The sequence below is a fragment of the Armigeres subalbatus genome, chromosome 3 (genome assembly GCF_024139115.2).
Source record: "Armigeres subalbatus isolate Guangzhou_Male chromosome 3, GZ_Asu_2, whole genome shotgun sequence".
Taxonomy (NCBI): Eukaryota; Metazoa; Arthropoda; class Insecta; order Diptera; family Culicidae; genus Armigeres; species Armigeres subalbatus.
In genome coordinates, this window is record NC_085141.1 from 362,636,301 (window position 1) to 362,780,479 (window position 144,179).

Below are 144,179 nucleotides of genomic sequence, written 5' to 3' on the forward strand. Positions count from 1 at the left end.
TTATATTAAAATGAAGTTTCAAAATTGTCAAACCAAACTTAAAGAAAGAGGTGATGTCAACAATTCAATAACGCGTTTGAGTTAGCCAAATAAACGGTTGAATAAAAAAAATCGTTTACCATTATACGAGTTTTACTTAAGAAATTTTAAGCACTTTTAGTGGAATGTCTTCAACTATCTTAAGACGAGTTTAGTACTATTATATTTAATACCACCACATTGTAATCTTTACAGATACGTATATCGACTTCAACTATGAAGCCTTCTTTAATGTCTCGTACTTGACTTATACTCGTTTTATACGAACTAGATCCATTTTGACTCTTTTCTTTCCTATAGAGATACGGAGGCCATTGTCAATACGAACCATATTTAATTTCAGTTCAACATTTGACTTTAATTTTCGAGTTCTGCTGATTTGGTCACACAATTTCAATGTTTCATCAACCTTCATCAGAAACGAGAATAGAATTTTAGTTCCTCACTATAAATGTTATTAGAAATTAATCGTAAAGCCTTTGAAAGTACTTATTTTCAATGTAATCATATGCAATAATTTAGAAGTTTGCTTAATGGGAGCATATGGGCCTGCTTCCTGATAGCCTGAACAGGGCCAGCTTTATTCAGATTGTGCTCAATCGTGCACAGTGGAAGTGAAACCAATCCACATCTTACGATTTTGATAACAGCTCGGAAGACAATTTTTATTACGGTAAGACAATTTTGATTATGGCACGCGATCCAATGTGTCACGCTTTATTATTACCTTTCCAGAAAATCTCTATCCACTGCCTGCATCTTGGCAATAACAAACCTTGCGCGGTTATCAGATGTTACCGTAATCAGCTACTTGCACTGCTGCCCTCGTCACTTATATCGGTAAGGATATGCGATAGCACCCTTAGTCGCGGCGAAATGAAATAAAATTTGAAATGTCCATGTTGGTTCGAAACAAAATGAAACGAAATATAAATTATTTACGAAACGATACGAAATCAAAGTCCCATTTGATTCGAAATTTGACGAAACGAAATTTATATTTTTCCCGCGGGATTTTTATTGAACGCTTTTGCATCACGTATACAGTTTTAATTTCATATTTTTAAAGTCTAATTACTGTTTTGCGACCATCCATACACGCTGCGTTTTTGTTTATATACCATTGGGGATAAGACAATAAAAATATATATCGATACCACCGGTCCCCCCGCATCAAGAACACTTTCAAAGGACGAATTTGTACTATTCCATTTAATTCCACTACTTTATTGCACCTTTGACAGATACGTATTTCGAACTCAACAGTAAGGCCGTCTTCAGTGTCTCGTTCTTGACTCGACTCGACGATTTTGTTGCAGCAACTTATATATGACTGGTATTGACACTTCCAACGGAAGAGCAGCTAGGCGCAGTGACTCTTGAAGATGGCTGGAGAGATATTCGATCCGCCATTGGAAGCACCGCAACCGCTGCATTAGGCACGGTGCCCCCGGATCAGAGAAACGACTGGTATGACGGTGAATGTGAGCAGTTAGTTGAGGAGAAGAATGCAGCATTGGCGAGATTGCTGCAACACCGCACGAGGGCGAACGAGGCACGATATAAACGGGCACGGAAAAGACAAAACTCAATTTCCCGGAGTAAAGAGCGCCAGCATGAAGATTGAGACCGTGAAGAGACGGAGCAACTGTACCGCGCTAATAACACACGAAAGTTCTATGAGAAGTTAAACCGTTCACGTAAGGGCCACGTCCCACAGCCCGATATGTGTAAGGGAACCTTCTGACAAACGAGCGAGGTGATCCAATGATGAACACAGCACAACGAAGATCACCTGAATGGCGATGTGGCAGACAACGGTGGCGATATGGTAATGAGCCTGGGAGCACGCGCGCAGGACATACGAATCCCGGCTCCGATTTTCCAGGAAATCCAGGAGGAGATCAGTCGGCTGAAAAACAACAAAGCCCCTGGAGTTGACCAACTACCAGGAGAGCTGTTTAAACACGGTGTTGAGGCACTGGCTAGAGCGCTGCACTGGGTAATTACCAAGGTTTGGGAGGATGAGGTTCTGCCGCAGGAGTGGATGGAAGGTGTCGTGTGTCCCATCTACAAAAAGGGCGATAAGCTGGATTGTAGTAACTACAGCGCAATCACTTGCTGAACGCCGCTTACAAGGCACTCTCCCAAATTTTATGCCGCCGACTATCACCAATTGTAGGAGAGTTCGTGATAAACTGATTTCCGGATAAACTGATACGGTTGATTAAGGCGACGATGGATCGGATGATGTGCGTAGTTCGAGTTCCAGGGGCATTCTCGAGTCCGCGAAACGCGTAGAGGGTTACGGCAAGGTGATGGTCTTTCGTGTCTGCTATTCAACATCGCTTTGGAAGGGGTAATACGAAGAGCACCCAGCCAACACAAGATCGTATATGATGTCACATAAGATGCTAAAGTGGAGGCCATATAGGTACTTCTCCATACAATATGTACGTATATCGCCTCCACTTTAGCATCTTATGTTGCATCATATACGATTTTGTGTTGACTGGGCAGGGATTAACACGAGTGGTACAATTTTCAATAAGTCCGTCCAGCTATTTGGCTTCGCCGACGAAGAATAGATAGTCATACAAAACGCTTATTAGACCGGTAGTTCTCTACGAATACAAGACCTGGACGAAGACCAACGCGCACTGGGAGTTTTCAAAAGGAAAATGCTGCGTACCATCTATGGTGGAGTGCAGATGGTGGACAGTACGTGGAGGAGGCGAATGAACCACGAGTTGCATCAGCTGTTGGAAGAATAATGTGAGAAAATGTCGTTTTCGTGAATGCTGGGAGCATTTCGAGCCAAACATTCTTGGAAAAATGATTCTGTTAATAAAACAACGAATTTTTGAAGTAATTCCAGAGAATGACTCGTACTGTCATCACAAAGTACTTTATTATGTATTTTCGGATGGTTTTTGCTCAAATATTACCAAACATAGATGAAAAACTGAAGTGGTTTTTTTTTATTTCGCACCTTTTTTGTGAATTTTTCAGCTTAATAACAATGTTATGCACCGAAAAGTTGCGAACAGAATGTGCTTGCACTCTGAACTGAAATTACCGTCATCTGTTAATAATTTCCGAAAATACTAGCAAAAACACATGGTGGTGCTATTTTTATTTCGCTCAGTGTAGTCAAGATGGTTAGTGCAACAGTTGAGAACAGTGGAGGGTCCTGGTTCAAAACTATCTTCGGTCCATTTGTTTTGTGAGATAGGTAAGGTTGTCGAGGTGTACAGCATTTCATTCCTCGATGAGAATGTAAAAATAGATACAATAATGACACAAACTTGTAAATAGTTCTTCTTTTTTCGTGACTGGGGACCTAAGGCAAGGGCCTGTCTTTGTCCCGGCCCACCGCAGTCTTTGTCGCAATGTTATCTATGCATTTATAGTAGCTCGTAGTACAGGTTGAAAGAAAAATTTGATTATCTTATATTCTTAAATACAATTTTCATGGTTTTATTTAGCAGCGCATCCGATTTTTTTTTGGTCAGAATTTGTTTCGAAATTTCGCGGATTTCCGTTTAGTTTTGTTGGAACTTTGTTTTTGCTAGTGATTTTTTTTTGGAATTTGACAAAACGTAAAAAAATACTATTTCGCCATGCTTGCATTACGCGAAATTCCGCGGAATTTCGATTCGAATCACCTGAAACGAAATTTTCCAATATACCGCATATCCTCATGGATCGGTGCAATTATTCATGTTGGATTTTACTTTGGTCTGGGTACCATGTGCCTGGTTGAGCTCCCCAAATTGTTTGAAAAATATTTTTCTACATTTGTTTGAATCTAGGTAATTGAATGATTATGACAGATTACAGATACTGATTGCACTGCATAAAGAACCATATATTTTACCAAAATGCCAATTCTATTGAATTGATTGGGAAGGAAATACCCGCCAGCGCCCAGCACTGATAACTTTCACAGGAATTGGATCGCTATATTAAGAATTATCTTCAACGTCATTTTACATTAGCTTCCAGGGGTTGTGCCCTGAGACACGATGATAAGGTATCTTTTTCAAAAATAAAGTTCTTTATCAAGTGAAAAGGTTAGTCATTTTTCATTCATGAAATATCATCATCACAAAGATAGCTACCGCGATTAGCAACACATACGGCTATTCTAAGGAGCCTCGCATCTTATTATCTCCAGGAGGATTTTATTCTGTCAAGCTTCGTTTTCAACGTGCGGTGAGTAGGCCCACTCATCGTGATCGGGCGACGAGTTTAATTAACATTTTACATCAACCGAACGACAGGCATCGAACAGGGGGTGCCGCATCCACGACGTACAGATTGCGGAGGAGTTTAATGCTAATTCCACTGCAGGTAGATCTATTTTTGTCCCAATGCTAAATGCTGATTTAGTTATATCGAGTGCATGATGAGTGATCGGCTCTCGTGAGCAGCGACATGGTGATCGGTGGGTTTCTCCCCAAGGTGTGCGGATCGAAGGGTCTCAGCGGTTGATCTACATTTTTTTCCTATTCGATTGACGCAAATGCATATTCTATCAATCTGTCTGTAATGAATTCGAAAAGGATATTGTTCGATGCTACTGGTATTTCTATATCCTATTCGGCATAGAAATTGGATGATATTGGTCTAGATGTTATTTTCGTCTTCCATAGACATAAAAAATGCCGTATCATCTACATGAATGAAAAAGTTAAATTGAGTGAAGTATGCATTTATCTTAAACAAAGATTAAACAATGGAGAATTTCAAAACCATGGGCGTTTCAACTATTTCAAACATAACATTTTTCATACTTAGCTCTCTGAATGTGATCAAAGTTTACACAGATCAATATGAAAATCACAAACCAGTTTGGTTGCGTCATATTCATACTACAAACAATAATCGAAAAGCTCTCAACGGCATAAATTGATGTCTGAACGATATGCAAAATTTGGAATGATATGCAAACTAGAATCGGAGAACTAATTAGCGCGTAGGCACCAAAATGCTTCCATCTCGGTGTTATATTCAGATTGAAAGATGCATCACTATTTGAAGTCTAAAAATAATGTGTAATTATATTAAGGGAGGGCAATATGCCTTATCTTAGCAAAGTCTGAACGATTGTCTTAGCTGTAACGATTTTCATGAGTATTTTTACCTCAATATGTAGTTAAACATTATTGCTAGCTTAAATATTAAGTTAATAAAATTGCAGAAAATCTCGTTGATATTTCGTTGCCGAAAAACTTAAAAGGTACAACGCCTTTTAGTTTTCAGCTCTTAGGTAACAACGCACCATGCGTCGGATAATAAGTATTCCGGTATGGACAGTGTGGAAATGCGTATTACATTGCAGAGTCCTACTACTGTTGGATGTTTCATTAAAATTGTAAAAAAAATAATCGAAATCGGCAAACATGAGAGAATTCTACAAAGGCGTTTTGCATCCTGACCCAACGAATACCTTTCTAATATCCATCTCCGTGGTACTTCTTTCCTAGTTGCGTTACAGATAAGTGTGGTCAGGAATAGAAGTCCTCATGCTTTTGTCATTTTTTGATGTCTGATCGATATGCAAAATTTTGAATGATATCAAGGACTACAACCACCTTGTTTTCTGATAGCAATGAGGACAGAGATTTCAAAGAAAACATAAATAATATCAATAGTTTGCAATATACGAAGTATACCGCAGCAATGCTATGCTTTTGTGTTCATTTATTTGTATTGTTGTTTTTCATATTTTTGGGTTTTTATATTTTTATGTAAGGTACCCCGGGGCAAGTGAAAATACGGGGAAGAATTATCAACGAATTCGCCTGACACAAAAAAAATTGGAATCAAAACCATTTGCGGCACCATACTAATGGTTTTGTTTAATCATGACTTTAAACTACTGGCAAAATCTATTACTATTATTTTAATTCAATGGATTTCTAACAAAATAGTCGTTTCTAAATTCATCATTGATGTGGAAAGTGAATATTTTAAGCAATTAAACAATTGTGTGACATCAAAAACGATTTAAAAGTTTTGATTAAAGCCAAAATCTGCAATTTTCATTTTCCCTTGATTTTTAACATACATGGGGCAAGTGGGACATATTTGAACAACATTTTCGATAGAGCCATTTTACCTGTTTTTAGATTGTTGTCTAGTGAAAAATAACTTCGACACTCATATATCATATGGATCTGAATCAAATGCAGTTGATATCGTTGGTTTAGTTGTTAAGAAGTAGTGTACAGTTGATTTACCAAATGTGAATTTTACTTTCTGAAAATTATCTCCCTAATGGAAAAGAGCAATTGTTATAACTATGCAAAATTTTCCGTTTACAGTGCAAACAATCTATTTATTCTACAATAGATCAACAGGTTTTGTCTTGTGTTTTGTTATTTTTAAACTTCGCATCAGATTAACCGATCTTCAGATAAATAAAGTGCTTGAGACGTAAATTGGCCATTTCGTTCTATTACAAATTTACAACGCCGCCTGAATAAAAACGTTCCTCTTGAAGTTTTAATTTATGTAATAATTTGTATTAAACAGAGAAACATTCATTCGAAAAGTGAACAAAGATTTGTTTATCTCTCCCATCTTACACATTTGGTAAGAAAGTAAGCTAATGTAAAGCCAGACAACAGACAATTAAACAGTAAACCGGCTGTTGTCTTGTTTTTATATCTGCTAACATTGTAATCCCTTTCTTTTGCCAAAAACTGAAGTCTGACAATCAATAAACCCCCATCCATGATCTGAAATACTACGACTCGAAAATTACATGAACATTATATCTACATTTATCAAATAAGTTTCGTTCAATAGTATAGAGCAAAATAGGTCCCACTTGCCCCGTTTGAAGGGGTAAGTGGGTCCCACAGGTAAATTTATTTATGTCACTACCAATATTTTTGTAACTGAATAAATCGCTTTTCAACACATCTACACTTCAACAACGGAAGCATATAATGATGTATCCGTGGCTAATGTCATGAAATACCCTGTTTTCTAAGTATGCGTTAGTGATTTTGCTGAACTAGCGTTTTTTTAGGTCCCACTTGCCCAGGGGTACCTTATTCCTTTTTTATATATTTTCAAATTTTCATATTTGTCCAGGAAATCCTCCGGAAGCTCCTACAGGAATTCCTTCGGAAGTTCCTCCGAAAGTTCCTCCAAGAATTCCTCCGGAAGTACCTCCAGGAATTCCTCCAGGAATTCCTGCAAAAGTTCCTCCAGGAATTCCTCCGGAAGTACCTCCAGGAATTCCTCCGGAAATTCTTCCAGGATTTCCTCTGGAAGTTTCTCCAGGATTTCCTCCGGAAGTACCTCCAGGAATTCCTCCAGGAATTCCTGCAAAAGTTCCTCCAGGAATTCCTGCAAAAGTTCCTCCAGGAATTCCTCCGGCAGTACTTCCAGGATTTCCTTCGGAAGTACCTCCAGGAATTCCTCCGGAAGTTTCTCCAGGAATTCCTCCGAAAATTCTTCCAGGATTTCCTCCGGAAGTTTTTCCAGGATTTCCTCCGGAAGTTCCTCCAGAGGTTCCTTCGGGAATTCCTCCAGAAGTTCCTCCGGAAGTACCTCCAGGAATTCCTCCGGAAGTTCCTCCAGGAATTCCTCCGGAAGTACCTCCAGGAGTTCTTCCAGAAGTACCTCCAGGAATTCCTCCAGAAGTTCCTTCGGAAGTTCCTCCAGAAACTCCTCCAAAAGTTCCTCCGAAAGTTCCTCCAAGAGTTCCTCCGGAAGTTCCTCCGGAAGTTTTTCCAGGATTTCCTCCGGAAGTTCCTCCAGAGGTTCCTTCGGGAATTCCCCCAGAAGTTCCTCCGGAAGTACCTCTAGCAATTCCTCCGGAAATTCTTCCGGAAATTCCTCCGGAAGTACCTCCAGGAGTTCTTCCAGAAGTACCTCCAGGAATTCCTCCAGAAGTTCTTCCAAGAGTTCCTCCGGAAGTACCTCCAGGAATTGGGCTGCGAAATGGTGAGTTGACATCCGGGAAGGGCGCCTAACATAGCTCTGGTCCTCACAAGTTCCAATACTCACGCTTCCACGGGTCTTCCGATGACAATTGACCGCCAGCTAAGGGTTGCGTACTTAGCTGGTAGTGCAGCCTGGGCACTGTTGTCCTTCTGACATCAGCTAGAGTGAGAGGGTGCGTACTGTGGGGTCTGCATAAGATGTGGTGGGGTTCGACAGTGGGTTCTGTTGAACTTCTATAAAAAGCTGCATGTGTCCCCAAGCAGGCCCTATCAAAGCGACCGTGTGCCGCTCAAAGCGCACTAGCCTAGTCCTGGTGTTGGGTGGGACTTTAAACAAATTTGACCCGACTGATCGAACGTCTGTCCACCCAGGAGGTGCGGCTCCAACAGCGTCTGTTCTGGCATCCAGCGGCTGAGTATGAAATGCTATTCCCCGGAAGCTATACCTAAGATGGCAGCCCCATCCCGGTGGATAGGGAACCTTGGGCCAACAACCTACTGTTCCCGAAACATCAATTTGTTCGAGAATCCGATAATGAAAGAATACGGACTGATTTTACGGCGACGACTCTTAGCGCGAAACAACGGACACGAATAGGAACATGGATCGTTTTAACCCTAGCCCAGCAGGGTAAATTGGCACAACTTGCCAATGAGGCACGCCGCATGAAGCTTGAGATCCTGGGACTGAGTGAAGTCCGTTGGCCAAACTTTGGAGAACACAGAACGCCGTCGGGACAAGTTCTGCTATACTCTGGTTTACGAGGTGAACACGCTCCCCGGCATCGCGGAGTTGGCTTCCTACTAAGCGCTCAGGCACACTCTGCGCTTATGAAGTGGGAACCTATAAGTGAAAGGATAATCGTTGCCAGATTTAGAACACGGGTCCGAAACCTTACTATAATCCAATGTTATGCGCCAACCGATGCTGCCGATCTGCAAGACAAAGAGAACTTCTACAGTCAACTCAATGCCGTCGTAGATAGAATTCCGAAGGGTGATACCAAGATCTGTTTGGGCGACTTCAATGCGAAGATCGGATCCGACAACTCGAACCATGAGCGCATTATGGGACGCCATGGTCTCGGAGAAATGAGCGAAAACGGAGAGCTGTTCGCAGAATTTTGTGGTAATAACGACATGGTGATCGGGGGATCGCTCTTCCCTCATCGACCGGTTCACAAGGTCTCCCGTGACGGCTTTACAGAAAATCAAATCGACCACATCTGCATCAGCCGAAAATGGAAACGGAGCCTTCTTGATGTACGGAATAAACGTAGTGCCGATATCGCGTCTGATCATCACCTCCTCATCGGCGAAATACGCCTGCGCATTGCGTGGATTCGTCGGCAGGAGGAAAGAGTTGGACGACGATTCAACACACGCCGACTGGAAGATGCCACGGTGAAACGGTCCTTCGTTGAAGAACTGGAGACGCGTGCTGCAGATATTCCGGAAGGTGGCAGCGTGGAAGACCAATGGACCGCCATCAAGAATGCCTTCATCGCCACCAGCGAGAACAATCTGGGCGAACTACGCACCCAGAGAAAACAATGGATCACCGATGAGACCTGGAGGAAGATAGAGGAGCGAAGAGAAGCCAAAGCCGCGATAGAACGATCGAAAACCAGAGGAGCCAAAGTCTTAGCCCGTCAACGATACACGGCTCTTGAGAAAGAAGTAAAACGCTCATGTCGACGGGACAAGCGAGCGTGGGCAGACTCTCTGGCCGACGAAGGAGAGAGAGCCGCCGCAACCGGGGACATTCGCCTCCTCTACGATATCTCACGACGCTTAAGCGGGGCGAAGATGAATGCAACGATGCCTGTGAAAGACGCGAATGATCAGTTATTGACCGACCCAACTGACCAGCTGAAACGCTGGTTCGAGCACTTCGAACAACTTTTTCAAGTGCCAACCAGGCCATCACCACCTCGGCATGATCTGCCTAGGATCCGACGTATAACACGTGTCAATACCGAAGCTCCATCACTGCTAGAGATTCAAACAGCCATCCAAAGCATGAAATCGAATAAAGCCCCAGGGGTCGACCGCATATCAGCCGAGATGCTCAAAGCTGACCCCATGACATCCGCTCAACTACTGCGGCGGCAGCAAGCCGGATTCCGTGCCGGAAGATCCTGTGTGGACCATATTGTCACGCTCCGCATCATTTTGGAGCAGGTCAACGAATTCCAAGAGTCCCTTTACTTGGTATTCATTGACTACGAAAAAGCTTTCGATCGTCTCAATCACGAGAATATGTGGGGCGCCCTGAGACGCAAGGGGGTTCCTGAGAAAATCATCGGCCTCATCGAAGCACAGTACGAGGCCTTTTCGTGTAGAGTGCTGCACAATGGGGTCCTGTCCGACCCTATCCGGGTCGTAGCTGGTGTGAGGCAAGGATGTATTCTATCACCGTTACTGTTCCTCATCGTAATCGATGAGATTCTGGTAGATGCGATTGACCGTGAACCAAACCGCGGGCTGTTATGGCAGCCTATAACCATGGAGCACCTAAACGACTTCGAATTGGCTGATGACGTTGCACTCCTCGCGCAACGGCGCTCTGATATGCAGAGTAAGCTCCTCCTCGGCAGGTTTAGTCATCAACGTCAACAAAACCAAATCGTTGGATGTAAACACGGTGACTCCTTCCAGTTTCACAGTAGCCGGGCAACCAGTGGAGAATGTTGAAAGCTTCCAATATCTTGGTAGCCAAATGACGTCAGACGGCGGTACCAAGATCGACATAGGCGCACGGATAAAGAAAGCAAGGGCTGCCTTTGCGAGTTTAAGAAATATCTGGAAAAACAGGCAGATAAGTGAACGCACCAAAATACGAATTTTCAACTCTAACGTGAAATCTGTGCTGTTATACGCTAGCGAAACATGGTGTGTATCAGTGGAGAACACTCAACGGCTGCAGGTGTTCGTTAACAGATGCCTGCGGTATATAATTCGGGCCTGGTGGCCTCACAACTGGATCTCAAACAACGAGCTCCATCGTCGTTGTCACCAGAGGCCGATAACAACAGAAATTCGGGATCGGAAGTGGGGCTGGGTCGGCCACACTCTACGTAGGGGCGGAAACGAAATCTGTAAGCAAGCATTAGACTGGAACCCAGCGGGACATCGCAGCAGAGGCAGACCCAGAGGCTCATGGCGGCGAAGCCTCAATAAAGAAATAAAAGAAGTCTACCGAAATCTAACCTGGCAACAGGTTAAAGCGATAGCCGGGCATCGCTCAGGATGGAGATCTTTCAAGTCGGTCCTTTGCACCACCGGAGGTGTACAGGATCCATAAGTAAGTAAGTAAGTACCTCCAGGAATTCCTTCGGAAGTACCTCCAGGATTTCCTCCAGAAGTACCTCCAGGAATTCCTCCGGAAGTATCTCCAGGAATTCCTCCGGAAGTTCCTCCAGGAATTCCTCACGGAAATTCTTACAGGAATTCCTTCGGAAGTTTTACTAGGAATTCCTTCGGAAATTTCTCTAGGAATTCCTCCGGAAGTTCCTCCAGGAATTCCTCCGGAAGTTCCTCCAGGAATTCCTCCGGAAGTTCCTCCAGGAATTCCTCCGGAAGTTCCTCCAGGAATTCCTCCGGAAGTTCCTCCAGGAATTCCTCCAGAAGTTCCTCCAGGAATTCCTCCGGAAGTTCCTCCAGGAATTCCTCCGGAAGTTCCTCCAGGAATTCCTCCGGAAGTTCCTCCAGGAATTCCTCCGGAAGTTCCTCCAGGAATTCCTCCGGAAGTTCCTCCAGGAATTTCTCCGGTAGTTCCTCCAGGAATTCCTCCGGAAGTTCCTCCAGGAATTCCTCCGGAAGTTCCTCCAGGAATTCCTCCGGAAGTTCCTCCAGGAATTCCTCCGGAAGTTCCTCCAGGAATTCCTCCGGAAGTTCCTCCAGGAATTCCTCCGGAAGTTCCTCCAGGAATTCCTCCGGAAGTTCCTCCAGGAATTCCTCCGGAAGTTCCTCCAGGAATTCCTCCGGAAGTTCCTCCAGGAATTCCTCCGGAAGTTCCTCCAGGAATTCCTCCGGAAGTTCCTCCAGGAATTCCTCCGGAAGTTCCTCCAGGAATTCCTCCGGAAGTTCCTCCAGGAATTCCTCCGGAAGTTCCTCCAGGAATTCCTCCGGAAGTTCCTCCAGGAATTCCTCCGGAAGTTCCTCCAGGAATTCCTCCGGAAGTTCCTCCAGGAATTCCTCCGGAAGTTCCTCCAGGAATTCCTCCGGAAGTTCCTCCAGGAATTCCTCCGGAAGTTCCTCCAGGAATTCCTCCGGAAGTTCCTCCAGGAATTCCTCCGGAAGTTCCTCCAGGAATTCCTCCGGAAGTTCCTCCAGGAATTCCTCCGGAAGTTCCTCCAGGAATTCCTCCGGAAGTTCCTCCAGGAATTCCTCCGGAAGTTCCTCCAGGAATTCCTCCGGAAGTTCCTCCAGGAATTCCTCCGGAAGTTCCTCCAGGAATTCCTCCGGAAGTTCCTCCAGGAATTCCTTCGGAAGTTCCTCCAGGAATTCCTCCAGAAGTTCCTCCAGGAATTCCTCCGGAAGTTCGTCCAGGAATTCCTCCGGAAGTTCCTCCAGGAATTCCTCCGGAAGTTCGTCCAGGAATTCCTCCGGAAGTTCCTCCAGGAATTCCTCCGGAAGTTCCTCCAGGAATTCCTCCGGAAGTTCCTCCAGGAATTCCTCCGGAAGTTCCTCCAGGAATTCCTCCGGAAGTTCCTCCAGGAATTCCTCCGGAAGTTCCTCCAGGAATTCCTTCGGAAGCTCCTCCAGGAATTCCTCCGGAAGTACCTCCAGGAGTTGTTCCAGAAGTTCCTCCAGGAATTCTTCCGGAAGTTCCTCCAGCAATTTCTCCGGAAGTTTCTCCAGGAATTCCCCCAGAAGTTCCTCCGTGAATTCCTCCAGAAGTTCTTCCGGGAATTCCTTCGGGAGTTCCTCCGGAAGTTCCTTCAAGAATTCCTCAGGAAGTTCCTCCAGCAATTTATCCGGATGTTCCTCCAGGAATTCCTCCAAAGGTCCTCCGTGAATTCCTCCAGAAGTTCTTCCAGGAATTCCTCCGGAACACCCTATGGGAATTCTTCTGGGACTACCTCCGGAAATCCCTACGGGAATTCTTCCGGGAGTACCTACAGGAATTTTCGGAAGTACCTCCAGGAATTCCTCCGGAAGTACCTCTAGGTATTACTCCGGAAGCACCTCCAGGAATTCCTTCGGAAGTACCTCCAGGAATTCCTCCGGAAGGAATTCTTCTGGAAGTTCCTCCGGAAGTTTCTCCAGGAATTCCTCCGGAAGTTCCTCCAGTAATTTCTCCGGAAGTTCCTCCAGAAATTCCTCCAGAAGTTCCTCCAGGAGTTCCTTCAGAAATTCCTCCAGAAATTCCTCCAGAAATTCCTCTGGGATTTTCTCCGAGGTTCCTCCGAAAATTCCTCCGGGAATTGCTCCGGAAGTTCCTCCGGGAATTACCTTACATTTACATTTTTTACATGTTACATTTTTTTAAAATATTTTTTTTTATGTTCATTTCATCTAATACTTATATTTAACTTTCATGTCATACCACGTCTAACGGTATTCTGTGAGCCTCAAAAGAAAAATCATTTAACGTCATCTAACCCAATGATTTTCCAGGATGCTTTCTCTGTACTAACTGCGTTTGTGTTCTATTAGTTTAGATTAGAATGAAGTCTTTTGCTTAGCTTTAGGTCATATTCCTCCAAATGTCTCACATGTAAACACAGAAAGTCTGAACTTTCCGAAGAATATTTGAGGCTTGAAAAAAGAACTCATAAATCATCTTAACCTTCCGCAACTCGCTTCAACTTTCGTAACACGAGAACTCGCGTGTTGTAAAAAGTACAACAGTCCTAAAATCCGTTATAATGAAGCCAATTCAAATGATATCAACGTGATTTTTTCGGGAAAATAATAAAGGGAATATATTCTTTCATTGAGGACATTTTAAAGCCCAATGGATCTTCTGCTGGTCCTCCGGAAAATCCGAAACCAACGGAACACCGGTATTAATAGTCCATCTTCACAATAAATGGCGCAATGTTTCTTATGAAAATTCTATAAAATCTAAAACCTCTGAAAAAAATCTAAATTCATCCATAATCCCATGCGGCCCGTATGAGTCAAGAAAAAAAATGATTTAGAATTCTTCCACTGAGCGGCGCTAGTGTACATGAAAATACTAGTTTGGTTCGATATCTCGGGATCTATGGGATTTAGGAAATTTCCGTCTTCTACAAAGTTGTTCAAGGATTGGAAACCAATATGTTGAGAAACTGTTTAGTTCAGAATTCAGCCGTAAGGCGGCGCTAGTGTATATGAGTTATTAGTTTGGTTAGATATCTCGGGATCTGTGGGAATTATAAGGTTGCCGTCTTCTACAAAGTTGTTCGAGGATTGGAATTCAATATGTTGAGAAGCTAATTAGTTTGAAATTCATCCGCAATGTGGCGCTACTGTATATGAGAGATCAGTTTGGTTGGATATCACAGGATCTATTGGTTTTGGAAAGTTGCCATTTTCTGTAAAGTTGTTCGAGCATTGGAAACCCATATGTTGAAAAACTGTATGAGAGATCAGTTTAGTTCGATATCTCGGGATCTGTGGGATACAGTAAATTGCCGTTTTCTACAACGTTGTTCGAGTACAGAGAACCAATATGTGAAATTTAAAAAATTGCCGTCTTTATTGTTCATATGGTGAAAAACTGAATAATTTAAAATTCATCTACAAGAAGGTGCTACTGCATATGATATATCAGTTCTTCGATATCGTGAGATTTGGGGGATTTATAAATTTGCCGTGTTCTACAAAGTTGTGCGGGGATTGGAAACCAAAATTTTGAAATATTGTGAAGTTTAGAATTCATCCGTAGAGTAGTGATAGTACATGTGAGACCACCAGTTTGAATATAACCCCGGATCTGTGATATTAGAGAGGGGCCGTCTTCTCCACAGCTGCTCGAGGATGAAAACCATTATTCTGAAAAACTGTTTGATTGGATTACATCCGATGGGTGGTGATATATGGATCAACCAGTGTTGTCAAATATAGCAGGATATTTAAAAGTGCCGTCATTTACAGTTATTTGGGATTTGAAAACCAATGTGTTTAGAAAAGTGTGTCATATAACTACCGTTTCTGCCTCATACACAGGGTGCCTGGTTACTGGTTACCTGGTTCCACATAGGTTACTGCAACTTATATGTGATTGGATTCAGTCACAATTAAGTTGCTGCAACCATTTTTGTCTGACTTGTGCTGCTCTGGCCGTCAGAAATGGTTTACAAAAAATTGCGCTGCTATAGGATAAACTTTTCAAAATTACCATTTTTACGGACGTTCCGGATTATAGGTGAGTGAGGACTGCGAATTAACTCCAAGGTCATTGTCAGAAATGGTTTAGAAACCGTCTAAGACGAGTTAAGTAACTCCACCAATTATTTCGATATCTTTGAAGATACGTATTTCGACCACAACTGTGTGGTCGTCTTCAGTGTCTCGTACTTGACTCGACTACGTATCTGCAAAGATATCGAAATAATTGGTGAAATTTAATGGAATTACTTAACTCGTCTTAGACGGTTGAATACATTCCACTAAAAAGAGCTTAAAATATTTTTTCTGGTTTAGAAAAAAATGCGCTGCTCTAGGACAAACTTTCCAAAATGACAATTATTACGGACGTTCCAGGTTATAAGGAAGGCCATCCGATGGCCACCTACGGTTGTAGCAGAATAAGAACTGTGGAATTTCTCTAAAATCACCATCAGAAATGGTTTAGAAAAAATTGCGCTGCTCTAGGACAAACTTCACAAAATTACCATTTTTACGGACGTTCCGGGATTTCCGGAAGGCCGCCTGGTGGCCACCTGCGGTCATAGTAGTGTAAGAAATATGTTTTAGCTTATACATGCCCATCAGAAATGGTTTAGAAAAAATTGCGCTGCTCTCGGACGAACTTTCCAGAATGACCATTTTTACGGACGTTCCGGATTTTCCGGAAGGCCGCCTGGTGGCCACCTATGGTTATAGTAGAATAAGAACTGTGGAATATCTCCAAAATCATCATCAGAAATGGTTTAGAAAAAAATTGCGCTGCTCTAGGACGAACTTCACAAAATGACAATTTTTACGGACGTTCCGGGTTTTCCGGTAGGCCGCCTGGTGGCCATCTGCGGTCATAACAGTATGAGAAATGTGTTTTAGCTCAAACATCCCCATCAGAAATGGTTTAGAAAAAATTGCGCTGCTCTAGGACGAACTTTCCAAAATGACCATTTTTACGAACTTTCCGGATTTTCCGGAAGGCCCGCCTGGTGGCCACCTACGGTAATAGTAGAGTAAGAACTGTGGAATATCTCTAAAATCACCATCAGAAATGATTCAGAAAAAAAATGTGCTGCTCTAGGACGAACTTCACAAAATGGCCATTTTTACGGATGTTCCGGGTTTTCCGGAAGGCCGCCTGGTGGCTACCTGCGGTCATAGCAGTGTAAGAAATGTGTTTTAGCTCAAACATCCCCATCAGAAATGGTTTAGAAAAAAATGCGCTGCTCTAGGACGAACTTTCCAGAATGACCATTTTTACGGACGTTCCGGATTATAAGGAAGGCCGTCTGATGGCCACCTACGGTTATAGCAGAATAAGAACTGTGGAATATCTCCAAAATCACCATCAGAAATGGTTTAGGAAAAATTGCGCTGCTCTCGGACGAACTTTCCAAAATGACCATTTTTACGAACGTTCCGGATTTTCCGGAAGGCCGCCTGGTGGCCACCTACGGTCATAGGTGAGTGAGAACTGCGAATTAACTCCAAGGTTATTGTCAGAAATGGTTTAGAAAAAATCGCGTTACTCTAGGATGAATTGTTGATGAAATAAATAAATAATTCATTACGAGTCACTTTTCCCAGTGCACCTGAGCCTTTTATTTAGCTTTATTTACTCGAGCCTTCTATCGAATCACTTTTATTATCTTTCCGATTGATGAAGAACTAATTTTTTGAGGAATACATGGTGGTTTGGTGCAAATTGGTCTTCTGACTAAAAAGTTATCTCATTTTTACTCAATGTGTTGTACTTTTTACAACGGTGCGAGTCCCGGAAGGTTAAGGTTCAAAAATGTAGCTACTGGCGACGTACCCTCGAGGGACTATCACGAGCAACCTCAATGATAACACTTTGGAAAACGGGAAGTAACATACGAAATCGCATTTCTACCAACAAAAGTGAAGAATTGTTTATAATATGTTCACGATTCGACTCATTCATTTGATTCGCTCCATGATGTCGATGAAGATGTGCATACGGCCGGTGTGTAGGGAGGCTGGCGATTGGCGTCCCAAGAATATGCGATCTGGAATATGACATTACATTCGGTTTTGCTCCGGACAACACGGAGTGTACGACCATCGTAAGCAATAGGTGGTCAATTACTTCCAGAGTTAATTTTAATGTTTGTAGCAACGATTTTGCTCGCACATCAATAATCGATAATTAAGATTGACTTTGGATTAAGTACCTGAGACAGGGATAAAATCACAGCGGAGCATTCAATATTTAAATTTTGTGAACCAAATTTTCTTGATCAGTCAAAAATTTTTAAATGTTAAATTTAAATTACCATCGCTCAGTTTACAACTGAGCCGATAACAAAAAAGTTACGTGACGTTGGAAACCATACAGCAACGCAAAACTTTTAACTCATTTGCTGTCGTTGTTGGAGCTGTTGTGAGTTGCCGATGTCCACCTCCATCGATTTTCTTTTAGGATCGGTTGTCCGTCGTCCCGTCTTGGGTGCTCCCTCTCTTGATTGTCATGTTTCGTGCAACCACCATCAGGCAGTCACCACCACAACAACCACAAGCTTCGATCATTGGGAGCCACATACTTGCGCCCCGTCGTGCTCCAGCGCTAAAAGTTAAAATCTCTGCGAGCGAAAAAAAACTTGTTTTGTTTTGAGTCTTTCGATCGCGACTTTGGGGCGACTGGGCTGGGTGAAGATTTGGCGAAACAGTGAATGAGACCATGCTATGGAGTTGAAGCGGAGGACTGTGTATTGAATAATGGATCGTCGCCATAGGCGGGACCAGTACGGATCATCCATATACGCCCGTACTTAGGTTGTGCTTACGAATAGTTCTACATTGAATTACAAATCTTGTTGTTTGGTTCAAAACAACATTAAATTTCCTTTATTTAAAAAGTCGTCATGAGCCAATAATGACAAGTGTTAGTTATATTGAAACTTATGATGAAACTTATATTCAACCTAAACGGTGTTTTAAGTAAAAAATAAAAAAATAAAAATCTAATGAAGAATTCTGAGAAAATCTGGTTGGTGAAAAATCCTAGTGAAGAAAGAAATTATTGAATTTCTAGATTTATAAAACAATATGTCCAAACTCCAAGTTTGGAAACTGTATGATCCCTTCCTGTCTTCGCCATTGCGGCATTCAACACCACCGATCGCAGCACAACCAAGTAGTGCAAAGCAAAGCAGCAAATAGCTGAGACGTGGAGAGCGGTTTAACGATCACCTACACAGGCAACCAACGCCAGCAACGGGCCAGGCGCAACGCAAGGGGCATGTGAGTAGGCAAGCAACGCGAAACGACTTCAGCCGGAGCGAAGTGGAAGCCTTTTGCGCGATCACCTTCGCGTTTATTCACGAGTCGAGAGTTGAACAGAGCGGAGTGATTATTGCTACTTTCGCGAAGATTTTTTTTGTCCTTCCCAATTGTGCCCAAACATATTGAAAGTCTAGAGATTATCAACGAGTCGCTGAAGGATCATCGCCGATCGTATTTCGAACAAATGTATACATAATTTAAGTGCAAGCAAGCTGAGAAGAGTGAAGCCTGTGACCTTTGCGAACTAGACAAAATAAGCGAAAATTCGAACAAGAGGTGATAATTCGGTTGAACGTTCTTTAAGTGTGGCAGATTATCTCAGCAGTACACGAAGATTCAGTGAATCGGCACAAGTTCAGTAATTGTTTACCAAGCAAGAGAAGATGAATTTACATCGTTGATAACTGTTATCACCGCCACAATATATACCCATAATAGCGCTGCTAGCCAAGTGAACACATTTAACTAGCGTGCTAGTATAAGCGTGTAGATCAGCGAACAAAAAAACTGCAATAAAGCTGAGAAGCGTTTGAGCATAAACAAAGTTGCGAGTGGAAAAGCGTGCAAACGGTTGCTATTAGTACGGATTTAGCTATACGAAACCAGCGGAGCATACAAGAGTAAAAACATATGCTAGCAGCGAAAGTACGCAATTAAGAAACGTTTAACTAAGTTATTTATTTATTCAACGAGTGTGTATTTATTAAACCGCGTGTGCTAAGTTTGATTTTAAGCAGATATGGCGCAAGAAATGATCTTCTACCCAAAGGAGGCGGTAAGTATCTTTCAGCAAAATTTCACCTACCAACAACATCTGCTAGCACTGTTTTCAATCTCCCAAAAAAAATGTTCCAATGACGCAATTCATAATCATCACGCTGGCAACTCTGCGCTGCCACATTGAAACAATATAAACATTCGGCACGCGAAAAAAAAAATCAAATCAACATCCAGAGAACAGGTTTCTTTCCTCCGCCGAACATGGTGATTTCTAATGTAATCACCGCCATTGATACAGCTATGGTAGCAGCTCCTTCGACTGTACGAGCGTCGTCGCCGGTGATCACTTGCTAGTCTTCGACAGTACTGGAAATACACATCCATACGCTACTCCACAAAGGAGGGCTAAAACAGCGAAATAGCCAGTCCACACAGGCGCGAGGCGTTCGGTTGGGCTATTATATGATAATTAAATTCATTAGTATTCCAAATCTGATTCGATGTTTTTTTCCTCGCACGATCCAGATGGGTTCGGGCGCGGGGAACAGCAGCAGGAGCAAGGTAACCACCCCGCCCCGGTCAGTGTGGTGTGACGATCGGAGATTGTGTTGGGACCTGAAACAACGACTAAAGTTGGCAAGTGGGAATGCGAAAATTAGCTTCGTTACTCTGCTGGCAGGTTCTAAAAAGGAATTATTAGTTGCTTTCGAAGATCAGATATCATGTATCACTAATTCGAATCGTCAAGGAATGACAGCATGCTTCTAGGCATTTATTTTTCTGTGTATTTCATTTATTTTTATGGAAGTAGTATTGTGACTTTTTTTATGTCTTTCAACCTTCTATCAATTATAGATCATCTTTCCATCATAATGTTCTAATTTATTCCACACTTCTCTATATTATTTTTATCTCACTTTTTATTATATTTTTTTTCAGAAAGCTCAGCTCGTTTGCTTCTGAATATGACTATATTTCTATTACTTCAACCTCTTTTATACATAAACAGCCTAATGTTTCCCTAATTCTTAATGCTGTTCCCTTCATCCTTCTATTTTTTTGTACTTTTCTAAACGATTTAATTCAAATGTTTTAATTTTATCATCCCTTTATTCACATCAATTTTTTTTTAAATGAAATGCTTTTAAATTTTTATTGTTTGATTGCTTTATTGAAGCCACAGATTTTTTTTAAATTTTTGTTAAAGAGATTTTCAGCCCACGTCTGGCTCATCTTTTACGTAGCTATGGACCCTACATTTAGCAAATTTTTAATAACTGAAATTTCATTATATTCGATCGAAATCTGTTAGATTTAATTTTGCAATGTATTGAAAAGAAATTTAGCCTAGAACTTGTTGAGTGGAACATCTTTACCTGTCTAAGTTATTGGTATTTTAATCAATTGGAAACATGTGAGATTTATTCATTTAAAAATTGTTTGGATTTCATTAAGTTTTTTAATGTTTTTTTTTAACTTTATTAAAATAAAAATTTATATTACTCAGACCCCATTACATTTTGGCAACACGTTCGGAACATTTATGTTGCCAAAATCGACTGGGTTTTTTTCTCATTTCATTTTCACATTTCTTCACTTATTGTGACACTTTTTACGCGGATTTTGACTAAGCGTTTACACTGCAAAAAAATGTTGTGCGTTTTATTTTTTTTACGTCGGTTTCGGGGTCTAACAATTTTTTACGAGCATTTTAAAATTAAAATGTTTTTCTTGAAAACAAATTCGCGTTTTTAACGAATTTTTCTTTGCGTCGGTTTTGACCCCTATCCAATTTTTATTACAAGGGCTATGAGATTTACGTGGTTTACAAGTAACATCAAAATTTAAAAAAAATCGCCGAATTCGAATAGTTTTGTTGCCAAAATCGAAGGTTGTCAAAATCAATTGGGGTCTGTATTAATGATTTTGTGTTTTTACTAATAATGATCTTTAAATGGTATAAGATTTTATGATAGTAATTTGTGCAACTATGGATTTTTTCAGCACGATTGTATGTTTTACAATGAAGCTCTTGACGAGTTAGATAAATAGAACAAGTGCTCAAAAATCGAGTTTTGCAACGAACTGTATACACTATTTTTTCAATTACGAAAAATGGACTTCATTATGACAAATTGCAAAGCGGACCACTCTGATTAACTTCACATGATTGTTTTTGCCAAAACATCAAGTTGGTGCAGAAAACAATCAGTTTCAAGGATGTTACCGATCATTTAGTAATTTGCGTTCGATCATTTAGTAGTTTGTCAATAACTCATTCCAGAAACTGAATTTCAAAACTAGCGCTATAACTCTGTTACTAGTGGAATTTGAATAACGAACCATTAGGCAGAGTTGTAGAAAAACCTTCGCACTAGAAGTCCACCATACAACACATTTTGAAATTCAGCTTTTGAAATGAGTTATTGACAAACTACTACATGATCGAACGCTATTTACTAAATGATCGGTAACATCCTTATCCAGTCACATTGCACAGCTCGAAAATAGAAATTCCGAAGAACCAGTGGAATTAGCTTAGAATTTTCCGAATGATATCCCCAAACATCCCATAAAAATCCAGAGGAAAGGCCGTTCGGCCGAAAGTCATTCGTCAACTTCGAAAAAACCATTAGGTCGAAACCCGGTCAAAAGTTGTTTGTCCAAAATGCAAATTAAGTGCTGGAGAAAATATTCGAAACAAGCAATTACGAGCCTTATCGAAACAAACGTGGATTTTCGAGAAAATACTGGTAATTTAGATCAAAGAGCAGCTGTTATCACGAGCGTCTTAAAATCCTGTACCAATCAGTTAGTTGAACAGAAATTAGTAACTTTGAATAATTCAAACAGCTGGTACAATCTAGATCTTTTACGTCTTAAACGTAAAAGAGATAAGTTGTACAAAAATGTCGTAAAAGTAATAATGAAAATCATTGAATAGGTACCAGGTTGCGCGGAATAAATATTCGCAATGTTTAAAGCATACTCGATGCGAATATATTCAGAGGAAAATTTATCAGCATCAAAACAACAGCAAAGAGTTATGGAAAATATTAAAATCATTGTTAAAACCTAGTTCTTGTAAACCGCGATCCATAACTTTTAATGGCACATTAGAAGAGTCGGAAGAAGTAATCGCGTCTAAATTCAATGATTATTTTATTGAAAGCGTTTCAACCATTAACCGATCTATCGAGTTAGTGGATGAACCTGACGAAATAAAACAGCCAGTTAACAGTAACTTGAGATTCGAAGGTTTTCACCCCATTACATTTCAAGAACTTGAAACGATTTGTTTTAATCTAGGAAAAACGGCTGGTATTGATAATGTTAATGCTAAAATTATACAAGATTGCTTTCATGTCATCGGACACAACCTGCTGGACCTGATAAATGAATCATTGCAAACTGGGCACGTGCCGCAAGTTTGGAAGGAATCTTAGTTATTCCAATTCAAAAAGTTGCTGGAACGATTAAAGCCGAAGAGTTTCGTCCCATCAACATGTTGCACACAGTAGAGAAAATTTTAGAACTTGTTGTTAAAGGCCAGCTACTTATGTATTTAAATAGTAATAACTTGTTAATACCGGAACAATCAGGATACCGGGAGGGTCACTCCTGCGAAACCGCTTTGAACTTGGTATTAGCTAAATGGAAAGAAAGCATAGAGCATAAAGATACGATTGTTGCTGTGTTCTTGGATCTTAAACGCGCTTTTGAGACAATTTCTAGGCCCTTATTGTTGAAAACTTTGGAGCGCTTTGGAATTTCAGGTTCTGCATACAATTGGTTTAAAAGCTATTTGTCTGACAGAACTCAACGGACTGCTTTTAATGATTCTGTATCTCGTCCCATGGAGAACACCCTAGGAGTGGCACAGGGAAGTGTATTGGGGCCCCTTTTGTTTATTATGTATATAAATGACATGCGACGGGTTTTACGTTTTGTGATATAAACTTATTTGCAGACGATACTGTGTTATTCATTGCAGCTAGAGACTTAGAAGATGCGATTGAACGCTTGAATGAAGATTTGCATTCGTTAAGCAGATGGTTGAAGTACAAACAATTGAAATTGAATATTAGTAAAACAAAGTACATGATTATTTCGCGAAATCGTTCATTTGATAATGTCTCGGTGAAAATTAATGAAGAGACACTTGATCGCGTATCGAAAATTAAATATCTTGAGGTGATTATTGATGATAAATTGAAATTTGACCAACATATTGACAATGTCATCAAGAAAATAGCCAAGAAGTATGGAATCCTCTGTCGACTGAAAACGAATTAAATATTGCTAGCAAAATACAGTTGTACAAATCAATCATCTCTCCTCACTTGGACTTTTGCCTTTCCATTTTGTTTTAGCAAATCAGACACAAATATCGAGATTGCAGCGTTTGCAGAATAAGATTATGCGTTTGATTTTGAGATGTAACAGATTCACTTCCTCAACTTTTTATTGGATGCTTTGCAGTGGCTCTCGGTGAAGCAAAGAATTGTGTATTTGACAATGGTGTTCATTTTAAAGTAATTAACGGATTGCTGCCTCGATATTTGTGTGATCGAATTGAAAGAGGAAGTGACATTCATAGATATAACACTAGAAACGCGGAAGATATAAGAACACCATACTTTTTGCATGGAGCTTCACAAAATTCTTTGTTTTTAAAGGTATCAATTATTTCAATTCGATGCCTACACATATCAAACGTGCAACGACATTATCACAGTTTAAGAGACTTTGTGTTTCACACGTAAAAGCTGCCTTTTAAGCAGCTACTTAGTTGACTTTTATAATTCAATAAATTTTGTATCTTGACGAAGTTTGACCTACGGATTGTTTGTTTGGACAATTGTATTTTATATTTATTGAGGCCATGATAAACTGTTTTGTTCGCCTCGATGATGATGATGGATTTTATATATATTGACGTAATTGTAATCTGACCTTTTTTTGTGTAGTCTACAAAAGTTTGAGTCTCGCGCGCGCAAAGCAGATATGGATGATTTTTAAAATTTATGTACAGACTTGCGCATTTTCAACTGTTTGAATGATTCTTCGGATTAGTAATGGGCTATCTGGTAGAGTTTGGTGTCCGCGGTTGATACCGAAACTTTTGATATCGACGGAGCGGTAACACAAGTTTTAGTTTTGTTGACGACTTAGATTATTAATTTTATTGATGCTTACGAGTGATAAACGTGGTCTTGTATAAACATGAAACGCGATTCTTGGTGGAACTTTTGAAATCTGTGCGAGAGGTATCACAAGTTTTGCATTTTAGTATAAACTCGAAGTATCACTACCGATGCTTATGAGAATCTGTAGATGAAAACAACAGTCTTTTTTTTAATTTACATTTTTGCTGGCTAGTAATGAAAAGCTATGTAATTCATATCTGTGAAGGTAACCAGATCGTCTTTGTTTTTGCAAATCTGATTAAATTGTTATTCTATCATTCAATTAATTATCTTAAAGATAAATCGTCTAGCTCAAACCTTTGTAGGGGTATGTGGCGGGACCATCATCATCATCATCATCAAATGAACATTCGGGCCAAAATGTCGTTCAGCCAAACAGGTCATTTGGCTAAAACAGTTTTTTGGCCGAAAATGCCATTTGTCCGGAACTTTTATTTGCCATGAAACATGTCAACATTTTTGGTCACTATTCAGTAAATGACATTTTCGTCCGTTTTACCCAAAAATAACCTTTTCGATCAAATCGTCAAACGTCATTTTCGGCCAATTGACCTATTCGACCGAACGACCTTGTCTGTCAAATGACTTTTCTTGACAAAACGGCCATTAAGGCCAAATGGTATTTTCGGCCAAATGACCGGTTAGACTTTAGGTTAGGTCGTATGTTCCTCTCGACTCCTCGCTTCCGGCCAAAAGACATTTTCAACCAAACCATTTTCGACCTAATAACCGTTTTTAACCAAACATCCAATTCGGCTTGATGGCATTCTAACAAATGCCTTTACGCCAAATGACTTTCGGCCAAAAGACGAAAAAACCGTTTTGCCAAAGGCCCTAAGGCCGAAAGATGCTTGGTCGAATGTGTCATCTAGCAAACCACTAACTTAAAATGTTATTTGGCCGATATTGACATACGGCCATACAAACGCCGAAAACCATTACGCCGAACTTATCTTCGTGGTTGAACATTCCGCGGAATAACATTTGGCAGTATGTAACATTTCGCGGTGCTGCAATCATTAACTGCGAGCTTTCTAAGCCAAGTAAACATTTTTTTTTTGCATTCGTATATCATGAGGTTAACACGTTGAAACTTTTGGCCCCGGAAAGGTCAAGACAATTTCCAATCGAAAAAATTCTCGACCGAACCAGGAGTTGAACTCAGCCACTTTGAGCATAGTCTTTCTCTGCACTGATGCATCTTACCGCACAGCTAAGGATAGCCTTTTAGAATAGATGAAGTTTTCGAAAAGTTTATCGATCTTTGCAAACCCTTTATTATTTTATCCATTCAATTGGGGGATAATCTCCTCTCCTTGCCTTGTACCGGGCAGATCCATCTATCACAATGGAACAACTCTGAAAAAAGAAGGTCAAAACCCCTTCAAGGCTTTTGACACAGATTTAGATCCATGGTTTGCTCATAGAAAATTTTCATAAAGTTGCCTGACGAAATCTAAAACATGAAATCCAGTTTAACGTTAGAATTAGGGACCGTTTTTTACAATGTTTTAGAATATTGTTTTTTTGAGAAACATTGTTGAAGACACTATTTGTTTTCCTCATAATTTGAAGAGTGTAACTCGTGGTTTTTCGATGTTGCGGCCCAAAGCTCAAAACATTGAATGGCACTAATATACGATAGTTTGCAGATAATATGGCCTTTTTGGTTGGAATTTCGATGAAATGGAACAGTTTTATCGAAAAAATAGACCATATGCATAACCTAAGTATCAGCCTTATATGCATATTTTGGCAGTTGGATTTGCGTTTTTCTGAAAGCTTATTTTACATGTAAGAAGCCAGTGGCTTAAGCTCAGTTGGGTCTGATGAGGCTCATTGATTTCTGTAAAATTTTTCAAAGGGTAGTTTTCGATAAATATTTCTCTTTCTCTACTTGCATCTTACATTAAACAAGAAACTTATTTTTTACAACCTTATCATGTTTGAGCACATATTCTGAGCCATATTTTGAAAAAGGGAAAATGTTCTTTGTGAGATAAAGCCGTAGCAATCAAAAAAAGAAAAATTATTTCAAACTGTGTGCAATGTGGAGTTGCAATTAGCTTACGTCACTGGCCTCGCAAGTAGTGCTCGCAAACGTGCTCAGTGCGTGTGAAAAATCGCAAACATGTTTTGAGCTCGAGTGGTACTCGCAAAAGTGCTCAGTGCGTATCCAAATAGCTAAAACATTTTGAGCGCTAGTGGTGCTCGCAAAAGTGCTCAGTGCGTATTCAAATTGCTAAAACATTTTGAGCACGAGTTGTGCTCGCAAAAGTGCTCAGTGCGTATCCAAATCGCTAAAACATTTTGAGCGTGAGTAGTGTTTGCATAAGTGCTCAGTGCGTATCAAAATCGCTAAAACATTTTGAGCGCGAGTGGTGCTCAGTGCGTATCCGAATCGCTAAAACATTTTGAACGCGAGTGGTGCTCGCAAAAGTGCTCAGTGCGTATCCAAATCGCTAAAACATTTTGAGCGCGAGTGGTGCTCGCATAAGTGCTCAGTGCGTATCCAAATCGCTAAAACATTTTGAGCGCGAGTGGTGCTCGCAAAAGTGCTCAGTGCGTATCCAAATCGCTAAAACATTTTGAGCGTGAGTGGTGCTCGCAAAAGTGCTCAGTGCGTATCCAAATCGCTAAAACATTTTGAGCGCGAGTGGTGCTCGCAAAGGTACTCAGTGCGTATTCAAATCGCTAAAACATTTTAAGCGCGAGTAGTGCTCACAAAAGTGCTCATAGCGTATCCAAATCGCCAAAACATGTTGAGGGTGAGTGGTGCTCGCAAAAGTGCTCAGTGCGTATCCAAATCGCTAAAACATTTTGAACGCGAGTGGTGCTCGCAAAAGTGCTCAGTGCGTGTTCAAAATCGCTAAAATATTTTGAGCGCAAGTGGTGCTCACAAAAGTGCTCAGTGCGTAACCAAATCGCTAAAACATTTTGAGCGCGAGTAGTGCTCACAAAAGTGCTCATTGCGTATCCTTATCGCCAAAATATTTTGAGCGTGAGTGGTGCTCGCAAAAGTGCTCAGTGCGTATCCAAATAGCTAAAACATTTTGAGCGCGAGTGGTGCTCGCATAAGTGCTCAGTGCGTATCCAAATCGCTAAAACATTTTGAGCGTAAGTGGTGCTCGCAAAGGTGCTCAGAGCGTAACCAAATCGCTAAAATATTTTGAGCGCGAGTAGTGCTCGCAAAAGTGCTCATAGCGTATCCAAATCGCCAAAACGTTTTGAGCGCGAGTGGTGCTCGCATAAGTGCTCAGTGCGTATCCAAGTCTTCAAAACATTTCGAGCGTGAGTGGTGCTCGCAAAAGTGCTCAGTGCGTGTGAAAAATCGCTCAAACACTCTTGACGACAGCAATTTACTATTCAAGTATGCTTTAAAACAACAATGAATCCACCGATCTTACAAGGGTGTAGATACCGTCCACGGGGATGACAATGATTTTATGAGATTTGATCATCGCTTTGACTGGATGCTCGGAGGTCGGAGATGAAAATAGTTCAAAAAGATTTCTTATGATTTGTTTTCCTTGACTTCAGATACACTCAATCAATTCTTCAAGCATGCTAAGTTGATGGCCCATTCTCACAGTTACTCATTCTTAATCCCATTTGAGCCACCCTCGTTAACGGCACAGTTCTGAAAACATTATGCAAACATAAAAGGATGGTTCAAAAAATAATAGTAGAAGAACTTCAAGCTGAGCTTCTACAGCAATTACTAAAATAATTTAAAAGCAGATTCAATGAATTTTGGGTTCTTTCTAAAATAACGTAACGATAAATTTGATGATTTTGGAACCCCCACCCTCCCCCTCGTAACACTTTTTGAATGAAAGGTTTAATTTTTTGTATGGATCGTAACACTTGGCTTGACCTCCTCTCTCCCCCTGCAGCGTTACGTAATTTGTGAAAGGCCCCTTTGTAATAAGTAATTAGGGATTTTGTAATTGTTTCAGGTTTTGTAAATCTTAGATTATTGGATAAGTTCTATGGTTTGTTGATAATCCTGGCAGATTTTTTGAGGGACTTTCAAAAGAAGAAAATCAAAACTTATCCCTGAAAAAACAATTCTTGTAAAAATGAAGTTAAAACCTATGAGGAATTTCATATTAATACATATAAACGTAAAATAATTATTTTCAATCACTGACTGTTGTAATGATCCCAGTCAACACAAAATCGTATATGATGCAACATAAGATGCTAATGTGGAGGCGATATACGTACATATTGTACGGAGAAGTACCTATATCGCCTCCACTTTGGCATCTTATTCGGCATCATATACGATCTTGTGTTGACTGGGATGTTCACAATTTGTTACAAATGAAGTAGATTTGACCATCTTATTATAAATAGTTTGGATAGTATAAATAGTTGGTGTGAATCCAAATAGATAGTAAGTAATATGACAGCTTTGCATTACCACTTTATTGACGCAACGCAAAATGATTTATTTCAAACAAATTCATGTACGCCAAATACGGTCTCCGTTGGCAATAAAATTGTTAATGTGCTGTTTTTCTGTTGTTGTTTTGCAACCAACACAATTATGGTGTCAAATGTGTTGACAAGCATTGCCAAAGTCCTAACTCCTCCAGGTGGATAACAACGACGACTATGATGACGACGATGCGGCCAGAAAGTGAAAGCCAACAACAAACTTGCACGGTAGCTAATTCGGTTGACAAAGTGTGGATACCTACCTCTCGGTACACGCTCATTGCATCCCAGAGGGCTTAATACAAAAGCACACCCTAGTTTAAGTACGGGTAGAAAACGTTCGATTGTGCGGACCAGTTTGTGGCGACGACGACGCGACAGCAGCGTCGGGTACTCGTAAATCAAAGCAGGTGCCCACGTACCAACCACCCAATTGGCTCTTTGATTTGGGAAAGGCGTCGTCGTCGCCTTCGTATAAGTTGCTGTGTCGCAGCTGATTGATCCATTCGGCCAGACTTTCCGAAAACTGGAACTGCCATTTGGAAACTGTTATTGATCCTTCCTTTTGAGGTACATCTCAGAATTGGGACATTGACATTGACGTCAAGTAACTGTACTGTGATGGATTTACATTTCCAGTTATGAGATAATTTTAAGCATTTGAACATCTAAGCAAGTTAGATGTTATTTGATCTCAACCCGGATTGCAAACCAGGAATAGCGTAGTTGTAGTTACGCACCTTATCGCTTAACGCAGACCCGAAAGATTAATTGCTTTATACGAATATTTCCTGTGGAAGGTGGCAAACTCCGCGAAATACCGCCTCGGCGTTGTGTTGTGTTGGTCCAGCAAAGGATGATGTCATTTCCAACAATGGACGCGTTCCTATACGAGCAAATCTCGACGGCAGGCGTTGGTTGTTGAGTGTGCGAAGAGCTTTCCGTCCCCTGGTTCAAGCTCTTTGGATGGATCGGATGGATTGATGGTATGGGGATGGTATTTGCACTCTACACAACGTCACGCAATGGGCAACAGACAATCTGCAAGATCATCGGGTGGTGGTTATCATCTTCCACACGCTGCTGCTTCCCCGTTTGCGTCGCCGGCACCATCATTTGCGAGAGTGAGCTCCTACTACAGTCGTGACGTTAATTGTGTGGGGAAGTGGGGAACAATTAGGCGAAATAATGGTAATAATAGGAATGACAGGGTCGCAACAAAATAACTGGGTTTCAATGTATGTAAACAAATGGAAGTATGGTGGGATGTAATGATGATTGAGCAACTGGGCAACATTGTGTGATAAGTTCATAACATTCAACTCGAATGAACGTTCAATATTTGTTTGTTTTTCAATCTGTTTCTTTTTTCTTGGAAATGCAAACAATTTTCCGTTGGAAGTTCGAACGAATTTCCGTTGAAAACTCGAACGAGTTTTTATTGAAATTTCTTTTGGTAATGTGAACTTATTTCTGTTGAAAATTGAAACGAATTTCCTTTGGAAATTTGAAAAAAAAAATCTATTAAAATTCAAACGAGATTCCGTAGAAAATGCGTATTGAAAAAACGATAAGTTTACGTTCGAAATTCGAATGAATTTTAGTCGAAAACTCGAACGATTTTTCGAAAGAAATTGGGAAAAAAAATCTTTAGGGAATTCGAATGAATTTCCTTTAGAAATTCGAAGCCGTTTCCTTGGAAGCAAGCTTGTAAAATGTCATCTGCATGTCATCTGACTAATTTGTTCATAACTTTCTTTAGAAGCCAAATTATTACATAATTTTAGATGTACTCATAACGCTTGAGTAGGGCTATATTTTTGTCCAAGGGTACATTGCTCTAAATATAACATCTTAGGCTGGAGAGTGAAATGTCACGTGTCATTTGATATAATGTCATTTGAATGACATTTTGCCTCCCACGCCCAGATTACATATTTACAGCAATGTCTTGTTAGACAAAGTTGTAGGCACATTTAAGCGCTATAAGTTCGTCATACATCATGAATTGATAGCTACCTTCTGGAGAAAGTTCTGGGAAAATTATACAAACGAATGCAAATGACATTTTACAACGCTGCTTGGAAGTTCAAACACATTTTCTTTCGAAGATCAAATGCATTTCCGTTGAAAATTTGCACGATTTTTTTTGGAAATTTGAACAAATTTATGTTTGGGAATTCGAACCAATTTCTGTTCTGTTTGGAATTTGAACAAAATTCCGTTCAAACGAATTTCGGTCGGGAATTCGGACGAATTTCAGCTGGCAATGCGAATTTCCGTTGAAAATTTTATTGAGTTTCCGTCGATAATTTGAACAAATTCTCGTTAAAAATTTGAACCAAATTTCTTCAGGGAATTCGAACGATTTTCCATTGGATATTCGATCGCTTTTCCGTTGGAAATTCGGCCGTATTTTCAGTGGAGTATCGAGCGCATTTTCGAAGGAAACTCGAATGAACTTCTGTTTCGCAACTCTAACAAATTTCTGTTTGGAATTTAAACGAAATTTCGTTGGAAATTCGAATTAATTTCCGTCGAAAATTAGAAAGAATTTTCGTTGAAAATTGAAACAAATTCATTGGAAGATCAAAAGAAAATTCGATAGAAGTCCAACGCATTTCCTTTGGAAATTCGAACACCTTTCCGTTGGAAATTCGAGCGAATTTTCGTGTGAAATTTAATCGAATTGTCATTTGGAAATAGGAGCTCTAATAAATTTCCGTTGGGAATTTAAACGACTATTTTTTGAAAAAAAAAACCGTACGTATTTCCGTTTTAGATTAGAACTAATTTCAGTTGGAAATGCAACGTTCGAATTTCGAATGAATTTCCGTCACAGATTCGAAGGGTTTTTCGATAGAAATTTGACAAAAAACTTCAGGGGATTCGAATGAAATTCCTTTAGAAATTCGAAGGTGTTCCCGGCGGCATTTTCATTAGAAATACGAGAGTATTTCTGCTGGGAATTTGAACGATTTTTTGTTTGGAATTGGAACAAAATTCCTTTCAAATAAAATCCTGTTTGAAAATGCGAACGAATTTGCTTTGAATGAATTTCCGTCGAAATTTCGTTGGAAAATGGACCGAATTTGTTCATGGAATTCGAACAAAATTCCATTGGAAATTCTATCGCGTTTTCGTTGAAAATTCGATTCGGTGGAAGACCGAACGTATTTTTGTTGGACACTGGAATGATCTTCTGTTGGGAGCTTAAACAAATTTCTTTTGGGTGAAGAATTGAATCTATTGAAGAAATCGGTGAAACAAAGGCGTTATATCAAACCCGAACCCTTATTCTATGACAAGCCTTCAAGCTAATTAAATGTTTCATGTTGAATCTATGATAAAAGGCCGACAAGCAGAAGGTCGAAGAAAAAATGTTTTCAACAACTTAGAATGTCTTAATAGTGGAATAAATGTATCTGGGTACCGTCATGCGGGGCTTCTTTTAGTAAATCAGGGGCTACTTTCGACATTTTAAAACAAGAATTATAACGAAAATTAATATTAAATTGTCATTATCACCAATCGGGTGTCTTGTTGATAGTTGGATGGTAACTTTCTGTTTCAAATTTGGTATTTTGTCCGTTTATTTTTCAAAAATCTAAAATCCAAAGTAGCTCCTGAAGTCAAAAGAAGCCCCGCACGACGGTACAAGGAAATTTTAGTATAAGATACATTTTTGAGCGACTTAGATATTCGACCAACATACTGTTTATGAAAACGATTGTCCAATCTTTAATTGAATTGAATTATCTTTATTTACGAGATTTTCGACCCTAGGCTGGTTCATCTTGTCGTCCAATCTGGACTTGAATCCACAAGCTCTTATTTCTATAATATGCAATATGCATGCACATGCCCAACCATAATTAAGAACCATTCTGGACGCGTGCGTCCCTCCAACCTTTTGTCTCTTCGATCTTTCGACTTCTGTGACCAGTCAATTTTTTTTTGAAAGCAGTTTACAAGATTGCGAATGACTGGCTGAAGAGTCGAAGAGACTTGGTCGTCAGGATTACACAAGCGATGATAAAGGAACAGCTTTCGTTGGAGTCAACACGCGAGTTTACCACCGGTGAAAGAAGTTAGGCCATATAAAAAAGGACTGCCCATGGAACAAATCAGATACAAAGACTCAATCTGTTATTGAAAATCGAAAGACAGCTGCTTTCATAGGAAGATCAGAAGCGAAGGCACCAAGTGACCACCTCGTTAATAAAGAATATCATTCTGAGTATAGAAAAAATCTGAAGAATCCGTTCATGGCCGAGTTCGCTAAAGAAGGTGCATCTTTGATTGGCAAATCAGTTGGAGAGCTGATAGGATTGTCAATAAAAAATGCGGCATTCCATATTAAGGACGTAATATTCATTGCAGAACTGATGAACATTTTGCTTTCGGTCAAGAAAGCGGAATTCAGGCTTAATTACGAAGTCATAGTAGAGCTGGAAGTAGACTACGTTGGTCAAGCTAACATCAGTACGATTAATGCTAGCTGGTTGTGACATCGTCGCTTGAGACACCGCCTTGGGACGGATCCAGATTTTTCGTTTCGTTCATTGTCTATTCTCTAATGAGCAAAAGCTGTATTATCAAGACAGAGGCATACTCTCCGCAGCAGAATGGCGTTGTTGAGCGATTCAACAGACTCCTGGTTGAAAAAGTTGTTGATTCCAAGTTGGCAAAGCGAATGTGATCAGGAGTGGTCTTGGCAGCGTCGTTTATTCTTAATCGGACTCTTACAAGTGCACTGGACTGAAACATTATCCCAGTAGAGCAGTGGACAAAGACTAAACCGAACAAACTAATCAAACATATAACTTTCGGATGCAAGGCCATGGCTTGGATCTCTAACCAACTACGAAAGTAATTGGATCCAAAGAATCGTGAAACCATTATGATTGGGTACGCACCCAATTGCTATCGCTTGTGGGATAGATCGTCCATTTGGTGAATAATGGATACATTATCCACCAAGTGGACGTCAAAACAACTTTTTTACACGGAGAACTTAAAGAAGACATCTTCATGGCAATTCCTGATGGTGTGGAAGCAGCTCCTGAAATGGAACGCAAACTTTAAAAATCGCTATACTGATTGAAGCAGAGCCCGGAAGTTCTTACGTATTGAACTTACTACTATTGAAGCTCGGTTTTAGGGGATATTTTCATGATTGTTGTGTGTGAAGATCTTCTTCCATCCACCTCGATACACACGGTAGTACTACCGTTATCGATCCAACCGAAGTAGCCAACACGCTTGGGGGGTAATTTAATTGCCGGACTAGCGTCGGTAAGCGGCTACTCCACCGAATTCCAGCAGACAACCGCTGGTAGCACTTCGTCCCTGACAACCTTTCTGGTCCTTCCGAATTTACAAAATTCTGGCTTCAATCTACAGTTTTCGGCTGCCAAGCTGCCGTTCGCCCTACCGCTACCTCTTTCTGTTGACCAAGAGAGTTGGACAACCAAATGTGGGCTGATCAAACCTTCCCGAAAGAGTGGCGAAAATGTTTGGTCATCCCCATTCCTATGAACAGCATTTCTTCCCGGGATGGAGGACGCTTACAACGAGGGCAAAGCAATTGTTAAAGTTCTTGGCGTGTCCATCGACCTGAGCCGCACTTCCGTGGAGTCAAGGTTAATTGTAAGACCAAACCGCACCGAACCAATAACAGGTATTAAACAGATAATTCAAAAATTAGGGCAGGCTATCATTGATAGCCGCCTACTCTACGGCTTGGAACCTCCCTGTATCGCTCATCATAAGATTATTGAAACTTTGTGTCGCCGACCTTCAACTGATACGTTCTAGCTGCGCCCGGATTGCTACCCTCTACACCAGCTGAGCCTGCATGTGCCAAGGCAGGCATCTTGCCAATTAGCCATCGTGTTTTTATTTCTTTTCTTTTTTTAAAGAGGGATGAAGGCAAATCTGCATACAGACACCTAAAATTATCACTCAGTGGGGTTGGCGCGGAAGGCAGAAGGCCAGCCCGCCGAACCCACTAAACCCACGCAAGCAACAGGAGGTTACTTGAGTTACCCTCTCTACTAATACCCTGGTGCCCCCAGGAACTGCTTCCCAGCATTACTTCTGGGGGATAGGCAGTACTTAATGTACTCGCTCATTCACGCTCACACAGGCACTCATCCCGTATGAGTCTTACTTGGGTGCTCTCTCTAACGCACCCTCTTGTACATCCTGACACTCTTTCTGACGCACCATATGAGTCTTACTTGGATGCTCACCACTGACATACCATGTGAGTCTAACTTGGGTGCTCTCTCTTTACGCACCATGTGAGACTAACTTCGATGCTCATCCCACCACCTGATTCACGCTCTAGCACTCAAATCTGACACTTATTTGAGTGCTCACTCTAGCACACCCTGCCACTCCTCCTGACACACGTTCTGACACACCATGTGGGACTTACATACTTAGGTTCTCACTTCTGGCATGCCATGTGAGTCTGACCTGGGTGCTCACCTCTAACATGCCACGTGAGGCTGACTTGGATGCCCACTCTTATCTCCTCAACCATGCCTCGAGATGTCGATAGTGATAGGTACCAAAAGTTCTACGCTACCGTTCTGCCATGCCTCGTTGTGGGGACTGCTGTTGCCACCAGCTGCGACACTCTTACCTCTACATGTGCAAACCTCACATTCACTTCCCCGCGCTCAGCCTCTTTTCGCTCTAACTAATCAATCACAAGTTAGTCATGCTTGTCGACTGCTGCTCGGCGTGCCAGATTCTCTGCAAGCTGCAGGCAATCTGAGTGGTTGCAGTCGAAGCTGCTTTCCACTTCTCCACCGCTTGGCACATCACCTGGATAAGGGTATCAGGTGTTGTGTCCACCTACCTTTAGAAAAATTATCCCACTAGCGCTGCCATCTGGCAACCGATGTCACCCTGATGCGTTCACGGGCTCCTCTGGTGCCTCCTCCTCGTGATTAGTCATCGTGTGCAAGCGGCCATTTGCCGCAAAGCCGCCTCATTCGTCGTCGTAACTTTTGAAGAATACAGGATCCCTCTTCTTATAGAAGAAAACCGGATTCCTCACGCGATGGCAGGCGTCGGTCTTCCGGACATCTGTACCATCTTCTCGGCCGAAGCAGCTGCGGTCGTGCGTCAATGCATTCTCCCTTGTAAGAAAAGCAGCTGCGGCTATTATCGCCGCCATCTACCCGTACAGGAAGCCCGTACATGTCCTATCCGACTCTGCTAGTGTTATATCCGAAGTTCAGAGTGAAACGCCGCAACACCCCTGGATTCAAGGCATCCTAGAAAACATGCTTGGATCCTGGAGTACTGGAGCGGAGTGCCTGGCAACACTACGGCTGACTACCTTGCTGGAGTCGGATATCAAGACCGGTGATTTGCGTTAACCGTCCCTGTGGGAGACGTATAAACATGGATTAGAAAAACAGTGCGAGACAACTGGAAAATATCCTGAAGAGCTTCCACTACTGGACAGCTGCGGCAAATCAAGGTTACCACATTGGCTTGGACGGACCTAAGCCACCTAAAGGACCAGCAAATCCTCTCTCGACTCCGAACCGGACACACGCTTCTCTTACACAATTTCGGCGGAAGCCCCTTCCGGATCATTTGCAACGTTTGCAGGTTTCACAACACGGTGGACCATTATGTATGCCGATGCCCCAAATTCCAGGTGCCAAGGGTTACTTATGGGATACCTGTCAGTGTCAGGGACGCGCTTTCGTATGATCCTGCCAGCACTCATCTGTTTCCTCAAAGATGGGTGCTTGTTCAGGATCATCTTATCCAAAAGGCTCCATGGGCATCCCAAGGGTAATCTCGAACCCACAATTAGAGACGTTTGGGCTTTTCTTGGATTCTCCCAAGGTTGTAAGTCCCCAACCCTCAGTGACCGGGCAACCCGGGAACCTCAACCCGGGTTCAAAGTCACCTTTTCCACTTCAACTATTCATTTCAATAAAGTCAGTTGGGAGTGTCTTACACATCCCCAATTCCAACATCTTGACTGTCGGGTAATCCTGCGGTCAATATAAAACAAAGTTTCGGAAGTATCTCAGAGAATTAGGAGTTAGATTGGCAATTTTTGGGTATGGTCCTCGCCTTGAGTCTATCCTAGCATCTCCGGAGAGCAGCGCATTGAACGATTACAGATCCGGCTTCAAGACCAGCGATGGTTACCTGGATTCCAACTATACGACTGGTACCGGGTTGCTGGATCAACACTAAAATCGTTCACATATGTTTTGTCTATGTTACTTTCGTCGACTAGTTTGTAACATCAAACCCTCCCCTCCCTTTACAAGTGCCCCAGGCTTTGGTCCATGCGACGAGCGAAGAACTGATTCTAATATCAAAAATCACATCAATAAAGAAAAAAAAAGTGACATTTTATATGGAAAATTATAACCTGGCCAAAACTCTAATGGAAAAGGGGACGACGATATGATGGCTACTCGACCGGACATCTGTTTTCCAGTTAGATCCTTTTTTTTCCTTATTGGGTATTTTAATCACTGCGACCATTTGTTAAATCTATTGTGATATATGCCCCATTTGATATAGCTTTGTCAAGTTGACGCATCATTGCTATGTAGAGCAATTGCATCACCTTGACTGCCAGCGTCTTCCCAATGCGGTATTATGGTTCTGATGAATCGTACTACCATATTGGGATTTGTTCTCCAAACTTCAGAGAACTTAGAATACTAAGATGCCCTGTTAAGTCACCTTCGAAGAGGTTTGAATCTCTTTTGATCTTCAAAGCACTCTTCTCTGCTTCTAATTGAATAAATTGATCCAATGGTAACATGTGGAGCAAAGCGTCCAGCGCTTTGTTCGGCATGCTTCTCATTGCACCAGTTATTGAAAGAGTAGTTAGATCCTTAGAACGTCTTCATCAACATCCTACTTCTTCACACGGACCTGCTCTGAAAAGGGTATTAAGTTACTTGAAAGGAACTGAGAAGAATTTTCTGAATACTTTTACTGGAAACAATGAAGGGTTATGCAGATGCTGATTGGGTAATCGATCAACAAGATAGAAAATCTGGTTACCTATTCCAGGTGTTTGGCAATGTTGTTTTCTGTTTTCTGTAAGACTGAATATTAAAGAAATTCAAGACACTAAACCTATAATAATATTTGAAGATAATCGTGGTTGCATTGGGATGGCCAAAAACCTGGAAAGAAAACGAGCAAAGCATATAGATTTCATATGGGACCATGTAGTTGCAGGAAATATCAAGGTTAAGCCAACCGGGACCGATGGTAACTTTGCTTAGAAACCTCGCGGTGTATAACTGTGGAGTAGATGTGCTGAATGAACACTAAGGAGCAAGGCGACAATGTCCCAATGGGGGATGTAGTGCCAATAAGAAGAAGAAGAGTCCCATTCTTTGTCAAACCATACTAGGGCCTCCTTTATTGAGAATTTGAACAAATTTCTGTTATGAATTCAAGAGAATTTTCGTTGGAAATGCAAACGAATTTCCGTTGAAAATTCGAATAAATTTTCGTTGGAAATTGGAACAAACTCTTTAGGGAATTCGAACAAACTTACATTGAAGGCGTTTCGTTGGATCCAAGATGAATACAAACAGGTGTTGCAGTATGCCAATTTCATGATTCAGCCATCTTGGATTTTTGTATGGGAAAGCCACCGAGTTTGTTTATGAAAATGAATTCTTCACCCCCGCGCTAATCTCTCCCATCTACTGTCGAAGTGAGTGAACCCTGATATAAGAACCCTTGCGCATCTCCTTTCGTCAGCTCTTTCGTATGACAGTTTGCATGGTTTGCTCGTTTCGAGTCGAGATGCGCAATGCCACCCCTGGTTGGAACTTCGAACGCATTCCCGCTGGAATCTCGAACGAATTTCTATTTGAATCTCAAACGAATTGTTATTCGGAATTTGAACGAACTTCTGTTGGGAACCCCAATAATTTTCCTTAGGGAATTCGAACGAATTTTTGTTGAAAATGTGAACGAATTTCTGTTTGGAATATGGACAAAATTCCGTTCATTTGAATTTCATTTGGAAATGCGGACGAATTTGAATGAGTTTCCTTCGAATATTGGGACGAATTTTCCCGGAAATTTAAACCATTTTTCGTCAGGAAATTTAAACGAATTTCCATTGGAAATTTGAACGAATTTCCCTTGAAAATTCGAACGCGTTTCCATTGGAAATTTAAACGCTTTGAATTTAGAACAAAATTCCGTTCAAAAGAATTTCAGTTGGGAAATTTAATGTCCCAATGAGAATGAATTTCCATTGGAAATATGAATGAATTTTGGAAATTTTAACTAATTTCTGTTGCAATTCGAAACAAATTTACGTTGGAAATTCGAAAAAAAAAATCCGTTGGTAATTCGAACGAATTTCCGTTGACAATTCAAACGAGATTAAGTTGGAAATTCAAACCTATTTCAATTGGAAATTCCAACGCTTTTTCATTAGAAAATTGTTGGAAATTCGAACAAATTTCTGATGAAGACTCATAACAAAATTCGAACGGCATGCCATTAGAAATTCAAAAGAACTTCCTTTGGGAGTTCGAACGAATTTATTTGGCAATGTGCAGGGGCTTTATTGATCGAATCTGATAAGCGGTGTAGTATTTTGTTTTCTCTTCGACAGAAGGTCTAATTTAAATTTAAAAAAATAACACTAATGAATTATGAGAATGGCTGAGTCAAAATGAAAAAATAACGCTAACAGTTAACATCAGCAGAGTTTTAATGCTTCAATGCTGAGCAAAAATGTAAGCAGGATCTGTCCCGTTCCCTAAGATAAAAAAAGAATATATTCTACCTGTTGATCAGATATCAATCCAGTTGTACCAAAACGTGCCAACTAATTAATTAGACACGCATTCCATCTCTTCTGCGATCAATGTGTAGAGATCCGAGCAAAATCGCAATAACCCGTCAATAGTGACGATAAATAGATGGAACCCAACGGAGATCGCTGCTCGGGAACGATAATTCAAGCAGCAATCGATTTTCTGCCCGCTCTAGCTCGTAAATCTAGAACAAGATTTCAATCTCTCCCCAGAACTGGTCACGAACTGGACTGGGCTGCTATTGTGTTGGCATTCCACGCTCCGTCAAATAAGATTTATCTGTAGCAGCACTCCCAATGACATCCCGTCACTTTTCACGCTCCGTACGGGAGGCTCTGTGGACTCGACAACAGCCGCAGCGGTTTTGCAAACCGAACAAAGAACCGTCGTGCAACTCGAACCTGCTACTTCCTGGTGTGGGCTGAAGTTGCACCCACCAAAGCCAGGGGTGAATTGGCATAGTAAGAGTTTTGGTTATGTGCTTCAATGAATGATTATTTGCATTTTGGTTAAATGTGATGGCAAGTGATATTTAAGAAACTATATAATCAAAATGGAAGACAATCTCTTGGCTACAAATATTATCCGGCCATATGTCCCAAATGCATATGTTTATCGTATTCACAAAAAAATCAGGACTCATAAGGAGTTGTTGATATGCATAACTTCATATGCATAAGTCGTAACCACCGAAACCAATATGAAAGTGAAATAAAACTTGTCCCAACTTGTTGCACGTTCGAATGGCCTGCTTTCATCGTTTAATTCAACCCGAAAATAGTCAACCAGACCTACGGCGACTGACGCCGCGCTGCCGTCATCGCATCGATACAGCCACGAATCGTTGCGTAACTGCATTTTACGAGCGTGTTGTCTCGCTATATTTCGAAAGACGAAAGTTGATCTCAGAATATCTGAGTCAGGTGACCTCGTTTCATTCGGTCGTCCTTGCCGGTTCGTGCATGTTTTCCCCAGCTCTGAAAAAGGAACTACACCAACCGTACTTCGAGCGAAAGCAAATTAGTCAAGCGACCAGTTAGCCTTCGAGTGACGCCATGAGTTATGTTCTTTGTAATCCACCTGTCGATTGATGAGCGAATCCTAACTAGTTGTATCGTCATAGTTGAATGCACCCGTCACGGTAAATCACGACCCAACGTACTTACTAACATATGAAACACCCCCTCAAGGTTCTGCGCGTGCTGGTCGATGACGTTGGTGACGATTTTGGTTTTTACCCGGTTGCAAAATCGCATCGCCCGGCTGACTATTGCCTTCTGAGGTTAGTTTAACTGCTGGTGCTGTTGCAACCGTACTGATGATTCACAGAATCGGAACGGATTGGTTTGGTCTGTTAGTGTATGCGTTCGAAGCTTATGCTAAGGCAAGCAGGCAGGTCTTGCGCTGGGGTTTGTTTGACCCAAGAATTCAGTAGTTTTTATTAAATAAAAACAGTAAGACGATTAAGTGAGCGAGTTGCCAGTGATGCTTGCTTTTTATAGCATTCATAGGTCATAAGGAATCGAATATAAAATACATATTCTTCAAAGTGACTTAGAACATGAATAGACCAGCTGAATCTCAATTTAATTTTCAAAATATCTACCTATTTTGTTGTTTTGAATTCTATAAACAAAATATTTCAAAATCAAGTCAAATTCTCGTCGCAGAGTTGGCATCTTTGTTTAGCGAACGCAGAAGCAAAACTTTGCTCGAGTGACTTGGCGTCGCAATAAGCGACGAACCTCCCTCATGCATGTTCGTTGGACGGGGGCCGATTGAGTCAGCTTATGTAACCCAACTCGATTGTTGGTGGTTTGCTCACACTATAACCATATTCGAGTACACTCTGGGACCTGCAGAAGACGGAGCGAGTGAGCGAGCGAGAGAGAGAGCAGCGTTGTGGTATGTGGTTTGCATTTAGCCTTGCGAAAATCAGAAGCAAACGAACATGCACGTATATATGAAATATCATCTCTCGACGGATCGGATCGTTCGGTTGGATAGTTTCAACAGCCAGGAGTGCGCAGAAGTGGAAAAACCCAACGTCTTAACGCGACTTGGCTTGCCGGACTGCTGTGCGGTTGGCCTTCTCGAAAGATGACGCCAAGCTTCTTGGCTCTTTGACAAGTCGAGTACTTAGTGGCGGTCATTCGATAATAGTTTGTGAATATGATTGATAGACTGCCGTGGAGTGTGTGTGGTTTGCAATTGAAGTAACTCTTTTCACTTTCTTTCAAACTCACTCTCTTGTGTGTGGCCAGAGGCTGAGGAATGTAAATTAAAAGCAATTTCAAATTGTTTTTCAATGCCCTTAAAGGGTGAAAACTACAAACTCATTCACAAGTCCATATCGATGCGGGAGAAAATCGACCTTGATAGGACTCGATCCGTCGAATGTCCATTTCCGCACTCGAAACATGCTCCGTCTAAGTGGAAAACTGTCTTTTATACTTTTACTATCCACCACTATGCCCTAAACCAGGAAGAGCTCATCGGTTTCAGTGAATGGTGCAATATGGGAATACAAGTCACATAAATGTAAACTCGCCCGACCGCATTCATATCTGGAAAGGAAAATCAGATCAGAAATCACAGCCACCTTGCGGTTCTGCTCCAACTCTTTGAAAGCTAGTTAGATCCACAATAGGGTGGTACAAAGTTAACTCTTTATTATAAAGTGCGCTCTTTCTTACTACTTCTAGTCAATTTATGCAAATTCTTAACAATGAATAAATATTAATGATCATTATTTTTCGAAACCTTTACATGATGAATTCAAATAAAATGACCGCTTTTCAATTTTTTAATCTTAGTCGCGGAACACCCCAACTAACAGTTTCTCCAGTTGCAAGACAGGTGCGTGCAATATTCATTGATTTTCAGCATGCGTCTGACTAGCGTTTTTCGTTCATATAACAATCGCAAAATAATAAGCTACGCGCCATCGATCGCGGTGCTCAGGCTCTCTGACGGGCTCCGCGATGTGATGGGTTAGGAGGAGAAATTTTGCCTTATGCCTCTTCGTGGAACTGTCACTCGATAGGATGGATCGTCTCCACGGTGGAGCTTCGCGTCGCCACCACGCACTGGCAGGTCTATTTTATCATAGTTTTTTTTTTGCGCGATGCTTTACACATTTCTGTCGACAATTGTCTTCTGCGCAGCGATAAAAAAACGTAGAAACACGATTTACGGGATGAATATTGATGAGAGGCATCATCGTGAGTGCTAATGAAGTGAGTCGCGCCCGGTGAAACAGTTAAGTGTCACCGGAGACCACAAGAACGTGCTAAAGGATCATAAACTTCGGGATGGGTGATTTAAAAATTGACAATTGATTGATGTTGGGTTAACGCGTGACTGAGTGACAGATGGTGGAATTGTCAATGGATGAAATGTGTAATATAATGACAAACTGTTGAAGAAAGAGTTCAATGAATGGATGGTGCAATTTCGACCTGCAATCAATTTTATCATTTGTGTTATAAGATAGGCATTTATTTGTTATGATTCGGATATATTTAAATTGTAAATATGAAGGGTAAAAATCTTTTGGTAGATCTTAAAAACAGATTTAAAGAAGGTTGAGATCTATTTATAAATACGTCTACAGGAAAAAAAATCACAAATACTGAATTATTAATTGAGTGAGAGTCTAGTTTCTGGATTATTCATACTTGGGAATGACGATGCAGTTGCATTCCACAACTGAACTTTCTAGCTGGAGATTTGCATCGTTAGTGGGTGGTGTGTTTTCTTAAGCTTTCAACTTCCTGATTAGGCTAGTCCGGATGTATGAATCGCTCGGTGACTGAACATCATATTCAATTTTGAACGTTTTGTGTGGGTCGTTTAGATAGACTTTCAATCTAAAAAGGTTCACAGTGTTTATTGATCGATGTTGGGTACGACAAATTGATCATCAGCTGAGGACACTGATAACGTGCAATGATGAGAGCCAAAATGTCACGAAGAATGCACTAAAATTCTATTTAAACATAGCGTTAGAAGAATTGTTTACCGTGGGGACTCGAAATCCGTACAGCACCGAGATCCGTTTTCCTCATAAGATATAATTGAATTAGAGGGGGTTCAAGGTATAATTGTTTTATAAATAATTCATCTTATCACGTTCAAATACAGCCAGCTTTTTTGGCATTGAAACGGATAGCAGGATTTGAATTCAAAACAACCCAAATCAAAAATAAATCAAACACCAAATAAACGTGGAGTTCCAACAACCGTTTGTTAACGTATTGACCATAATTGTACCAAAAGTTACTGAGTCAAAATTGCAAATCGCAATAAATAAAGTAGACTCAACGCAATATTAATCGAAGGGATAGCTTCTCAAGGTGCGTATTGAACTATTCCATTGGTAGTCCAAAGAATCCGTCTGCTCTGCTTTAGAATATTTGGCTGAAAATTAGCTGTACGGATTTCGATTCAGAAGGTGTTGATTTCGTTCGTTATTTCAACACATTTTTCGTAGTTTTTATTGGGTGAAACAAAAAAATCATATCCTGATTCGAAACCTAGGCTCGAAACAGAACTCCACGAAATCAAATCATGGCGAACTCTGATTTTAAATTTTGTTTGATTTCGCTAATTTCCAAAACAAACTGGAATCAAAATTGACGCTTTCTTATCACGTCAATTGTAAGAATCAAAGCAGGGTTTTCATTACCAACATTTTCTTCCATTTTAAACACTAGAAACACTTGTCATAAGACGAGTTAATACAGTCTCATTGAATTCTTGGTAATAAACTAGGTATAAACTTGAAGAGCCAGGAGCTACCATTTCCTTGATCTTTATTCAACAACCGCGTTTGTACCTGTCGGTAGATTTCCAAGCTCTCAGCAACATCAAGTTTCCACGGAGAAGAAACTAGAAACAGTGCATAGAACGCGTCAATCAGCAATTTATTGAATGATGATCCTTGGTTTTTAACCTCTCTTTTATCTGTCAATATGAAACTGCCAACTTTTTCGTGGTTCGGTTGCATAGTACCCTCAGTACCCAGAAATGTCATCGCAGTTAGGAGTTCGTAATTTATTAACGCACTTTAGAACACGATTTAGCACTGTTGCCTAGGTAACACATACATGGTTTGTTTTTATTTATTCACCCATAAAAATAACAATTGAAGTTTTTGTGGTAAATTTGTTTTTAATTTTTGTTGTTTTAATTTCAAAGCCTTCTTTCCATTTCTATGCCCTAAAAGCTTACTGTCAAGTATCTAAACAGGATAAGATAAATTATTTCTACATTAACTATATTTAACCACCTTCAATTTTCTGATATCCCATGAGGTTGGACGGTTTTCGGTGCTGTACGGATTTCGGTGCTGAACGGATTTCGGTGCTGTACGGATTTCGGTGCTGTATGGATTTCGGTCCCGCACAGTAGATCAAAAAAGCTTGTTGATATGAAAAACGACAACAAATCAAATTGCATTTATATTTCTTCATGTGTTTGTATTGAATCAAATTGTTCTAGTAGCTAGAAGCTTAAATATATCGACATAGGGAGGTGAAATCCTGAACAAAATATGACCAGAATACATCAAGGTAAAGAGATGTAGAAAGATGTAGAAAACAATTATGCGTAGATCCAATGGACGTATAAATTACCGACATAGGGAGAGCTATTGAGATATAGAACATTGAAATGTAGAGCGCCAACTGTATCAAAGTTCCCTTAAAAATTCAGACTTTCCATAGACTTGAAAGAATCAAAGAATTTCATTGAATTTTTTTTACATAAATACTCTCTCTTACTCGATATTGAAGGGACCATTGAGTTAGGAGGGAAACAAGAAAGAACACACATTTTAATCTTTCCTTTTCAAAATTTAAAAACTTTATTTATCATGTAGAAATGTGGCTTAGAATCAATTGGTCGAATGCCACTTGGTCGAAATGGCCATTTCACCGAAAAGGTCATTTGACCGAATATTCCTTATTGAGTGAAGTGAAAGTTGAGATGTTCGAGGTGAATACAGTTAAACCTCCATGAGTCGATGTTCTATGACTCGATATCGACTCGCAAATTATGCCGTATTAAAAAATAATTCTGGGTTATTTTGACGATCCTTTCAAACAGCTTTCCAAAGATTTTCTATTCCACTAAAAATTGATGGTCGACGGTCTCTCCAATATCGACTCATGGAGATTTGACTGTATGTAGAGGGGAAGTAGAGAGCTGATAGAGGAGAACTGAGAAGTGAAAGATGAAATGTTCGAATGGAAGTAATGTGAGTACTGGGAAATGGGAGTGCGTACTGAGCAGAGGGATAAGTGCAGTAATAAGTGAGAAGTTAGTAGGGGTCTCCAATCACTTCTTATTTATCGGTTCTCACTTGCCACTTATCACCTCACTTCTCTTTTCTCACTACTCACTACTCACTTCTCACTTGGCACTTCTCTCTTTTCACTTTTCACTTATCTTTTCTCACTTCTTACTTCTGATTAGTCATTTCTCACTTTCCACTTCTCACTCCTAACTTTTTACTTCGCACTTTGCACTTCTTACTTCTCAGTTTTCATTACTCCCTTCTCACTTCTCTTTTTCTCACATCTTATTTCTCACTTCTCATTACTCACTTCTTACTTCTCATTTCGCCCTTCTCACTACTCATTTTTCACTTCACACTTTTAACTTCTCACTGCTTTCTTCTTACTGTTCACTTCTCTCTTCTCATTTTTCACTTCTCACTTCTCACTTCCTACTTCTCACTATTCATTTATCACTTCTTATTTCGAACTTCTTCCTTCTCAGTTCTCACTGCTTATTTCTCACTTTTCTATTCTTACTTCTCACTTTTCTCTTCTCACTTTTCTTTTCTCATTTCTTGCCTTTCACTTCACACTTATCACTTCTCACGTTTCACTCATCACTCTCACATCTCACTTTTTACTTCTCATTTCTGAATTCACTTCCTATTTCTTATGAGATTTCTTATGTAATTCCCACTACTCACTTGTCATTATTCACTTTTCACTTCGGCCAAACGGTATTCGGCCACATGACCCGGTCCGCCAAACAGCATTTGCCTAAATGGCGTACTGCGAAATGTTATTCGGTCAAATGGCCCGACAATGTGTATATCATCCATATAAACTGTTTCTGACAACATCAAGTTAGCGAGGTAAAAATGCATTGGAAAATTACTTCGAATTAGAGAGTACAGTATTGACCCGATTTTGTCACTCCTCGATTTTGTCTACCCCCGATTTTATCACGTTTTCAACCCGATTTTGTCACCCCAATTTTTTTTTAAAATTTTAGTCGTTCATTTTATTTGCGTAAATAATACCGCAAACAACGTTTATTCCCATGAACTATCTTTCATCGCATGTAGTTTATTATAAATGACTTCTGAGTACCTGGGAAGGATACTGCAAGAAATAACGGATATCGTTCATGCATTTTGCCTTTCCAAGGCATAAAATGATTCATATTTGTGAAATGAAAAAAATGAAAAAAATCCTTTTTTGTCACATACCCTGTTTTATCACCCCCAAAATTCACCAGGGGGGTGATAAAATCGGGATATTACTGTATCGAGTTAGGAAGGTATCGACTTTCGGAAGAAACGCAGTATGTTAAATTCAAGGGACTTTAATTCTCATCGAGCAAGAGAAAAAACGAATTACAGAACATTGAGTTAGAGTGAGTTCACTGTTAATCCAACATTGTAAAATTTTGAGCTAAATAATTAAGAAATTATAATGTTTTGACAAACATTCAATAAATGCAACAATATATGGCTGAAACAAGAATTCGATGAGCAGAGCATAAATAATGATAATTGACATCATATCCCTTTTTCACGTTTTGTTTATTATGCTTATCTTCCCATTTTTTTCCCTTCACGTCTGACGTCTGACATTGCACTTGATTCTCACTTATCCGTTTTTCTGCGTTTCGCCTCTCACTTCTTTCATCGTATTTATCACTTCTGGCGTCCCGCTTTTCAATACTCGCATTTCATTTCTAGCTTCTCACTTTCGACATCTCATTCTCGCGTCAGTGTTGGGAAGAATTCAAAATCTTAAAACTCATGACCGAATGAAGTGCACCCAACTCTGCACCCTAAAAACTCATGGCTGAGTTGAATCATCGTAGGTTTTCTTTTGGCGTCCTGCGTTAAAAACAGTGAATTGAAGATCGTCGGCTAGAACGATGGATTCTTGTCTTGTGTGGTAAACAATCAATTGACCTTTCCCGTCAAATTTTTTTATTCTTTCAATCGATTCTTTATTTTATTTAAGGTCAACTTTGCCAAAACCCATATTTTTTGACACCTCTAAGTGCTGTTTTTTAAGATTGGCCCAACATTTGTCCGACTTTGCACTGAACTTCGGGAAAGTTAACCTTGAATAAGCCAAAGAATCGACTGAGACAATAAAACGACAAATTTTGACGGGAAAGGTCAATTGCCCCAAATTGATTTTAAACTCTTTTGAAGGAAAATAGTTTTTTAGCATTAAAAGATGAGCCAGCCTAGGGCTACAAATCTCTTTGATAATCACAAAAAAATGCAAATAAGTGAAACGATGCGGTTTAGTTTGCTTCATACTGGCGTCATGCGTGATGCATTCCTTTAAATTCGCGCACGGGTGGGCTCGATGATTGAGATTTATGAATGATTTTACCAACGCTGCTTCTCATTACACGTTTTCCACTCTTCACCCCACCCTTCTCACAACTCGTTTTTTACTGCCAGATTCTTCAAATTTCACATCTTGCTTCCCACCTTGCGCTTCTCACGTCTCGTTCATCACTTTTCTCATCTCATTTCTCAATTCTCGCATTTCACTCCTTGCTCTTCTCTTCTGATTTCTGACATCTTATTTCTCACTTCTTGATTCTTACTCTTCATCTCTTAATTCTTATTTTCCACTTCTCGCTTCTAAATTATCAATTCTTCTTCTTTCTTTCTTTTTCGCTTTTGCCCATCGCAATTCTCATTTTTGCTTCTTACTTCTCATTCACCGATAAATCGATTGATCAAGTAGTATTCAGTCACTAAAAATTGTGCAAATTATATTTAGAAGAAATCTTTCAAAGTTTAGTTTTCCCTTGAAAACCACATCTAAAATATTGCTGAAACGACGGGTAGAGGAAACGTTAACCTTCAATAGTTATTTTGTGTAAAACCGAAGTCTTTACACAACAAAACTTGTGCACGAGTTAAACCAGAAAAGTTTTCACAATTGAAGGGAGCGATATCTCTGGATAATTCAAACTAAAAGCTGAAGCCAAAAAAGCCGCCAAAAAGAAGAAACCGAAGAAGGTTGGTGAGAAGAAACTCAAAAAGATCGCCGGAGAGAAACAGTGTCAAATGTAGTAGAAGCATAAGTACTAGAACGCTAGTGACGCTGTTGTAATTAAGATTTTTTTAATGAAATTTTCCTTCAATGAACCGAATTTAGCTATTTCTGACATACCATGTTGTAGTCAATGTTTAGTTTTACCAAAAACATCGGTTTGACATTCATTGAACCTGTACTTTGGCTGCTAGGCCACTACAAACTAGATGTTAGTCATGCAAATAGGAGCGACACTACCGATCTTATACTTTTAAATCAACTGTCAAAATCACCAAGAAGGTTGGAGGGGCGAAGATGGTTACTATCAATCCAAATAATTAAATGTCCATAGATTCTAGAAAACAAAACAAAAAAGGAAATCAATTAAGCTTTATGGACCACACCATTCGTAGTTGTTAGCCATGATTGGTTCAGAAACAACAAATGTAAATAGCACCAATTGAATAGTCTTCTGGGATTTACAAATTCTACCAACTGTACATGTTTTACATGTTAATAATGACGCCGACCACATCCTCACGTGTAATTAAAAATTAAGGAGATGAAAATTAGTACGACACTCATTGCCACGAGAGAGACCAAGGGATCGTTTGCATCTCCACGAGCAAAACTGAAAAGAAATCGTTGGTCAGTTGACAAGAGAAAGTAACCTTGGTAAGCGACTACTTTTTTTTTGCTCGTTTTACTTCAAAGACAAAAAGACGGAACCCGGAAACATTCAACGTGTTTTCCCCTGATAAGCGATAACACATCACATGGTGCACTTTATACAATGCACACCCGATAGCTTCTGTATACATACTTAAAAACATGTTTCGTAACTTACTGTTGAACATTTCCTTTTGGTAATGGGTATAACAAATTTTTGGCGACCGATTCTGCCAAATGGACTATTCGTTAATATGGTAACTTACCTGCTGTCCACTGAATCGTACCATCCCATTTTCATTGACCAATATCACATGTGCCAATATCCAATGTGCCAATATCCTATTATGCGTGCGTATCCAAAATCATCCAAATTCAATTTTGAAATCAAATATTTTAATCAAACATTCGATACGATTTTTCAATTCGATATCCAAATTCAATGTTTTAACACGAAATGTTTTTATTTGAATCCAATGTTTTTATTTGATGATTTGATTAATTTGATTGATTTGATGTTTCCCAATCCAACATTGGAACAATTTTATTATTGAATACCAAAATCAAACATTCTAGTAAACCAATCAAATCAGGTTGTTTTAACCTTTCTTTCTTCTTTTTTTAAATGGCTTTGCATTCCAACATGAGCTTGACGTTAGTATAGTATCTGTTAGCTTTTTCACAGTTATTATTTGAAAGCGTTGTCTATGCCATGATTATGTATCTTGTGCGGCAAGCAAATTATATAGAATATTCCCAAGGAGTCGATGTATTCATGTGGTGCATATCCTTGACCGAATCGAGAAATGATGTCACCATCTTAGGTTGGCAATCCACGGTTGGCAATGCTCGCAAACTCAACTGGAGACACATTTTCAATCCCATTTCAAAAATATTGGTCGAGTATTCAGTCCTATCCCATTATCAGAATCTATTGTATCATATTCAATATTTCCAAGGTCACTGAACAAATAACTAACTTTACCATTGATTGTAACCTAAGCGATCACTGCTATGTTCTGACTCATTTCAAAACCTCTATTGAGAAGGTAAAACAAACACTAAAGAAATCTTTGGTAAACAACCAGCAACTATGTGTAAACTTCCAATCTTTTCCTGAGTCCACCGATTTCTCGCTTTTGCTGCCTAACGAGCGACTGTTGGCAGTTACAAGTCGATACGCCCAGCTCAAAGAATACTTCGCCAAAACTATATCAGTGGCGGTTGAGATTAAAGATATTGCTTGTTCTTGATGCAACTTTGATATTTGGAAGTTGGGATTAATAGCAAATAACCTCTTTAAAAGATGAAAACGGAGTGGTGACCAACGCCTCGAGGACCTTCTTGTTGATGCAAACAAGAAGCTGGCAGAAGCTAAAAGACAAGCCAAATACACATATTACCAACGTTTTTTCGCTAACAATAATCCCAAGCAGCTGTGGAGTAGAATAAACAATATGTTGGGAAATCATCATACCCAAAGCAAACAACAAAAACTTGTGGTCAACAGAGCTCAGATTATACAGCCTAACGAGCTTGGCAATATCTTCACCGTCGGTTTTCAGCCATCAACGTCTAGGGGAGCAGATTTAACAGCATCGCTCTCTGGTGAGCCAGCCTAGGGCTGAAAGCTTCTCAAATAAAAACAATAATAAGCATCGATCTCTTTTTCGGGCAGTCGGACAGTAGCCTGAGCAGAGTGTAAAATAATCGAAAATTTTTGGTGAAGTCCACCTTTCTTCACTTGTCAGTTCACTTCCAGACACATTCATAATCGGTTCTGGACTGTCAATATTCGTTTGAATATTAGTCATTGAATATATATGCACATATTACAAATTAATAAATTATCTGAAATCTGAACATGCCTCAAATGAGTAAAGTAATTTATCACATAGAACTGAATCCGATTATCATCCGCGAGGCGCTTTCACCGGTAAACAACACATAAACAATGCTAATTATGTTTTTTTCTGCACATAGTAAACACACTCAGTGACAGTCGAATGAATGAGTTGGTGGAGTAGTCGTCTGACTATGTCATTCTATGTTTTGAATATTCATGCGATGTTTGTCGAAATTCGGACCGAAGTTGCTTCATGAAGATGAATATTTGAAACTCTGAGCCTGAGTGATCTTGCCGGACGAAGGCGAAATGAGTTCCACCTCAAAAGAGCCGCATACCGGTGCTCATCGAGTGCGAATCGAATCATTTGATATTTCGGTAGGCAAAAGATCACATTGCCACTGGAGCCCAAAGTGGAGATCGAAAGACAAACCATGACAGTGCAGTACGGTGCAACGAAAGTCCCGTGGACGCAGGGCAGGGTCCAACGAGAGAATCAGGATCACGAGTGCGGGATCTTTTGTCTACAAATCCGACGGGGTGTGAGGCTCAGCGAGCTAAGAAGATGGAGGTTTAAATGACTGGAAAACAAATCCGGTTCATCAGCAGCCGATAAGCGGGAAGGATGGAATAGACGAGAGTATGGAAGTGCAGATTAGGGAAGAAATTGGACAATAAATAGAAGAAAATAAATCTAGACCAACATTTGAAAGGGCGTAACAGCCAAATTTTTTTTCTTCTGATTCTTCGTCCACATATATAGCTTTATATGTAGACGAAGAATCAGAAGGAATAAATCTTGGCTATTATGCCCTTTTCAAATTTTGGTCTAGAAGTGTACTCGTTAAAAAATTTAATGTGGCTGATGGGTTTTGTTTAAGGACTGTATCGAAAATAAGTTATCCACTTTCAAAGTGTTACTACTCAGAAGCTCATGAAGGTATTTGTTTATTTTATCCTGCATTCGATGTATTCATATGTTAAGTTTCAAATCAGAGTTTATTTGTTCGTTGGAAATTTGTTGTTTCCGATGTATCGCAAATTAAAAGTGATATTGAAATTCGAGTTTTGGACACATGGCTACGTAAGAAAGGCATCGAGATGGGCAATTTGACAAAGCTATCCACCCCCAAAGGTAAAAATTCATGGTCAACAAGCTTGGAGAATACTGCACGTTCGCCAACCTGTCGGAAAAGTAAGAAAATCAAAATCAAGTGACCGGAATTTAGACCAGAAAATAATCATGTTATAAAACGAGGCAATTTTTTGCCAATTTGTGACCAGGAAGAAAAATGCTTGTATAAATGTTGGAATAGTGCAATATTTATTCAATATTAATTTTTTTCATAAAACTTAACAAACAGAATTAACATATATTGCTAGACAAATTTTAATAAATTTTTAAAATTCATCCGATTTGATTCGAATAAAATAATGTGGATAACTTATTTTCGATACAGTCCTTAGAGTGGGACGGAAAGATCTCCAATTGTTCATTTGTTGCAAGGCGAGGACCCAACTAACCCAACCAACTACAGGCCCATTTCGATTCTACCAGCCATCAACAAGGTTTTCGAAAAATTATTATCAACACGACTTCATAGCTGTGGTGGCTATCCTAGAGCTTGTGGATGACATCGCATATTCGATAGATCAAAAATCGAGAGCGGGAGTACTTTTCCTAGACTTGTCCAAAGCCTTCAACACGATCAATCACTCTATTCTCCTTAAAAAATTGGATGCATATGGAGTACGTGGCATTGCTAACGAGTTTCTAGGCAGCTATTTAACTAACCGACAACAAATGGTGGTTATTTCCGGAATCTGTAGTGAATTGTGGTGTTCCTCAGGGCAGTAACCAAGAACCAATTTTGTTTTTTTTTTTGTGTTTACATTTACGATATTGCAAAGCTCTGTTTGACAGGCTAATCGAGACTATTCGCAGATGACACAGCTCTATTAAACCGTCTAAGACGAATTAAGTATGTACTGTCCATTTAATTCCACCAGTTAATGGACAGTACTTAATTCGTCTTAGACGGTTTAATACATTCCACTAAACGAGCTTAATATATTTTTCTGACAGCTCTATTGTATAAATGTGAGTCTCTGTATGATCTCTATCAGAGTATTACGAACGATCTATAATTAATTACTCCCTATGGTAAAAATAATCTGCTGTGTCTGAATTTGAAAAAGACCAAACTAATGGTATTCGGTTCTAGCAACACCAATGCTCAACCAGTAACCGTTGATGGAGAAATTATCGAAGAAGTAACGAGCTTCAAGTATTTGAGCATGTACGTACATCGATAACAAGCTACGATGGGATGTCCACATCAAAGATATTATCACGGGTTGTGCAGCATTATGTGGAATTTTGCGTAGACTCTCGAGATATGTTTCACATACTGCTCAAGGGTATTTTGCATTCATCCATAGTCGTAAAAATGGCATCGTGGCTTGAGGAACATACTACAACACCTATTTCAAGGACATTCAAATACAACAAAACCGCTGTATCAAGCTCATATTTAAATTAGACTCATGGAATATAATATATTATCAATAAGGACACGGTATATCCGTCTATCGTCCAAGGGGCTAAAACCAACGAAAGCACCGTCCATTTGCTAGAACTCCAATATACCAGAACGTTTTTCCTGTGCTCACGATTTGGTACGGGTGAGATTTGAACCAAAAGTGTCTCTTTTATGGTTCTCTAGACTATGACGAAAAGACGAAAATGCCTGCCTTAACCCTACGTGCACTTTTTACACTCAGAGTCTGTATCATCATGTACAAATCATCAACAACTTTAGTTTGCATCACAACCAGCGTTTTACTCATGCTATTCATCCACGGCAAGCTCATTGGCTGCAATTAGCTGGATTTAGGCCGGAGATAGGAAGAAGACGATTTCGAAATACCACACACTTTCAACCACCTGCCAGAAACTATCAAAAGTTCGGAAACATTCCAAGCGTTTTTTAATTGATTATTTATAAACCAATATTATTGATTACATTGTACGTTATGTTAAGTCTCCGAAATCTACTACTTGCTAGTTCATTAGTATTATAATTCATAACATTTTATTACCGTTTTGAGAACAAAAGTTCAATAGGGATCACCTTTACTTATCTATGGGATTATCTTCTTATCTAATATAAACATTGCGCGAGTTGATGTTTGGGATTTTTATCGATTATTTCACGGCGAGTTAGACACAACAATAAATTTAGGTAGTTTCGGTAGCTCTCCAAATATACTCCGTATTGGCTCCTCAAGCTTAACCTTGTCAATCGCATTTTGGTTTATTACTACACTAACGCTTCGTGGACTCAAGTAATCCGCCCCTCCTCTGCACACCCTTTGATATCAAATACTGCAAAAATCTGGAACTCTTCCAAAGCACGATCGACATCACAGGTCAAAGAAAGAGAGAGAAAACGAATTATTCAGTTCTGTGCTTTTCCAGAGCGCCTAGGATATCATAATGTCGAAGTCGACTAAGAACCAACATTCGCGTTGGATCGTCTTATCAATTTATTTGCGTTCTAACATGACAGGCTCTATTACCGCAAACACCCAATTTACTTTGGATTGGTTTTGTTCGTTTAACCATCTTATTACATGGCCATTTGACAGTCTTATTAGCTCAATGAGCTACATTTCCTAACTGGGCAAATAATGCTTCTCGTACTCTGAATCCATGTGTGACATATTTCGACCAACATTAATGAAATGTAAACAATAAGTTTTTCAGTTGGGTCAGATGATCCAGAGGTGAGCCAGCCTAGGGCTGTAAGTCTTTTTAATCTATTTACATACATGAAAATGAATTTCTGTCTGTCTGAACCTTATAGTCTTGGAAACTACTGAACCGATCTGTGTAAAAATTTGTATGCAGAGGTTTTTGGGTTCGGGGAAGGTTCTTAAGACAGTTTGGGACCCTTCCCCGCCCCTTACATAACTCGAGAACTAATCAGAATTTTAGGCCAAACTTGGTTGGGTCTGCTAGTAAAGAATAAAAATAAAGTTGGCTAAGATGAACGTTCCGGAATATATTAATAACAGTACGGATTAAAAGTAAATTGACTCATGCGCTGACGCTAAGTAAACACAATCATTTATAATCAGAACATGTTGAGCTTAGATTTACGTCTTTCCTAATAAGATCAACCTAATCATAAACTGGTTTAAAATAATACTCCACGGAATAGTGAAGCATGAACGTAAGGTTAAGATCCCTTCATCTTTATGGTATAATGCTGATTATTTTATCTTCGAAGCAGGTTTTTTAAGTTAAATATTTGAGAAACATTTTTCTCTCTAATAGGCTTAACGTCATGTAATCACGACAAGCGAAAGTACTTATTGGCTTTATTCTTTTGATTTTGTAATTCTATCCTAATCTAACCTTATGTATCCGGAAATGTGTAAACTTCATAAGATAGAGATGGGATTACTCGCCTTACTGAAGAAAAATTATAGACTGTATAGGGTAGAGAAAAAACAAAACGCGTGACACAATTTTGTTGGCGAACAAAAATTAGCTTTGCGAGTTTTCGTGGTGTCTTTGCGCAAAGACACGTAAAATTAAAGTTTGCAGATTAAACTGATGACGTTTCGGGTACTAGTTTTTAGTTTCCGTGCGAGTTTGTGTGAAGGTGGGAAGACATTTTGCTAAAAAGGAATGTTTACGAGTTTTTGTTTTATTTGTTAACAAATTTCCACCTCTGCCATAAGTTGACTGACTTACCTTCAAAAGTAGGAATAAACAGCAATATCTTGTCCCGTGTTCGACGACTGTTGCATAGTGAAGCATCTCAATTATGATTAGATTTATGAGCGGGTAATGAAACTCAATATCGTATAGAGATGTGCCAGCTCAGGACAGTAAGGCCGATACAAATATTTTGAAATAATTATGTCTCCCCTTTCGGATTTTTTTTGCCCAAAAATAATATTTTGAGGTGGCAACAAAAAAAAAATTCGGGAAATTTTGAGGAGTTTCAAAACATTCTTTAAGAAATCAGAAGAGTTTTAAGATTTTTTTAATTTTAATGCTTTTTTATATTATTCCCCCCCCCCCCCCTTTATTAAATAATTGTAGCGGTCTAAATCTCTTTAATAAAGATATATAAAAAAACTGTAATATCGTCCTCCTGACTTGACGAGTATCTCGAAGGCGCAGAGATTTTTCGGAAGACCTACAATTTTTGATTACAAACGTTCGTAAGACCCTCGTTGGTTGGAAAAGATCTATTTAAAGTCGTTAAATATCACGAAATTCTTTATCCAGCGCAGAGATAACAATGCACTGCTATTCCACAAAGCCATTTCAATGGCTTTCCTGAGCCAAATCTTTCTCAGTACAATCATGTCAAAAACGTCGTAATTTTTTTTTGTCTTTATTTGAAAGGTTTTCAGCCCTTGGCTGGCTCACCTCTTAAGTCGCTACAATTTGGCAATGCCTCAATATCAGCCTTTTTTATTTGGTTATTCAGCTCTCCTCTAAAAATTAAGCCAATTACGAATGCCCAGTGCTCAAATTTGTATCAACAAATAAATTGTAAGGCTCTGTGCACAAAAAAAAGAACGGGATTTCGAACTGCCTCTTCCATGTTGCAATAAGTAAAGTAACACGTGATCAAACCTTCCTTACCCTCCTGTGTCCTCTTTTTATAAAAGCATCACAAAAATGTTATTATTGTTGTTTCTATGCTTGTTGTATAGGAAATTGTGTTGATGAAAATTGTGTATTGGCTTTTGATTTTTTTTTCTGATTTTACGATTTACAAAAACCACTCCCCTCTATGTCACAAAAAGTTACGATTGATTAACCTTCCTCCTCTCGCTACCATGCGTTTCGTAGTTTGTGAATTAAGCCTAAGCTAATCTAATCCGATTTCGTAAATTTCGTAGGCTTTTAATGCTCAAATAGACCAGAATCCGGTGGACTATCTCATTTTGAATATTAATCCAGCAAATCAGATTTCGCGACCCCCAACGTTTCTTTTGAATATGCAAATGTGTTCAAGAATCCAATTCGTCAGAGTTCAAGGAAAGTCACGGCGAATTCTATCCCCCATCTCGCTCGAACAATGATGGCCGACCAGGCGACCCATCGCCACCACTAGAAAAAAGGTCAAAGCAATTAGATTATCCAATAAATATACGGCCAGCAACATCAAAAAACCAATAAAAATCAATCGCCAAAAGTCAATACCATCGCATTTTGCCCAGTTTGCCCACAACAACCGGTCGGTCCTAGTTGATAGTTGAGCTGACATCGCCGATCGCAAGAGGCTACTGATAACTCTCGTCAACCACATTTGCGGGCAGCTTAACTTTGATTTTTTTCTCTGTTTCACCAGACATCATCAGCAAACAAAAATAATAAAAAGCGCGAAAAACTCGAAAATCTACCGCATGGCGAAAGGTTGGAAATAATTTTGCATAATGTAACCAGATTCCTGCATACTAAATTCTACTCACGTTCGAAATCGTCGTCGTCGTCGGCTTTACGCGTCGCTCGAGTAGTGAAAGATAAATAACCGAAGACCAACGCGATCACAACTCGGTGAAAGATGTTGAATTGAAATAGACAGAGCAATTGATTGATTTAGGACTTCTTTGAACAACCACTCTGATTTGGGGACACTAGACGCGATTGGTCCCGCCCATTTTGAGTGGTACACAAATAGCGTAAACATTACTATCGAATGGTATTAAGTGCACGCAAATGGGTCCTTTTTGTTTCAATCGGCTGACACTCAAAACATGGACGTCCACATCACATTTGTCGAAGTAAATTTTGAAGCAATTAAAGCTAGACAATTGTCATCCTCTCATACTCGGGAACGTACCTACAGCCAACGTAGGTGACTACGTGAAAGCAAGCACGCACCGGGCAGTTTTTTTTACGATTTTCAGAAATTTATTCGCTAGAAAATTAGAGAAAATGGCAAACTCTCGTTGCCGCCCGCCTGCTCGTTCATCAATTATGGATCACGCGTGATCAATTTCGGCACATCTTCATGTGTAGATTAGTTGCCTACCTACAACGACGAACCCGATGGGATGGAACCAAGTCACAACAATTATTGGTATAGGTACAACGAGCGTGCAAAAGTTGCGTGTTGCCATCGAGTTTATCTATTTACTCATGTGATAGAAAATATCGCTTGGTCAACTGAGCAAATATTGACGATAGACCGACCACCTGTATATTTGCTACATTCGAACCATAATGAGGCCTTACAGACACAGCTCACCCATTCCGAGGCATGATAACCTAATGTGGACGTTTGTTTAAGTTTTGACCTACTTTCTGAAAGATGCTGAAATGGCGCCAACAGATTGATTCATTCCGCTTGAATTTTCAGGAGAGATCAACCATTAGATCACGTTTTTCTCATAGTTGTAGAAAATAACAATCAAAATTTAATTTACGAGTTCATTAGATTGCTATTTGTGATAAGCAATACTTGGCGACTAATCAAAATAATTATTCATATTAAACTCTTAGTTTTCATTTCCAGATCTCGGCTAACATCTGCTGAGAATCATGCATGATCTTGTATGGTAATAAACATAGTTTGTTGTAATCGCAATAAAATAATAAGAAAAAGTCTGATCGAATTTTGGTCTTCTTTCGATATCGCATTCATTAATCATTTGATTTGCGATAATACGTCCAATCCCTAACACCAATTTGAACACATCAAACATAGCACACCCAGCAGCTACCCCCTAAAATGGGCTTGGTTGCAACATTCCAGTGGAGCCTCTGACATTTAAACCCGTTCTTGATCGCAAACGTCACAACACAACAAGCAATAAGGAAGAGAAAACACGATCGGTTGTAGGCTTTGCCAATCTTCGTGAAACGACCAAACAACGGCAACACCGATCCGCGCGAAACGAGCAGCAACAAACGCAATAAAAGCTCCCGGAGTCTACCCTTCACCAGGCATCACCGACGTGCACCGATCTACACCAAGAAAGCTCCAGTTCTGAATCTGTTTCACTTAAACCGTCTCATTGTAGTAAGGAGTGCCTAGTTTTTTTCCTTAACCCAACAGCAGGTAGCTCTACTTAGAATGGCTTCAAAGAGTTATTTAGAATGACTCGCCATTTTGTGCGCAGCTAACCGGAGAGGCAGATCCAGAGCTGTAGAGAACGCGTCAAGGTTGACCAGTTTAGATTTTGCACAATTGAGTGCTCACTTCTGACTGTCTGGTGTGAATATGCGCCTTTTTTGCCGACCAAATCATGAACCGATGAATACTGGAAATATCGGGCCCAATTTGCTACGGCGCTGCGAAACGAATTTGATACTGTTTGCGTCTAGGATTTGGAATTTGGTCCGCGTCTGGCGGATTTGGATCAATTGTGTTGTATGAAGGGTTGTCTAATATTAGAAGGGAATGGAGTTTATTCGGAAATTGAAATCATCGTAGACATGGTTGATTGCATGAGGTTTAATCTGGAGAAACATATAGTTAAAGAATTCCACGCTCATTATTCATTAAAAAACAGGAACACCTTCTTCGATTAGAGGTTGTACAGACTGAGCACCTAGCATGAGACAATGGACAGGACACATAACACCCACTGGACCAGTGGAGATGTTTTCGATCACGAACCCACACTCTCTAGCATATGTGTCTAGACGATTTCTGTCGCTAACCGAACGGTCACGAAGCCCAATTTTTAGATCAAGAATTTTGCAAATGTGGAGGTTTAGTAACTAATTAAATTCAGGTATCTAAAATGAAAAATTCTTTGGGAGCAGCCACAAATTACGTAACGCACAGAGGGGGGGGGGTTGTTTGGCCGAAGTGGGACAATCGATACAAAAAATTTGAATGATTCATACAAAAAGTGTGACATAGGGGGGAGGGGGGGTTGAAAATAGCCAATTTTTGCGTTACGTAATTAATGAATCTTCTCTAGGTAAAACAAGGAAACTATTTCTTCCGAGCTCCAACAGGAAGTTCTTCCGAATTTCCTCGGAAATTTTCCTTTGAAATCCCGTAAGAAAATCCAAAGGATGTTTTTAAAATTTTCCAAAAGATTTTCTTCAGAATTTTCACGAAAAATTTATTCGAACATTATTAAAAAATTTAGTCGGATTTCCTTAAGAAATCCAAAGGAAATTCATTCGTATTTCCAGTGCCAATTCATTCAAATTGCCAGAGGAAACTCATTCGAATTTCCAGAGGAAATTCATTTGAATATCCAGAGGAAAATCATTCGAATTTCCAGAGAAAATTCATTCGAATTTCCAGAGAAAATTCATTCGAATTTCCAGAGGAAATTCATTCGAATTTCCAGAGGAAATTCATTCGAATTTCCAGAGGAAATTCATTCCAATTTCCAGAGGAAATTTATTCGAATTTCCAGAGGAAATTCAACCGAATTCCAGAGGAAATTCATTCGAATTTCCAGAGGAAATTCATTCGAATTTCCAGAGGAAATTCATTCGATTTTTCAGAGGAAATTCATTCGAATTTCCAGAAAAAAATTCAATCGATTTTCCAGAGGAAATTCATTCGAATTTCCAGAGGAAATTCATTCGAATTTCCAGAGGAAATTCATTCGAATTTCCAGAGGAAATTCATTCGAATTTCCAGAGGAAATTCATTCGAATTTCCAGAGGAAATTCATTTCAATTTCCAGAGGAAATTCATTCGAATTTCCAGAGGAAATTCATTCGAATTTCCAGAGGAAATTCATTCGAATTTCCAGAGGAAATTCATTCGAATTTCCAGAGGAAATTCATTCGAATTTCCAGAGGAAATTCATTCGAATTTCCAGAGGAAATTCATTCGAATATCCAGAGGAAATTCATTCGATTTCCAGAGGAAATTCATTCGATTTCCAGAGGAAATTCATTCAATTTCCAGAGGAAATTCATTCAATTTCCAGAGGAAATTCATTCAATTTCCAGAGGAAATTCATTCAATTTCCAGAGGAAATTCATTCAATTTCCAGAGGAAATTCATTCAATTTCCAGAGGAAATTCATTCGAATTTCCAGAGGAAATTCATTCGAATTTCCAGAGGAAATTCATTCAATTTCCAGAGGAAATTCATTCGATTTCCAGAGGAAATTCATTCAATTTCCAGAGGAAATTCATTCGAATTTCCAGAGGAAATTCATTCAATTCCAGAGGAAATTCATTCAATTTCCAGAGGAAATTCATTCGAATTTCCAGAGGAAATTCATTCAATTTCCAGAGGAAATTCATTCGAATTCCAGAGGAAATTCATTCAATTTCCAGAGGAAATTCATTCGATTTCCAGAGGAAATTCATTCGAATTTCCAGAGGAAATTCATTCAATTTCCAGAGGAAATTCATTCAATTTCCAGAGGAAATTCATTCGAATTTCCAGAGGAAATTCATCTGAATTTCCAGAGGAAATTCATTCGATTTCCAGAGGAAATTCATTCGAATTTCCAGAGGAAATTCATTCAATTTCCAGAGGAAATTCATTCGATTTCCAGAGGAAATTCATTCGAATTTCCAGAGGAAATTCATTCGATTTCCAGAGGAAATTCATTCGAATTCCAGAGGAAATTCATTCAATTTCCAGAGGAAATTCATTCGATTTCCAGAGGAAATTCATTCGAATTTCCAGAGGAAATTCATTCCAATTTCCAGAGGAAATTCATTCGATTTCCAGAGGAAATTCATTCGATTTCCAGAGGAAATTCATTCGAATTTCCAGAGGAAATTCATTCGATTTCCAGAGGAAATTCATTCGAATTTCCAGAGGAAATTCATTCGATTTCCAGAGGAAATTCATTCGAATTTCCAGAGGAAATTCATCTGATTTCCAGAGGAAATTCATTCAATTTCCAGAGGAAATTCATTCGAATTTCCAGAGGAAATTCATTACAATTTCCAGAGGAAATTCATTCGAATTTCCAGAGGAAATTCATTCGAATTTCCAGAGGAAATTCACTGGAATTTCCAGAGGAAATTCATTCGAATTTCCAGAGGAAATTCACTGGAATTTGCATAGGAAATTCATTCGATTTCCAGAGGAAATTCATTCGAATTCAGAGGAAATTCATTCGAATTTCCAGAGGAAATTCATTCGAATTTCCAGAGGAAATTCACTGAATTTCCAGAGGAAATTCACTGAATTTCCAGAGGAAATTCATTCGAATTTCCAGAGGAAATTCATTCGAATTTCCAGAGGAAATTCATTCAATTTCCAGAGGAAATTCATTCAATTTCCAGAGAAAGTCATTCGAATTTCCAGGGGAAATTCATTCGAATTTCCAGGGGAAATTCATTTGTATTTCCAGAGGAAATTCATTCGAATTTCCAGGGGAAATTCATTCGAATTTCCAGAGGAAATTCATTCGAATTTCCAGAGGAAATTCATTCGAATTTCCAGAGGAAATTCATTCGAATTTCCAGAGGAAATTCATTCGAATTTCCAGAGGAAATTCATTCAAATTTCCAGAGGAAATTCATTCAAATTTCCAGAGGAAATTCATTCGAATTTCCAGAGGAAATTCATTCGAATTTCCAGAGGAAATTCATTCGAATTTCCAGAGGAAATTCATTCGAATTTCCAGAGGAAATTCATTCGAATTTCCAGAGGAAATTCATTCGAATTTCCAGAGGAAATTCATTCGAATTTCAAGAGGAAATTCATTCGAATTTCAGAGGAAATTCATTCAATTTCCAGAGGGAATTCACGCGAATGTCCAGAGGAAATTCATTCGAATTTCCAGAGGAAATTCATTCGAATTTCCAGAGGAAATTCATTCGAATTTCCAGAGGAAATTCATTCGAATTTCCAGAGGAAATTCATTCGAATTTCCAGAGGAAATTCATCCGAATTTCCAGAGGAAATTCATTCGAATTTCCAGAGGAAATTCATTCGAATTTCCAGAGGAAATTCATTCGAATTTCCAGAGGAAATTCATTCGAATTTCCAGAGGAAATTCATTCGAATTTCCAGAGGAAATTCATTAGAATTTCCAGAGGAAATTCATTAGAATTTCCAGAGGAAATTCATTAGAATTTCCAGGGGAAATTCATGAGAGTTTCCAGGGGAAATTCATGAGAATTTCCAGGGGAAATTCATTCGAATTTCCAGAGGAAATTCATTCGAATTTCCAGAGGAAATTCATTCGAATTTCCAGAGGAAATTCATTCGAATTTCCAGAGGAAATTCATTCGAATTTCCAGAGGAAATTCATTCGAATTTCCAGAGGAAATTCATCTGAATTTCCAGAGGAAATTCATTCGAATTTCCAGATGAAATTCATTCAATTTCAGAGAAATTCATTCGAATTCAGGAAATTCATTCGAATTTCCAGAGGAAATTCATTCGAATTTCCAGAGGAAATTCATTCGAATTTCCAGAGGAAATTCATTCGAATTTCCAGAGGAAATTCATTCGAATTTCCATAGGAAATTCATTCGAATTTCCAGAGGAAATTCATTCGAATTCCAGAGGAAATTCATTCGAATTTCCAGAGGAAATTCATTCGAATTTCCAGAGGAAATTCATTCGAAATTCGAATGAATTCCCTATGAAAACTCAAATGAATTTCCGATGGAAATTCGAATGAATTTCCGATGGACATTCGAATGAAGTTTCGATGGAAATTCGAAAGAATGTCCGATGGAAATTCAAATGAATTTCCGATGGAGAATCGAATGAATTTCCGATGGAAATTCGAATGAACTTCCGATGTAACGAATGAGTTTCCGTTGGAAATTCGAATGAATTTCCGTTGGAAATTCGAATGAGTTTCCGTTGGAAATTCGAATGAATTTCCGTTGGAAATTCGAATGAATTTCCGTTGGAAATTCGAATGAATTTCCGTTGAAATTGAATGAATTTCCGTTGAAATTGAATGAATTTCCGTTGAAATTGAATGAATTTCCGTTGAAATTGAATGAATTTCCGTTGAAATTGAATGAATTTCCGTTGAAATTGAATGAATTTCCGTTGGAAATTGAATGAATTTCCGTTGAAATTGAATGAATTTCCGTTGGAAATTGAATGAATTTCCGTTGGAAATTCGAATGAATTTCCGTTGGAAATTCGAATGAATTTCCGTTGGAAATTCGAATGAATTTCCGTTGGAAATTCAAATGAATTTCCGTTGGAAATTCAAATGAATTTCCGTTGGAAATTCAAATGAATTTCCGTTGGAAATTCAAATGAATTTCCGTTTTAAATTCGAATGAATTTCCTTTGGAATCTCGAATGAATTTCCTTTGGAATCTCGAATGAATTTCCGTTGGAAATTCGAATGAATTTCCGTTGGAAATTCAAATGAATTTCCGTTGGAAATTCAAATGAATTTCCGTTGGAAATTCGAATGAATTTCCGTTGGAAATTCGAATGAATTTCCGTTGGAAATTCGAATGAATTTCCGTTGAATTGAATGAATTTCCGTTGAAATTGAATGAATTTCCGTTGAAATTGAATGAATTTCCGTTGAAATTGAATGAATTTCCGCTGGAAATTGAATTGATTCGAATGAATTTCCGCTGAAATTGAATGAATTTCCTTTGAAATTTGAATGAATTTCCGCTGGAAATTGAATGAATTTCCGCTGGAATACGAATGAATTTCCGCTGAAATTGAATGAATTTCCGTTGAAATTGAATGAATTTCCGCTGAAATTCGAATGAATTTCCGCTGAATTCAAATGAATTTCCGCTGAATTGAATGAATTTCCGTTGAAATTGAATGAATTTCCGTTGAATTCGAATGAATTTCCGTTGAAATTGAATGAATTTCCGTTGGAAATTGAATGAATTTCCGTTGAAATTGAATGAATTTCCGTTGAAATTGAATGAATTTCCGTTGAAATTGAATGAATTTCCGTTGAAATTGAATGAATTTCCGTTGAAATTGAATGAATTTCCGTTGAAATTGAATGAATTTCCGTTGGAAATTCGAATGCATTACTGTTGGAGATTCGAATGGAAATCCGATGGAAATTCAGATGAATTTCCGATGGAAATTAAGTCGAATTTTCAACAGAACTTCATTCGAATTTCCAACCGAAATTCATTCGTGTTTTCAACGAAAATTCATTCGAACTACCAATGGAAATTCATTCGAAATTTCAACGGAAATTTGTTCGAAATTCCAACGGTAATTTATTCGAAATTCCAAAGGATATTCATTCTAGTTTCCAACGGATATTAATTCGACTTTCCAACAGAAATTAATTCGAATTTCCAACGGAATTTCTTTCGAATTTCCAACAGAAAATCTTTCGCATTGCCCCCTTGATTTGATATATCCATTTTATTGGAAACAGCAACAGCGCGCGCCTGTCTCGAACACATCCAACTGGATTTCTCGAAATTCGAATGAATTCCCTATGAAAACTCAAATGAATTTCCGATGGAAATTCGAATGAATTTCCGATGGACATTCGAATGAAGTTTCGATGGAAATTCGAAAGAATGTCCGATGGAAATTCAAATGAATTTCCGATGGAGATTCGAATGAATTTCCGATGGAAATTCGAATGAACTTCCGATGGAGCGAATGAATTTTCGTTGGAAATTCGAATGAATTTCCGTTGGAAATTCGAATGAATTTCCGTTGGAAATTCGAATGAATTTCCGTTGGAAATTCGAATGAATTTCCGTTGGAAATTCGAATGAATTTCCGTTGGAAATTCGAATGAATTTCCGTTGGAAATTCGAATGAATTTCCGTTGAATTCGAATGAATTTCCGTTGAAATTGAATGAATTTCCCTTGGAAATTCGAATGAATTTCCGTTGGAAATTGAATGAATTTCCGTTGGAAATTCGAATGAATTTCCGTTGGAAATTGAATGAATTTCCGTTGGAAATTGAATGAATTTCCGTTGGAAATTGAATGAATTTCCGTTGGAAATTCAAATGATTTCCGTTGAAATTCAAATGAATTTCCGTTGGAAATTCAAATGATTTCCGTTGGAAATTCAAATGAATTTCCGTTTTAAATTCAAATGAATTTCCTTTTAAATCTCGAATGAATTTTGAATCTCGAATGAATTTCCTTTGAATCTCGAATGAATTTCCGTTGGAAATTGAATGAATTTCCGTTGAAATTGAATGAATTTCCGTTGAAATTGAATGAATTTCCGTTGGAAATTGAATGAATTTCCGTTGGAAATTCGAATGAATTTCCGTTGGAAATTCGAATGAATTTCCGTTGGAAATTCGAATGAATTTCCGTTGGAAATTCGAATGAATTTCCGTTGGAAATTCGAATGAATTTCCGTTGGAAATTCGAATGAATTTCCGCTGGAAATTCGAATTGATTCGAATGAATTTCCGCTGGAAATTCGAATAAATTTCCGCTGGAAATTCGAATGAATTTCCTTTGGAAATTTGAATGAATTTCCGCTGGAAATTCGAATGAATTTCCGCTGGAAATACGAATGAATTTCCGCTGGAAATTCGAATGAATTTCCGTTGGAAATTCGAATGAATTTCCGCTGGAAATTCGAATGAATTTCCGCTGGAAATTCGAATGAATTTCCGCTGGAAATTCAAATGAATTTCCGCTGGAAATTCGAATGAATTTCCGTTGGAAATTCGAATGAATTTCCGTTGGAAATTCGAATGAATTTCCGTTGGAAATTCGAATGAATTTCCGTTGGAAATTCGAATGAATTTCCGTTGGAAATTCGAATGAATTTCCGTTGGAAATTCGAATGAATTACTGTTGGAGATTCGAATGGAAATCCGATGGAAATTCGAATGAATTTCCGATGGAAATTAATTCGAATTTTCAACAGAACTTCATTCGAATTTCCAACGGAAATTCATTCGTGTTTTCCAACGAAAATTCATTCGAACTACCAATGGAAATTCATTCGAAATTTCAACGGAAATTTATTCGAAATTCCAACGGTAATTTATTCGAAATTCCAAAGGATATTCATTCTAGTTTCCAACGGATATTAATTCGACTTTCCAACAGAAATTAATTCGAATTTCCAACGGAATTTCTTTCGAATTTCCAACAGAAAATCTTTCGCATTGCCCCCTTGATTTGATATATCCATTTTATTGGAAACAGCAACAGCGTGCGCCTGTCTCGAACACATCCAACTGGATTTCTCAGCAATTGACGTCATATGTTAGAACATCAAGAGGGATTATTGAGATCCTTATCACAGTTTCCGTACTACAATGCGTTACGCATGATTCCGCGAATTACACGATCGGTGATTACAACGTTTGAACTTATGAATGAAATCGTAAAATTTGCTCACCTACTCACGTGTTGCATCGGATGCAAATAGATCATGTAAACAAATCTGAAGCCACTGTTGGGCGATGGGGATCCACACAACATTGCAGGCGAAGCCTATGCCTTGGAGATCATTTCAGGCGAACATCGATTTGAATTGGTTGCGAGTTGGATGACATCATCGGAGATAATTGCCTTACGCTGCTGTTGATGTTGCGGTGGGCATCCATTATATAGCAATGCGTATCTGGATAGCTCGAGCCTGCTTATTAATGGTATGCGTTGAGCTTTAACTACGACTGGAGTTCCACTATATGTTATTTTTGGACTAAATTTGATTTCTGAAGCAAAAGCGCAACTGAAAAAAAATTCAATGCAATCGGTTTTGAACAAAAAAACATGTTCTGCTCTGACCATGTCGACCTTATAACTGATGGAGACGCACGGTAAATCAGGTGAACACCGCCAAAATACAGACAATTTTCCAAATTGACAATGAACTTTTTTCAACAATTTGGAAATGATTTTGATTTGAACACTTTTTCATTGTTTCGCTTAGTGGAATACATTTTCCTACTGCGAGAATATCGATCTTCGAACCTCGATCTGTTACGGAAGATCGACGAAGATGAATGGAATTTTTCTGCCCTAATCATCTAAGTCCTACTATTTGCTATAAACTTTCTACAATATGCCAAATAGCTTAATGAAATATTTGACACGGGTAGTTAAATATTAATATTTGAAAAACATGTTAAACCATATCATAAATGATAAATGTATTTTGTTATATCTTAAGAGCTTTGATGTTCAGGACATTGTTAATTCAAAATGTTAGTAATTTCATACACAAAAGTTTTTCAATTTTTACTTTAACCAAAAGCGACTAGATTGTGTTGGCCTTTCTCTAGAGATAATATCACAGGGCCACAAAAAATCTACGAAATAATATCGGCAAAACGCATTTTATGTATACATCCAGGAAGCATGTTTTGATCTTTTCCGTTCTCGCGAATCTGGTAGTTATTACTTTGATTTTGATACACCAACCCTCATTTAGCGATAACAGGAACGCGTGCTCCAAATCTAACATCAAACACGACCAGATATCGAGACCATACCGTGCTTTTAGTGAAGTGACCCCCTATCACTGCAGTCAGGGGGCAAGCCTCCAAGCAATGTTCTTGCGCACCGCCGCTCTCGCATTTGGCACCACGTTGTGGTTGAGCATCAAGTCAGGTAAACGTACTTATTCTTATCGGCATTATTGATTTATTGACAGCTTCCCAAGAAATTTGCTATCATTTCCGAACAGCTTGTTTACCACTGCCGGTCACTTATCGTGGTATCGCTGTGCGATTTTTATTCTTGGCTGCCTCTTCTTTGAATGTGCGGTTTATATTTTTGGCGACAATCTGGGTCAGTTCATTAAGGCCGTGACATTACCAAGTGTTGGAAGCATTTCGCAAGAAGAAAAATTCAATTAAACTGTGCGAAGAAATTTTCACCATTCCCCAGAGAGCAATCTAGCAATCAATCGTGCGGGAGATATCATGTTAAGTGACCTGCTGCAGGTAATTAGAATACGCAAACAGGTCGACTGCTCGCGCAATTTCCGAGAATTCCCAGCCAAGTTTCCGCGAAAGTTATTGTGTTGTGACTGTTTGAGCTGATCGGTGACGTCCGAGCTTTGCAACAGCAGTATCAAGAGGAATATGATGAATCACGCATTTTGAGGCAAGATCTATTTTTAATCTCGACGTACGGTTGGAGGCTATTTGAAGTGGATTAACGCTGAGGTGTGCTGTGGTGCTCGTCACCTGTGCCTCGTCAACAGTGGTGCCTTCTTTAAAGATTTGCTATAAAATGAAGATTCAAGTCAAGCGAAGGTTTAGTGCTTACGTTGATGTTCCTAAGACATTTTTAAAATATTCATAAAAAGTAATATTTCTTGAACGGAAGTGTTGATTTTTCTAATATTTCGGAATTTATATAAGGAAAGCATTATAGCAAAAACGTATTGTTGAAAACACAGATTTTTTTTTCATATACACCTCGCACCCACCGCAACTATCTTCTTTTCCCAACAATAACCTTCTTTGCGCCTTCATCAGATGCTTATCAAGTTCTTCTTTTTTGAAGGTCGTGCCAGAAATTTAGAACAGAAAAAAAATTCTTCATTTTGAGAAAAATAAATTTTTATACAGCTAAAGCTCAAAATTTCTTCACAAATAAGAATATTGGAATATAATTTTGAAGAGCATTCCAATACTATCTCCAATTTTGCGAACTTATTGTTCGACGTCAAATTAACACATTTTATATTGCGCCAAAACTAAGCCATTTATCAATGAAGTGCTGGCATCTCTGCTACCATAGAAGTTACTTCAAACCGAGGGGAGAGGAGCCTCACTCTCGAGTGTGGTGAATACTAATCGTCTTCTATGAGAGGGTAGGAACACAATCGGGTATAATCGGAGGCGTCGGTGGTGATGTCTAGCTTTAAGTCGTCATCACCTGGAAAACGGGGAGAACAATAAGATGAATTAATTCGTATGGATGGATTGCCTCCGGCGCGGATAGGAAACGGAGGAAGAGGATTAATAAATTTGTAGGAATTCTCGATCGTCAACACCAATACTAGAGACCCGGCGAAACTAGTTTGCAAACTTTGCTAGCGTCAGAACATGCTTGAATCAGATTAGAACCGGTCATCAGTCATAGATATGTTGCGGAAGACATTGAACGTAGTTTTGCGTTAGGTCTGTGGTTGAGTTGAAAGCGTGATTGATTTTTTGGAAAATAATTCAGTGCCCGAAAATATTGCTCATGATGTCAGTGGACGCTAATAGAATTCTTTTTTTCCCACAGACTCCACAAACCGTGCCAGCTGGAAACTTTACTTCGGACTATTTCTCTGCATACGCAGACGATTTTGATCTATCGCTGCTGACATCGAGTGACGGCGAAGTTCCATTAAGTCCGCAGTCGCAGCAGCAGCGCCAGCAGCTACACCTTCAACAGCTGCACTCGATGCCCCAAATCGGAGTGAGCGCCTCCTTGCAGTACATTCCTGCAACGATATTCCACGACGTACCGGCTACGGTGCAGCAAACTCTACAACAAATGAAACAGGAGAAATCGTCGAACTGGGCCGAGAACATTGCAGAATCCACGTTGAAGTCGGCCTTATTGGAGCAGCTTCAGGCAGGACCTCAGTACCAGTACTATTCCAGCCCCCTGCTGAGTCCACCGCAGAAGACGTACGCCGTTTTCCCACCATCACCAACCCCTTCCATTCCGGACTTCCAGAGCCTTAACTTGCCGCAGGCGACTGGGAATTTAATCACCATCAAACAGGAGTTCTGTTCGCTTCCTCCGTCACCACCGGATTCGAACGGAGCTCCTTCACCCGTTCACTGCAGTGAGATCAAAACCGAGTTCGACATCGAACCTACAATCGATATTGATTCCCTGCTGGGCTCTCCGAAACAACCCAAGGAGGAACCATTTGATAAGCCCCAAGGTTTCAACATTCTGCGGGAACACCTCCAGGACACTGGACCGCAACGTAAATTCAATCAAAAACCCGTTGAGCTAGAATCATTCATCGGGGGCATGAGCACGCATGCTGATCTCGATACGATCTTCGAACTTGCCCTGCAGGAAGCCCGCGATGGAATCCAGGCAACATGCACTCTTCTTGGAATCTCCCCCGGTAAGCAACCCCGTACCCATTATCCAATCGCGTTTCTTCTAAATCCCATCTTTCACAGATCCCCTACAATGGACTTCGGATCAAGTCCAACAGTGGATCCAACTAATGATGAACAAGTACAACCTACCACCGCTAATCAACACCGCTGCCTTATTCCCGGAAAACGGCGACCAGTTAATTCTTCTCACGATGGACGAATTCGTACGGCGTATTCCGCAGGTGAGCACCGTTTCACAACATTCCAGCTCATAACCCGGCAAGGCCGTCTCCGTTGCGATTTCATAAGCCTTGCTCAACTCTGACGTCATGTTCGAATTATCCATCCCGCCCACCACACACCGAGCCAGGGCCAGGTAACAAGAGCAGTGAGCCGAACGAACGCTGCGGCGCTCGCCATCTATCTCTCCAATCTTTCGTTCGCCCATTGCGCTCTTTCGTGCCGTGCCATGCCGCAGTAGTGAGTGGTCCGCCAGCGCAGTCTCGGGTTTTCACTTTCACCGATTGTATATAAAATTATGCTCCCTATCCGCCGCCGTACACCTCTCGCCGAACCCAAGCCCATAACACGTTTGTTTATTTCATCCAACTACATTCCATTCAAATGATAGCAGAGTCGAGTACGAAAACCGCAATTTCCTTACCTCACATTATCGGAGCCGCGTGCCGGCTGCCTAAACTGAAGCAAAATTGTCATCATTTCATTATTGCGTTTTTTTTCTACTTTTTTTGCTTCCTCCGTTGCAAAACAACCCACAGGGAGGTGACAAACTGCATGGACAGCTGGAGCTCTGGAAGCAAATCTTTCGCTCAACGATTGTTGCTACCAGCACCAGCATCGGGGGTGGAGGCGCGCCAGTGGGGGATGCTGTTCCTGTTGCTGGTGGTCCAGCAGTGGTCCAACTGCCCCCATCAACGATTATGGTGGTGCCCCAGCAGCAACAGCAACAACTGCAACCGCAGCATCAGCAGCAGCAGCAGCAGGATTCCGTCACATTTGATGTGGATTCCGGCAACGATGATATCAGTGATGGTAAGTTGATAGTCGTTATGAGTTTAAAGGGTTCTCTCAAACCTACGCGGTGCGACTCGGTTGTGGAATCGCTGCACGGGGGCATAGTATATTAATTACGTAAGATATTCTTCTGGCTTTTCAATTCCCATCCACCGGGGTTAGTAAGATTGTTTTCATATAAATTAAAAGCTTCAATTTAAAGCTCCCCTTGATTCCATAAACGATAACGAAATTGATGTACGGCCTCTTGTACTGATGCAGACATATCAGCGCGACAATTTAGCACAGCAAAGTCGGCACGGGGAAACTTCTCCATACAAAACACGGAAAAAAGTTATTGAATCACTTTCGGTGGACAGGTTTTACTGTAACAAAGCGAGACATTGTTCCACTATTCTGTAAAACTGATCACTATTATTCAAAACTAATCATATTTGACGGTCTTGAAATCAACCCCTATGATCAGAGTTATTCAATATGATTATGATTATAAGAGATTTCTGCAAGTATTGTAATAAGAACTTTTTTAAGACCTCCAATACATTTAGAAGTGCATGCTGTTCCAAATACATGAAAATTTTACATGCATGAAGGGCCCATGTATACTTCATAGGATCTATACAGATCCTCGAAAGACAGATGCATAGACAGAGATACTATTATTGGATATTCAAAACCATCCTTAACACCCTGAAATGATGTCCTCAATTACTTTTGGGTCTCAGGCAGCGTATATCTTCTGTACTTGATTTCTAACCAAACCTGTTGCAATCGAACATGTCCATGGGTGGTTGATTCACCATTCAAATCAAAGAAACACCAAAATAGGCTCCTAGGTCAACAACGCCTGGTGCCAAACCGAAAGCAACTCAGCATGTCTAGAAAATCTCTTGAGCCCTTGCATTTGATTCACTATTCAAAGCTTGGAGGGTTCTTTACACTGTTTGGTTTTAGTAGATTAAAACTTCTTCGTCAAAGAAACAATAAGTTCACCCCATGAAAAGATTCACAAAAAATTAAAGAAAATTCAGGTGGTATTCAAAAAGCTGTGAAAGTTCAGATTAACCGAGAAATTAATGAGTTTCAATTGCGTAAACAAATCTGGATGTAAGTCCATAGGAGATGTTCAAAAATATCCAAATTGTTCTGGAGTTGAAATAAATATGTCGACCAGATTGATTACGCTTGTTCCCAAACCAAAAGCCAGTAACTTAAAATGTTGCGTGTGATTTGCAATTTAAATTGGTTAATTGTTCTAGATGGTATCAGTCCAGCAGGCCAGATGGTCATTAGGGGCCTCACACACGCTTTGACATGTTGTTCAACGTTGACCACGCCCCCCCCATGTTAGCCCTACTAATTCAGTTGGTACAACCGTCTGATGAACAATTGGTAGTACAAACGTACTACTTCATCATTTTCTTTGTGCATATGCAGATGTGTTCGTTGCTTCTCCACGAATACTGAATTGGATGAATTTGATTGAAATTTGGTTAGAATTCAATTTGAATGGAATCACACTGAAATGGCATTGGGGCTTGAAATTTCAAATGCATTGGAATCGGATTTTAAATTGGATTAGATTGCAGTAACATTGGAATTAGATTGGAATCAGCTTGAAATTGGACTTGAGTGGAATTGGATTTTGTTTTGGTTGAAATTCAAATGAAGTTGGATTGGAAATGTAGTTGAGTTGAATTGAAATAAGATTTGGATTGGATAAGAATCGGATTGGAATTTAGATGGAATTAAATTGAAGGGGATTTGAATTGGAATGGGATTGGAATAAGATTGGTTGTGGATTGAATTGAACTTTATTGGAATTGTAGTGATGACGGATTGGAATGCAATTCCCACAGGAAATTGCTTGAAATAATTTTCGCAAAAATACCTGAAAAACTCTTCGGAGGAATTTCTGAAATAATTTCCAGAGGGATTCCTGTAGAAATTAACGTACGAATCTCTAGAAGAGTTTTCTGAATGCTTTCCAACCATTCCCGGAGAAACTTTTGGAAGAGTTTCCAAAGGAATTTCTTAAGAAATTCCCTCGTGATTTTTTTTCCAAAAGAATTCTTTCTTCCATAAATACCTCATGAAATTTATCACCGAGACAATCCTGGAATTGCTCCCAAAACTCATGCAGCAATTCCTCAGAAAAGTTTTCTAAGAACTTCCTTCGGCAATCCCGGAGAAATTCTTCTAGGAATTTCTGGAATAAATTCCTCTAGGATGTTTCAGAAGAAATCGGAGGAATTTACGGAGAAATTCCTCCAGGAATTCTTCCAAAACATGCTCCAAGGATTTCTACGGAAATACTGCAGAAAGTTCTTTGGAATATCTTCAGAAATTTCTCCACGAATAACTCCTGGAATTCTTCTCAAAATCACTCCAGCAAATCGCCCTAAAATTTCTTTAAGAACTTGGACAACCTGACTCGGGACTCCTGAAAATATTTCCTGAGAAGGGTTTTAACCCTTTCTTCCCTATAGTAGCTGTAGAGCTCCATCAAATTCTGCACCATCCAACTTTCATCGAATTGTTGCAACAATTGTGATAAGAAAATTATTTTGAGCTTTTAGTGGAAATTTAGTTTTTACTTGCCATAAGACGAGTTTGTACAATTCCATTTCATTTCACCACTTGATTGAACCATTGACAGATACGTATTTTGACCTCAACAGTAAGGCTGTCTTCAGAGTCTCGCACTTGACTCGACTCAGTCGAAGATAATATTCAGTAGAGAATCCGGATGATCGCGTACACAATGGCTGTTGAAAGAACCAGCATCGAGTCCAGTGGAGTCCCTTCCTCACACGAGCAGGAGCGACGACATCAATAACAGAAATTGGTATGAGCTAGCCTTGCATAAGAGGTAAAATACCAAAAAAGGATACCAAAAACTTAAATGCGGAATATAAGAGGCATAACATGCTTAGGTGTTTCAATACCATACGAATAATAATTATGCATTTGGTATTGAAATTCAATTTAATAACTGAGTATGTTATGACTTAAGTATTGTGCATATTAGTTTTTGGTATTATTCCTTTGGTATTTTACCTTTTATGCATAACAGAGTATGGTATCAATAACAGAATTAGGTATTATTGAGCCAATCTGTCCTGCCCGGGAAGCGTTCGCAAAAACGTAACCAGAACAAATTTCGACGATTTTCGAAATGCTTTGCTTCGAGATATGAGTTTACCACAGATCATTACCTATAAGGTAATAAAATGGATGTGATGCTACTCACGTACAGTACGAGCATGATGACCGTGCATTTCGCAGTTGCTATTCCATGATTGACCAGAACAATTGCAATTGTATTGGGAACCACAATCATCTCAGTCCAGATTCGGGTAACTTGCCATCGCTTGTAAGTCCTTCATCTTACCATGACTCTCATATCGAAATACCTCTTCAATAAAGCAGATTATCTATTCTTAGAACAACACCAATGTTGATCGACTTTCAAATCAATCGCTTTGCATCTCTGAATTCAACAGCAAAACATTCCCAAATATAGTGATGACTTTATTGGTGATGATCGAAGTGCTTTTTTTTTTCAAGTTCGTTTATTTGGTAGGCTCAGGCGTGTATAACACTTTACGGAGCCATGGTTCTTTGTGATATATACAATCAATATCATTTTATTATACAGTTAATAAGAGAGGGGAAGGAGCCAGCGTACTCGTGGTGACTCGAGGTTAGTTTACAATGTTTAAGGATGGACGGGGCTTAGGATTTGGGATAAGGAAATTTCAGCTTCTCATCCGGGCATTTGGCGTCAGTGACGATGTGGCGTGTCGTCATGCTCGAGGAATGGTTCGACTGGGAGCATCTTCCGGATGGCAAGAGCTATGGAGCTCTACGGAACAAAAAGGCAGAGACTAAACAAAAAAACTTTGAAGAAAGAAAAAAAAAACAAAATATTAAATTTTGATGTCAGAAGCACAAAGAAAACTATAAATGGCCTGCATATAGACAACATCACGATCTCCCAAAACACCTCGAACTTCCCTGAAGGGTTGTTTACCTCGGGCCACAAGGGTATCCAATAATTGCTCTCTGGAGGCGTCATTTTCCGAGCAGGACCAAACTACGTGATCGATGTCATCATAACCGGCTCCGCACCTACATAAGTTGCTATCGACAAGGTTTATTCTGTACAGATGTGCGTTTAGTGAATAGTGATTGGACATAAGTCTAGACATCACGCGAATGAAGCCTCGACTTAAGTCCTCACCTCTGAACCACGCTCGCCCAGAAACTATGGAACTATGGAAAATAGCCACCGTCCAAGTTCGTTGTGTGTCCAATTTCTTTGCCAACTTTGAAGAGTACTCTGACGGACTAATGGGGAAAACTCGTTGCTCGAGTATTGTCTATCATAAACTTCACCTTCCTGTGCGCCCACCTTTGCCAGCGAGTCTGCCTTCTCATTGCCGTAGATTGAGCAGTGAGATGGGACCCAAACAAAGGTAATCTTGAATGATCTTTCGACCAAAACACGCATCTGCTCTCTTATGTTTGTAAGAAAGTAAGATGCGTGCTTAACAGGTTTCATCGACCGGAGTGCCTCGATAGAACTAAGACTATCCGAGAAGATGAAATAATGGTCTACGGGCTGATTGGAAATTATCCCCAAAGCGAAGTTAATTGCTGCCAGCTCAGCAACATAAACCGAGCACGGTTCCTGAAGTTTTCGGAAGGTGGTTGAAGTTACATTGAAAACACCGAAGCCAGTGGATCCGGTAATGCGAGAACCATCAGTGAAATATCTGTTGTTGCAATTGACATGTTCATATTTTTCAGAAAAAATGGAGGGAATAGATATTTGTCGAAGATGATCTGGTATTCCTTGAATAGCATGTTTCATGGACAGATCGTATTCAATTGAGGAACTGTCGTTGGTGAAGTGAACTCGAGGGGGATTATAACACGGAAGACAAAGATCTGACGATATGTAGTTGAGATAAACTCTCAGGAATCTTGAACGACAAGTTAGTTCAAGCATATTATCGAAGTTATCTAGAACAAGTGTGTTACTTGTTCCACATTTGATGAGTATTCTAAGTGAGAGCTCCCAGTAACGGTGCTTTAAAGGAGTGACTCCAGCAAGCACCTCCAGGCTCATGTTATGCGTTGAATGCATACAGCCAAGGGCAATACGCAAACAACGATATTGAATTCGTTCCAATTTGATCAGGTGGCAATCAGCTGCTGAGAGGAAGCAGAAGGAGCCGTACTCTAAAACAGAGAGAATAGTCGTTCTATAGAGTTTGATGAGGTCTTCCGGGTGAGCACCCCACCATGTTCCGGAGATAGAACGTAGAAAATGGATCCTTTTCTGGCATTTTTGTATCAAATACTCAATGTGGAGTTTCCAGGTGCATTTGGAATCAAACACGACCCCAAGGTATTTAGAAGATAAAGATTGGTTGATGTCATCATTCAACAGCTTGAGTTTCAGTTGAGCAGGATACCGCTTCTTAGTAAACACAACCAATTGAGTTTTTTTGCGGTGAAAACTCGATCCCTAAATGTCTGGCCCAAACAGTCAGATTATCTAAGGTACTTTGCAATGGTCCTTGCAAGACAGCTGCACATGGACCTCTTAGAGAGACCACGGCATCATCTGCAAGTTGTCTGAGCGTGCATTGTCCTTCCAAACATCTGTCAATATCTTTAACATAGAAATTATAAAGCAAGGGACTTAAACACGAACCTTGGGGAAGGCCCATGTAGCTATTTCTGGAAGTTGTCAGAGTGCTGAGTGTGAAGTTCATTTGTTTTTCTGACAACAAATTGTACAAGAAATTATTCAAAATAACGGGTAATCCACTACTGTGCAGATTGCCTGACAGTACTTCTATGGAAACTGAATCAAAAGCGCCCTTAATGTCCAAGAATACTGAAGCCAATTGCTCCTTGTGCGCAAAGGCCAGTTGTATATCTGAAGAAAGCAACGCTAGACAATCGTTTGTTCCTTTCCTTTTCTAAATCCAAACTGAGTATTTGAAAGCAATGCATTTTCTTCGACCCAATGGTCGACTCTTGAAAGGATCATTTTCTCCAATAATTTTCTCATGCATGATAGCATGGCAATCGGTCGGTATGAATTGTGATTAGACGCTGGTTTTCCAGGCTTTTGAATAGCTATTACTTTGACCTGGCGCCATTCTGGTGGCACAATGTTGTACTCCATGAAACAGTTGTACAGGTCAAGTAATCGTCTTTTTGCGATATCTGGGAGGTTTTTAAGAAGATTGAATTTGATGTTATCGCATCCCGGAGCAGAGTTATTCGATGAAAGAAGAGACATAGAAAGTTCCAGCATTGAGAATGGTCCACCCAAAGAACCGGGATCAGTGACTGATTCTCGAAATAGCGGTTCTGCTGGTACGGAATCTGGACAGACCTTTTGCGAAGTTGAATATCCATCGATTGGAGTATTCTTCACTCTCGTTGGTGGAAATGCGGTTCCGCATGTTGCGGGCCGTTTTCCAAAGTGTTGTCATTGAGGTTTCTCGTGATAGTCCCTCGACAAAACGTCGCCAGTAGCTACGTTTTTGCCTTGAGAAGATTTTTGAGCTTTCTTTCGAGCCTCAAATACTCTTCAAAGCTCGGACCTTCCGTGTTTGCGGAAGGCCTTGAAAACATCAGATTTCTCAGAATACAACTTAGTACATTCATCATCCCATCCAGGAGTGGCTGGTCTTCTTATGACAGATGTACTTGGAACGCGTCGTTTCTAAGCTTCTAGTGCGCTTTTTGAATCAACTCAGTAAGGAATCGATATTCATCCAAAGGTGGAAGAGTATCAGTTGATTCAATACCAATTTTTACCGCCGATGCAAATTTTGGCCAGTCAATGTTTTTCGTGAGGTCGAAAGGAACATTAACTTGCTCAGATTGTTGATAGCTACTTTTAATTGTGGTAACTATCGGCATATGATCACTACCATGGGGATCTTGAATTACCTTCCACGTGCAATCTAATGATAGTGAATTTGAACATAAAGACAGATCAATACGGCTTTGTTGACCATTTGGTCCTATTCGAGTTACTTCACCAGTGTTCAAAATATTCAAATTGAAATCGTCACACAAATCATAGAAAATAGGCGCTCTATAATCGTCATACGTTTCGCCCCATCCAATACCATGTGCGTTCATATCACCCAATATCAATACTGGAGATGATAGGAGGGAGACTGCGCTCCAAAAATGTCGACGATTAATAGAGGCATTTGAAGGAATGTACACTGAAGCTATGCAAAGATCTTTATTCTTCACATTTACTTGGCATGCGACGATTTCTAGGCCGGGAACAGTCGGAATGGGAATTCTGTAGAAGGAGTAGCATTTTTTGATCCCCAAAAGAACGCCACCATAATGATCATCCCGATCTTGGCGAATAATGTTAAAATCGTGGAAGTTGATTTCATCTTCAGAAGAAAGCCATGTTTCACAGAGGTAAATATATCGCAATCGGAATTGCGAATCAAAAACTTGAACACGTCTAATTTATTTTTCAGACTGTGACAGTTCCACTGCAGCACAGTGATTGTATCTTCGGTGTTGGCCGTATTATCCATCGAAAGATACAATTTCTGCAAGAAGGGCCATGAAACAGTCAATTGCTGCAGATAACTTTCAACAGTTGGAAAAAAGAGGTCAATGATTGGCCTCAATGAATTCGGAATATTGAACAAGTTCAAAAACGGTCCACAAGGTCCTTAAAGGAGATCAATCCTCGCTTGGACGGAATACTTTTCTAGAAGTGCGAATTTGTTTTTTCTTTCGTTGATTCTTCTAGCTGGATGTTTCTTCGAAACATCGGATTTAGGCAATGGCGGGAATGTCTTACTGCAACTAGGATCAAAAGAAGCAGTAGGGACAGATTGCTTCGGGATTTTAAATAAACCCCATTACCTTCAGATTTTGGCAAGCTTTATGGATGACTTTTGTTCTCTTACGGCGCGATCCCGGGAAGACGGTTGCTTCCTCTTTTCGGGCACGTGTACCTCCGCAGAATCATCCATGTCGGCTGCGTCAGAGTCCAATTCGTCAATTGATATGGAATCATAATAATCACTTACACGAACGGTGGCTGAAATAGCAGTCGATGCAGTGGCTGTGGCGGATGTGTCTTGCGACCTAACCATTTCCGCATACGACTGCTTGGAGCGCTGTACCAACGAGCGCTTCACTTTTTGGGTGCGCTTTTGTACACCGGGCATTCTTGCAAACCATGGGGAGGGTTCAAACCACAATAAGCACATTTTGTTGCTTGTTGCTGGCAGAACTCCTCCCGATGTCTTTCTGAGCATTTGCCACAACGTGGTTTGTTGTCACAAAACTCGGCAGTGTGACCAAGTTGTTTGCAGTTGGTACAATTAAATACCCTTGGCACAAAAGACGCACCGGAAACAACATATTTTCTATATCGACATATTTTGGAAGCATCGAACCGGCGAATGTCACCCGAAGCGAGCCTGACTTGGAATAAACCTTTTGCCATCTACCGTGGCTGCTGAATGCAATTCCTTGCAGTCCAGAATATCCACGGTAGATTGCAGGGCGTTCTTTAGGCGACCTTTCCCTGCAAGCACATCCTTGCAAGTCAAGCTCGCTGCGTTGATTACGCCTTCTATCTCGACCTCCCGCGAGGGCACATAAACTAAATATTCAACATTGTACGCCCTGTCGCCAGCAATTTCATTCGCCACCTGGTATGTAGGTGCGGTGATGCGTAGTTTGTTCCTGTTGATTTGGCTGAATTCAAGCTTCGTAAAACGACGCGTCAAATCTCGTTTTATGCCCAGAAAATCTAGGCTCTTCACTTTCTGCCGAAAGTAAACAACCCAAGGCCCAGGCGAAGCCGCATGGTACAATCGTGTGCGCCCTGCATCTTTTGGAGGCCCATTGCCTTCCACAGTCTCTGTCTCCATTCTCACCCCGCAAGGTGGAAGGATGATTTTGCTTATGTTAACTTAAGACTAATAGCTAATCAGAAAAAAACTTAAAAAAACTAATTTTATTTATTCTATCACTCCGAATCAAGCAGATGGGAGAACAATAAAAACGTTTCTACTTATTCGCCCCTGCTGCTGTAGGTAGCAGCAGTAACAATAGCCTGCTTCACTGGCGTCGCCAGAAGCAGCTACTTCACTCGCCGACAGCGATCGCCTTGGATCCGTAGGTAGGCACCACACAATAGACTCGCACTACCGAACACAATCCGCGATGAGACACAGCACACACGTCTGGCTCGTTCGAACTATCGGCACGGAATGATCGAAGTACTTATCATGTCGAAGTCACCTAAATTGGGTCCTAAAATGAAGAATCGATATCCGATTTTCTTTCAGGGAGCGGTTAATCATCTTGAACGCGTCAGTTTTTCTTCCGACTCATAAGTCGACTGGAACATTGATCAATTTGAAATTTAAAAATAAATGGAAAATGCTTCCTCGACATTTTCGGTCATGTTTGACGCTGATAGTTCATCAAGAGCAAGAGATGTTGCTCAGTTCTGAAAAGTCTCAAAAACAAAAATATCATTTTAACTGACTTATATTATTATCAGTTATTTATATAACATCGGTTCATGTATTCTTGACCGATGCATTATCGTTTTAAATCATAAACGATGTAGGGCTTTAGGACTCAATTCTATCTCTTAAGTGGACAAAGTTATTGGGGTGCAAAATAAGTAGTCCCTTAAAAAAATATATTTTCGCTGAACTTTATTTTTTATTTTTACATTTTTCCAATGTTCTACTAAATTGTAGATGCATCAAAAAACATTTTGACGCAGAAGCATGCAAATTGATATCTTTTTATTTAAAGCAATTTTTTAACCTTTCGTGGTAGCTGTTATTTGTCATAGAAATATTCCGCAAAATGCATCTTGTTTTTGATCCATTATTTAGTTTTTACGTGCATGCTCTCTGCTGGTTTGCTTAAAAGATATTTTAGTTACTAGATAAAGATTGTTGTTTCGGTTCCCTTTGTTCTGCTGTCCGGAACATGTTGGGTACCAAGCTGTCAAATCGTATGGATCATTCTTCTTTGACATTTAGCTCCCCTATCCTCGCCAGCAAAAGATGTTCCGGACAGCGACGACAGCGACAATCTTTATCTAGTACCGTCGTCGGGGGTGACAATGGGTCAAATGGGGTGAGAATGGGTCACTGTTTCAACTACTTAGAATGCTTCTAGATTGGATTGAATGTATCTGAGGGCAAGAAGACTAAAATATAAGAGACCTTTTTGAACGATTTTGCTCTAAGACCTCCAGACTGCCGGTGAGAGCGATGACCCATTCTCAGCCCCCAGACCCATCGTCACCCCCAATGGCGGTAACTAAAATATCTTTTGTTTGCTTACATAGTGCTGTTGTTAGACAAATATGAAATTTTATTCGGAAACGAGTCTTTCGATGTCTTGTGGAGTGAGTCTTTATTTAAGTGGTAAGAAAAAATGACAGCAGGAGAATTTTTTTTTTCTTTTGTTGCTGCAAATCTTGTTTAGGTACATTTTAAAAGCGGCAATTGTAAGATACTTTGTTGAAGACACCAAATTTCTAACTAACTTTGCACCACTAAAGTTCCGTTCACTTGAGAAATAGAAATTTGGTGTTTTGACAAAATTTAAATTGCCGTTTTTACCATGTTTCCCTAACAGATAATATACTTTAGCAATAAGGCCGATGCAAATCTTCTCTTCTTCTTTTTCTTCTTCTACTCTTCTATCTTCTATGTATAAAATAAGTTGCCATTTCCTTTGAGGCAATAAAACTCACGAACGCATGGACCGATTTGCAAGATTTTCTCACTAATCGATTCGCCTTGAGATCAGTTGTGTTTATACATATATACACTAAGTTGGCAAAGTGGACTGGGAAAGTTGGAAAATTGTCAAAATACAATATTGGGGCGAGATGGAAGGAAATCCAATGCGATCGCACAAAAAATGATCTAGAGTGCGGCGCTGCAATGAACTAAACAATTGACAGTTAGAATGCAAAATAATTGGGGATGGGTTGTTTGGTCGAATGCCACTAGGCCGAACAAAGCATTTTCGACCGAAACCCATCTGGCCGAAAGTGTCGTTTGGCCGAAAGGTTCGTTTGACCGAAAGGGTCGTTTCGCCCAAAAGGGTCATTAGGCCGAAAAGGTCGTCTGGCCGAAATGATCGTTTGGCCGAAAGGGTAATTTGGCTGAAAGAGTCGTTTGGCCGAAAGGGTCATTTGGCCGAAAGGGTCATTTAGCCGAAAAGGTCGTTTGGTCGAAAGGGTCATTTGACCGAATAGGTAATTTGAAAAGTGAGAAATTATGAATGAGAAGTGAGACGTCTCACTTCTCACTCTTCATTTTTCTCTTCTCACTGTAAAAAGTGTGCGCGAAGTGAGTAGTGAGACGTCTCACTACTCTCTTCGAGGTTCTCACTTTTGACAGCGAAAAGTGATTAGTACGAAGTGGGTAGTGAGACGTCTCACTTCTCACTCCTTATTTCTCACTATATAAAGTGAGTAATGCGAAGTGAGTAGTGAGATGTCTCACTACCCACTTTGCACTACCCGTTTTTCACAGTGAGAAATGAGGAGTGAGAAGTGAGACGTCTCACTCCCACTTCGTACTACTCACTTTTTACAATGAGAAGTGAGAAATGAGGAGTGAGAAGTGAGACGTCTCACAACTCACTTCATGCTCTTCATTTTTTTACAGCGAGAAGTGATAAATGGAGAGTGAAAAGTAAGACATCCCTCTTTTTACTACAAATTTCTCACTTTTTTAATCACCTATTCGGCCAAATGACCTATTCGGCCTAATGTCTTTTCCGTACAAATGTGCTATTCGGCCAAATGACCCTTTCGGCCTATTGACCATTTTGGGCAAACGACCGTTTCGGCTAAATTACCCTTTCGGCCAAACGATCCTTTCGGCCAAACGACCCTTTCGGCCAAACGACTCTTTCAGCTAAACGACCCATTCGGCCAAACGACCCTTTCGCCCAAACGACCCTTTTGACCAAACGACCCTTTCGGCCAAACGACCCTTTCAGCCAAATGACCCATTCGGCCAAAAGACTCATTCGGCCAAATTACACTTTCCGGCCTAATGACTCTTTCGGCCTAATGACTCTTTCGGCCAAACGACCCATTCGGTCTAATGGTCAGTTCGGCCAAATGGTATATTCGGCCAAACAACTTTTGGCCGAATGGGTTTCGGCCAAATGACCCTTCCCCAAATAATTCAACCCCGAGCAAGTTCGGGTACGTTCAATCATCATAGTATCAAATAAAAAAAAAATGTCTCCCTCGCCGCTTGGATTTTATTGCTGGACAATTACATTGAGGGGGCAACATTCGTGAATTTTAAAAACGCTCTTTAATAACTAATTATAATGCAAATCGATCTTCGCACCTACCTACATTATTAAAAAAAAATACATCACAGATATGTAAAATGCTACACGTAAAAAAATTAAATGTTATTTATTATTAAGATATCTTATATTTATACATTGCATTAGGCATACCGAAACCAATACTTTTCATTAACTTATATTAACTTAACAACTTATGAATGTTATTAGTTTTTCGGTATGGGATCCAGAGATGGATGGCGCCCGATCCGAAAATCTGCGGCGGTGGCGACGTTTTCGGCCGTTTGTTCATTTCAGCTGAATAAAATTGTTAGCCAGATGAGAAATTACATATTTGACTAAACATTTTTCAGACTTGTGTCTATCGGCCAAATGGCCCTACCTGTCGTTTGGCCGAAAGTCATTCGACGAAAAGCCATTTATTCGAATAACAGGTTAGGCCAAAAGTCATCTAGCCAAATTCCATTAGGCCGAACTAAACGTTTGTCCGAAACGGTATTAATTTGAAATTGATTTGACCGAAAACGACATTTGGACATTTGGCGAAAGGAAACAGACATCCAAAGGGCCTAATTTGTAATTTGACCCTGAAAAATTATTTGCCCGAAAAAGGTATTTGACCGACTAGATAATTTGATCGAAAAATTTTGTTTGGTAGAAATGATCGTTTGACAGAAAGAGGCATTTGGTTCAAAAATGTTCTTTCTGAAAATCAATCATCAAAAAGCATTTTCTGTCAAATGACCTATCCAGCTAAACGGCTTTTTTTGGCAAAATTACCAATGCAGCCGAATGACACTTTCGACCGAAAGCCCATTTCGGCCAAAAGACCCTTTCGACCAATTGAGCTATTCGGCAAACGGTTTTTTTTTCAGCCAAAGGAACTGTTACACTGCCTTACAACTTTACTCCGTTCAAAAATTCTATTTCAATTATTTTTTGTTTTTATTTCAACGGGAAATCCTTTGAAATTTATATTCGAAGTTTTTCTTAGTTTTCACAGAAAGATTTTCGAAATTTTAACGAGGAATTGTTTGGAATTTCTAATGATATCATTGGTATTTCCACGAACAATTATCTGGAGTTCTAACGTGATGTTGTAGGGATCAATCAGAAAACTCTATGGAATCTATCAAACGTTGGAATTCTGCGAACTTCTTCAATTTGGCAGATTGAGACACGTAGTGGTGTAATCATCTTGATCTATACGGTGGTCGACCGAATGACCTTGTCAGCGGTTTGGCAACATTAACTCGAATTGTTCCTATTCCTGTTCTCTATTTGAGTTATCCCAATTGGCGAATAAGTCGTCAGGATGATATTTGCTTGATAACTGCTTCTTATCATGCTTCGACTACTTTTTGTTCATGCAACCTTTATTCGCCAATAATCAACATAATTTTATCGTTACTAGGAAATGAGACTTAACTCAGTTACCTTCAGTAATGGTTGCCGTCAGCAAATGCCAAACTCTTTTAACAAATGAAAACCAGGTTTCGATTCAGCGTTCTCACGACGCCATTGTTAAGTGCAAAATGCATTCTTTGATCGCCCATACTTGAGTGAATACGATAGGTCAGATTCGTTTTGTTCTCTTGCGATTCATAAGAAATATTGCATTCGCGTTCTGTTCGAAATAGTTGAAACATGAAAAACACAAAATTGTCTAAAAATAAAAAAGCCCTAATTAACGGCACCTAACTTGTTTTTCTCATGCGTTCAAGCATTTCACCAAAAATACTACGTAGTTACACCAGCTCCTACTGGACAGCGCTCACCTGTAAATAATTAAAACTCATGCCAATCAGTATTCAGCCAGTGAAAGGAATGTAAGCCGAGCCGCTATCAACCTGTGCTAATCGCACCAAAGGAACCAAATTGTAAATATTTAGAAACCTGCACTTCGTTCGATCGAGGCGTATCAACGCGCGCCGCCGTACACCCAACCTGAGGTTCATTTAATGGCTGCATTGCGCTGAAATATTTAAATCGCTCAAAACAGAATAACAAAAACCACAACATTCGCACAACAAAGAGCGACAGTCTGGGGAGTCATTTCGACCCGAACAAAGTAGGTAATTATCGTAATCAAAGTAAAAGGTGATCTTGCATCGCCCCTGCTTGTCGTCCTGACGACGGCCGTCTTCCATGGCCACAGTCAGTGCTGCTGTAGATCTGCATTCATGCTGTGTCTACTCCACTTCACTGCAAAGTCGAAAAAAAAACATTAAATACATACACGTAAGGCCATTTTCCCCTCCGTTGTCCACCCACTGCTGACTGTAGCAGCACAGTATCAAGCAAGACACGACGGAGAAAGCCTCCATCGAACGAAACGACCTCGTCGCGTTGATCGGTTGTGGACGACGATCGACGTGAGGAGGGGGGCAGAAGAAAAATGCAACTCTGAGACCCTGCCAGTGCCTGAGCTTTAGCATTCGGCCGTTATTCGTTATTATCGTGATTATTTCCCATTCGCTCTCCCATGGACAAAGGCAAAACCTCTCAAGGACGTTTGAACGACCTCCTGCGTCCGTCCGTCCGTCCGAGGCCCTTCCTTCGCCGAGCAGTGGATTTATGTTGTTGCGGTGGGCCGTCTGACTGTGCGACAGTGCAGCGGCCATGTTAAGCAATCCGAGCGAAATTGCGTCCACCCATGTGTTGGAGCCGTTTGTGGGAGCACTCGGGCGTGTGTTTGTCGCGCCTCCGAGACCGGTTATAGAGCGCGCACACGCGGGAACGTTTAGGCATGACCAAAACTGCATTCACATTTTATGAAATGGATGTGAATATGAAAAAGTGTTGCTTTCTTCGCTCGTTGTTGACTCGATGTTCGAATCGTGAGTGGATCGAAGCGCACGGGGCGGGCTGTTGCGCGATGTTGTGATTATGCGATACGATCCGAAACATGGAGCCATGATCATTTGATAAAAGCTCAAACAATATTTGTTATCAAACCGGGCACTGTTTATCATCAACTGCGGCCCCGAAGATGATCTAACTGTGATAGTGGACTTTGCTCGAGCGGCAAATGCCCGCAAATCGTTTTGAGAGGGTGGAGTTATCAGCTGGTATTAATCTTAAACAGTTTGATTAGTGAAATCAGTGTCTAGACCATTTTATTTGTAAACAAATTGGTTCATATGATAGTGGTGTAAAATGTTGAAAGGTTTAATGCATCTCTGTATGCATAAGCAAGTGATCCCTGCTTCTGTATGTTGAGTAAATGATAATTCCTATATTATTTTGCCCACAAAAGGGGGTCATGTCGAGCATGCAAACTCTTTATATTAAAACAATCAACAAACTGATCCGCTACAAACACTGGCGGAGCCAGAATTCTGGTTATGGAATATTTTTACAAAAAATCCCAATTCCTGTGTGCTAATGGAATTACGACATTTTAGGGGGGAGGGTGTTGGTTCTAGAAAGCAATTCCAGAGTGTTTCACTACTGACCAGAATTCTTCGGATGTCCTCAGGAACTCATTAGGAATTAACTACTGAATTTTTTTCGTAGATATTTCAAATAATTATTTGTGAAATACCTTCAGGATTTTTCCAAAAAAAATCAAAAATTCTGACAGAACACTTTTGAAAATTATTTTAGGAATTTATTTCCAGCAAGAATTCCTAACAGAATTTCCGATTTAACTCCTTAAGGCATTTCTGACGGGGAAAAGTCGTTTGACCGAAACCCATTCGGCCGAAAGCCATTTGGTCGAATGCCACTAGGCTGAACAAACCATTAGACCGAAACCCATCTGGCCGAAAGTTATTTGACTGAATAGGACATTTGACCGAATAGGACATTTGGCCGAATATAACATTTAGCTGAATAGGACACTTGACCGGAAAGAACATTTGGCCAAATAAGACATTTGGCCGAATAGGGCATTTGGCCGAATAGGAGCCTCTTGAAAGGAGGCTTCCGAGCCTTTTGAGAGGAGGCTTCCGAGCCTCTTGAAAGGAGGCTTCCAAGCTCTCTTGAAAGGAGGCTTGAGCCTCTTGAAAGGAGGCTTCTGAGCCTCTTGAAAGGAGGCTTGAGCCTCTTGAAAGGAGGCTTCTGAGCTCTCTTGAAAGGAGGCTTCTGAGCCTCTTGAAAGGAGGCTTCCAAGCCTCTTGAAAGGAGGCTTCAAGCCTCTTGAAAGGAGGCTTCTGAGCCTCTTGAAAGGAGGCTTCTGAGCCTCTTGAAAGGAGGCTTCTGAGCCTCTTGAAAGGAGGCTTCTGAGCCTCTTGAAAGGAGGCTTCTGAGCCTCTTGAAAGGAGGCTCTGAGCCTCTTGAAAGGAGGCTTCCTAAGCCTCTTGAAAGGAGGCTCTGAGCTCTTGAAAGGAGGCCTGAGGCCTCTTGAAAGGAGGCTTCTGAGCTCTTGAAAGGAGGCTCTGAGCCTCTTGAAAGGAGGCTTCTGAGCCTCCTGAAAGGAGGCTCTGAGCCTCTTGAAAGGAGGCTTCTGAGCCTCTTGAAAGGAGGCCTGAGCCTCCTGAAAGGAGGCCTGAGCCTCTTGAAAGGAGGCTTCTGAGCTCTTGAAAGGAGGCCTGGAGCCTCTTGAAAGGAGGCTCTGAGCCTTGAAAGGAGGCTTCTGAGCCTCTTGAAAGGAGGCTTCTGAGCCTCTTGAAAGGAGGCCTGAGCCTCTTGAAAGGAGGCCTGAGCCTCTTGAAAGGAGGCTCTGAGCCTCTTGAAAGGAGGCTCTGAGCCTCTTGAAAGGAGGCTTCTGAGCCTCTTGAAAGGAGGCTTCCTGAGCCTCTTGAAAGGAGGCTTCTGAGCCTCTTGAAAGGAGGCTTCTGAGCCTCTTGAAAGGAGGCTTCTGAGCCTCTTGAAAGGAGGCTCTTAGCCTCTTGAAAGGAGGCTCTTAGCCTCTTGAAAGGAGGCCCTTAGCCTCTTGAAAGGAGGCTTCCGAGCCTCTTGAAAGGAGGCTTCCAAGCCTCTTGAAAAGAGGCTTCCAATTATCTTGCAACGAAACTTGCAAAGCTTTCCAAAAAAGGCCTTCATGACTTTTTTACGGAGGCTTTTTCTTTTAGATTCTTGATTTTAGTTCAGAAATATATTCTCAACAGATTGTTCAACATGTTGTATAGATCAGGTAGAATGCATTGAAGATTTTTAAAATTTGTTCATTCGCCGTTTTGTCCTTTTGAACTTGTGTCCCACAGCCCTTCACACTATGCTTGGGATAAACTGGATTGAAATTCTTTGATTTACTTATTACGAGAGAAATTACGATACTTTGAAATACTCATGAAATATAACTTGGATGAATACTACATGACTACAATCCCAATTATGGGTTTTTCTTTTTGGCATGAAGTATTAATTCCAGATTCAAAACAGTATTTTATTTTACTGCTGTCTGGATTTTCAAAGGAATTCCCTAGAAGAATTCCCGAAGGGATTAAGAAATTCCTTTTGAAAACCTATTCAGTTTGTTCTTTGGAAATTCCTTGGAGAATTTATTCGGAAATTCCTTTTGAAATACATTTTGATATTCCTCCAAGAATTTCTTCAATTTTTTTTTTCCAGAAAATCTTTCAGATATGCTTTTGATAACTCCTCCAGGAATAATTTGTAAAATTTCTTCAGGAGCTTATTTGAGTACTTCTCCAGAAATTATTTCGTAAACCCTCTGTAGTATTGCAGTGGACTGTAACTGCTGCTGGGTGCTCCGGGTGAAGCGCGAAGCCAAAGCTGCCATAATGCAGCGTATCCGCCAACGAGTGCTGGTTCCCCATTGGAATCTGCGGGATGGGAAATGAGAACCTGGTAAGGGCCAAAAATTACCTTTTTTGTGGCAGCTGACGGACTGAGGGACCTTCTGGCAAGATACCAAAACACACACACACACACACACACACACACGAGATTTTTCTAGAACATTATATCCCTTTTTCGCTCATACAAAAAGTTCAATGAAATCTGCCCGCTTCGGACAGTCCCTCGAAGAGGACCGATGATTACCACCGCAGTTTGAACATTGGAGCTCTTCTTGCGTTATTGGGGTGATTGATGCCATGATGTTGTGGTTGCATGCGCGATCTTCGTGCCCTTCGCCACGAGTGTTGCACCGATGGGCCATGTGGCAGTTTTTTGTTCCATGGCCGAAGTTAAAGCACCTCATACACTGAGTCACATCACGACCTAAGCAACACCTCTTGTTTCTCAGTGAGTAACAACAACTGTGGTGTGACTTACTAAAGGTCTGACTTATGCACAACGCGTCGTATTTGGAACTCTTTTGTGACACAAAAAGCGCAAGAGGTGGAGCCTATTTGCAACATCTTGCAGCTACAATGAAAATATAACCACAAAAACCAACCGGGAATCGAACCATGGACCTTGAGATTTGCAACCTGCTACTATAACCATCACACCAACAATTCTGTTTGAAGATTCTGCTACAAGTGTACTACATAAACAACAAAGTCATTTGTAACTTCATTGTACCTTATACGGAACATGCAGGGGACTATCAAAAATAAAATACTGCTCAGCTGAGCTCAAAGTGTTTTGCAACATATCAGAAACATTGTTGTAACAGCAATGAACCGAAGTGTTATTAATTCTGCAACTTATCTGTTTTGTTTCTGATGTGAAACACATCGAGTTTTAAACCACCCAAGAAGTCAGATGGGTAGAATATTGCGACGCCACTTAAACGGCAATGAAACATTGTGATTTTCTGAAACTGGAAAGTTGCTTTAGTGTGACTCGATGTATTGCCAGTGTCTTCAATGCAATTTATTAGGAACAAACACCTATTTGAAAGATGTTGCGCGTGCTGCTTGGGGATGGAAAGGTCTGTAGCGTTGCCACTCGACAATGATGCTGTCAATGGCTTTGATTTTCTGAAGATCCTTCAACGAGATGGATCCGTTGACCAGATGAACCAGGTAAAGCTGGTCTCGATATTTTCGGGAGGTATCCCGGCGGGTGATTTTGAACAAGTTCGTGAGCCGCAGACCGGACTCAACCAGTAACATTTCCAGCTCTTTGATATTCATATCATCCAGTCCTCGTAGAACCACCTTCAGCGGTTTGTCACTCGGAATGTCATTAGAGTAAAACTCATGTTTTCCTTTCTCAAGAATCTCCAGCACTCTGTAGTGGTGAAGTTTCGTGTCTGCCATAAGCTTGAGTCCATCAGTGCAAAGTTTGAGTGTGCACTTGAGGTTGTCTGCAGATATGCGTTCCCGTAGCACGGACCGCAGATTAGAGGGATTCCCTTTGACGAAAATCAACGGGCACTTCTCCTTCCGCTCATCCGTTTGGCCAGTGGATCACCGGCATCATCATCCTTCAGAGAGGAGTATATGTTGTTCGATGGAGCTTTTTTCTTGCGCCCTTTCGTCACGGCTGAACCAGCCGCCGTATCACCCATAACGGGATCGAATCACTCGCGATCTTGTGTACTTCACGGTAATGGCCCCTTTCTGAGATGGTGCTGATGACTGATCAGATGGTCACTGGTGCTGGGGGCACCATGGTTTTATTCAAAATTTGTTCTGCGTTGAGCGCAGAAGATGGCGATGGTTCCGCAAGGAGGCGTGGCTAATTTCTTCACTTCGCTGGGTTGCGGACTGAACACACTCCCACCGAGAAAGAAGTGATGTTGTAGGTGCACCGCCTTCTTCTAGAATGGATAGTGGGGGCAATTTATGGATCGGCCGCATGAAGATGCTGTTCCCCAAACGGTCATCTTCGACGCAAGTCAGATTATCGGGACCTTGTCTTCCTTTAAAGGCACGACGGTTTTGGAAACGACATCTGCATGTTTTCTTGTCCATTTCGAACGAGTTTGAAGCTCTACCAAATATTCTTTCGACCAGCGGTTCCAAAAATGCTGTCGAAGTAGTTGAATATGTTGACATTTTCGATTGATGGGAATGTCATCGAGACAGGCTTCAGGAATAGCAATTAAAGGTCGATTGATCATCAAATAGCTCAAAACATTAGGGTCATTGGGGTCAGAGGAATGAGCAAAAAAAAGTTCTCGAGTTTGGTCACGGAACCGCAGATCAACTCACTATTGGGTTCCTTGCACTCAAATCCGCCCTTGCGTTGAAGAAGCCAAAAATAAATAAAATGCAATAAAATCCGGTGAGTATTTTGCCTTTACTGCCGTGTTGAATTTTCACCAACTCAAATTTATGATATTTCCACTCACCCGGGACTATGACGAAAACAACTTAAATTTGGCTTCTCCCACGAAAGAGCACACGTTGGGTCGATGCAGCTCCCTTTGTTTTTAATAACATTCATGAGAGGGAGTGAGACAACTACCCACTAGTGAGCTAAAAATGTGAACTTTGAACTCAAAGTTGAGTAATTAAAAAAAAATTTAAGTGATTTATTTTTTTCTGTGTATGGCCTCAATTTGGTAAAGGAAGGACGCAAATTCCATAATTGCCAGGGAAGCGGATTGATATACTTTTTTCATAACAGATATGACACTTTTAACTCCAGCCTCCCATAACCCTCCGAAATAAGGTGCGCTAGGGGGAATTGTTATCCACTTGATCTCCTTTTGACTTGACAAAACTGCGATAGCCTTCCACCACTAGTGAGGTTAGCCTTGAAGAGCTCGTACAGCTCACGCAGTTCCGATCTCGCTCCCACGAAATTGGTTCCATTATCACTATCAGTAACTCCTCTTCTGCAAACAAATCTTAGTAGTGCCACCAAAAATGCTTCATATTTTTAGAAAGCATTTTAGCTAACATTCCGCGAGACACAATATTAGCCGGATTGTCCTGATTTATTACTGCAACACGATTTCTCACGAATATCTGTAGACGATCCATAGGTTTGTTCAACCATGTTAAATCTACTTGGCTGTCCGACCAGAGAATAACTGTAGTAGGGGTAGTAGTAGACAATGGAGCGATTGAACAGACCTTTGATTTGCTAGTAATCAACTTCGCAATAGCTGTGCCATCGTCGAATACTGATCGAAGGTAAACACACGCACCGTAGGCCATGTTTGAAGCGTCTGAGAATCTATGGATTTCGATCTTGACAGCTTCATTCGTAACAACTCGTCGTTTAACTTCTGCAAGTGGTAGAGCATCCAAGAAATTTGTCCAATCCTTCAGTAATTCTCCATCCAGTTGATCCTCCCAGTCAATTTTGCTTTTCCAGAGTTTTTGCATTAGAATCATTAGAAATTTTCTAAATTATTCCTGGAGGGAATTCCTAGAGACGACAGGAATTCTGAAGGATATTTAGAAGAAATTTTGGAAATAAATTCTTGCGGAAATTTCAGAATGAATTCTCGAAGAAATGTCCAAAGGATAGCCTGAAAATTTTTCGGATAGATTTAGCAAAGGAATTCTTACATAATTTTACGATGAAATTTTCATTAGAATTTCCGGAGAATTACCGATTGGATTTTGCAAAGAAGATCCTAGAATTTCTTCTAAAATTCTTTCGAAAATAATTTCACAAAAACTACTCCAGGAATAATCAAACTTCTAAGAGAAAAAGTCATGAAATATATTTCAATTTTAACAGTGCCAATGTAAGTCAATTTTCGACGGAATTTTGATCTAACACTACATCTTGCACTTCTTTTGGCCCTGAAATTCAACATGCTTCAAGATACGAAATAGATCAATTCTGACGCAGCTTTAGGAAGAAAACATCCCAGCACCGTATCTCCAATTGACTATCAATTAACAATTTCCCATTTCTTTATTTCCAGATGACGATGAAGACATGCCCCTGGAAGGAACCGCCAATCCGACCGGCCCAACCACATCCGGTGGCCCAACCACCACCGGAAGTAATCCCACCACCGGCAAACCCCGCCAAGGTGGATCCCACATTCACCTGTGGCAATTCCTGAAAGAACTCCTGGCGACGCCGGAACAGCACGGAACCGCCATCCGGTGGATCGACCGTACCAAGGGTGTCTTCAAGATTGAAGATTCCGTCCGGGTAGCTCGTTTGTGGGGACGCCGCAAGAATCGCCCTGCCATGAACTACGACAAACTGTCCCGCTCGATTCGGCAGTACTACAAAAAGGGCATCATGCAGAAAACCGAACGCTCCCAACGGTTGGTCTACCAGTTCTGTCATCCCTATTCGCTGTAAATGTGGACGCAAGCGTAGCTTCGAGAGTGCAATGTGATTTATTTGGATGCGCGCGAACGAGTTTGAATCCGAGTGTTTGTTTGTTTATTCTAAGCTATTTTAAGTTATTTACCATAGCGAGTGTGCGAAATGTGAGCGTCGGAAAAATCTCTTCCAGGAGAAAATTATGACTCACCGATACTAGGTGAAAAATTTTCTTCCAGAAATCGATTTTCCCCAGTGCGTGTATGCCTGAGTAGAGCATAAGCAGCAAAAATCACTCTTTTGTATTATCGCACCAACCTCCGTCTGGCGGCAAGTGGTATTAACTTGTCACGCGGAAGATAATATTCGTAAAACGATGTGATTTATAATTTAGTCAACAGCCGTGCAGGAGGACGCTTGTTGTAGTTTTTAAGTCAGAAGGCCAAGTATGCAACCGCGCACTGTCTGTCTGTCTATCATCTGTTCGCCCAAGTCCGGTGAGCTGCCGGAGCGTTAGTACAACGTCACGAGCGGATTACCGGGAGCGTAGCCCACAGAAGCAGCAGCAGTTGCCGAGCAGGCCGGAATCTCTATCGCAAAGAATCTCAAACATGTTGTTCGACAATGTGGGAAGCTTTAGGTGCGGTTACTCTCGGACTCACAGCGGTATTTGCCCATCAAGACGGAATCAACGTTAGCCGAGTCCACCCGAAGGACGGGGAAGGTAATTTCTTCGCTTCGTTTGGGAGCGGACAAACGGCGTGATTCTCGAAACGATGGATAAATCCAACCGGGAGGATCCAGCAACCGAAGCGAACGATCCCGAATAGTATGAGATCTGATTTGAACATTTCGTGTAGGATTTTTTGCTGTATTGCTTACCGAATCATCCAATTCTAACGGTCCTTGAACCCCACACGATCCGTTTGTTGATCCGAGGGGTGGTAATAGAAGGGCCGCAGATTGGGGGTCGGTAATTTTGGTCCCATATATCTATGATATATTTTTATTGTAAGTTCTATGAACGATACAATTAAGATGGTATTTAATCCGGAGTAAATACATCGATTTCAATTCATTTCTTCTTTAGATAAGACTTAAGTTTGCCAAACCATTGTAAATAGGAAAAAACGAAAAATCTTGCTAGGCTATCGTTGCAATATAAAACGTAGAGTAAGGCGATCGACCTCATCTGCAGAATAGGTCGATCCAAATTTAGTCGTTTCTAGAAACGAGTCAGAAGTCAGGCCAAAAGCTGTCGATCGGAAACAAGAGCTCACTTTCCGATCGAAGGCTTTTCCATCCCAATTTCTAACCGAATAGCTTATACCAATTATGTATTTTTAAGTGATGAACTTTGTACCATCTTAAAAATCACTTTAATAAAGATAAAAAAAAAAAAAAAAAAAAAAAAAATTATGTATTTCAGCCAAAAACCAATAGAAATGGCTTTTGCTTTTAACTTTCTTTAAAGATGATGTTTTTAAGAATGGTGGCCGGGTTATTTTTATCAAGGGTATGATAAGAGAAGAAAAAACATTCTCATTTGAAACACATACAAAATCATCAAACATTAACCAATTGTGATCTAAGTGCCTTAACGATATTTAATATAGTTCTTCCCTTTTTTAATCTAAATTATTAAACTCATTTCAAATGATATTATAAGTGTACCAATTAATAAATTTCCTGGAGTTGCTACTACGTACTATTCAAGTTGAACCAAGGTTTCAATGTGGTTGAAAATACAATTTAAGTTAGCTTAGTTCTTTGTATTTCTCTGTAGATTTATTTATCATGAATAATAAACGTAAGTCTAACCAAAAAACAACACAAAATCCTCAATCTGCTTAATGGTGCAAGAATTTGAAAGAAAACTCCCAAAATGGCTGGAAATTTTAAAACTGACAGAAATAGTTAAACTAGAAATTCCGAAATAATATTTTAAGCTCTTTTTAGTGGAATGTATTCAATCGTCTAAGACGAGTTAAGTAACTCCATTTAATTCCACCAATTATTTCGATATCTTTGCAGATACGTAGCTGATCATTAACTGTGTGGTCGTCTTCAGTGTCTCGTACTAAGTCGAGTCTCGTACGAGACACTGAGACGACCACACAGTTGTGGTCGAATACGTATCTGCAAAGATATCGAAAAAAATTGGTGGAATTAAATGGAGTTACCTAACTCGTCTTAGACGGTTAGAAATTCCGATTATTATTGATGGCTAAAGAATTTTTCTATTCTTAAAAGGGATTATTTAACATATTAGACAAAGTTCAGAAAGATGGATACAATTTGTCAAAAAAATACATTTATATTTGTCTAATACCAAACAAACAGTTTTCGAATGGATATCATATTTCTTTGCATCATTCCAGACGCAGACTTCATTTGATTGAATCATATCTACAATTGAATAATATCACTTTAAGTCATTATAGACAGCTATTTGCCCTCATTGAAGAAGTTCTATCTTGTAGTCTAGGCAAAATGTCTACTTCTTAAGAAGGAATTATATCCAGGATAGGGAAAAAAATAATCAAACCACCATTGCTTCATTTCTGGGAAAGGCCCATTTTCAAAGAAGGGATCACATTTACCATTGCCTTAACCCTTTTAAGGCGGCTGTGTCACATATGACCCATCCGTCTTGAAAGGGTAAATCCGGACAAGCGCTTACTTTTAAAGAAGGAATCACATCTTCCATTATATTAATCCCGACAAACGCCTACTTTAAAAAAAATGAATCACATCTGCCATTGCCCTAATCCGGGCAAGCGCCTGCTTTTTAAGAAGGGATCATATTTACCATTGCATTAATTCGGGCAAGCGCCTTGTTTTAAAGAAGGGATTATACCCACCATTGCTTTAATCCTGGCAAACGTCTATTTCTAGCGAAGGGATCTTATCCCGGGTAGACGAAAATTGCTCAATAACAGTAAAACGTGATATTGATAACAAAACATGATATTAACTTGTTTGAAATAAGAGTAAAAATAACAAGCAAAAATAACAAAAAAATGCACCGAAATATCATAAAAATAGCAGGTTTTGCCATTAACAAGAACTTATTAATATCTTGAGCCATTAGTTTGTTCTTGTTAATGGCAAAACCTGATATTTTTATGATATTTCGGTGCAAATTTTTGTTATTTTCGCTTGTTATTTTTACTCTTATTTCAAACAAGTTAATATCTTGTTTTGTTATCAATATCACGGCTTCTACCCGGGATCCAATGACAAATAGGAGATGATCAATTCTGGGGAATGATTCATTCTGGCGAATGGCTTTCTGGGTAATGGTTCATTCTGGGAAAATGTCTCTGGCAAAATGTCTTTCTGGCGAATGTCATACAACCCTGCGTTCCACCATGCGTGGAATAATGAAAATGACAGTTGTGCGTTGCTTCCGTATTGAATGGTGTGCTCTTAAAAATGTGAGTGAAATTAGTTTTGGATTTCGGAAGGCTTGTTAAAGCCTGTCCACGTTAAATTTCGGACACCCATCTCCCAATGCGGATTTTTTAAAAAATCACAAACCACTTACACGATCCATTTTCATAACAGATGAATCTCTACACTTTATGTGATGCTTTCAGCATGTTTCAGCTCTCATCCAATTGATGAAATGGCAACAAATTATTTGGGCATTATCTAAGTGTCAGAAATTTAACGTGGACAGGCTTTAAAAGCTTTTAAAAGCACATATCAATTTTGATTTCAAATTTCAAACACTTCGTGTTGATTCACGCCAAATATAATGCTCTATAAGCATGCTTTTGGCAACTTAGTATTCCTGGCACAATAACAAGTAATTTGGAGGTGATTTGTCGGTGGCTTTAAGACAATAATAAATGTTTATACCTATGGGAATTTGTTTGAAACAAAATAAATCTTCTATATATATAAAACAAAGTTGGCATTTGTAATGGTTTTTCGTACAATTTGCATGGAATTTTAAAATTTTGATCATCTTCTTCCATATATATAAAACAAAGTTGGCATTTGTACGACCGCGCATCACACAGGAATAGACAGCCCAAGTTTTGCTTATTTATATTCGTTTTCTTCTTCTCTTTACGAGGAAATTTCTAACAACATACTAGAGACGTTTTATAGAAGAAAACTAAATACGTATTTGTGACTCAGAATGGGGTATGTAACGGGTGGCCACTAAATAATGGGAATGGAAAGAATGGCTCTGGTAGAAAACTGCAAAGAAGTACAGTTCAATCTGATATATGTTATATAAAGAGTTGGCCTTAGTCTTTAAACATGCGTTTAAACGTTGACGATAGCATATGGTCCGTGGTCCACCGGTAGGCATCCCGAGTAGCGAGTGCTGCTAGGGTAGTTTAATCTTGCAGGTTTCACATAACCGTTGGACGGCTGTCATTTCCGGATAGTGCTTCTGATCCTAGGGATGAGTTGTTTCGTGTCTTTGGCCTTCCAACTATCTTTGTATACAATGGAGCTTAGTAGACAAAAACTCCTTAAACAGTTTTCGAAAAAAAATCACGTTTCAAATTGTCCACCGTGTACTTTCTCCACGACTTTTGTTCGCTTGAAAGAATTGTACAATGTGCGTATTTTCTGTTGATGGCATGTTTTAAGCAACTAAACATGTTAGAATAAATGTGTGTGGGCAAAAATTTTCTGAATATTCTAAGGATTCATTCACATAAAGAGATATTTCTTTGAAAGCATTAACGTCCTCATAGAAAAGTATTGCTGTATTAAAATTCCCGTTTTGAGTGGCTATCCGTTAAGCGTCTCAAGTAGCCTTGCAAGCAAAGGCGTATGATTCCTAATCCAAGTTCGATTCTCGGTATGGGGTCGTACACTAATTACGTAAGCACTTATGGGGGAGGGGAGTCTGCCATTTTATTACATAAATAAAAAAATATTTATATGAGAAAAATCTTACATGGGGGGGGAGGGATGTTTGAAAATTCCAGAAAAATTGCTTACGTAATTAGTGTACGACCCCTATGGTCTAAGATGTTTTCGATGTTGGAGATATTCTCGACACCCTGAACATAGTGTATCCATTGTTTTTGCCACACAAGATACTAAATAATGCAATAATGGGCATAGAAAAGCTTTCAGTTTATATTAAGGAAGTGCTAATGGAATATTAAGTTGAAAATCAGGCTAAGTTCCAGTTGGAATGTAAAACCATTGAAGAAGAAGAAGGAGAAGTAAGCGTTTAAAAAAAAAAGTGAAACATAAGGTCTTGAAAATAGTTCTATGTTTTAGTTCAGCGGCGCAGCCAAAATTTTTGATAATATGAATTTTGATTTAAGTTTAAATTTATTTAGAAATTCCGCGGAATTCCGTTAAATTTCGTTAGAAGCTAGTTTTTTCTAGCGATTTTTTTGTAATTTTACGAAACGAAACGAAATCAAGAAATCAGGTTTCGCCATGCTCAAATTCCGCGAAATTCCGCGGAATTTCGTTTCGAACCACCTGAAACGAAATTTTTCGAAATACCGCATATGCTTATTAATCGAGCTAAGATGTCGAAAGAACTCTGGAGTAGTGCCTAGACAAATGATTCGTATTCTTATCGGTTTTCACTTGTTATATCGAAGGTAATCGGAACGATTTGTTGTTCTTATCGGTTTCGAGTTACAATGATTTGTTTTCGGAATAAATGATTTGCATTTCTCAGCGATTTCTGCTTGTATTGTCGAAGGTGCTCTTGAAGAGTATCGTATTGTTGCAGCATTCGATGGTAAAGGGGCGGATTGGTCGTGCAAAAGGTGGACCAGCAGAACGCAACGATTCAAATTTGAATTAGGATGTATTTTAAAATGGGAATTGAGTACGGATATTGGATTGTAAAATTAGACTTGGCTGCAATCGAAAAAAAAAAAAAAGAGATGTAAATAGTTGTTTATGAAAACCTCAAGTAAAGTGGTTTTTTTTCCTCTTTTTGGTGAGAGAAGAAGGGGAATGTGAGGGAGAGATATATTAAAAAATGGAGAATCCTATTCCAGCGTGCATTGATAATGCAAATATCATTCGTATAACGGTTCGGTTGCCACATTGACTAGTGAATAGCAAGCCATGACTTTGCCTCCTTCCTCGTCGGGCAACGAACGGAGTAACACGCTGAATAAGACAGCACACCAGCGATCACACCAACGGATAGCTCGTTCGGCGAATGTGGGCCACACAAATACATGGTTCACAAATTCCAATTTTTGGTGCTTTGTTAACTCCTTTAAGTACGCTATGCCTATCCATCGTATCAAAATCTTGTTGACTAATGTGGCCCAAACGCCGGTGCCACAGTTTTCCAGCTTCAATGTCACATACATTAGCTTACTTCTTCGGCACGTCCACTTCAAGTTCGTATAAGTTTCCTCGTAAGTACGTTGTAGCAATTGATCTGATATTCAACTTCAGTATAGCTGAATTCTCATTGAATACAACTTCAATCCCTGCTTTTGCCATTTTTTGACTGACATTAGGTTATCACTAAGGCTTGGAACATATAGGACATCTGGACATCGTGGAGTGGAATTCCACGGTTACTTTTTCCGATAATAGCACCCACTAGTTTGGCCTCCAAAAATTGACCATCCTTCGCGACGTTTCTGATCGCCGGCTGGTGCACAGGTTTCAGGGATGTAAAATAGGCTTTCGTATTAACGAGATGGTCACTCGATCCAGAGTTTAATTTAAAGATGATCTTCCCGACGCTTTCTCGCTCGAAATTCCCTCGATCTACCATGAATGCCACTGCTTTGGATGAATTCGCCACATTTGCATTAGCTTTACCTTTCCTGCAATCCTTCTTCATATGGCCTCTTCTTCTACATGCATGACATTTACCGTTGAACCTTGCTTCTTTCTTTTGTTTGTCACCAACAAACGCCGCTGGCTTGTCCTCCAGGATGTATTTTCGTTCGTTTCGCTTCGACTCTTTATCTATCAGACGGGTCTTCATTACTTCGTACGTTAGATCATTTTCAGGTAAGTTTTCTAGAGCAGTTACCAGTGTGTCGTATAATTCCGGAAGCGTCAACGCCAGAGATGAACAAATATCTTTTTCTTCTAGCTTCGATCCCGCATACTGACTTATTTGGTCTATGGTACACGACGCAACTGATGAATCAGGTCTTCAAATTCCAGCAAATGAGTTCGATTTGAGCTGCCGTCCTTTAGATGCAATCTTGCAATTTGCTTCCGGATCACGGTCTGCCTTCCAGCTGATTTCTTCGCAAACGTATCTTCGAAACTCTTCCACATTGCTTTTGAAGTGGGCTTATCCCGGACACATCCAAGATGAGTATCAGACACGAAACCCACCAATAACGCTTTAGCCTTCCTATCCTATTCGGCAGCACAGCACGTTCACAGACTCCAAGTAGGTTTGAACAAGGAACTGCCAGACATCATAGCCTTTCCCAGCGAAATGCTGAGTGGAGCCAGTGGAGATATATCAGCTTCCACACTGATATTCTTCCCTCCCCCTTCATACGGGAGCTTGGCAGAAGGAAGGTCGTGTGATATGTGCCATCACAAATATCTCCCTCCGCTCGCTTTCAAATCGACTTCTATAAAAACATTCTTCATGCCTGCCGTATCCTAACGGAACTATCAATTCTATACTTTCGCCTCTAATTCTATCATGAACATGTACGTCTAAGTTGGAAGATGATATTAACATTTCCATATCATTGTAAATCGTTTAACTTCACGTAGAAGTAACACACACAAAATCATTACTTTAGTGTACAGAAAGTTTGCCATTTTCGCTCGATTCAACTGATGTATGTATATTGTTCGCAAGTTAGTCTACCAGATATCAATGGACGACTTAAATATTTCAAATGATGTTCATCGACGTTCAGCCCTGTTACAAAAATTCAGAAATCTCGTGGGATTCCCAAAATCCTGGATAGGTTCAGAAAACCATAGGTGTTGCGCTCCCCGTAAATAGAATGTGAAGCAAGATCCTGATTTTTAAAGGATTTTTTGATTTAAACTCCCTAGTAACATTTTGGTTTTGAACTGGTTTTATAACACTCTTATAGAGTAAATTATGCTCTTGAAGGCCCTTATAAAACTAAAAATGTTACTTAGGCTCTTTTGTCAGCTTTCAATTCAGTGACCTGACAATTCCTACGAGCTTTCAAACGGCAATCTGACCACAACAAACTAACCTTTCTTTTCTGTTAGAATAACTTCTAGGATGATTTAAAAAAACAGTTTTACATCCCAATACAACTTATTGGTCGTTAATTTTTAATTTAGTTAAAAAAAATTGCAACAAATTAACTTATAGGAGCATTTGTTAACACATAGGTCTGTTTCACGCCTACGGAGACATTTCCACTGGTTCCATTGCTACAGCGACAATAAAGAAGTTTAGAGAATAACAAAGTTTGCGGAGTTTCTAAAGTCCATCCGAAAGATTACAAAGTTATTTCTTATTCAACTTTTAGTTACCTCTACCTGAAATCTGTCACTTGTGTTGATGTCATTATTACTGGTTTGTGCAATGAACCGACGGTTCCTTCGGAAATGATTGTTAAAATTATCTACGATAATATCGGATCTCTCCTTAAATTTTCTAACAATTTGCCCGTAGTGCCAATCTTTTCCGCTTTTCTTGAACATCACTCGTTGTCCTTCATTTAGAACTGGCAATGGTTTAGCATGTTGGTCAAAGTATTTCTTCTGGGTGCTTCGTTTCTTATCAATGAGATTCTTCACCAATGTTGTAAAACGGGCTTGGTGGTCATATGGCTACCGCTTCTGTCTTATACGCAGGAGGTCGTGGGTTCAATCTCAGGCCCGTTCCATTCCTCCTACTTTGTACCTTTTCATATATTTCTCATGTTCTAGCAATCGCTAGAACTGGAAATGGGCTTTCATACCGTTTCCATCTTCTATCCCTATTCTTACAACTTGGTAGTTCTAGCAGGTAACTGTTAGAATTCGATACGAGCAAAAAAAAAAGCTCGTTTCGGCATCCAATTAGAATATACCACCCTTTCATTACTATCACATTGGCAACCCGTTAACCAAGACGAACCTCTGCCATAAAAAACCTAGCCCCCAGAATCCAATAAAACTCCGCAGGAACTCGTGGCGAATGCAGAGGTGCTTCTGGCGAATGCAGAGGTGAGCGCCGTTATCGACCATCTAAAAATACTAGAGCTCTCGGACTGTGCACATTGAGGGTGGATAGCAAATCCCATGCTTCCATCCATTGGTTCCCTGTGCAATTGCGATTGTTCTGGTCGATCACGGAGCAGCAACTACGAATTGCACGGTCGTCATGCTCATGCTCATGCTCAATGAGATTCTTCACCAATGTTGTGTCGATATCTCTATATTGTAACAAAGTGGGATTTATTGGCAGTTTGGTCTTCAACAAACGACCAAAAAATATTTGGGAAGGAGACATTTTCATGCTGGCAACAGGAGTATTATTATACTCTAACAGCCGATACTGAAACATGGACAACTCCCCTACATGGACAACCCATTACTTTGGGGATGTCTCGGTTCTCGGTTCTCGATTACATTCATCTGCATACCTATCACATTGCTCGAAATTGAATGGAACATTGTCACATCTGATCTCCGTGGGGTAACCATAGCGACAGAAGATATTTTCGAGTGCCCTAATAACCTGAGCAGCAGATTTATCCTTCAACATTTCGGTGCAAAGTAATCCAGAGTAAGCATCAATCAAAGAAAGATAATTATCACCCCCATACTCAAAAATATCTACCTAGACTTTGTGGAATGGGTAATCAGGCCGACTGTCTTGAAGCAAAGGCTCTTTTTGATTGTTTCGTTTGAAACTCTCGCATGTTTTGCAGTCTTTGACAGTTTCAATGATATCGTTAGTCATACCTGGCCAATAGACGTGGATGCGAGCTCGTGCGAGTGTTTTTTCTATTCCCATATGTGGAGCATGTAACCACCGACACATATTATGTTGTAACTCTGATGGTATAACTAAACGATGATTTTTAAAAAGAAGACCCTGTTCAAAGTGAAGCTCACCCTTTACCTTATAGAATTGCTGAGACAAATCGTCTAGTTTATGGTATGATGGCCAGTCGTCTTGAATGTATTTGAAAATTCGGCTATATCTTTCGTCATTTCGAGTTGCTTCTACAAAGCTTTGTAATTCTCCTCGGACATGCAAACACGTTTTGTAACAGTGTGGATCAACCCAACCAAGTTCAAATCATCTTCGACAGGATCATCTAATGGAGCTCTAGAAAGACAATCCGCAACCAACATGTTTTTTCCAGGGGTGTAGACAATCGACAAACCCGGATATTTGAGCAAAAACATAAACATGCGATGCAAGCGCACCGTCACACTGTCTATATCACGATTTATTAATGTAGCAAGCGGTTTATGGCCAGATTGAACTTCAAAATCCCGTCCGTAGAAAAAATAGTGGAACCGTTCACAAACAATCCCGCAACCCCAATCCCGTCTTTGGAACTGTCTGTTTGTATGACCATTGACTGGTTCCTTAGGGTCATAGATAGTCAGTACCGGACTCGTAGAAATCACCTGTAATAAACTATTCAGTTCTTCATCATGAGCGGAAGTACACTGCCATACTACATCCTTTCTTGACACCTCTTGCATAAGAGCCGTCTTTTTTGAAAGATTGGGAATGAACCGTACCAAGTATTTGAACAATCCTAAAAGTCTCAGTACCTCAGTTTTATTAGTGGGTGTTTTTATTTCTGTAATTGCGCGAATGTATTTGTCGTCGGGACGAATAGTACCATTTGAAATAACATGCCCCATTAACTTGATCTCTGAGCATCGATATTGAATCTTACTGTCATTGAAACGAATATTATGCTTCGAAGCTCTTTCCAAAACTATTTGTAAGGTCCTATCATGTTCCTCATTATCTCTACCAGCAATGGTAAGATCATCGAAGTAGACTTCAACCCCAGGGATATCTCCAAACATTTGCACCATTTTCTTCTGGAACATTTCTGGCGCACTGTTAATACCAAACGGTACCCTGTTCCATTTATACCGGCCGAAGGCGGTCATAAAGGTTGTTAAGTCTGAGCTTTGAGAGTCGAGTTCCATTTGCCAGAATCCATTTCTTAGGTCAAGAACAGAGAACACATTCTTATTAGACAACGTACACATAATGTCCTCAATTTTAGGAATCAAGAAATGTTTTCTTTTTATGCAAGCGTTGAGTGGCTTAGGATCCAAGCAAATCCTTAGTGAACCATTGGGCTTTTCTACTATTTGAATGTTATTAACCCAATCAGTAGGATAATCCACCGGCGAAATAATACCTTCAACAACCATCTCATTCAACTGATCTTTGAGCCTATCTTGCAAGCTTAAAGGAATTTTTTTCTTGTAATGCAATGCGGGGGTCGAACCTTCTTTTAAAACAATTGAACAGGTTCCAGGACACTTGCCAAGACCATCGAAAATATTTCTAAACATAGAGAGAAATGTATTTACGTCAGGCGGCAAATTACCCTCCACGCATACGGAGTAAGTACGTTTAAGAAGACCAAGTGCAACACAAGATTCCAAACCCAGGAGTGGCTCAAAATCATTATCCACAACTAGAAAAGTGAGAGAATGTCTTTCTTCACTGTCTTTGTCTATGCAAATTAGTGACACCTGACCGTGAACTTTGATTTCGTTAGAGCTGTAGTCCAATACACGATATTGCTTAAATTTAGAAATTCCAATTTTTAATTTTGTAATTAGATTCAACAGCATACAGTTTATATCAGCTCCAGTATCAAGTTTAAAGGTAACAGGATAATCCTGAATGAGGAACGTTTTCATCCATCTCACACGCGCTACAACTCTGTCATTCAGACTTCTGTAATGATAAATGTGCGATAACCCTGTCAATTCAGCACTGTCATCCTGTTCTACATTCAACAATTTACCTGAGTCACGCCATATATTTGTTATAACCCTATGTCAAATAGATAGTATAGTCCGCCAGTCTTTGTGTAGAGTTGTCACTAGTTGAAATAAATGTAAATGGCTACCGCATGTTGAAGTGATTTTATTGTCGTAAAATAAAGAACTTTTACATGGTGTCGGAAGTGGAATTAATTTTCCAAGTCGTCGGAATTCGAAGTTATCGTTTCCGTTAAAGCGTGTCGTCGTCGAAGATAGTGAACAAGATCTGTTTCGACGGAGTAAAAGTGAAAAAAAAAAACAAACTCAGAGAAACGCAACAATATGGCGTCAATGGAGCTGCGTTTGCCCAATCTGTTCCAATTTGGCGGCCGAGTGGCCGAAGTGGAAGCAAACGTTTTTGATCTACATGATCGCAAATAAAAAGGATGGTGACCCGGAACAAAGCAAAATTGCCACATTCCTGTGGTTGATTGGACAGCGAGAAGTTGAAATATTCAACACGCTATTTCCCAACGATGGAACCTTAAACGGAATGTTTGGTGCTGGTGGAGGACAAGCTGCTGTAGCTGGTGCTGCTGGAGCTGTGGCTGGTGCTGCTGTTGGTGGAGCTGCGGCTGGTGCTGCTGTTGGTGGAGCTGGTGGTGGCGTAGGTGGAGGAATACCTGCAGGTGGTGGGCGAACTTCGAATGACGTTATCGACGCTTTTTATGATTATTGTTTGCCAAGGAAAAATGTTGCCATGGAAGCCTTTAAATTCAATATGATTATCCAAAAGGAGAAACAATCATTTGGGAGTTTTGAAACTGAGCTGCGTACCCAGTTGCAGTATCGCGAATTCGAATGCACTAATTGTCAAACATCATATGCGGATCGTTTGCTGCGCGACCGGATCATAGTTGGATTCCAAGATAAAAAACTTCAACTAAAATTGCTGGATGGAAAGGATGATCCCTTGGCCAAGGTAATCGAAATCTTTAAGGTGTTCGAAGCTGCTGCTGCTAATAAACAACTGCTGGGCCGGAAGAATGCAGAAATCAAATCATTGGTCGAAGAATCTCGGAAGGCCGGAATCTTGTCAGAAACTCCAGGAGTAGCTGTAGTCAAACGAAGTTGTTACAACTGTGGTCAAGCATTCAACGGTCAACATGTTCGTCATTGCCCGGCGATAAACATCAGCTGCAATAAGTGCGGCAGGATTGGCCATTTTCAAAAATGTTGCAAGGCTGGAGGAAGCGATGTTACGAAAGGGAGGCCGCAGCAGAAGGATGACAAGGAGAAGACGGTGGTTAAAAATATCCGATCAATTGACTGGTGAACTGTACTATCTATTTGACATAGGGTTATAACAGTGCTGAATAAATATATTTTACACAATAGTAGTATTATTACACAAAGTAGGAAAGTGACGAGCCTGGAATTGAGCCCACGAATTCCTGCTTATAAGACAGAAGCGGTAGTCACTAGACTACCGAGCTCGTCTGAAATGGATAACATCGAAAACATGCTCAAATAATGATTATAGAGGTTTTGTTCTATTATTGGCAGGGTTTTTTTATGACTGGCTCAAATTTGGCCTAAACATTCTTTGCATATCAAAGAATATTGTGGCCAAATTTCATAAAATTCGGTCGACAAAAAACCCCTGCCAATAATAGAACAAAACCTGCCAAAGCCGTCTTTCCCCCTAATACTTTATTCTTGATCGTCGTTATCAAAAACACGACCCACTCGTTTAGTAGATGGTTTGAGTTGTCAAGTCTTAATTTGTTTTGAGTTACCTTAGGGGCCGTACACATATTACGTAAGCCCTGGGGGGGGGGGGGGGGGTCGGTCAATATCTTACGCTCCATATAAATAAAAATTCTTTTGTATGAAAAAATCTTACATGGGGGGAGGGGGTGTCGAAAAACCCAGAAAAAATGCTTACGTAATAAGTGTACGACCCCTTACCTGTTGGTCATTTTAAATTCGAACTAACATGAGCAACTATGTTTTGCTAGTTTGAAAATTTATCCTTGAGCATAATTTATTTAATTTGGCTACTTTCCACCAGATGTCACCATCATTCACTACCAACTTGACAGTGGTAAAATGTAATCTCAAACACCACCGAACATATATGTCAAACTCACTCATCGAGCCACCAACACCATCAGTCGCAATAATACGTATATGTGCCCTCTGGAGGCGGCACCATCACCCTCAAATCTCATCAAAATAAAAGGGAAATAAAACGTCAAAAATCGTGCGGCTGTTGTGCGTTGTTGTTGGTCGCATGTTGTGTTTTACTCATCCCCGTCCTTCTGATCCTGCAGCACTCTCACCCTCGGGATCCTTACACCATCATGCACCGCCGTCTGTCGCATTTCGCTTGTTGATGCTCGCGCCACACTCATATAGCCATATGCAATAATGTGCCTTCATGGCAATACAAGCCACTACGGACGGCAACTGCACGCACGTTCGAGTGTTTTTGTTTTTTTTTCTTTTCTGCGACTTCCCGACTGACTATCCACCACAGCTTGTGTCCATCTATCCACCCATTCATACACAACAACAGCGAGCTTGGAACTGCAGCCTACGTTCAGTGCTTCGCTATATTACTTTTTTGTTTTATTGTTGTGCATCTCGTCATAATTTATCGGCGCTCATCGGTCGGGTTTTGATTTCGCGACTTATCAGAATCTTAGTTATCGAGTTAACCCGCGGATTCGGTAGATTTTGAACGTTTCGTAGCTTGTGAGACTACGTGTTCTCTGTGTTACGTGTGCTTGGAACATTCGGGTAAACGTTGTTATCAACTTCGCCTTGTTCATCCGGATTAATTAATTGTGTGTCGTGGTCTTCAATTGAGTCGTGTCTGTCTGGATAACTAATTTAGTTTGGACCAATTTAAACTGAGCGCAGCGCGCTACTTTGAACGCTGAAATGCAAACTAAGTGATGACGTCATATCACGCGAATTGCGAACTCCACAGGTGTGTTATGGATTAGTGCGGTTGGGTGACGAACGGTGGAGTGAACCGAGAAGTAGTGCGGCCTAATATCGGCACGGGGAAGGCATTAATCGGTAATGTGAGGTTTCGTTTTCATTGTGTATTCAATTGCCGCTGGTTGTGAGTTACGCGAGTTTGTGACAAGAAACCGAGGTGTGCCTTGCTGATTTCGTTCCTACGACGTCGGTTTCATAAGTAGTGATAATCATAAGTGTGAATCGAGTGTTGTTTTTCCTGTGTGACATACCCTTCTATTCGAGGGTAGTTTGTGAGTGTAATCATGACGTCGAAGGGTCAAATACCTTCGGATTTGGAAGCCAGTAAGATTTTGGAAGCGGTTTTGCAGCAAATGGATGGGATCATTTTGGGTAAGTGTCCACGTAGGCTTAAACAATCAATCAGTCAAACAGTTGAAGATTCGGATCATCTGTATGCAAATACCTGCACGTACTGCTCATTTGCAGAACACATTCAACGGGTCTCTCGAAAACCGACTATTAATGAATCCGTATTGAGGGTATGCGTTGACCATTGTAATTGAGATAAAATTTATTCAACTGTTTTATTTATACATTTCCCGTTTTCTGTATAAAAATAATCGTACCACAATTGAAATATATTTTCCTGCTTTTCTTTTCCCATGAACTTCTTTGAAAGGCTATAAGATAAACCCCAAAAGTATGTTAACACTGAACTGAGATAAGAAAATTATTTTGAGCTTTTTAGTGGAATGTCTTCACTTGTCATAAGACGAGTTTGTACAATCCCATTGAATTCCACCACTAAATTGTATCTTGACAGATACGTATTTCGACCTCAACAGTAAGGCCGTCTTCACTGTCTCGTACTTGACTCGACTTAGATCAAAGTTGTTATATCTGTTCAAATATTACAAAAAATAGTTTTCCTGTTATTTTTTGAAATTTGTTTATAATTTGATTTTAAATCAGAAATTTTGTAAAAAAAATGTCTTATTAATCAGAACTATTATACATACCGTACAGCCTTATTGTTTGCTATTCGATTGTACCCCACGTTGTTGGCTCTATTGCCAACGAATGGGGTCACAGCTCAGCTCATATGGGTGTCGCGAGCGAGTGTGCCGCCAAGCCGCATTATTGGTCGGTGGTGTCGAGTGGGTCCAATGGTGTTTGTTTTCGATCCGCGCCGGACTCGTGTGAAGTCGGCCAAATCGAATCACAACGCCTCCAAGCAGTGGTTTTTCTGCTTGTTGTGTAACTCGCCCGCTCGGGCTTTAGCTAATGACGGACGATTGACTGACGCGTCATGCTGCCTTATCGGTTGATCGGGCAGCTCGGTAGGGAATTTTATCATAGGTTGGTGGGGTTGAGATATCTGATTTACTGCGGATTGTTAAAAAAAAGTGTTGCTTGACAAAACAACAGATGTGTCTAAATACAAAATTTGATTAGACAAAGAAAAGAAAAGCTACAGATGTAAATAGAACGAACGATAGAAAACTTCACAAAGATTTTATCATATCCCAAAATATGACACAATAAGCAGCAGAGAAATTTTTACTCTTTCATCCAAATTTAAATCCTTTCTGGGTTGGGTCACGCGTCTACGATGCAACAGCTCCAAACCTACCCCACTTCTAAAAAATGTCATACACAGCCAGATGTAACAGGCGGAACAACAACAAATAATAAGAATTATTCAACTTCATCAAAACATAAACAACACGAACGAGCATTTACCGGTCTCGCTCAGCTCGTGTTGTTTGATACAATAACAAAATAAAACGAACATTCACCGGTACGCATTTCGAGTTGGAAAATCTTATGCTCCCACCGTAGCTTATCTCACTTTCATGCTATTTGAACGCTCTCCCGCCCGTCCACAGGAAGCCGGAAAAGCGCCCCTCGCACAGATCATGCGTGAGTTTTTCTGGCTTGGTTTCAGTCTCTTCTCACGCTCTTGTTTGTTTGATGATGGTGTATCATCATCATTTTCATTCGATGTATCCGATTGGGTGGCTAGTGGGTGGCGGTGCATGATCGATAGACCAACTCACGAAGATAAAAGTATAACGCGTCTCCAGAAAAACTTAAATTTCAGTGCTTGGCATATTTTAGTTCGATGGAATGCTACATTATAAACTGCGGCTCTTCATTTGAATTTTGTATGGAATAGATTTACATTCTTACTGAATCTTAACCAGCGGTTCAACTTTACTAAGCGGTTTATTAAAATCAGCTATTCGATATTTGAATCAAATTGTAGTTTCCAAAGTTTGAATCAAGTTGAAGTCAAACAGTCAAAAATCCTCACAGTGAATCGTATCCTTGTCGCTGGCAAGCAGCATGTCGCACAGTGGCTGGCCCTCATAAAAATGCCGGACAAAACCTAATATGTTGCTTGAATTTTTCACCAAGAAGTAATTTTGGAACGCTAAACTAATTTAGGGGTTAGAATTGTTATCCAACATATACTATGCTACTCAAGTACTTTTGTAATTATTACCAGCATCCTCACTCTAACATTGAAACAGTCAATTTACAGCTTTGGAGCAGCAAGGAGCAAATCGCCACACTAACTACCGGAAAGTAGACAAAAATAGATTGTATCACAAGATACCAGATCGTTCCGATTTTTTTCTGGAAAAAGTTTTCGAAAAAAAGTAGTCATATTTTCTTTTGCCATACAAGTTAGGGAGATGCTTTACAGCATTAACTTCAACAAGCCACCAAAAATAAAATTTACAAGCTACAATCACCAAATTTTGGAATCTGTTAATTAAATATAAGTGTAAAATTTTAAAAATGAGGTTTTGTCCGGGTTTACGCCATTGTGCGTCATCTCTCTCAACTTAGAATCACGGGCATGCAAATATCACCAATGTTCCGCCGATTTTACCATACCTATGCATACCGCAGTGTTTCTGTGAACCTGAACCTATGCAAAAGCATCAAAAACAGTAATGTTCAAACAAGAACAGTGGCGGAGTTAAGCTGGGGCACGTGACCAACCAAATCGATTATTAATTTTTATATACGCCAAAATTGTCCTGATTTCCGTCCAATTTTATTTATAATACTATCTTGAGGAATTAGTAGAAGAATTTGTTAAACAAAAACCTGAAATGTTGATGCAATTCCTTAAATATATTTAAAGTTCCCAGCTCAATTTCCGCAGAATTCATAAAGAAATTCGTAGAAGGAATTCTTCTGAAAGGTCCAATTGCCGAGTTCTCAAAAAATCCCGAGAAAATTTCCGAAGGAATGTCTGAAGGAATTTTCGAGATATTTCGAAAGGTATTTCCGAGGACAAATTGAGAAAAAATTGGAATTCCGAAAAGAAATGGGAGGATTCAATTGGCTATTCCTCATAATATTCCTTCAAAAATTCAAAGGCTAGAATTATAAAAAAAATCGAAAGTCATTCCGAAATTTCTTTACGATGGTCTTTCTTAAGAAATGCCTTCGGAAACTCTAGGTTAAATTTCTTGGAGTTGCTTCGAAATTCCTCTCAGGAATTTCTTCAGATCTCCAGAAATTCTTTCGAAAATTCGTATAGGAATTTTTTCGCTCATTCATCCGAATTTTTTAGCAACTCTTCCAGGAATAACTTTAGTCGGAATTTTCATTCAGAAATCCTTTTGAGAATTCCTTCGAGAAATCTGTAAAAAAATTTTATGTAATTCCTTAGGATTTCTTCATTCTTCAATTTTTTTTTCGTACGAATTCTTTCAATGAAATTTCCGGAATAATTGTTTTAGGAATTTCGAAAGGATGTTTACATTGAATACAATTTCTGAAGAAATTTACAAAGCCTTTTTGGGAGGTTTTGTTGAAGTATTCCTTTTTTTTCTTCCTAAACAATGGAGGGGGAATCTGCTTAACAGACATCCTGGGTTGACCAGGAAGTGCGGGGTAAGGGATCACCGAGGGAGGCAGGACTACATCCCCGACCCGCTAAACCGTTTCCATTGCCGCTGCCCATAGTCCCTTCGGTACAACCAGAAAGTAATGCTTCAAAGGGGGGCCAGTGCACAACGCACCCTCGAGGTTAGCTGTGTGTCCTTGCAGCACCGAACATCGTAACTCGCTTTTCTAGAAGAACACCATGGTATCGTGCCAGCGCGTTGCCGGCTTTCCAGGTGGCCTTACCACGCCCTATGTCCTCGGAAGGTGGGAAGGGTCGACTTCGCGCCTGCTTCCCTCTGCACGACTGGTATCAAGAATGATGATGCCCCGTGTACCCCAAATTGACCTTTCTGCGATAGGGCCTATTCGCCAGCACACAGAGGGACTTGCCGACGTGAGGCCTACGCCTGCCCCAGCCTTGACGAGGACCCCTTTCCGTCCTCGGGCTCGGAACCCGCCCGGTTGACCGACGCCGCGAAAGCGACGATACCATGTTGTTCTTCGTGCGGCCACTTGTTCGATAAAAGGATCGAGTTCGACCACAGAGCATGACCACCGGTATGACCCATGAAGCCGACTCCGATCCCTTGGACCACCTCTTATTTGCGCCTGAACTAGCCATCTTTGATTCCACGCGCCACCTTCTGTGTAGCTCCGAGACGATTTGGGCGATAGCCGATAAAACGGCGTTCCAGCCAACTTCATCTTCACACATCCTCCGAACTAGGTTGTCCGGGGTAGTGTCCAGACCACATGTGGCAAGCATGTGGTCACGCATTGCGCGAAAACGTGAGCACACGAACAACACGTGTTCCGCCGTTTCCTCTAAACCTGCGCACACCGAACACTCGGGCGAGGCCGAGCAAGCCAGCTGCGTTACCTGCACTTTGATTTTGCAGCACGCTTAAACGCCGGGCACATCGAACGCCCCATGGGGTGCTTGCTGTTCACAGCTTTGCTGGAACAAATCAAACAATTGGGAGGGTTCGTGCAGCATTGTGCCTTATGTCCCTCCAATCCGCAGCGTCGGCAGAGATTGCTTCTGTGAGGGCCTTTGCAGTCCCATTGCTTGTGCCCTGGTTCCAGGCACTTGAAGCAAACTTCGGGTTGCTCGTATATGCCCACAGGGCATACCGACCATCCCACCTTGACGCTCCCTAACTTGACTACCTTGAGGCGTCCGCTGCAGATAGCCGAACCATCGCTACCTGCGTCCCTGCCGGACCTTTCCGTAGCCGAACGGCTGCGGTGGGCGTCTCCACTTCACACTGTCGCCGCAGTGCCGTGACGAGCTCTTCGACTTCAGTGATCTCGTCCAGGTCTTTAACCCTTAGATTCACCTCCGTCGTGAGTGCCCTCACCTTGACCGTCTCGCCTAGGACCTCCTCCGCCAACTTCTTGTAGGCGGCGCCCTTTTGCGAGACGCCCCGCTTCAGCTCGAGTATCATCTCGCCCATCCGGGTACGTCTTATTCGACGTACGTCGGCGCCGAGTTCACCGAGCTTGACGTCGTTCCTCATCGCCTTCAAAACATCCGAGTACTTAGCCTCGTCCGCCGTGATGACTAGGGCATCGCCCCTGGAGCGATTGGCGCCTACCCTAGACTTCTTGCTACTCTCATTCGCCTGGGCCTTCTTTTCGGCCCTTGACGTCTTCGGTTTCCTCTTGTTTTTGACCAGGGTCCAGGAGGCGTCATCCCCCTCTATTTACCTGGTCTGATGCGGCTGAGAACTTTCAGCCTGCCAAAGTATTCCTGGAGGAGTATTCAAATGAGCTCCTGGGGAAAATTTATAAATTATTCCTGGAGAAGTTCTCGAAAAAATATGTGGGGATTTTCTGGAGAAATTTCAGAAGAGATTCCTAAAGGAATCTCAAAATGTATTATAGGAGGAATTGCCGAATAAATTCTCGAAAGAATTTCCAAAGAAAAACCTAAATAAGTTTTTTAATATAGATTTAACAATTTTTCAATGAACTTCTGAAGGTATTGTTGAATAAATTTCCTGCATACCTACCTAGCTCGATACCTGGTTGGCTACATAGATACACCTATGCCTAGCGTATCGTCGGTCTTAGGCAATGTTCCTCCAGTTTCCCCGAACGTTCAGGGTCCTTAGGTCCGATTCCACCGCGTGCAGCCAGCGTGCTCGTAGCCTTCCATGAAGTCGCCGGTCCCTATCTGTTTCTATGTTGAATATTGTTTTCGCTATTCTTTCTTCCGACATTTGCACTAAGTGACCAGCCCACTGAAGCCGTATTTTATACGGTTTTATACGTATTTTATACGATTCACAATATTTTCTTATTTGTATACTTGATACAGCTTAAGATTCATGCGCCTGCGCCACACACCATGAGCATGAGCATGAGCATGATTGACCGCCCACGGTTGCTACTCCGTTATTGCCAGGCCAGCTGTAATTACACAGAGAACCAACAGATGAAGTTTGGGACTAACATCATCTTCAATGTGTAAGAACTGGTGACCCAAAAATAAGCAATACCAGCGCCGGCCGTGTCCGAATGCAGGTCAATTGAGGAATGGGTAGGAAAATGTTGACATGAAACTCGCTTTGATAGAAGCCGACGAGTCATCTGCACTCCCACGAGAAATCACTGGGATGTTGGATATATGGGGTAGGTATTGTGGCAGGGTTCGTTTTGGTGAACGGTATGCCGTGTATAGCGTGTAGTTTGATCAATTCAAAACATATTCGAACGAACACTAATTTTTTTAATTACCAACCGCACTAAGCAGAACAAAATAGTCGATGACCAGCCGATCTCTTCTAACCGCACAAAGCAGAACAATATTTTTGATGACCGGCCGATCGTTCTGCTTACAGACGCGAACTGCATCTTCACTTTCTAATTAATTTACTCACCCGCACAAAGCAGAACAACATTTCGATGATCGGTCGATCGTTCTGCTAACCGCACAAAGCAGAACAAATTATGTCATGACCGGCCGATCGTTCTGCCTACTAAATAAATCACGACTGTACGTGACCTCTGAATGCTTTAAGATTCATGCGCCTGCGCCACACATCATTTTCAAAAACCCCGAAAGCTCTCCGGTCCGTGTTTTTTTAACTTCCATGATTCATGTCCATAAACGGCCACTGGTAGAATCAGAGTTTTGTATAGAGTAAATTTCGTTTCCGTCTGCATGTTGCGGGACCTAAGCTGGTTACGTAATCCATAAAAGGCCCTATCCGCAGCAGCAATACGTCTTTTCACTTCACGGGAAACGTCATTGTCACGTGTCACAAGCGTTCCAAGGTAAACAAATTCTTCAACAACTTCAAAAATATCCCCATCAAGCATTACCTCTGCACCAACACCACTTCCTCTAGCTCTACCTTGTACCATCTACTTTGTCTTGGCAGAGTTAACGGTTAAGCCTATACTCGCCGTCTCCCACTTCAGTGGGAAAAAAGCCTCCATTACTGCTCTGCGAATCAGACCGCATCGTGCTTTCGTGCTGTGCGGTTCTTTCTCTCTTTGCGGAAGGAAGTTTTTAATACTACCCGAAGCTATTTTAATTTCAACGGTGCTTCTAGCGCTATTTGTACCCACTGATCCTGTTACGATCTTTGCAAGGACCCGTGCCTTCGTTTTACGTTGGACCTGTTTGCGGAAGTAAAATTCCGACAAGCGGTGGTAATCCTGCAGGGACACCATTCTGGGAAAAACCTCTTGGAAGGTCACGCCTCCACGCTCAGCAATGAGTATTAACAAAACAAGAGGAAGGGGAGTCTCTGAATTCTCCACTTCCTTCAAAGAAACAAGGTTTCAAGACCGTCCTGCCCAAGCGCGGAAAAATAGAAGGAAGCTGGAGAATTCAGATATTCCTTCTAACTCTAATATCGGAAATAATTTTTCCAATCGAACTGAGCAATCAGTTCGATTTGATTAATGATGAATTGAGCAAATCGAATCTACCTCTAGCCCAGGTGATTCGATTCATGCGAAAAGCAAAGGATTCCGCCAATTGTGGTATCTGTTGCCGAGTTTTCTGGCTTCCGGAATGAGATTTTGAGTAACCTTCAGGGGATCAAGGTTTCATTTCAGATTGCTAGGAAGGGTGACTGCCGCGTTTTGCCGGGATCCTTTGACGATCGCAAACGTCTTCTTCACTATTTAACTGAGAAGCGCCATAAATTCTTCACATACGACGACAAAACTGAGCGATTGTTCAAAGTCGTCTTGAAAGGTCTTCCCAGTGATGACAAATCAATGGATGAGATTAAAATTGAAATTTCTCAATTACTTGGATTTTCACCAGTCCAAGTAATTAAGATGAAAAAGAAATCCCATTCTGGAGAGAAGAAGCATTTTATTTAGTTCATTTTAACAAAAGTGAACTAAATAATATGAAAAGTTTGGAAAAGGCCTGTATTATGTCTCATGTCCGTGTTACATGGGAACATTTCCGCAGGCCTGGGGGAAATTTCCAAAACCCTACCCAGTGCCGTAAGTGCCAAAAGTGGGGTCATGGAACCAAACATTGTCACATGGATGCTAAATGCATGATTTGTGGTGGAACCTCTCACGCCAAGGACGCATGTCCTGTGAGAGAAGATTCCAATAAATTTAAGTGCGCAAACTGTGGGGGCAATCATAAATCCAATTTCTGGGAATGCCCTTCACGCAAAGTTTTGAATTCTGTGCAAAATTGATGACGGAAATTCCAATCGGATCCCAGATTCGACGGGTAGAAATTTTTCAAACGCTCAAATTTCTAAACCGGTTACCGGTCGAGCAATTCATACCCACCACAGTTCACAAACAAATTTTGCTGCTCGTCAACGGGTAGCAAGCACTTCAGTAAATTCCAATTTTTCCAATGTACCTACGTATGCAAACATCGCTGCTGGTAGACCAAATTTCTTCTCAAAATGAGGTTTATACCCATGTCCCAACGGAAAATAATGGTCATGTTGTTGATTCAGGTAGCATGACTGCTTCCGATTTCGATTTTCCCACTGAACAATTGCATCACATGATTGATAAACGATCCAAGCAAATACCAAAACTGAAGCTGTTCAGGTTGGTATAAAGTACACAAAAAATTGTTATCGGACCCGTTTCAATGGATCCAAATAATTGTGTGAAAGTTCTAAATTGGAATGCCTGCTCTCTAAAGGGTAAGGAAGATGAATTATTCAACTTCCTTTCAGTTCATAATGTGCATATTGCCATTATAACTGAAACGTATTTAAAACCAGGACTCTCCATTAAAAGAGATCCAAACTATTTTATCTACAGAAATGATCGTCTTGACAGCGCCTGCGGTGGGGTCGCCATTGTCATTAATAGACGTATCACACATAAATTATTTTCTTCGTTTGAAACCAAAGTTTTGAAACCTTGGGAGTTTCTGTTGAAACAAATTTTGGACAATTTTCCTTCATTGCAGCCTACTTGCCTTTTCAATGCAATGGGCAGCAAAAGAATTTGTTGAAAGCTGATCTTCAAATTCTGACTCGCAACAAATCAAAATTCTTCGTAATTGGTGACTTCAATGCCAAACACCGTTCATGGAATAATGCTCAAAGCAATTCCAATGGCAAAATTTTATTTGAAGATTGTTCTGCGGGATATTATACTATTCAATATCCCAATGGCCCTACTTGTTTTTCTTCCAGTCGAAATCCTTCTACAATTGATTTAGTTTTAACGGATTCAAGTCAGCTGTGTGGCCAATTGGTAACTCATGCTGACTTCGACTTCTGATCACCTTCCTGTGACATTTGAAATCTCACAAGAAGTTGATTATAATCCAATCAGCTCTACTTTTAATTATCATAGAGCTGATTGGGATTTATATAAAACGTATATCGATAGGAATTTTGATGTTGATATTCCTCTAGATACCAAAAGTGATATTGATAATGCTCTCGTATCTTTGACAAATTTAATTGTCGAAGCCAGAGACATTGCAATTCCTAAATGTGAAGTTAAATTCAACTCCATTATTATTGACGACGATCTTCAGCTACTGATCCGTCTTAAAAATGTGAGAAGAAGGCAATACCAAAGAACTCGCGATCCCGCGTTGAAAGTTATTTGGCGAGATTTGCAAAATGAAATTAAAAAACGTTTCGCTATTCTGAGAAATACCAACTTTGAGAATAGTGTCTCGAAGTTGGATCCCAGTTCGAAACCCTTTTGGAAATTAACAATAATTCTTAAAAACCTCAAAAGCCAATTCCAGCGCTTAAAGAGGGAAATAAAATTTTATTAACAAATGGCGAAAAGGCTCAAAAACTTGCTCAGCAGTTCGAGAGTGCCCATAATTTTAGTCTAGGTCTCACTAGTCCAATTGAGGATCAGGTTACACGGAGCTTCGAAGACATTCTCAATCAAGAGAATGTTTTTGACCCTTCGTTGGGAACTAATTTGGATGAAGTGAGATCTATTACTAGAAAATTTAAAAATATGAAAGCCCTGGGTGATGATGGTATTTTCTACATACTTATCAAAAAACTTCCTGAGAGCTCTTTATCCTTTTTGGTTAATTTATTTAACAAATGTTTTCAATTGGCATACTTTCCAGATAAATGGAAAAACGCCAAAGTTGTTCCAATTTTGAAGCCGGACAAAATCCAGCTGAGGCTTCTAGTTATCGCTCAATCAGTTTGCTTTCTTCAATAAGCAAACTGTTTGAAAAGATTATTTTAAATAGAATGATGGTTCATATTAATGACAATTCTATTTTTGCTGATGAGCAATTTGGTTTTCGCCATGGGCATTCAACCACTCATCAGTTATTAAGAGTTACGAACTTAATTCGGCTCAACAAATCTGAAGGATATTCGACTGGAGTTGCTCTTCTTGATATAGAGAAAGCATTTGACAGTGTTTGGCATGAAGGTTTGATTGTAAAATTGATGAATTTTAATTTTCCTCTGTACATTATTAAACTGATCCAAAATTATTTATCAGATCTTTCACTGCAGGTAAACTATCAGAATTCTAAATCTGATAGATTACCTGTAAGGGCTGGTGTCCCCAAGGCAGCATACTGGGGCCCATATTGTATAACATTTTTACTTCTGACTTACCTGATTTACCACCAGGGTGTCAAAAATCTTTGTTTGCAGATGACACAGGTCTCTCAGCCAAAGGGCGAAGCCTTCGTGTCATTTGTAGTAGATTGCAAAAAGTTTGATATTTTCTTCACTTACTTGCAAAATGGAAAATTTCCCTGAATGCTTCCAAAACTCAGCTTATAATTTTCCCACATAAGCCGAGAGCTTCTTATTTGAAACCTTCTAGCAGACATATTGTCACTATGAATGGGGTTCCAATTAATTGGTCTAGCGAAGCTAAATATTTAGGACTTCTGCTAGATCAAAATTAACTTTTAAAAATCACATTGAAGGCCTTCAAGCCAAATGTAACAAATATATTAAGTGTCTATATCCACTTATAACAGAAAATCAAAACTTTGTCTTAAGAACAAACTTTTGATTTACAAACAAATTTTTAGACCTGCCATGTTGTATGCTGTGCCAATATGGACTAGTTGCTGCAATACCAGAAAGAAGGCATCTAGAGGATTCAAAATAAAATTTTGAAAATGATTCTGAAGTTGCCTGTGGTATAGTACCAATGAACTTCATAGAATTTCTAATATTGAGACATTGCAACAAATGTCCAACAAAATAATTTCCAATTTTAGACAAAAATCGTTGCAATCTTCTATTGCAACTATTAGCTCCTTGTACCCTTAGTATAAATTAGGTTAAGTTTAGTTTAAGTAGAAAACATTGTAATTCCTACATGGTTCAATTCAACCAGAGGAAAAAATTCTAACTGCTAGAGGCAATTGAAATGTATTAACAATAACTAAAAGCGTAACATAGCAAATAAGGATGATAGTGTTAAGAAAACACGGAACACCTAGTCTAAGAGATGAATGCATGTATTAGATAATTAGCAAATAAAATTAGTTAAAAAAAAAAAAAAAAAAACTGCTCTGCGAATGATTCCAATGAGGTCGATGCCGTCCGCAAAGCCCAGAAGCATATGCGAGTGTAGAGTAGAGTGGGACAAGAGTGCGCGTGGGGTAAGAGTACGTTTTCGATTTTTTGAAGTTATAAAAAAAGATAAACTAGCAACACTGTATCAGTTTAAAAGGTATTCTGGCCAACTGTTATCATGTGTAATTGTTAACGATTTGAATAAACAACAAGGGAGATATGGAGTTAGATAACTTTTTGGTCATTTTGCTAAAAATAATTGGGTTTCCGCAACTAGTATTTCATTACCATATATGATCAGGTGAACATTATACCATTTCGATAACCTATTGTATAGAGTACTTTATGGTATAGAACACCAATCCGGTTGGTTTTCCAAGAAGTCAAAACCATTACTTGAATAATTTTTGGGACTGTGGGGTAAAAGTACGCAGGAACTGGTGGGGCAAGAGTACGCATATGAATCTTCAAGTTATGATGTCAAACCCGTATCTCCGGCCGAAATAAGACTTCTTCCAGAGCGTTAAGATCCACAACTAAGAAAAAAGGGACAGAATTCGAAATTATCACAAGTTTTTAGGATAAGTTGAAGTAATTCGGTCTTAGAAAGGACTTAGCGAACAAAGCACTGAGGCGAAATAACGAAATTATATTAGGACTTGTTGTACACCTAAACATAGTACGAAAACATAATTTCATCTAAATTATAATTTCATTTAATCAAAAGAAACATTCATAAATTACGCAACGTTTAGCTGGGAGGGGTTGCGAGATGTGTGATGATCCATATAATTTTTAGAAGATTCATACAAATAGTGTAAGATAGAGGGGAGGGGTGATGGAATTGCCAAATTTTAAGTTACGTGATTGGTGGACTTTCTTTAAGGTAAATGCCTTTGCATACGCCACGCGAAACCTGATATATATATTTTTACCTCTGTAGTTTTTTTGTATATATATATATATATAAAACAATGGTTTTCATATGAAAGTGCACATTTTTAGGTCCCCCTCCCCCTTCAAGAGTTACGTAATCTTTAAACATTCCCTAATATATGCTCATTAAACATCAATTAAATGTTATTAACTCTTATTTGTGTTAATATATACTCAAAGCACATGATTGGATAAATGCGTACTTTTACCCCACCCGATGCGCACTTTTACCCCACCGGTGGGGTAAGAGTGCGTTTTTCACTTGTCTTGCAATAAGTGTTCTACTAAAACGAATCTCAATAATTTCAATATTTTTTACACTGGGTAACATAAAGGAAGAGTATATGAATCATCGACACTGATTTGATATGCAGAAGCTTGCTTCATAAGGGCCACATGATTGATTGAAAACTAAGTGCGTACTCTTGCCCCACTCTACTCTAATGTTGAACAATAAATTCGATAGTGCATCACCCTGCTTCAATCCTTCTAAAGTCACAAACAAGGTTGACACACCGTCTGCAATCCGAATACATACTTGATTTCAAGCCATCCAGCGTTGCATGTATCAGTCTAATCAGTTTCGCCGGAAAACCATATCTGACATTATCTGCCACAGCTCATTGATGTTCACTGAATCGTATGCTGCTTTGAAATCACTGAACAGATGGTGAGTAAGTTGTACTCCCGGTGTTCATCAAGGATCATCCGCAGGCTAAACATCTGATCCGTCGTTGATCAGCCCTCACGAAAACCTGCCTGGAAATCCCGGTGGCATGTCCAATCCGCTTGTCCAGCTTCTGGTGATACTGTTCAGCAACTCCTTCAACTGACAAGCGTTGGGCATTGAAACGCATCGTTTTGTTGTTTCGTGAATTCATGAGGTGGGAAAATCTCGCCCGAATTTTTGCGACTACAAGGTAGTGATTCGAGTCGATGTTCGGACCTCTGAAGGACCTCACATCTATAACATCCGAGAAATGTCGTCCGTTGATCAGCACGTCTATTTGTGAGCAAGTGTCTCCACTCGGATGTTGCCAGGTGTGTTTGCGAATATTCTTACGTGCGAAGTAGGTACGGATTAGGGGTCCCGTAGCGTAGTTGGCTACACGTTCGCCTTATAAGCGAATGGTCATGGGTTCGATTCCCAGCTCCTCCACCAAACCCTCGTCAGTCGTTGGATACGCAGCCCATGCGGAAGCGTATTGGGAGACGCGCCTATTGTCATGGCTGCCTCATGACGATTGACAACTTGTTCTTCTCGAAGGCATTCCTCCAACGTACCCTATAAAATGGCAATCGAGCAATGTAACGATCATTGGATGCACGACATGGACAAACGGACACAATGGACTCACAATGAGATGGACTGGCAACGATACCAATAATGAATAATGGAAATCTGAAAATAGATTCTGTGTGAGCCCAACACGTGCGGGTTCATTCAAAGTTCTCGCGTTCCAAGATCCGAATTTCCAATCGTTGCCGGGTCTGTTGCCGTTGAATCAATCCGTTTACTCTATTTTTGTCTTTCTTGGTAACTGTAGAATCTTCGGTAGGGTTGCACTACCTATAAGGCGTTGAAAAGGCTGCCTTCTCGATGCTGACACGATCCAGCATGATGCGCAGAGTTTAGTTTAGAGTCCCTCGCTGGCACTCGGACGATGATCAGTTGCCCCTAACATTGGGAACAGACGCCCCTCAATCACGCGTTGGCGCATCTTTCCCAGCACTATGAAGCCGGTTCCCAGCTCGTTGGTGGTGCTACAGCTTTGATAGAAGGTAGTCGCTCGATGCCCGCTTTTCCACACTTTCTGTCCTGTCCAGCAGATTTCCTGTAACGCTACGACATCGAAGTTGCGGGGATGAAATTCATCGTAGATTATCCTGTCGCAACCTGCGAAGCCTAGTGACTTGCAGTTCCATATTTCAAGCTTCCAATCGTGATCCTTTATTCGTCGCCTAGGTCGTTGCCGAGTGTATCGAGCCGTATTATCTTCTATGTCGTTCGTAATGGTTGTTATTAAAGGCGGCTTATTGGGCCTGCGCAAACCTCCTGTCTCGTCGGAGGGCCGTCGTGTCAGGGCTGTTTAGCGTCCCACCTAACACCGGGACTTGAGCTTGTGCGCTTTGAGCGGCACACGGTCGCTTTGGCGGAGCCTACTTGCGGATACATGCAGTTTTTTATAGAGGTTTAACAGGGCCCACTGTCAAACCCCACCACGTCCTAGGCAGGCGCCACAACTCGCAGATGGCCTGGGGAAAGATCGTCAAGCCCTAGAACATAGTCCCTGCTGCTTCTGAATGGAACGCGTTCATTTATAGAATGCATTATTTCCTCTGTGTGCCCTATACCGGGCAAACGCGTCCATTTAAAGAAGGCATCATCTCCTCTGTCTGCCTTATACCGGGCAAACACGTTCGTTTAAAGAAGGTGATATTCACCCTGTGTGCCATATACCAAACAAACTCGTTCATTTAAAGACGTCTCCTCTGTTCGCCTTATACCGGAAAATGCGTTCTATTGAAAAAAGGCTCTTTTACTTGATTTCGTAGAAAAGTACTTCTCCAGGTCATAATGACAGGAATGACAGTAAAAGTTAATTATAATAAAAATCAAAACTGTTGGTTAAACAGAATCTGTAATGCATTTATCTAAGTATATATTTTTTTATTCTTTGCAAAGATTGTCATTTTGCGGTTAATCGATATCTGTTGGTGTTAAATATATTAATAGAATACTACAGATTTGAAACGTTTTCGGGGTAATTGCCTTTCGGGGTAATAGACTTCAGGATAGTGTCCCATTCGGGGTAATGGTTTTCGTGGTACTGTTCCATTCGGGGTAGTGGCCTTCCGGGTAATGGCGTTCGGGGTACTGGTATTCGGGGTAATGGGGTGGAGCCGTTCAAACACCATACGTCCTAAACATACAACCTACAACTACAACCTACTACAACCTAAACATCACCACCACAAGACTGATTCTAATCGATCTATAATCGGTAAGAGTACCAACTATCTGTAAATGTAAAATGAAATGTATTCGGTTAAGGCGTGAGTCAAATGACTATAGGTTTAGATTCACGTTAATAAATACAACAACTATCAACTATCTGTAATCATAGCACCTTCCCCCTTCATTGGAGCATCACCAAATATCAGCGTCACCGGAAAAGGAAAAAAAATCATCCAAAAGTACGATTAGCAATCCCTCCTGAAGTTTCTCCCGAAACTCCCCCGGAAGTTTCTCCAGGAATTCCTCCAGGAATTCCTCCAGGAATTCCTCCGGAAATTTAGATTTTTTTCCGAAAGTTCATCCCGAAATTCCTCCCAAGGTTCGTTCAGTTCCTCCGGATGTTCCCTCAGGAATTCCTCCGGAAGTTCCTCCAGAAGTTACTCTAGGAATTTCTCCGGAAGTTCCTCCAGGAGTTCCTTCGGTTCCTTCGGAATTCTTTTCTCCGAATCTCCAGGAATTCTTTCGGATGTTCCTCCAGAAATTTCTTCGGAACTTCTTCTAGGATTTTCTCCGAAGGTTCATCCAGGAATTTATCTGAAAGTTTCTCCATGAATTCCTATGAAAATTTCTTTCTCCTCTGGAAGTTATTCCAGGATTTCCTCCGAAATTTGTTTAGAGATTTTTCCGAAAGTTCATCCCAAAATTTCTCCGAAGTAGTCTAGCAATCCCTCCGGAAGTTCATCCAGGAATTCCTTCAGATATTCCTACGGTAGTTGCTTCGGAAGTACCTCTAGACATTCCAAGAATTCTTCCGAAAGTTCCTCGAGGATTTTTCGAAAGTTCCTCCAGAAATTTCTACGAAAGTTCCTCCAAACATTTCTCCGGAAGTGCATCCAGGAGTTAATTCGAAAATCTCTCCACGAATTTCTACAAAAGTTTTCTAAGGAATTCCTCAGGAAGTTAGTCCAGGATTTCGTTCAGATTTTTTTTCGATGGTTCATCCCGAAATTCCTCCGAAAGTTCGTCCAGAGCTCCTCCGGGCGTTCCTACAGGAATTTCACCGGAACTTCTCCGGAAATTCCTCCTGGAACTCCTCCGCAAATTCATCCTGGAATTCCTCCGGAAATTCCTTCAAGAATTCAAGAAATTTCCTCAGGAACTCCCCCATAATATCCAACAGTCCCGCCACAATCATGGGTCACATACAATTATTTGTCACTTTGATGTAGACAAATCTCAAACTGGCAAAATAATCATACCTTAGCACCAAATCCATTTCAGAATAACATAATTACTTCTTCTTTTGATACCCATCTGACACAGTAGCTGGGCGAAAACAGCTTGCAAATGCAAACATTGTAACTTACCTTAGCAACCTTGCAGCGAATAACTGAGAGCTTAATGAGCGCTAAGCTGAAAGGCGGCGCACAGGTCTAGTTGGGTAAGCTAACGTTCGTTGATGTCTTTCCACTCAAATTACCCCTTCAACTTGAGTACACAAAATTACTGTCGTTAAAAGATTATATTTTATTGATTCTGCGCTCATCTAAGATGTTTACAACATTACATGTATGATAAGAAAAAAGTTGCGTAAAATAGTATTTTTACATTTATTTTGAGACTACTAACTCTTTTTTCGTTTAACTTTATTTCCAGGTGCGTATTAATTCAAACACGATTTAATATTAGTTCTTAGCTCAACTGTTGTAATATAGCTTCGGATAGTTATAATACAGATTATTGATACAGTGCATTCAGTTAGTCGTTCAACATAAAAAAGGTGGTAAGTATTACATATACTTAGATAAGGTACACTCGATTGAATGACTTCACTGCATCTATTTCTTAAATGTGCAAATTGTATTATTAACTTCATGGCCATGCTGAAAGTGGCTGCGTTCCATTTCGGTCTAAGAACACTTCGGGTTGGAAATATCTCGACTTCCTTGATTAATTATCGTCGTGTTACTCACAGTGTTGGTAAAATTATTCTGAAATCTCAACCATCCAGTCCTTATTTGCGATTTTGAAGAAAAAAATCACCCTTGAGTTTTATGCAAAATGCATTTTCATGTGCAGAGAACTTAATACATTCGAAAAAGAGTTGCCACAATGGAGAACACAAAAAATGCATTAATGCTTCAAACGGGTGAGTCGAATTGTGCATGACTTTATATAAAAAATATTCCAGCGAGTTTCAACTCGCCCCTGGTTTGATTCATTCATGAGATTGGCTTTTTTGTAGTTTTACCAACGCTGGTGGCCACGTGATGGTGCGAAAGCGAAGAATGGTCACTTGGTTTAGAATCCTCGCAGCTATTTACTGTGGACGTGATCTATGAACACTGCGAGGTGACAATGTCTCAGTTAGGAATACTTACAATATTTAAAAAGAAGAAACATACAATTCACACGTCCATATAGGTGGAACAGGCATATTCATGTATGTATGATTGATCACACCTCGGTTCAAATTCTGATGTCTCTGTCTGGATGTTCAACAATTTTAAAGTACCATGCGTTTCCATCGATGTCGGTAAACCCACGTGACTGAAAATTGCATCCCTCATGAAGCACGGTGAGAATCATTTCCTAGTTTGAAAGAGCGACTACTCTCAAACACCCTCCTTCCTCACGACAAACATAAAAATTCTTGCCGGTAAAGCAACTGGTAGACGACACACCGGAACAACATCAACAAAAACGAAGCTTTGTGGAGCAACAGCGACCGGCATTCTTCATCATAGTAAACATAATCAGAACGACTTTTCTCTCCCTCTCCGCTTTCGCATCGGGTCGCTTTCGGGTGATAATGATGATTGCGATGATGCCGATGATGACGATGAAGACAACCGGATGATGCTTTGGGCAATACCACCCCATCCATGGATGGTCTGAAACATGAGCCGAAGCATATCTACAAACCTCCGGCACGGCAAGTTGCATCGGCCCACAGTCACCGTCGTCGTCATCGAATCGGGCGAAAGCAACTCGATCCCGTAACGACGGCGGCTGATAGCAGCCTCGACGCAGACTTTTCCCGCATTCCGTGATAAAGCTTCGGCGAGGCAACCGGTCACAGTGCGAACGAGCAGCGGTGAGCGCGCGCGATTTTCCGATCATCCCCTGTGATGCAGTTGTGCAGTTTTGCCTCTGGTGGTTGGTGGCTTTGAGCTTGTGCAAAAGGATCTTTCTCGGTTTGTCCACCGCGGGCGTCGGTTGTTGGTAAGCCCTTCGGTGGGGCGTTTTTGTAATTGAATTAGGCGACCGGACAACCAGTGGGGTTTCCGTTTTGTTCGTTGGGGACGGTTTCATGTTCGAGTGTTTAGGAGTGCGAACAAGGATTTCGCGCCTCTTTTGTTGTGGTAGGTTGAGGGAAATTGTGTGGTGGACGGAAGCGCTGAGATCGACGATAGAGAGCATTCAGTGTAGAGATTTTTTAATTATATTCCGGGTTGTAGCTTTGCTATCTGGTTGAAACTGAATCCCCCGGCGGTGTGGTGTTGGTGAGTGATTATTGTTTTGTGTTGGGTATCATCCCACCGGGGGGTAAGGATTGCGTTCTTTGGCTTCCATGCGGAAATGGGGGAATATGTGAAAATGTTTTACAAATGTAGTGTTGGGTGAAAAAAAAAAGATGAGCTATGCCGCAGGAATGGTAGAAGAGAAACTTTTTGCAGTAGAATTTTACAGCGAGGAGTGAGAAAATTGTTGAACAAGTGCTTGAATCAGTGGTGGTTTGGAGATGAGTCTGCGGCATGAATGGTTGAATTAATTTCAAAATGCTTCATGAAATATTTGCGGAGTGTATTTCTTTCAATGGGGCGTTCATTAATATAGAATTGCTGAGCTGGAAGCATAGGGAATGGTTTTGATGTTTTCGGGTTGTGGTTGAGAAAGCTTACATATCTCAGTGGTATAATTTTAAATGTGGCAAAGGTTCAGACCTCGGGCTGGTCTACAAAATTTTCGAGTGAGAACTTTCTTAACTTTTTTAGGCAAATACTCCATTTGTTCTTACCACATAATATAAAATGCATAATTGCATTTGGCTTATCATCCTCGCAGTTAGCAACTATGGAAGCAATCCATAAAAGCTGAACAGCAAAGTGATAAAATAACATCTAAACTTATTCTATTTCTGTAAATAGGAATAGTTCTATTTTATACTTTAGTAAACCGATGATGATTTATGAAAGCAACTATAACTAGTAGTATAAAATGTCATTTGCATGTCAATAGACTAATTTGACCTGAAGTTTCATAGAAAACCAATTCATTTCATGCGTTAATAGTTCTATATTTTGTGCAACAGTACACTGCTCTGAATGCAAAATCTCAGGCTAGAAATCGAAATATCTCCTATATACTGGTGTTATTTGACACAATAACATTTTGGCTCTCACGCCTCAGGTTACAAATTTGTCAGGGCATAACGAAGGTTTATGCGCATTTAAGAGCTACAAGTTGTCATGCGTCAAACATTGATATCTAACTTTTTCGTTCTTGCATGTTTTTCGTTTTGAATGCGGTATTAAAGCTGAAAAGCGCAGCCACTTTTTATGCACAACTACGTCACTTAGTTTTACGGCCTCCTTTTTAGGGCAGGTGAGCTACCAATAATTTGAAACATAATTGACATCCAAAAGTCAATATATAAGAAGGCACTCTATAAAACCCAATTAACTAAGAAGTTCTTGTGTATTTTCATCATTTGCTTTCAACAACTGTTCCGTTCCAGATTATCCAAGAAATTCCTACACGCGTAACGAAGGCCTTAAGTTCTATTCGCGTAGCTTTTTTTTAAATGGTTCATGCCCTTTCCAATCCGTAAAATCAAGTTGGATATGCCTTCATTAACTGTTCCCTTTCAGGTCATCCAAGATCTCCCTGTAGTATAGGCCTTAAGGTCTACACGCGTATCCGAAGAGACGATATCTCTTTTGAAAAATGGTTCATTATCTATTTGATGTAATAATCCCGATTGGATACGCCTTCAATATCAGTTCCTTTCCAAGTCATCCGTAAAATTCCCTGGAGTTAAAGCTTTGAGATCTACACGAGTAACAAAAGGGCTGTTATCTCTTTCTAAAACTGGCGCACGCCCTTTCTAATCCGTGGAATCAAATAAGGTACACCTTCAATGACAGTTCCGTTTCAGGTCATCCAAGAACTCCTTGCAGTAAAGGCCTTAAAGTCTACATAAATAACCAAGGGGCTGTTATTTCTTTTTAAAGGGTTCAATTGGATATGCCTTCAGTAACTGTTTCGTTTCAGGTCATCCAAGAACTCTCTGGAGTATAGCTCTCTGGAGAATAGAATTAATGAGTAAATTTCCAGATCAAGTGATCCATAGAATCTTATGGGATAAGCAATAAACACCTATTTGATTCAAATGACTAAAACATATTTCATTTCATAAAGGAGTAAACATATTTTTCGTTAAGCGTGCTGACTTTAAGGCATAACACCAACTTTTGGAATTCTTGGATGGTCTGAAATGGAACAATTCAATCCATATCCAATTAGGCCCAAATGATCACTAAGAGCATGTTGCATATCTAAAAGGAGCAAATAGATCTTTCGTTAGGCGTATTGACCTTAAGGCTTGTACTCCAATTCTCGGAAATCTTGGATTACCTGGAATGGAACCCACGTTGAAGGTATGTTTAATTTGAATCAAGAATCGCTAGGAATATTGATGTATGAACGCTGGGAGCATGTACCATAATAAATAAGCTATATAAAAAAGCCGATAAATGTTAGTACACGCGTGGTGGTCTGAAAGCCTCAGCTTCGGAGAACTCTTGAAAGATCAAGAACATGTGAAATAACATATCCATTTTAGGTCTTAGTATTGCTTTGATTATGTTGCACGGTCGCTGCTGCTCTCGACGACGCACACTGGGGCAGACCTCTATTTCCGTTGGACAAAACCTCTAGCACTAGCTGTATACGATCTAGAGTTTTGGTGTCTTCAGCACACTATCACGGATGATTCTAAGCCTTCTTTTTGATGACCTCTATTTTTATCCAGATTAGTTATCTTCCCAAGCAGCACAACTTGTTCAATTGCTGAAAATTTCACAGTGCTGCAACTAATCAGAAAAAAACAGTCTGCTAATGAGCCATCCGTTATATTGGTTCCTGGAATCTAAAAAGCACAAGGGGTGGAGCCTATGGAAACACTCTTCGATTTCAATAAGGATGCAATAATGTTTCACTTTACTTTACCACAGCTCCATTCAACACTTCGAAGGGACTGCATGTTAACTCACCATAAAAACCATACGGCTCTGAAGTGTCGTACTCAGGTTTTGCGTAACTTGATTGCGCCAACACCGGAATTAATTGTAAGTTGTGAAAACGTTGAGCGATGCTAAATCAAAAATGAAGATTCTCTCAACTTGTTTGTAACTCAGTATAAACAAACAATTTGATACTGAAAGACGCATTGATGCTACATGGTTCATAATATGCAAATTAACGATTCTGTTATGAGCACGCAACATGCAATGCGGTATTCTTTGGTTGCTTGTTTCCTTATGCCAAACACGTGTTGTATTGCAATATTTATGAAACATTGATCGCAATTCGAACATTTTTGACATCTTCATGCAACTGTTTAAGGTTTTGGTTTTTCGTAAATACCTTCAATGAAACTGAATGGAAACAAAGTGTTATCTAGATAAGTTTCATCTTTTGATAGAAACGACTTAGAGTAAAACTTTCCTCCACAAAGTTGTTTGTTTTGACATTCTGGACATATGCTCAGAAGACACCTATGTTGTATAACCTTTGTAGATGGTACTGTACGTTATTTCCTAAAAACAGCGATAAAATAGGTTTGTTCTTGTTTTTTTTATACTCGCATACAGGGTGTTCAATAAGTTCGAATACAAATGTTTGATCATTGTGTTTGTAAGCCCAATGTACATATTCTGTATTAGTATTGGTGTCAGCGTTAGCGGTATTTATACGCTATCGGATGTGTGTGGTGTTGACATTCTGTCACTTGTTGTTTGTTTATTACGCGCGTTGAAAATGGATTGGGGCATCATAAATAGCCGTTTTTGAATGTCAAAATCATTGCGGCGTACTACAAAACTGAGGTTTTGGGGACGATTGATGCCCCCAGTGGCCCGGTGCTAAGACGGAGATGAGCCCTACGTGTTCCAATAGGACGTTAACCCTTTATAGACGGAAATTGCGATTTTAGCCTAATATGGGGACAATTTCATCGACTTTTTGGACAAAACATTGTGACCTCCCAGCTTCCCGGATTTGATCCCTCTTAACTTTTTTGTTTGGTCCTTTATTATGTTAAAGCTGTACGAATACAAGGTCAGTAACTTGGACCAGTTCAAGACGTAATTCTCAAAATCTGGAACGAAATGCCCATGCAGATCGTGAGTGCCGCTTGCGATGGGTTTTAGAAACGTTTAAAGCTCGTGAAGAAGTATAAAATAGAGGTCATTGCAAAAGAAATGTTACAAACGTTCCTTATAAACAATACTTCCAATAAAATGCAACTGGGAAAAGAAATAATTTAAACTAATTTTTTAAAACATTTTTGGAAAGTGTATTCGAACTTATTGAACAGTAAGCCCTCTGGTAAAAGTTGTTTGAGGTAAGCTTTCAAATGAGAATGATAATAAAGCTGATCATGAGGTATCACCAATTTTCAATTTCAAGTGAAATTTTGTAGGGTTCTAAACGACACGCTGGATATTGAAACTCAGTGACATCTTCAAAAAAGACAACATTTAAAACTGGGTGATATCAAAATGAAAATCTAGCAAGGGGGCTTGAGGAGGTGCCTCTGAATATTTTCATTAAGTAAATTACCAACAGGGTACCCAGGAATCAACGTTCATGGTATGATAATAACTTCGTCAGTTTTCAACCGATTTAGACGATTCCATTTGCTTGACTTAGCTTGATTGACTGTACACATCGTAGTTGCTAGTCGTAATTGGCCGAGAAACAACAATTATGCACAGCTCACCAACTGAATGTTTTTTTTTGGGATTAGGCTATGGTACATGCTTCGGAGTTTCTTTAATTCCAGACCAATAACGATGCCGGCCACGTCCTCATAGTCAATTAGGATAGGGGAGGAAAATTAGTTCGACATTCATTGCTACAAGAGACCGAGGAATCCTCTGCATCTCCATGAGCCTACTGGAAAGGAAAAGTATTTTGATACGAAAATTATTTTAAGCTGTTAGTGGAATGTATTTACTTGTCATAAAACGAGTTTGTAGAATTCTGTTTCATAAGACGAGTCAAGTACGAGACGTATCTGTCAAAGGTACAATAAAGTAGTAGAATTAAATGGAATTGTACAAGCTTATGACAAGTAAAGGAATAGTATGTTAGTTGGGAAGGAAATCTTTCGGAAACCGCATTGGTAAGCGACTAATTATTTCTTTTGAAAGACGTCATATTCATGATGATATAAAGACAGAAACGCAACTCGTCTCACATGGCTCGCTTTTAAAATTTAAATATATTTAATAGCTATTTTGGATTCATTCGTGTAATTCTCTCCATAGGATCTTCAATTCATTTTTAATCGTGATCATCAGAACTGAAAACCGGCGGAATTTTTAGTTTTTGGATGCCAAAACGCCAGTGTTCGGAATATGAGTCATGTTCGGGATTTGAGCCAAAACGGTACTTGCTTGCTCGATGGCTACTGCCTAAAAATAAACGAGTTTATGGTAGATGGGAACCGTGTTCAAGAGGGATGTCCTACGAAAGGCGGTAAGCACGAAAGGCAGAACAACGAATGGCGGAATCACAAAAGGCAGAATCACGAAAGGCAGGATTGTTGTTTTAGCTTAGACGAACATTTTGAACCATCAGATGAAACGGGCGGTCGTTTGATCTGTTGGTTCTTTCCTTGACAAGATGCATGCTTGCTTGTTTTTCAGAAGGCAGGATACTTTTCGTAGCTCAACGATAAGGCGAATGGCTTTCTACGAAGCATACTATGCTTTTGGTGATTGAGGTGAGTGAGATTGAATCTCTATACGGCCTTGAAAGTTTTCGGGTGAGGAATTTTTTTGCCTTTCCAAAGCACAGAAATCGTACACTTAAAAACTATGGCTGTGCTTAACTAAGCTACGGGGCGGCTAATGTTTATGTTGTAGGATGCGACTCCTATAGAAAGCAGAAATATGCAGAAGGGAGTGCTTCTAAAGAAGGAATCATATCCCCCTTCAACTCAGACCGGGCATATGCGAGCCTTCAAGGAATTAAATATATCCTTTCTTACCCCAAGCAGTTGCCTACTTGAAACTAAGAAATAATAAATGCTGCCTTTCGTATTTCCGTTCTTTTACATGCGTAAGAGGGGTTTGTGAAGCCTCACTATCCATTCGAACAAAAAAAACTCAAGTTTCACAGGCTTGTTCATGGACGACCCCAATGAGTCCTACGAAACACCAAACATTTGTAATTTCCCACTATTTCAACATTTTTATATGGGAACTAATTTTTGTAGTATGGACAGTTACCAAATGACACACCCCATTACACCCCCAATCTCAGATCAATCCACCTAGCAGTGATCATGCCTTTCTCGTGCATTAGGGAGATATTGAAAACAATCACATAAGAAAAGATTAAAATTGCACTTTAGGCAAATAGATTTATTTTTTTTTCCATTGATTTACGTTTATTGCATTTAAAAAAAACCCCTGATTAATCGCCCAAGTGGTAATGGTGCCTTTCTCGTTCACTATAATAAAATAATATTTTGGCCATACATATTGATCCCATAGTCCGATTTAAACCATTTTCAACAAAAAGCGATAAGAAAGGATTCCTCGTCAAATGCAAACTTGTTGCAAACAAATCGGTCAACGCTTAGTTCCAAAAAGTATGTGTACAATAACTAGACATGCCCAATAAATAAAAATATAAATTAAACTCATTATTTCTATCAATTATGTCTAAATAATTCTAGGGTACTTATTCAAAAGAACGTATGTGATTTTGTAAACAAAGATTCAAACGTCGATTTGTCCAATCTGATAGCACTCCCATGGAAACCATCACCATAGACAGGTAAGGGAATCCTTCGCCTACCTGTTTGTGGTTTTTTCTGCATGGGAGTGTCAACAGATTGGACAAATCTACGTTTGAATCTTTGTTTACAAAATCACATAGGTCCTATTGAATAAGTACCCGAGAATTATAAAAACTGCTTAAAAACGCCATTTAAAATAAGTTAGGGGACAACTACAGCAACATTGATTGATTTGTCAATAAAATGAGAGTGTTCACAACCGAACCTATAAGGGTACCGAATTTCGCAGCCTTTTTGGAATGTGAAGAAAAAAATTTCGCACTCAGATTTTGATGGCAATCGTTATTGATCCTCAAAATAGATTAAGCTTACTGTATACATACGCATTGGAAATCATTTGTTCAATTTATGACACGTTGAAAAAGGTAAAAAAAAACTTTCGTATTGTTTTTCTTAAAAAAAATTGATTTGACTGTAGTTCAAAGTAGAGATGTCTATTAGGTTTGATATTGAGCACAACACATCTTGTTACCATAGCAAGCAAACAACGTTTGTCAGAATGACAGCATATATTATCTGCCAAAAGATACGTAGGGGTGTCCATAACCGAACGGTGCCTACAGCCGAACCTCTTCCCATACCGTTTTATTTTCATGACATACAGCATGGTTTACAATTAAAAAAGTCACCATGCCAGCGGTCTCGGTCATACCAAAGACAAGCGTAGCATATTGTCTGACAATATTTCGAATGTATTGGGTACTAGATCTTGAATGATGGATACTGACAACGGGCACTAATTGTTTTTATTGTGCTTGACATTTGGCTGGTTGCTAAGGTATCAGAAGAGTTGTTTCAGAAGAAGTGTAAAACCTTGTGTAAAACAAAATCGATGCACCGGAATATTTTATCTCCACTTCAGGATTTGGTATGATATTATTATTGATTTAGGTTTTAGCGCCTTCTTCGCCTACCAAATGTTATTTTTATGATTACTTACCTGCAGCATGCCCGATTCTGAATTTTAAGCCCCATTGGACACAAATGTCCAGAGATTTAAGTGTCCGAAATCGCGAGATTGAGAAAGAAGGATGTAAACAAAATGTTCCGTGCAGAATCATTGAATGAAAATGTCAATGTGAAAGGTTTTCTGGTACATCTTTAAAACAAACATTGGCAAGTAACTTTGAATGAACTGAACTCGATCTCTCTTCGCTTATGTGGTCGGGTTGGAATCTGAAGACCAACTGGCACAATCTCACACAACCCTACTTCATTGAGCGCAGTTTCTGATGAAGAAAGTGTGTAGGAGCCAGACAATGTACAATCATACATAGAGTTAGTCCTGAAAATGGATTGCGAGAGTTCAGCTACGTGCCTGGTGGTTCCTTTGGTTTCATCAGTACTTGCTAAGCTGGGGTGGATGACGGAGGTCCTTCGTTGCTTAGTGGGGAAAGCACCTGTGTAGCGTACCTACTGGTTTCATGGGATCAAAACCCTCTGAAGGGAGTGGTTACCCTCCAATAACTTTTCCGAACTAAATCGATCACATGTTGTGCATATGTAAAAATTGAATTTTAGATATAGTAATTTAAAACAAAACCAATGCACAGAATGGAGATCAGATAATATTTATCCATCCCAGCTCACGATTTTCCTTGGCGTTATTATTGCTTTCAAGCGCCAATTCCGCTCACCAATCAATTATATATTTGCTTACCTGCAGCATGCCTAATTTCCAAAGCTGGGCACCATCAAATCCGAATTGGCAGAGATTTTGGCGTTAAAAATCTTCAGGTGGATGAAGAAAAACGTAAACATAGTACCTAATGCATGTGGAATCATCGATTGCGAATGTTTAATGTATACTAGACGTAGAGTAGTTTTCACTAGTTTTGGAAAACATATATACTGAGCAATGTATGATTATTTTGGTTTTGTCGAGCTTGTTATTTTGAAGAGTTAGGTATTTGAAGTTTTCATAAGTAATATTTTTTTTTGCATAGGAATATATGGCTTTTGAGATTTTTTTGCCAAGAACACATTTCAAACTATATTAGAAAGCAATACGTTTCGTGCAACGCTTGTAATGCAGCTATGCGACCTCTTTCTGATCACAGATTTTAAAACTAGTTTTTGTTTGTTACTTGGGGAGAAGTTGTCGATTATATCGCTTACCTTTCGTTTGACGCTCGGTAGACAGCCGCAGTGTAAATAGAAATTTACCACACTGCCTTGGTAACTACCTTGGAAAAGGGCTCTGAACGCAAAAAAAAAGCAATAATGAATCCGTAAACTAACAAGTTCACAGTGTATTTTGGGAGCGGGTCATTTGGCATAAAGGCCATTTGGCATAACATTATTTTTTAGAGATAGGAGTTTGCCAGAAATAAAGCTGTGGTGAAATATGATTCTTTCGTAAAAAGGTAGGCGTTTCAGACCGCATCGTGCTTTCGTGCTGTGCGGTTCTTTCTCTCTTTGCGGAAGGAAGTTTTTAATACTACCCGAAGCTATTTTAATTTCAACGGTGCTTCTTAGCGCTATTTGTACCCACTCGATCCTGTTACGATCTTTGCAAGAACCCGTGCCTTCGTTTTACGTTGGACTCGTTTGCGGAAGTAAAATTCCGACAAGCGGTGGTAATCCTGCAGGGACACCGTTCTGGGAAAAAACCTCTTAGAAGGTCACGTCTCCACGCTCAGCAATGAGTATTAACAAAAACAAGAGGAAGGGGAGTCTCTGAATTCTCCACTTCCTTCAAAGAAACAAGGTTTCAAGACCGTCCTGCCCAAGCGCGGAAAAATAGAAGGAAGCTGAGAATTCAGATATTCCTTCAAACTCTAATGTCGGAAATAATTTTTCTCCTATCGAACTGAGCAATCAGTTCGATTTGATTCATGACGAAAATGAGCAAATCGAATCTAGCCCAGGTCATTCGATCCATGCGAAAAAGTAAAGGATTCTGCCAATTGTGGTATCTGTTGCCGAGTTTTCTGGCTTTAGGAATGAGATTTTGAGTAACCTTCAGGGGATCAAAGTTTCATTTCAGATTGCTAGGAAGGGTGACTGCCGCGTTTTGCCGGGATCCTTTGACGATCGCAAACGTCTTCTTCAGTATTTAACTGAGAAGCGCCATAAATTCTTCACATACGACGACAAAACTGAGCGATTGTTCAAAGTCGTCTTGAAAGGTCTCCCCAGTGATGACAAATCACTGGATGAGATTAAAATTGAAATTTCTCAATTACTTGGATTTTCACCAGTCCAAGTAATTAAGATGAAAAAGAAATCCCATTCTGGAACTTCCCAGAGGGGCATTTCTCAAGAATTTTATTTAGTTCATTTTAACAAAAGTGAACTAAATAATATGAAAAGTTTGGAAAAGGCCTGTATTATGTCTCATGTCCGTGTTACATGGGAACATTTCCGCAGGCCTGGGGGCAATTTCCAAAACCCCACCCAGTGCCGTAAGTGCCAAAAGTGGGGTCATGGAACCAAACATTGTCACATGGATGCTAAATGCATGATTTGTGGTGGAACCTCTCACGCCAAGGACGCATGTCCTGTGAGAGAAGATTCCAATAAATTTAAATGTGCAAATTGTGGGGGCAATCATAAATCCAATTTCTGGGAATGCCCTTCACGCAAAAAAGTTTTGAATTCCCGTGCAAAATTGATGACGGGAAATTCCAATCGGATTCCAGATTCGGCGGGTAGAAATTTTTCAAACGCTCAAATTTTGAAACCGGTTACCGGTCGAGCAATTCATACCCACCACAATTCACAAACAAATTTTGCCGCTCGTCAACGGGTAGCAAGCACTTCAGTAAATTCCAATTTTTCCAATGTACCTACGTATGCAAACATCGCTGCTGGTAGACAAAATTTTTCTTCTCAAAATGAGGTTTATACCCATGTCCCAACGGAAAATAACGGTCATGTTGCCGATTCAGGTAGCATGACTGCTTCCGATTTTGATTTTTTAACTGAACAATTGCATCACATGATTGATGCAATGTTCAAAGCAAATACCATTCCTGAAGCTGTTCAGGTTGGTATAAAGTACACACACAAATTGTTATCGGACTCCGTTTCAATGGATCCAAATAATTGTGTGAAAGTTCTAAATTGGAATGCCCGCTCTCTAAAGGGTAAGGAAGATGAATTATTCAACTTCCTTTCAGTTCATAATGTGCATATTGCCATTATAACTGAAACGTATTTAAAACCAGGACTCTCCATTAAAAGAGATCCAAACTATTTTATCTACAGAAATGATCGTCTTGACAGCGCCTGTGGTGGGGTCGCCATTGTCATTAATAGACGTATCAAGCATAAATTATTTTCTTCGTTTGAAACCAAAGTTTTTGAAACCTTGGGAGTTTCTGTTGAAACAAATTTTGGACACTTTTCCTTCATTGCAGCCTACTTGCCTTTTCAATGCAATGGGCAGCAAAAGAATTTGTTGAAAGCTGATCTTCAAATTCTGACTCGCAACAAATCAAAATTCTTCGTAAATGGTGACTTCAATGCCAAACACCGTTCATGGAATAATGCTCAAAGCAATTCCAATGGTAAAATTTTATTTGAAGATTGTTCTGCGGCATATTATACTATTCAATATCCCAATGGACCAACTTGTTTTTCTTCCAGTCGAAATCCTTCTACAATTGATTTAGTTTTAACGGATTCAAGTCAGCTGTGTGGCCAATTGGTAACTCATGCTGACTTTGACTCTTCCTGTGACATTTGAAATCTCACAAGAAGCCATTCATAATCCAATCAGCTCTACTTTTAATTGTCACAGAGCTGATTCGGACAAAACTTAAATATACCGATAAGAATTTTGATACTGATATTCCTCTCGATACCAAAAGTGATATTGACAATGCTCTCGTATCTTTGACAAATTTAATTGTCGAAGCCAGATGCATTGCAATTCCTAAATGTGAAACTAAATTCAACTCCATTATTATTGACGACGATCTTCAGCTACTGATCCGTCTTAAAAATGTGAGAAGAAGGCAATACCAAAGAACTCGCGATCCCGCGTTGAAAGTTATTTGGCGAGATTTGCAAATGAAATTAAAAAACGTTTCGCTATTCTGAGAAATACCAACTTTGAGAATAATGTCTCGAAGTTGGATCCCAGTTCGAAACCCTTTTGAAATTAACAAAATTCTTAAAAACCTCAAAAGCCAATTCCAGCGCTTAAAGAGGGAAATAAAATTTTATTAACAAATGGCGAAAAGGCTCAAAAACTTGCTCAGCAGTTCGAGAGTGCCCATAATTTTAGTCTAGGTCTCACTAGTCCAATTGAGGATCAGGTTACACGGAGCTTCGAAGACATTCTCAATCAAGAGAATGTTTTGACCCTTCGTTGGGAAACTAATTTGGATGAAGTGAGATCTATTACTAGAAAATTTAAAAATATGAAAGCCCCGGGTGATGATGGTATTTTCTACATACTTATCAAAAACTTCCTGAGAGCTCTTTATCCTTTTGGTTAATTTATTTAACAAATGTTTTCAATTGGCATACTTTCCAGATAAATGGAAAAACGCCAAAGTTGTTCCAATTTTGAAGCCGGACAAAAATCCAGCTGAGGCTTCTAGTCATCGCTCAACCAATTTGCTTTATTTAATAAGCAAACTGTTGGAAAGGATTATTTTAAATAGAATGATGGTTCATATTAATGACAATTCAATTTTTGCTGATGAGCAATTTGGTTTTCGCCATGGGCATTCAACAACTCATCAGTTAATAAGAGTTACGAATTTGATTCGGCTCAACAAATCTGAAGGATATTCGACCGGAGTTGCTCTTCTTGATATAGAGAAAGCATTTGACAGTGTATGGCATGAAGGTTTGATTGTAAAATTGATGAATTTTAATTTTCCTCTGTACATCATTAAACTGATCCAAAATTATTTATCAGATCGTTTCACTGCAGGTAAACTATCAGAATACTAAATCTGATAGATTACCTGTAAGGGCTGGTGTACCCCAAGGCAGCATACTGGGGCCCATATTGTATAACATTTTTACTTCTGACTTACCTGATTTACCAGCAGGGTGTCAAAAATCTTTGTTTGCAGATGACACAGGTCTCTAAGCCAAAGGGCGTAGCCTTCGTGTCATTTGTAGTAGATTGCAAAAAAGTTTGGATATTTTCTCCACTTACTTGCAAAAATGGAAAATTTCCCCTAATGCTTCCAAAACTCAGCTTATAATTTTCTCACATAAGCCGAGAGCTTCTTATTTGAAACCTTCTAGCAGACATATTGTCACTATGAATGGGGTTCCAAATAATTGGTCTAGCGAAGCTAAATATTTAGGACTTCTGCTAGATCAAAAATTAACTTTTAATTGTCACATTGACGGCATTCAAGCCAAATGTACTAAATATATTAAGTGTCTATATCCACTTATAAACAGAAAATCAAAACTTTGTCTTAAAAACAAACTTTTGATTTACAAACAAATTTTTAGACCTGCCATGTTGTATGCTGTGCCAATATGGACTAGTTGCTGCAATACCAGAAAGAAGGCACTCCAGAGGATTCAAAATAAAATTTTGAAAATGATTCTGAAGTTGCCTCCGTGGTATAGTACCAATGAACTTCATAGAATTTCTAATATTGAGACATTGCAACAAATGTCCAACAAAATAATTTCCAATTTTAGACAAAAATCGACAAAAAAAGACAACGATTAACTCCTTGTACCCTTAGTATAAAATAGGTTAAGTTTAGTTTAAGTAGAAAACATTGTAATTCCTACATGGTTCAATTCAACCAGAGGAAAAATTCTAACTGCCAGAGGCAATTGTAATGTATTAATAATAACTAAAAAGTAACATAGCAAATAAGGATGATAGTGTTAAGAAAACACGGAACACCTAGTCTAAGAGATGAATGCATGTATTAGATAATTAGCAAATAAAATTAGTTAAAAAAAAAAAAAAAAAAAGGTAGGCGTTTCATCGGATTATGGCAATGCTCCCTTCTTTAAGGGTAGGTGTTTGCCGGGACTAAGGCAATGTTGGATATGTTCGTTTCTTCAAAAATGGACATTTTCTTGGATTAAGGCAATGGTGGATGCAATCCCTTCTTTAAGAGTAGGTGCTTGCTCAGATTAAGACAATCTGGATGCGATTCCATCTTTAAAAGTAGGCATTCGCCCGGAATAAGGCAATGATGGAGATCGAAGTAGGTTGTTATATGGAAGGGATGCGGAAAAAAATATCCGTCACATTTTTGTCTTTTGTGATTTTTTGCCTATATTTAAATTCAATTGTTTCTCGTGTTTGAGGAAAGTATATTTACTTTACTTCGATGAGAAAAGTGAAATCCAATAGTAACTGCTTAATATCACGTCACCATCTGGTACATCGAGAAGAAGTGGTACCCAAGCTCACCGCATCCAATCAGCCAACGTGTTCACCGTCTGTCTTCTGACGGATCCCTATTGCATCAGTTGAACATTTAGGAAGCCACCGGCATACTGACTAAGCATTCGCAATGAAATATCAGCGGCTCCGGGCCTGATGCGAACGAGGAGCAAGTCAAATAAAGTAAATTCACCACGGATCGGATGAAGCGTTGCTGACTGATGATCGAGGTGGAATATGTGCAAGTAGAGTGCATGCAATATTGAATCCGAGTTGAACATGTCATCAAAACGTTAAACTAACTGCCATCAAACCATGCGTTGGCGCATCTCCTACTATGAACCCGGTAAAAGATCATCCGTTTTTTGAAGGACGTATAAAGTCTTCTATTTTCATCGGACCCCAGTTTGCATTTGGTGAGATCAACCCAATATTATTTTAAATTCGTTTCAGCTATCTTTCTTAACTGTGCCTTCGAACTGTCGTATTTTCGAAACCTCCACAGAATTGATCTTTCATTCACGATTTTTTTTTCTGAATTGCTACTGTAACTTGCACTCCAGCCGACTTCCGCTACAGACTTTGCGTTTCCGCGTTACGTTCTTGTGTGCATTGTCCATTATTGTACTTCCCTAAGGATTTTTTTTCATACTCATCATAGACTGATATTGCGATTTCCATGATTAGAGTACACGTTCGGGATAATTCAGTATTTATTGTAATTTGCTAACATATTCATGTCGTCAAACCATAATAACATTTTAGTTAAAATCGTTTTCTTTAAAATTTTGTATTAGTGGATTAACTCAACTGGTGAGCAAGTTCTAACTCTTATTGCTGTTCAGAGAAAACTTTCCGCTTTCCGGTTGAATATTCAAACTACCGCAGCTGTCAC

General features: G+C 40.0%; 1 protein-coding gene across 1 annotated transcript; it reads left to right on the forward strand.

The window, feature by feature from the left end:
- Positions 1-18,666: 18,666 nt before the first annotated feature.
- LOC134226288 (DNA-binding protein D-ETS-4) lies at positions 18,667-96,578 on the forward strand. Its single transcript, XM_062706960.1, has 5 exons — positions 18,667-19,425; positions 70,855-71,701; positions 71,760-71,920; positions 72,458-72,731; positions 94,807-96,578. Exons 1-5 carry the CDS (start codon positions 19,390-19,392, stop codon positions 95,196-95,198), a joined length of 1,710 nt encoding a protein of 569 aa, XP_062562944.1. The 5' UTR covers positions 18,667-19,389; the 3' UTR covers positions 95,199-96,578.
- The last annotated feature ends 47,601 nt before the right edge of the window (positions 96,579-144,179 follow it).

Excerpts from the sequence above, each read along its gene's own strand:
- LOC134226288 (XM_062706960.1), top strand. The coding sequence starts at position 19,390 with ATGGCGCAAGAAATGATCTTCTACCCAAAGGAGGCG. Across the intron at positions 19,426-70,854 it reads TCTTCTACCCAAAGGAGGCG|ACTCCACAAACCGTGCCAGC; the intron begins GTAAGTATCTTT and ends TTTTTCCCACAG. Across the intron at positions 71,921-72,457 it reads TCGTACGGCGTATTCCGCAG|GGAGGTGACAAACTGCATGG; the intron begins GTGAGCACCGTT and ends AACAACCCACAG.